Source organism: Lycium ferocissimum, chromosome 2 (assembly GCF_029784015.1).
Source record: "Lycium ferocissimum isolate CSIRO_LF1 chromosome 2, AGI_CSIRO_Lferr_CH_V1, whole genome shotgun sequence".
Lineage (NCBI taxonomy): Eukaryota > Viridiplantae > Streptophyta > Magnoliopsida > Solanales > Solanaceae > Lycium > Lycium ferocissimum.
The window spans coordinates 41,097,910-41,242,088 of NC_081343.1; the positions used below are offsets into that span (position 1 = coordinate 41,097,910).

At 34.7% G+C, this 144,179-nt stretch overlaps 9 protein-coding genes, 2 long non-coding RNA genes, 7 other non-coding genes and 1 pseudogene across 20 annotated transcripts in view; 9 read left to right on the forward strand and 10 right to left on the reverse strand.

Annotated features, from left to right (window-relative positions):
• Positions 1-9,709: 9,709 nt before the first annotated feature.
• Positions 9,710-11,069, forward strand: LOC132048053 (uncharacterized). Its single transcript, XM_059438999.1, has 2 exons — positions 9,710-10,221; positions 10,556-11,069. Exons 1-2 carry the CDS (start codon positions 10,003-10,005, stop codon positions 10,865-10,867), a joined length of 531 nt encoding a protein of 176 aa, XP_059294982.1. The 5' UTR covers positions 9,710-10,002; the 3' UTR covers positions 10,868-11,069.
• A 4,654-nt stretch (positions 11,070-15,723) lies between these two features.
• LOC132048479 (small nucleolar RNA R64/Z200 family) lies at positions 15,724-15,811 on the reverse strand. Its single transcript, XR_009413011.1, has one exon. It is a non-coding gene; the product is annotated as a small nucleolar RNA R64/Z200 family (small nucleolar RNA).
• Positions 15,812-16,195: 384 nt separating this feature from the next.
• Positions 16,196-16,272, reverse strand: LOC132048476 (small nucleolar RNA Z199). The gene has a single exon (XR_009413008.1). It is a non-coding gene; the product is annotated as a small nucleolar RNA Z199 (small nucleolar RNA).
• Positions 16,273-20,536: 4,264 nt separating this feature from the next.
• LOC132048478 (small nucleolar RNA R64/Z200 family) lies at positions 20,537-20,624 on the reverse strand. The gene has a single exon (XR_009413010.1). It is a non-coding gene; the product is annotated as a small nucleolar RNA R64/Z200 family (small nucleolar RNA).
• Positions 20,625-20,698: 74 nt separating this feature from the next.
• LOC132048477 (small nucleolar RNA U54) lies at positions 20,699-20,783 on the reverse strand. The gene has a single exon (XR_009413009.1). It is a non-coding gene; the product is annotated as a small nucleolar RNA U54 (small nucleolar RNA).
• A 60-nt stretch (positions 20,784-20,843) lies between these two features.
• Positions 20,844-20,924, reverse strand: LOC132048456 (small nucleolar RNA SNORD18). The gene has a single exon (XR_009412990.1). It is a non-coding gene; the product is annotated as a small nucleolar RNA SNORD18 (small nucleolar RNA).
• Positions 20,925-20,943: 19 nt separating this feature from the next.
• LOC132048475 (small nucleolar RNA Z199) lies at positions 20,944-21,021 on the reverse strand. The gene has a single exon (XR_009413007.1). It is a non-coding gene; the product is annotated as a small nucleolar RNA Z199 (small nucleolar RNA).
• Positions 21,022-47,898: 26,877 nt separating this feature from the next.
• On the forward strand, positions 47,899-53,561 carry LOC132037734 (probable prolyl 4-hydroxylase 6). The gene is made up of 8 exons (XM_059428339.1): positions 47,899-48,144; positions 48,241-48,327; positions 48,431-48,488; positions 49,298-49,402; positions 51,624-51,681; positions 51,797-51,972; positions 52,065-52,125; positions 53,115-53,561. The coding sequence occupies exons 1-8, from the start codon at positions 48,029-48,031 to the stop codon at positions 53,402-53,404; spliced, it is 951 nt and encodes a 316-aa protein (XP_059284322.1). The 5' UTR covers positions 47,899-48,028; the 3' UTR covers positions 53,405-53,561.
• A 3,483-nt stretch (positions 53,562-57,044) lies between these two features.
• On the forward strand, positions 57,045-61,204 carry LOC132037752 (uncharacterized). The gene is made up of 10 exons (XM_059428355.1): positions 57,045-57,240; positions 57,320-57,414; positions 57,755-57,850; positions 58,319-58,423; positions 58,523-58,627; positions 58,824-58,962; positions 60,044-60,159; positions 60,256-60,312; positions 60,598-60,839; positions 60,928-61,204. Exons 1-9 carry the CDS (start codon positions 57,102-57,104, stop codon positions 60,736-60,738), a joined length of 993 nt encoding a protein of 330 aa, XP_059284338.1. The 5' UTR covers positions 57,045-57,101; the 3' UTR covers positions 60,739-60,839; positions 60,928-61,204.
• Positions 61,205-61,350: 146 nt separating this feature from the next.
• On the forward strand, positions 61,351-63,905 carry LOC132037757 (CLAVATA3/ESR (CLE)-related protein 25-like). The gene is made up of 2 exons (XM_059428365.1): positions 61,351-63,191; positions 63,687-63,905. Exons 1-2 carry the CDS (start codon positions 62,944-62,946, stop codon positions 63,724-63,726), a joined length of 288 nt encoding a protein of 95 aa, XP_059284348.1. The 5' UTR covers positions 61,351-62,943; the 3' UTR covers positions 63,727-63,905.
• A 497-nt stretch (positions 63,906-64,402) lies between these two features.
• On the reverse strand, positions 64,403-66,819 carry LOC132037741 (inactive LRR receptor-like serine/threonine-protein kinase BIR2). The gene has a single exon (XM_059428349.1). It carries the CDS (start codon positions 66,608-66,610, stop codon positions 64,793-64,795), a length of 1,818 nt encoding a protein of 605 aa, XP_059284332.1. The 5' UTR covers positions 66,611-66,819; the 3' UTR covers positions 64,403-64,792.
• A 10,948-nt stretch (positions 66,820-77,767) lies between these two features.
• Positions 77,768-77,963, forward strand: LOC132048426 (U2 spliceosomal RNA). The gene has a single exon (XR_009412972.1). It is a non-coding gene; the product is annotated as a U2 spliceosomal RNA (small nuclear RNA).
• Positions 77,964-82,625: 4,662 nt separating this feature from the next.
• LOC132037766 (paired amphipathic helix protein Sin3-like 2) lies at positions 82,626-93,392 on the forward strand. 3 transcript variants are annotated; one of them, XM_059428374.1, is made up of 24 exons: positions 82,626-82,856; positions 82,959-83,037; positions 84,054-84,278; positions 84,412-84,595; positions 84,690-84,788; positions 84,871-85,044; positions 85,133-85,418; positions 85,865-86,001; positions 86,312-86,387; positions 86,468-86,497; positions 86,689-86,879; positions 86,986-87,140; positions 87,507-87,634; positions 87,745-87,999; positions 89,062-89,640; positions 89,790-89,872; positions 89,960-90,556; positions 90,682-90,779; positions 90,859-90,997; positions 91,090-91,242; positions 91,356-91,519; positions 92,128-92,251; positions 92,561-92,741; positions 92,960-93,392. In XM_059428374.1, the coding sequence occupies exons 2-23, from the start codon at positions 82,964-82,966 to the stop codon at positions 92,696-92,698; spliced, it is 4,089 nt and encodes a 1,362-aa protein (XP_059284357.1). In that variant the 5' UTR covers positions 82,626-82,856; positions 82,959-82,963; the 3' UTR covers positions 92,699-92,741; positions 92,960-93,392. The 3 variants fall into 3 exon arrangements, with proteins under 3 accessions (XP_059284357.1, XP_059284375.1, XP_059284364.1); XM_059428392.1 differs by having other exon boundaries at positions 86,707-86,879; XM_059428381.1 differs by having other exon boundaries at positions 82,627-82,856; positions 92,140-92,251.
• A 5,519-nt stretch (positions 93,393-98,911) lies between these two features.
• LOC132037784 (uncharacterized) lies at positions 98,912-101,410 on the forward strand. Its single transcript, XM_059428403.1, has 3 exons — positions 98,912-99,069; positions 99,480-99,568; positions 101,048-101,410. The coding sequence occupies exons 1-3, from the start codon at positions 99,031-99,033 to the stop codon at positions 101,193-101,195; spliced, it is 276 nt and encodes a 91-aa protein (XP_059284386.1). The 5' UTR covers positions 98,912-99,030; the 3' UTR covers positions 101,196-101,410.
• A 1,706-nt stretch (positions 101,411-103,116) lies between these two features.
• LOC132047595 (protein transport protein SEC13 homolog A-like) lies at positions 103,117-105,665 on the reverse strand (annotated as a pseudogene).
• An 897-nt stretch (positions 105,666-106,562) lies between these two features.
• LOC132037796 ((R,S)-reticuline 7-O-methyltransferase-like) lies at positions 106,563-116,481 on the forward strand. The gene is made up of 3 exons (XM_059428419.1): positions 106,563-106,955; positions 114,757-115,251; positions 116,167-116,481. The coding sequence occupies exons 1-3, from the start codon at positions 106,668-106,670 to the stop codon at positions 116,464-116,466; spliced, it is 1,083 nt and encodes a 360-aa protein (XP_059284402.1). The 5' UTR covers positions 106,563-106,667; the 3' UTR covers positions 116,467-116,481.
• Positions 116,482-139,127: 22,646 nt separating this feature from the next.
• Positions 139,128-140,628, forward strand: LOC132047596 ((R,S)-reticuline 7-O-methyltransferase-like). The gene is made up of 4 exons (XM_059438619.1): positions 139,128-139,560; positions 139,926-139,970; positions 140,166-140,278; positions 140,481-140,628. Exons 1-4 carry the CDS (start codon positions 139,141-139,143, stop codon positions 140,626-140,628), a joined length of 726 nt encoding a protein of 241 aa, XP_059294602.1. The 5' UTR covers positions 139,128-139,140.
• Positions 140,629-142,450: 1,822 nt separating this feature from the next.
• Positions 142,451-142,922, reverse strand: LOC132048054 (uncharacterized). The gene is made up of 2 exons (XR_009412886.1): positions 142,539-142,922; positions 142,451-142,503 (listed from the first exon to the last, which is right to left on the reverse strand). It is a non-coding gene; the product is annotated as an uncharacterized LOC132048054 (long non-coding RNA).
• Positions 142,923-143,480: 558 nt separating this feature from the next.
• LOC132037791 (uncharacterized) overlaps positions 143,481-144,179 on the reverse strand; it is a 3,281-nt gene continuing 2,582 nt past the window's right edge. Inside the window, exon 2 of the long non-coding RNA XR_009409995.1 lies at positions 143,481-144,179. This exon is cut by the window's right edge and continues 729 nt beyond it. This is a non-coding gene — a long non-coding RNA (uncharacterized LOC132037791).

Below are 144,179 nucleotides of genomic sequence, written 5' to 3' on the forward strand. Positions count from 1 at the left end.
AAAACCTGGATATGAACATGAGCATGAGCATGAGCATGGATACATATATATAACATAAGTAAAACATGATAAGTAGGGAGAGCATTTCATAAACCGACAACATGATATCACCATGTGGGTACGTGGAGTCTGGTACCTCGCCGGACCAGCAGAGCCCCCATACCTTGCCGGTATAAGTTGGCGCACGACCCGGCTACGAACGTAATGTTATCCGGGCTAACCACCGAACACCGCTCGTCGTGTTACTTATCTGCTCTCATTCACAATATATACTCATAATCATAGAGAACTTCCATCATTTGAAACATATTTACTTTCATAAACATAAACCACTTCATTACCAAAATAATATGTATATATATATATATATATATATATATATATATATATATATATATATATTTACATGCATATACATGACGGACGCGAGACCATACTACTCACGCTGTAATCGTATCTACGAGCCTCTGCACTAAAGTACTTAGACATATGGACGGGGACGGAATCCCGTCGTGCCCAAAATATATGTACGCAAAATACTTTGTCTCAAAATAGCACCTCCGGAATAAGGAGGGCTCACGTAGATCTGGCGATAGCTCTAGAATCCGCACCGTCTCCCCGGTCTACCTTGTGGGCATGAGCACAACGTCCAAAGAAAGCGGACGTCGCACAAATATTGTACCGAGTATGTAAGGCATAAACAATAATAAGTCATCGATGAAATAAGGGAGACATCAAATGAAGAGCAATCGAATCGATCGAATCATAAAAGAAATAATACATACGGACTTACTCTCGTAATCATCATTATGTTATATATGCATAAATGTATAAACTGCCCGACCATACAGGTACGGTGTGATAATCAATAATATTAGCCCGTGTCCAGGCCTCCCGCGTCCGTGGTATCAATTCATGCCGCCCACTAGTGGTGCTGCCCATGCCATTTGGCCACAACAGTATACGCACGCTCGTCCGCGCTCGCGGTGGATTTGCCCGCCATATAGGCGCGGTGTGATATCATCATATGCTCGTCATAATATGCTTATCATAACTCATCATAATGCGTGCACAGAGACTCATAGATAGTCATACTTTATCGGGGTAACATAAGGTCGTGGACCCCCGATTTCATTATGGAGCATTCGTAAGCGATTCACGCCTCACCTTGAAGGAACAAGCATAAGGTGAGTGTATACAATGATCAACATCAATAGATTATACATAGCATCATTAGCTTTTTAGGAGCATCATATCATAGACTATAGCATCTCTAGACTTTAGCTTGTCATTATCATTATCTTACTCGTAGCATATCTCTTATCTCGTATGGTCTTTCATGAACAAGGACTCATAGCTTTCTAGAAGATGGGACATTCATAGGAAAGGAGGAAATTCATGCCATAAGACTCATGCCTTAGAAAGAAAGGATTAGCCTCACATACCTTTGTCGTTTAACTATTCGATTGCTTGCTCGTTCTCCTTTAATGCACACGTTCTACCTTCAAGAGGATTCGTATTGACATTAGCTAAACATTTATAAAGACGTGCTTACTAAAGCTAGAGAAAATTGGATAGCATTTCCTTTGTTTATACTACTTCCACTCATATTCCATATCAACTCCCAACATTCATGACAGCAATCACAATATCACTAACAACAATCGTCGTTCATTTACATTTTCGCATTTCACAATTTCATTCCAATTCTCCATAATCATGACCAAAGTCCATTATCGCGTTCTTTCATATCCCATGCTTATCCCATGTTCTAAATGTCATTTATAACATATTCATAATCTCAACATACCCATTTTCATGATTCAATCCAACTACTGCTCAATATTGACACTATTCACCCATTTATGACCCATTTTCTATACTCTTTTATAATCCATGTGTTTCAACTTACTAATACTTCAAATAACATAGAAAGGTCATGAAACTCACCTTAGATGATGGAGGAACAATCCTTGGATGATAATACACCTTTCTCACCAAAACCCTATCTCACTTTTTCTTGGAATTTCTTGACTTAGATGACTTTAATGAGGTTTCCTTCACTTGATTCACCTCAATTCTTGTTATTGATCCTTGATTCTCTTGGTTTTCTTATGGATGAATTATAGAGAAGGTTATAGAGGTCTTGAGAGATGAAAGAAGTTGATGGAAATGAAATAAATGAAGTGGGCATCACATATAAAGACTTAGAACATTTCAGTCATCGGGACTTCTGTTGACACCCAATTTTGTCCCTCCTTTATTTCAATTTACTTCCTGGAACTTCAAATTTATTGACGAGCTATGCACTTTATTTTCCCTATTATTGCTACTACTATTAATATCGTTATTTTCATCTTCACTATTTTTACTATCGACATCACTATTATTACTTTATCACAAATTGCAAAATGGTTCGTCATCATTTTTATTAAGTCCTTTATTTTCTACATACTGATCACTAATCACCATAGTATATATTATGCTAGTTATTAAATTAGAAGCCCGGGAATAATTAAAACAAAAGAGGAAAAGATCCATGATTTGCAACCCAATTCGTCAAATTAAGCACAAATCATGGCCCAAATGAAACATTTCATCAGCAGCCCATATTTTTCCAATGACCCGGCCCAATCGTTATTTTCATCTTCTAAACAAAACCTAGCCGCACAAGATCATCTCTCTCTAATCTCTCATTCCTTTCCTCTTTCACACAAAGGTCCATTTTTCCTCAACAATGGCAGATCTTTGCTACCCCATTCTCGTGCAACCCTTCACCCCTCTGCCCTCTCTCTGTCGTCTCCTTCATCTCTCTCATCATTTTCTTTTTTTCAACAAAGACTTGTTTTCCTTTAGCCATGGCAGTTTTGGCCTATTCGATTTCCATACAAAAAACGTCTCTATGTCTGTTTCGTCTGGGTTTTCTGTCGATTGACAGAGAAAGACGTTCATTTTCTTGCTTCAAACAAATTAATCTTCAAAAATCAGAAAAAAGGTCTAGCCATTTTGAGTAAGGTCCGAATCAAATCACGTGATTTGAAGCCCCAACGTTCGGATCTGCGCAAAATCGTTGACTCAACTTTGAATTGAGTTCAACACCCCGCCCGAATCGAAAACCCTAGGGCTTTGCCTACTATATATATACGGCCTAAGCCCACAACAGAAGGGGGACGATATCTGCATATATTTTTCAGAATCTTTTATCTCCTAAGATTACCCCTTTCAATCTCGGTTTATGCTTTAATCGTAATAGAGATTTAGAATACATTTGGGTTTCGAATTTTGAATCTAATCATAACGAGAGAGTAGATTCGACGCCGACGACCTCAGTTCACTGCACCCGCTAGAGGTAAACCCAATCTCTTTATTCGCCCTTTCTTCTGTTTGAGATTGTGGCAAAAAAAAAATGGAATATATGAAATAAACGATAAGGAAACATGACTACTGCCTTTAGTTTGGTTAATTTGGAATTCTGTTTCTTGTCACGTTTGAATCATGTTGTCGAAGTGTTATGAGGAGGTTTTGCTTATGCGATTTGTATTCTAGGATGTTGTAAGAATCATATTCGCTTGTTTAAATTCAAGGTCATATTTTCTGGTTGCGTATCGTCTAAAGTATGAGTATTCGACAAATGTTTGTGAGTGTTCTATATGTTACAGAATTTTTGCCGTGTGCATTATGAGATTAATTCACATTCCCTTCATGTATTTACTGGTCAAAACCTTATTCTGTATTATGTAGTAGAATAGTTTAAATTCGTGTTGAAAGTCTGTTAAATGCGTGAGTGTATCCCATGAGTTGAAGATTCTGTTAAGGTTTTAAGTTTCCTGTCAATCTGCTTCTCTAAGTCTTTTAGTGTGTCTTGTCTGATATGCCTAACTACCCATGTATGTTTGATAGTAGCTAAGCAACGATATCACCTTGGTTAACTCAGCTTAGCTCCTTCCCTTCATTGAGTGATCAGGCAGCTTGTTTTATTGTCCAAAATATATGGTCTGGCTGTAGTCATTGATGTTAATTAGATGATGTTTTTTTTGGAACTGAAATCTGAAGTTTGAGAGGGATGTGGTAAAGAAGTGCTACCTGTTAAAAAGAAAACGAAAAGGTAGAGAAAAATTTTCTAGTGTTATATATCATAAGGTGTTGGTTAATCAGTTAACAACATATAGTATTGTTACGTCTGTAAATGTAGCAACTCCCGGCAAGAAAAAGCTTTAAATTGAATAGCTCACACTTAATGAAGAATATAGGATATTGAGAAGTTAGCAATCCTATATGATCCAATCAGATGTGATTCGACCTTCATGACAATACTCTGTTATGCCATGTTTTCATATTCTCTCTAGGTTCAAGTGGTGATAGTACCAGCCTTTGTTGTGTGTTCTTTGAACTCAGCTCAGTAATGTTGTTGTAGAATGGGTGTATATTGAGGAATGCTTAGGTTCTAATTACCCGACGATATATGACCTCCCAGATCTTAAATTCTTTTCAACCCCAGCGCTGAAACTTTCTTTTGCCCTTTTCTTTGCTTTGCCTATGATCCTCTATTTTTACAAACCAACAGCCCCCTTGAAAAGGGATACGGGCAGAATATATTTCAGTTTCTGGTTTTGTTCTTTTTGCGTTTTTGATCCTGCATATACAACCCGCTGGTCTGTTTGAATTTTATATCATATATGTCTTGCCTTCTTTCATGGTTATGTATATTCGTGTTTTAATTAGTTTAACCGCGTTCTAATAACGTTCATGTGTTCGCGTCTTAGCTTAGTTTTCCAGTTCAGTAGTTAACAGTCCTACATGTTTATGTTTAAGCTGGTGTGTTTTAATTTCAGTTTATAAATATTTGTGCGTTCACACATGTTTGTCGTTTCAGTTAGTTTAGTTGTTTACGGGTGTTCTGTCGTTAGTGAATCTAATCTTACTAGCTTGATAGGATTCGTGTATATTCGTGTTTGCCACTTGTTTAAAGTTCAACATGGTTTGATTGATTTGATTCTATAAGCATCCTAGTATTACGCGGATTTGGTATGTGAATTGAGAAGTATGAATCATTTGCAGTTTTTAGTATTCTTCCCATCTGTTCAGAAAATGATTTAGTTTAAGAAGATACTCAAAGTATGGGCTATTAGATAATATGATCTAATCTTCGGATGCATATGCATTTTAGTTTTGCATTCTTGTTTTCGCTTGAACCTGTCCTCTTCCGTTTGTTCTTATTCTTTCTCTCTGTTTCTTACCACATTTTAGAAATGATCCGAACCTGCAAATGCCCTTGAATGCCTCTGTTTTTACCAAAATCAGTTTGTTGCGTGTTCGTTAGCATGCCTGCGAACCTTGAGTCAACTTAGGAAACTCTTGCATATTGAACAAATATTATCGTCTTCTTGCCTCATCATCATCATTCGTTGCTTCATACTTCATACCTAGAGTTTAGATGCTTCTGTCGTAATATTCGTTAGTGTTAAATGCGGTTAGTAAAAGGAACAATATGGAATTTGTACCATGTGTGATTTCCAGTTGTAATATCCATTGTATTAATACCATTATATGCCTATTGGATTAGATAATTTTAATGTCGGTACTGTAAAAGAAATTCAGTACTCCAAACACAGATTCCATGGATGTTGTTCCCTACATATCTTCTGTTGCTTCTCACTTCTTGCCTCTTTCCGTATGTGCCATAAAATTAGCATATGTCGCTCGCCTAATTTCTTGACAATTAATAACTTCGCGTCTTATGTACTGAGTCATGTATATGTTTATAGGGTCTTCCTTGTACTTACATGTTGATGTGAATTAAATGACAATGTTGCTGCACTTTGTTCACTCATCTTTCTTTTATAAGAATTACATCACTGTACTAATCCTTTTCTTTTCATCTTTTATGCATGACTATCGCATACGAGTCCGAGGGACTCGTTCTCTTCACATTCGATGCTGGGCTAAAAGCCCAACGTAATTTCTCTATCGAGTCAGCCCATCCGCAGCGGAACCTATTAAAATTTCGCTGGGTCGAAGCCCAACAGCAGTGGACAGCAGCAGTCCTAAAATGGGCTGAGCCCATTTAAATCATATTTACTCTTCTAATTTATTTCTTGTGCCTTTAATTTGTATTGTGCAACTAGTACTTCATTCTGTTTGTTTGTCTTAGCTAGAATGAACCTTAGTGGAATTAGCGGGTTAGTTTAGTATGATGAGAGTTAATTTAAAAGAAAAACTAACAATTATTCCTATAGGTTTCATCCCTTTTTTTATTGATAAATTATTTATAGCATCTAAAATATTCTTTATTAGAGTGATTAATTTCCAAAACAGCATGACTACACATTTTGAGTTAAAAGAATCAAGATTCACTTTTACTATCTTAGAAATTGGAAACGTCATAAATTTTACACTAAGTTAACTTATTTTGAGAAATAAGGAAAACGAACTACTTTTCATGGATAACAGTTCCATTTTAACTCCTTTCCAACATTTGAAATACGTATTCGTTAAAACAACTTTTGTACAGTTTATATCGGCCTAATATTCTTTCTATAAAACCTTTAAACGTTTATCAAAATTAATTTTACAAACCACTGTTTTAATTTGTTAATCTGCGTAATTTATTTTCTCCAAATATTTACAAAATATTGCAACATTTTGTGTTTTCTTCAGTTTATTTATAACTAAACTTTTTTTATGAATATTATTATTTCCTACAAGTCCTGTTTTAAGCTATTTTCTTTTCTATAATATTACACTTCACTTAGCCTAATACAATTTGAGTCCGGTCGGTTAACCATTATTAATGGATCTTGGGATCTCTGCCCCCTTCCCTCTAGATTAATTGAACCCTTACCTAGAACCTTAAGTTTCGTAGACTTTAAAACGGGGTTAAATTTAGATAAATACTTTAAATAACCTTAGGTGCCCTAATTCACCATAAATAATTAGGTGGCGACTCCTTAACTTTAATTAACCCCGGAATTACCGAAATGTTGTAAACTATTTTGACCTCGGTTAAAATAGAGTATAACAACTTCACGGAGGGCGCTTCACTGCACGGATCATGGTGTTGTCGCCGTGGCCGGTCGTGGTTCACGACCCGGCCCATCTTCTCTTCGTCTGGTTTCCCGGACATCCACGGTCCGTGGAACATTATATGGTTTGTGGAACCTTGGCTGTGGAACTCACAGTTCCATCGAAGTTGTTCCCGTCGTTTCGTTTGATCTCCAATCCTTATGGAACCTTCTTAACACTTGTTTATCACTTCATTAGTAATCTAGGGAACATTATAACTCTTCTCCAAAACATTATTAAGACATCATTAACTTGATGCTCGTAATTTGCTCAACACACGACTTATATCTCGCTTTCCTTAACAACTTTCTTTCCTTAGCTCGAATGTCTTTGGAAACCTTAATTAGAATCATCAAATACTATTTATTACTTATCCAAACCTCGTATACGTCATGCCCCTCGTTAGTCCATTCATTGTACGCTAAGGGGAAATTTTCGAGGTGTAACAATAAGGTGGTAACGTGCCTGATGGATCCATTCAGTGTGAAATTAAGGAATCGTCCCCGAACGGGCGGAGCGATCCTTGTCCTACGCGGCTACGTAGTTTCGAGCTATTTGAGCCTTCGATAATTCGTGCAACTCCCAAAAACATGAACATGATATAATTGGCTAAGAAGCCCATGATTTTCGTGAATTAACTTGTACTTGACTTGTAATCATGATTTTACGAAATAACTTGTAAACATGGTTTTATGAAATAACTTGTAAACATGATTTCATGAAATAACTTATATTTAGCATGTATGTATCTTGAGTCATGGCATGAAGATAGTTATATAATACAAACCCATCGACAGACACACCTTCGTTCTTTCACTCATGAGCACCTAAAGTGACCCTTGTTCCATTTAGACACTTCAAAGTGGTCATTCCTATTCCACTTAGACACTTTTGCGCAGCTATAGGAGTAAAACCAACACCAAAGGGGCGCCGCCTCGTTTGCATCTAACATTTGAGCAATTTTTAATGGTCAAAACTTCACGAATTTACAAATTAGTGAATTTACAATTAAAATGAGTTGATAATTTAAATGAGGGCATAATTTAAATGCACAATTTAATTGACCACTTAATCCACGTAGGAGACGGCGGTGTTGGTTTTGCTCGATAACGGTGCAAAAAGTGTCTAAGTGGAATAGGAATGGCTCACCTGAAGTCTTTAGGTGCTCAAGTGAAAGAAGTGAACGACCACAAGTGTTTGTCGATGGGTTTTGCCTAATACAATTGCATGAAAACTTGTAGACATGTAGGATATTCATGAAATAAGCATTTGTATCTAAAAAAAACATGCATGCAATAACCCATGGAATACAAGATATGGGTTTTCATGGATTACGGACGGATTCTCAATAATCATAAAGAAATATTAAGAACTAAATGATGGAATTATAACAATTCATACATAATATAATCATGGACATGGACCTAGGGTTATCATGAGCATGGTATAGAAACCCCAGTTTTAGTATAGAATCATAATTTATGAATTATGAGGCGTGAGGAAGAACAATGATATTCCGACACGTAGATAGTAACTCTACATACAGTAATGCCTAAACTTGAATTAAAGACTCTAACTTTGAAGAGGATTTCCAAAATCTTGAATTCTTGAACCTTGGGATGGGTTTTCTTAAAAACCCTAGTTTAGGAATGATGATTTCTTGTTTAGATTACAAGGATATATATTAGAATTGACTTGGAATAATTAGAGTAGGCTTACCTTGGTGTTCTTGATGATGGAAGAGGGTAGAGGTCGTGCAGGGGCTTGAAGGAATGAAAATAATGATTTGAACTCGATATGGACGAATTTATACTGTTCTGGAAAATTGAATTTTACACCCAGTTAAATACTGGCCGTGTTTTGAAAGACGGGCCGTATTTTGAAATACGGTCTGTATTATGTATGGACAGACCGCGTCTCTTCAAGAAATGGCCATAACTTTTGCAAAGATGTCCGTTTGACTCCCATAATATACCGTTGGAAAGGTATTTCAAAGCTCTACAACTTTCATCAAGGAAGTTTTTTCAAATTCCAAATAAGTTTTGAAATACGGGCCATAATTTGAAATACGATCCGTATTTAACAATGTAACATCCAAATGCCAAATTCCAGAATGCTTAGAAATCCTTGGTACCAATTTACGATTTGAATTACGGCCCATATACTGAAATATGGTCACTGTTCATGGGCGTAAACCCCCATCTTACAACCGAACAGGAAATTCCAATTCTCACATCCTTTATCCGATTTTCTAAGTCTAGATCGTGGTCAAAGCAGTTAAAGGTACAGTGTTACAATATGTCATTCTTTTTTACAAACTAATACTAGTAAAGAAGTAATGCCACATAAAATGTAATGAAAGGACTAATTGAGATCTATTTGACCTCTGCTTTTTTTGTGTCAATATATGCTAGAGTGTCGTCCAGAGTTCATATATCAAATATAAATTTATACCACAAGCCAACTTTGTTGGTACATATTACATATATCGATCAGAAATAATTAACTGAAAATTCAATCGAATTTCTCCCCCGCATAAATCTGAGTCCACTTCCGAAATCCTCTCCTAGAATGTCTCTTAGCCAAACAATGAAAGAGTGGTGAAATAAAAGAGGAAGCATCACAAGAACCAAAACGTATTTGTAATATCATTCGAATTAATGTCACTTTAGAGTTTGGCTTCTCCCGTTAGTTTCCTTTATTTCAAAAGACCCTTTTAAGTATATGTGAACATCTTTCAATCCTCGAGTCAAATATTCTTCCTGCATGTATACAAAAGGGTCTTTTTGAATGTCATTAGCCATCATCATAGATTGTATATAAGAGTTTTTTTTTTTTCCTAATTAAGCTCTCTTCAAGAGAGAAATTAACATTTAAATCAACCTTGTAATTAATCCAATCAATTTTGAATCAACCAGAAGGTTTGGAAATAATTAGAATATGGAGCACTTGGAGAAGGCAAAAATCATTCGTCTCAAAACGCACAATGGCAAATACCTAACAGCAAGCAAAGATGAGAAATCTGTACGTCAAAGTCGTGATGGCTCAACCGTAAATGCTCTTTGGTCCGTGGAATTTTTGGATGGCCAACATTATCTACGCCTTAAAAGTTGTTATGGCAAGTACTTGACAGCTTCAAATGTTCCATTAATTCCTAAGGTAATTCAAGATTCAAAATTATTCATTTCTTTAATAATTTTGTAACAGAATTATGATAGACCGTCGTTTTCGTCACAAATTTGTAATTGAATTGTGACAAATCAACATGTGTCACATTGATGAATTCCGTCATAAGATAGTCACCAATCCATCACGAATTGATGGACTTGCCTGTCGTAAATATACCATCACAAATTTGTGTTTTTCATGCCGTGGGAGTTGGCTTTGATACCAACTTGAATTGTGTGAGCATCTAATGATTTGAAAGCTTAAATTATTGCTTCATATAGTACACTTTTAATTACTACGTTCTTAACTATATTATGTTCAACAGATTAGTGGATCAAGAAAAATCATGCAGACTCTACCTAAAAAGCTGAGTTCCGCAATAGAATGGGAGGCTGAACAAGATGGATCGTTATACCAAATTCGTCTAAAGACGCGATACGGCCATTTCTTGAGACCCTTTGGAGGGATACCCCCATGGAGGAACATTGTCACCCATGATGTTCCTCATAGGAAAAAATCTACCTTATGGGAAATCGAAATTATGGAGAGTCAGTTGGTTCACCAAAAGATTCAACCTGCTACAAACTTCGCCCAATTTACCAAAGCATTCTCTTGTTCTTTTGCTGAGCCCATATAAATGAATGAGTTATATATCATTCAAATTTTATGGGAGCTTTTCATTTCATTGACCCAAGAATTATGGTTTTCTGCTATCAGGATGTCTGTCTATAATTCTTTTGCTATATATATTCTGATTTGGTTAATGTGTGATGATTTATTAAAAAAAAAAAAAAATATTACTTCAAGTTATCTTATGAATGCATTCAGGAATTTTAAAAACCGATAAGGTGTGTATATATATTTGCAAAATTTGACAATGAATGTGACATCTCATTTTCAAAGGTATGCTAACAACTTTAATTATGGGAATTGGAGTAACAGAACTATGTATTGAATTACTGTATCAATGTTATTGCTTGACCGTCGAGGATAGTCTTTTGCTTTTCATTCTCAATAGTCAAGAAGAGGCGAATTCAGGATTTCAAGAGGATGAGTTCACCTTCGATTTTTTTTTTTTTTTTTTTTTTAAAAGACGCAAAAGTGCATTTAGTAGGGTTTGATCCCACAACCTTAAGGGATTAAACTCAACACTAAACCAGTGCTCCACTCGATCTAGTTTGACCAGGTGTTCCTTCAGTTAGTATTAGATATATTTTAAGAATTTATATACATAATATATCGAATTTAGTTGAATGATCATGGGTTCATGTGACCTATTTTCAATACATATATAGAATCGCTCCTGGTCAAGAACATCCGTGTGACGCGAGTGGAATTCTACGCACTGATTTTTATATTATCAGATCACCTAAACAATAATTAAAGGTAAAAGTAAGAACCCAAAAATTAAAATAAGGCAGGTTAAACTGTTACAATATGTTGATCAAAAATATATGCTAGCAGAAAGAGAGTCAGATAGAGAGAATTAATAATCTTGGTTAAAATTCTTAAGTTAATAAATCGGATTCGTATAGGAAACAGTTTTTTGCGCGGATTGGCCTTCTTTTGGGGTGGTCTTTAAATTTTGCCCCTCAAATTTGTGGTCTTTAAATTTTGCCCTTCATATTTATGGTCTTTAAGTTGTGCCTTCGCTTGGAAAGGTGGGCGAATACATAAGTCTCGAGTTCGAACCCCACTCAAGCATAAAATAAAAAAATAATTTCGCAAGGCAGATCGGGAGTGTATGCCGGATCCGCATACAATCTTTGGAAAAGCTAAAGTTATGCCGGATCCGCATAACTAAAAAATCCGCCTCATAAGGCGCAATTTTCCTAAGACATAGTTTAGTTATGCCTTATGGGCGGAGGATTTTGGATTAAGGCATAACAAAATTATGCCCCATAAGGCAAGAATTTTTCCTTAAGGCATAGACTTTGCCTTATAAGGCAAAGTTTAAGTTATGCCTTAAGGAAAAGTTCCGCCTTATGGGCATACTTTTAGTTATGTCTTTAGGGCATACTTTTTAGTTAAGGCATAACTAAAAGTTTACCTTGAAAAAAAAAAAAAAAAAAAAAAAAAACGAAGTACGCCCTCTCGCAGCCTTTTTGTTAAACATAACTAAAAGTATGCCCCTCAGCGGACTTTTTAGTTAAATATAACTAAAAGTCTACGGAGGGCATAGCAAAATTTAAACTTTTTTTATAAGGCAAACTTTTAGTTATGCCTTAAGGAAAACTTACGCCTTACGGGGCATACTTTTAGTTATGTTTTATGGGGCACACTTTTAGTTAAGGCATTACTAAAAGTTTACCTTGAAAAGTTAAGAGCCCGTTTGGATTGGCTTATAAGTTGCTTATAAATTTGTTTTTATTTTTTAGTGTTTGGGTGTAACTTAAAGTCATTTTGTCTTAAAATAAGCTCAAAAAAAATAATTGGGCCCATTTGACTTTTATCTTATCTAGCGAACTATAAAAAAACGAATGTTTATAGTAAAAAAATAAGTTAGACTACCCCAACTCATTTTTTTTAAAAATTATAGGCATAAGCCCATCCAAACAATTCTATATATATATATATATATATATATATATATATATATATATATATATATATATATATATATATATATATATATGCTTCAAGGCAAAGTCTGCCCCCTCCGGCAGACTTTTAGTTAAACATAACTAAAAGTCTGCCGGAGGGGGCATAGCGAAATTTAAACTCTGCTTTGCAAATTTTTTTTAAATTTTTGACTGAGCGGGGTTCGAACGAACCTGGGTTTTAGCTGAAGGGCAAAATTTAAAGATCACAAATATGAGGGGCAAAATTTAAATACCACCCCAAAAGAAAGGCAATTTGCCCTCTAGGAAACACATGTAAACATTTTAAGGCCCAACCGGAGGAAATAAAGAGATCATGTTTTTCAGCTATTCGGTTATAAAGTTGTGTTAGAAGACAAATGAAAATGAATTGATTCCAACTATCCCCAAGGGGAACTTTAAAGTAGTCGATTGGATGATATGTGGTTGTTTAAGAAAAAGAATATTTGAAAGTTGAAAAAAATTGAAATAGATAAGTTCCATGCTCAATATCACAAATTTAACATGTCTCAGGTCATTCCATATAGAAGGCTAACTACCAAATCCAAATTCCGCATGAAGGGACTCGTCTCGTAGAATTCTACTCCCCCGTCCCAATTTATGTGGCACTTTTCGCTTTTCGAGAGTTAATTTGACTTAACTTTGAAGCTAAATTGGATTTGATTAATTTAATATTTTGAGATTAAAATTTATATATTTGAAAACTACATGAAAAGTACTATAATTTGCAGCTTTTCTCATACCAATTTGGTGAATAGTTTAAGTTTTGTACACTGTCAGCACATAAAATTTTTACACCATCAGGTAAATTAGAATCATGGTAATTTTATAATTACAGTTAAGGAAAAAATATTAAAGAGTCCTGGTTGTAATTTAATTAAATCAGTTTTTTCCTTTCCTGAGGTAAATCGTATTAATTTTCCTTTTCAAACATAAATCAAATTCTAATATTCTTCATGATTTTTTTCTGAACTAAGTCATCATAATCAATTAAGTAATCAAACAAGCTGAATAGGACCGTTGATTTTTTTATTTCAAAAAGTTAAGTAATTGTTCAACACCTCAAAATATTGTGAACTTTAATTCCTCAACACCTTAACCATTGTTGACCCTCAGGAGGTTCTTCCGCTGTATGCATTTACTATAACATGCTTCGAACGATTTTCAATTAAAAAAAAAATTGAGAAGCATTTGAACCTACAATATCACATAAATATCTATACTAAAAATCTTAGATTGCATTAAGTGTTTCAATCACATGAAGATAAAGGCATACGGGATTAGAAAAACCATCAAAGAAAGAGACTATTGAGGGAGGGTTTGGAGGAGAGATATACTAGTTAGATGAAGAGTTTGAAGAAGAGAGACAAGTGCACTTCAGTGTTTAATTTTAGAAAAAGGAAAATGAAATATGAAAAGAATGGGTAACCTGTAATAGCAGATAAATTTTAACTGATGGTGTAAAAATTTTGTCCACTGACGGGGCACATAACTTAAATTCTTTGGTGAAAAAATACGTCTTAAAATGTTGGATAAAGTTTTGAAACTCGGGAAACGAAAAGTACCACATAAATTGAGAGAGAAAAGTTCCACATAAATTAGGAGAGAGAAAGTAATATTCTTTGGTCAGTATTTCACATACAAGTTTCAACAAAGTTCGAATGGCATACGATTCCCGATTATCTACCGGTTGACTTTAAAAATGATCTCATCTCCAATTTGATTGATTAAGACTATGAGTAAAGTGGACCAGCAATTAGAAAAACTTGTGCACTTCAGACTCTAATTAGCTTAAATATCATAATTGCCCCGGCCTAAATTCAATTGGCAAGTATTGTTCGTTTTAGTTCAATCTCTAAATTAAAGTCTCACAATTTTACCCCTTGAGCTTTAACCCAAAAGCATCTCAATATGATTCTGAATTTTGAACTCGTCTTTTTATGTTTTTTAACCTTTCTCTCTCATTCAGATATGTGATCACTAAGGCAAGCTTCAAAATAAATCTCCTTTCAAATTTAACCGTAACAATCATTGTGGTGTTACGAAAATAGTCCATCACTGGTTATGCTACATGATCGTAATATAAATTGGACCAACTTTATCATATTCAATCTATTGTGCAGACACCTTATCATGTATTGGCTTAATTAGTGCAGACAAGAGCGTAGCTACCTCTATGAAAGGAATGCTAAGTGAATCTCTTTGCTAGAAGATTTTGTACACTATGTAAGAGGGTAAAAGTGAGAATATTGAATGTCAAGGTACATAAATTCATATATTAGGCGTGTGACGTTTATATATTCTTTTAAAATCTTTCCGTCAATTTGTGCTATACATTTGATATGCTTAGATTTTTCCGAACTTGCAAGTTGTCTGGAGGTGCAAATTTGAGTCGACGTCCGATGTTGAATGCGCTTATGATGAGTTGCAAATAGTTGCTAATACATGCAAAGCATATCGACCTTATTCATTAGGACCCGAAACCGGTCATGTTTTTAATTTTTCACCTTTATGCCTTCTTCCATTTAACTAAAGAACCACGAAATTCGTCAAAGTATGTATCCTTGAAAAATTGTGGCTGATTCTTGCTAGATATTGAGCGCCTCTATGGATGTGAAATCAAATTGAAGATCCCTCAATTGGATATCCACTCATCAAATGACTTTTTCCTGATGGGTTTCTCATTTTTCTTTCACTTTTCTTTTCCAAGGCTTAAACAGTATAGTAGTTTAATTTGCTTAAATAGCCAAAATGATAATGTGGACGCTGTAAATTTAGCACATATCACAATCCTAGACACACTAAGTTGCAGACAACCAACATTGGCGGTAGGATTTGAACTGACACTTCACAAACTACTAAATTTAAGCTATCAAAGGTTGGACATCAAGTGCTTCTGCTCAGGATACATGAATATCTTCTCATAGATTTCTCTCTGAAGCCTGACATGTGAATTTTTCATGAATTCATCACAGCAAAACACCCAAATACCCCAAAAAACACATTAAAACACTTTCAATAGATCATATAGCAATAAGAAATACAAATGGCTCTCATAGTTAAAAATATTCACCTACTCATGATTTAAATCGTCATAGCATATATGCCCATAAGGCATGCAATCATAAAGCTACTTCTTCGCACAAATCTGCAAAATCGTCTTAATGAAAAGGAAAAAACACACTCCTAGTATGGAAAGAAAATAGTTGGAGATCAGAAGAGTAAAAAAGAAATGAGTTATCTGTCAGTGTTCAATTCGAAACACAGACCAATTTCGTTCATCACATCTCCCAAATACTATAAGCAAAATATAGGAACTCAAGAAATTAATCTAACGGAAAAAGGTATGTTTCCAAGAGATAAGAAATCATCAGAGACTTAAATACTAAGAATCATGGGATTAACCATCATATTGTTGCAGTTTTTTCTCGTCATCTGATTTCGATTCAACCAAAAATGAGAGAATAAAGAACATCAAGGACAAATCTAATCAAATATAACGCAAAGGTATCATAAATTGGTGCAAAGGCACCATAAATTGGACGAAAAATAAGAAGAAAGCAATCAAATAGAAGCGAAGGCTATACATATAATTAAATACACTTCTTACTTTTTCAAGTGAGGTAACTTAAAAGTAAGCAAATGTAAAAATGGTTAATAACGGAAAAGGGTCAAATTTGCCCCTATACTCTTGGAAAAAGTATATTTGCTCTTCGTTATACTTTTTTGACACATTTACTCTTAAATCTAACTTTGGGTTCATAATTGCTCCTAAACCGTTAGTTCCCTGGTCCCACCTTTATTATTCTACGTGACACCTACAATAAGCTTTCCTCAAATTAAAGAGAAAGGAGCTGAACAATTGAACAGATAATTGTAGTCTGAATGTTTTTTGGGTCGACATATGAACTTTCTAGATCGGATTTCGTCACTTCAGTGGTTCAGGATAATCTAAAATAAAAGAATTTTGAAAACCTTTTTAAAAGAAAACAAAAAAAATTCAAAAACTGGGAAGAACATATGAGTAGGCTCAAAAGGATCCATTGGCTAAATGTATAATTACAGACGGAGAAAATCTCCTTTCAGCAAATAGGTACTCATCGATCCATTTTATTTCACAAACACAAAAAATCTCATTATAAACGACCTAAAGATCCTGGAACCCAAAATCACAATCGTCTCACAGGCAACGATGGAAGATAGTGAGAGCTTATTGAGTTTCTATAATATCCAAGAAGGCGCCAAGTATACTAATACTAGATGCCACACTTTTTTTTTAGTCTGTATACTCTCTCTCTCTTTCAATTTATGTGAACCATTTACTATTTGAAAAGTCAACGAGGTGATTCTTTGACCACGTTTTCCTTTTATTTTTCTTAAATTATTTGAATTATAAATTATCATGAATTATAATACTTTTAATGTAATTTCTAAATATATAAATTTTATGTTTACAAACTTGTGAAAAGTTTATGCCAAAATTTAAGGTCAAAGTTATAAAATTTGACCCTCATACTCCGAAAAAATTCACATAAATTGAAACGGAGGGAGTATAATTTTACTTTTAGAAATCAAATTTGAAACTTCCCCATTTACCTTTAATGAAATGATTTAAATCTATACAAATATCTATGACTTGTTTTAGATCACAAGTTTCAAAGATCTTTTTTTTTCTTAAACTTCGTGCCTAGTCAAACTATGCCACATAAATTAGGATAGAGAGAGTACATTTTAGTAATATAATTATGAAATTTTTATGATAGAAAGTATTATAATTCAATTAATTAAAGATATCAATAAATTATTTTACTTAGCCTGCTTCTCCGATATATGACTTTCCTGATTTGGTTCTCCAATTGAAAATTTTGAAATACATCATCTCCTACCGAGTTTCATGCATCATCTCTTTCTACTCAATAACACTGAAAAGCGCTTTCATGTTAAGCACTCGTTAGTTTTAAATTTTTAAGTATAGACCAACTTTATCATTTTAAGAAAATATGTGTATACGTTTCTTGACCGCTTATATTTCATCTTCTTGATGTTATTCTTCATTATTTGTGTGAGACGTATGTGTCTAATTTTAACGCATTTTTATCCTTACCAAAGGTATAAGTTTTAAATCTTTTGATTTTATGACTTCTTTAGCGATTTTTGTGTTCAATTTAAATCGTTATTTCTTTTTTGCCCAATTTCTCTCCTTTAAATTTTTCTCTAAGCGTACTTTTACCATTTTCTGAACTTATTATCATTATCTAAATGTCTTATTATTATTATTATTATTATTATTATTTTTACAATTATTTTTTTTTTATTTTACTAATTAACTTCATGCGAACCCCACCTTATTTTTTTTTAATTAACTATTATCTATATCTTCCCACGTGACCCACCTTTTTATTTTTAAAAAATTACAAAAAAACAAAGTGGATTTGGTTATCAACCTCTTTTTATAATAAGAATAAAAAAAATCTCCTTCACGTGAACCCCACCTTCATTTTTTTTAATTAACTATTATAGAAAGAACCCACTGGACGACGATCCACGTAAGAATTAAGAGACAATTGCAATCGTCTCAATTCTTCCACTCCATTCTATAATTAGTAAAAAAAACCCAAAATTAAAAAAATAAAGTGGGTTTTTTTTGTCAACCTTCTTTTATAATAGTAATAAAAAAAATTAATTAAAATGAAATTGAAAAAATTAAGATGAATTTATTTTTATTTTTTTACAATTATCTCTTAAACAAAAATCTTAAAAGTATTACTATCCAGAAGAAGAAGTAAGACCAAACCCACTCTTTTATAATAAAAAAAAAACTATATTTGAAATTTACAAATTTTTTCGACAAAAGTCCATTTCCTATTCCTATCTTTTACTTTTTAAAAACTTCCCATCAATGTGTGACACTGGAATGTAAGAAATTCTTACTTGCAATTGCAAGTAGACCAGGAGGTGCAACTTGAGTTGACATCCGAGGTTGAATGAAGCTTCAATGATACTGAATGCCAATCCACGTATCAACCTTATTTCTGGGGACCATGTCAGTGGCTAGTATTTCGATCATTCTTTCTATTTACATTTGACTAGAGAAACACTAATTAGTCGATGTATTCATCCTGAAAGAGAGTGCAGCAAATGCTTGCTAAATACTGAGTGTTTCTGTTGATACGCAATCAAATTTAAGATCGTAACAGTTGGATGTCTATTGGGTTTTTCACTTTTCTTTACTTTTCTACTTCTCCAAAGCATTTAGCCTATAGTCGTTTTGCTTTGACAGCCAAAATGATGGCACAAATTGAAATCCTCTAAACATTCACGTTGCAGATAACCAACCTTAGATGGTAGAAAGCTAGACTATATATATATATGACGATCTTTCCATTAAAAGAGAATAAAAACTCTATGTGAAATTTGACTTTAAACCCCCAATATTGTTAAAACAGCCCTCATACTACCAGATATAACCAATAGTATAGCAAGCAGGGAAAGGAGGAAAATGAAACATTACTGCATATAGGATCTGCCCAAATGATTTTGGATAAACCCTACACCATATAATTACATTGTATATATAAAATCAATTTTGTTTAATATCTACAAAAGAGTATGTTGAATGCGCTTAGATATTCCGTGTAATTGTTTTATGTTGATAATTTTTAATGAAAATTCTAATTGCGCCTTTGATGAGGATAAAGAAATCGTCTTGGTCTCTAGAAGATGAGGACTTTTTCGGAAGGATAGAGTCATTGTATTCCAAACCCATTCTCTTTTATATTGAATGAAGGCTGAAGTTAAAAATCTCAAGTCTCTTCTCTCGGGATGGGACTATGTCATATTATTGAAACAGCCCTAACATCTTTTCAATCGAAATCCCAATCAAAGACAAGTTCTACCAAGGCCAGGATCTGAAAGAGATATGATGCACTTGAATGGAATAATTTAACTGGAATTATAGCACACTGTTGGAATCCATATAACTTCATTATTGTCTTATTAAGTTAATGTCAAATCTCTCCTTTTCTTTATGTAAGAAAAGGTACTGAACTCTCCCCTTTTTATAATCCCACAATCCATCTAAGCCCTATATATAAGTCTCAAGCAGCTCTCTTGTTTAATAATCTACAACAAAAGTCCAAATGTCATAGTTATTAAAAACTAAACAATAATTGTCTATAAAATCGATCAACACGTTAATGATTTCTTTTCATTTTTGACATTAATTAATTTAATAGATAAATGTGATAACAAACAAAAAATAAGTAAGGTTTAATTAACCAAATAACATTCATTATTAATATCTTTTCTAAAAGGGTGTGTAAAACGTTTATTTTAATCCCATTTATATGACATTAATCGTTTACACACCCATTTAGAAAACACAAATAAGAGTTATTTGAGACTAATTTACTCTTATTGATTATTTAATTTTTCACCACATTGGTCTCCCCAACAATAAATGCCCACCTGATTAATACTAAGCATAAAACTTAAAAGAATACTAAATCTTTCTTAATTTTCAAGATGGCAAACATAGCAAACAATTACATGATAAGTAAATACTCCCTCCGTCCATTTTTACGTATGTATTTACTTGTCACAATGACAATTTTATTTTAGTGGTAAGATTTGAACTGACACTTCCTAAACAACTACTACATTACATTGGACAGAACTATTTTAGAAATAAGCAGGATAAAAAGTGACTTCTGCTCAGGAAACATGAATATCTTCTCATAGATTTCTCTCTGAAGTCTGACATGTGAAATTTTCATGAATTCATCACAGCAGAACACCCAAATAACCAAAAATCACACATTAAAACACTTTGAATATAACATATACTAGCAATATAAGAAAATACAAATAGCTCTCATACTTGTAAAAATTCATCTACTCATGATTTAAATCGGCATAGCGTATATTGCCCAAAAGGCATACAATCATTGAGCTACTGTTTCTCACAAATCTACAAAAACGTCTTAAATAAAAATTGAAAAAAAAAATTAATGGGAGATCAGAAGAGTAAAAAAGAAAGGGTTTATCAGTCACTGTTCAATCAGAAACACGGACCAATTTCGTTCATCACATCTCCCAAATACTATTAAAAAGAAATCATCAGAGACTTAAATACTAAGAATCATGGAATTTACCATCATATTGTTGCAGTTATTTTCTCGTCATCTGATTTCGACTCAACAAATACTGAGAGAAAAAAAAAAAAAAAACACAAATCTAATAGGTTAAAGGAAAAACAAGAAGAAGAAGAAGAAGAACCAAATAGAAGTGAAGGCTAAAGAAACAAGCAAGTGCTACACTATGATTGTGCCACCGCATGTTTATATATAAGCTAATAGTACCAGGTTTGAAACCCTAATTTTGTATCATTTTAAAGTGGGCTGGGCTAAGGGGCATCGAATCTTCTGGAACTTCAACATTGGGCCTACTTTGGTGAATGGGCTACGCAGCCCATAAACCCAATTCCTTGGGTATGTTACGCCTTTACCTTTCATTTTTTTTTGCGCAGATTGTTCTTTGTTTTGGGGGTGGTCTTTAAATCTTATCCCTCAAATTGGTGGTTTTTAAGTTTTGTCCTTCGTTTGAAAAAGTGATCAAAAATACTGAGGTTTTGGGTTTGAACTCTCGTTTAGGCATAAAAATAAAAATAATTTCGCAAGATAAGGCTTTCAAAAAAGTTTGTTTTATGTGGCATAAATTTATCTTATGCGCAGAAGTTATACGGATGTGTTTAGCAGATAACTAAAAAAGTTTGCCTTATAAGGCAATTTATCGGATCAAAGATAACTTAGTTATGCCTTAAGACAACTTATGTTATCTCCGGCAAAGGTTGCCTTAAGGCATAAAAGTTTGTCTTATAAATTGTCTTAAGGCATAAAATTTATGGTGTATCCGGCATAACTTTAGTTATGCCTTAAGGCTCTTGGCTGTTATTGTTTCTTGGCTATTATTTAAAGTTAAATCTTGCTTTTGTTTGGGGATCTATACATGTGATGTTACTAAAATATTGATTCTTGTTTGTAATAGAAGCTTTAAGCCAAGTTTGAGAAAAATATCAATGCAGCATTTCGTTTTCACCTACTGAAATGGAACTATTTTGTTAGCTTCAGCTTACATGGGTCTTAAACATAGTTTATTCAAGTTATAGTAGATCAGTTGCTTCTCTTGAGGTTTGTTTGTGTTGCTATTTTAATAACAATGATTTTCAAAGATATGTGGAACCAATTTTCATCTCTTAGCTTAAAATAAGTCATCTTTCGGAACTAAAATTAAAGCAAAAAAAAATAAAATGAATACCGATTCAGATCCTTTCTTGGTTTTTATCAATTTAAATATAGGATCAAATGTTTAGTTTAACCTGCTGTTTTGGGTGTGTGTACAACCTGTTCTCCTGGGAAAAAAAATATTCCTTCGGGTGCTTTGAATCAGGTTTTTGGCTTCTTTTCTTCGTCAAGAGACAGTATATGATTTCCTTTGTCCATTTTCATTTTTGGTCTTTCTTTCCTTTGTTTGGCCTTTTTTGTTTGTTTGAACTTTGAATGTTCGACACGACAATGAAATTAAGAGATGATATTCCAACATGCTTTATGTTTACTGTTTAAATTGCAGAGTATGGAGGGCTGTGTTACTTGGTTCGTCAAATCATGACACTGATAGTTTACTTCATCTACTCATGCTCAAATTTTTCTTGATTTGTTATTCTAATCTAGAGTTCTTAGGTCTTCTAAAGCTAATATAAATATTAAGTAGACCAACTTAAATTTCAAAAGGAAATCTTTCCCATGCTTCAGTTACATTATTCATTGGCTTTAGTAGGGGTAATATCTCTTTTCTTTGATGTTTATTTAAGATGCTGCTACTTATTTAGATCTTTCCATTAATTTGTTTATATATGTTAATTTCATTCGGTATCCACGAATAGCTTGAAGTACGGATTGTCATAGTAATTTGAGTTTGATTACGGTTAAAAATGTTTTGGGCCTAAACAGCCGTGCAAGGCCCAATAAATTAATTAATCGTGAGATGAGCAAGACGAGATGCGAATTATTTCAAATCTCTTTATCAAAGGAAAAGAAAAGAGTGGAAAAATCAATTGTAAGGGAGAGAGATGGATCGTGAATTTATTCAAAACCCGTTGTCAAAAGAGTGAAAATTTAACCAAAAAAAGGGTCTCGGATTTAAGAGACAAACCGATCCTTTTAACGGTATATGCTCTTTGATCTAGAAAGATCTCATTTCGCGGCATATTTCTAATGTCCAATATGGAGAATTAGGAATGTTTTCTTGGATTATTAATAAAATTGAAAACAAGATCAAGCCATAGAAGAAAAGCTGGAGAATCAAAGTCCTCATAAAGTTGTATTGCCATAGGCCATGAAAACCACCCATGGAATAACCATATTCAAAGTTGTGTTAACGTACACTTAGTGTTAGTGTGGACTCGAAACTTATGCATATGGTCAAAATTTATATTAGTTGAACAAAAAAAAATCAAATCCCAGGTTATTGAAGTTTATGAAAATTCAGAAACAGGTCTAGATTTAGACCTAATTATGCCTAGATTAACTAAAAGTGATCCATAGTTTATGTTAGGGATTTCAACCTGACATTTAATCGTAAGCGAATCTTCATATCTCCAACTAAAGACAAAAAAGAACTAGCCAACTTGATTTTTTTTAAAGAGACTTTTGTTTAAGAAGCAGAAGTAGAACCTGATCCTGATGACCTTACATTTAAGAATACGGGGCCAAAACAAAGGTTGTACAATCTCGATAGGATTATTCAGAGTAAAAAAACTTATTAGGTTGTTTAAAAGCAGTGAGACATCTATTCTACCAGCCACTCAATCTTATCATTTGCCCATTTACATAGAATTCGACTATTGAATTTAAGTCTACCGTAACTTTTGTGTGTTTTACCCACTAATGAAAAAATATTATTATATAATTGTTAATCTAGTTCTCATTTATTGCAAATTGATTATTCTACCTCTCGTAGCTTTGTCATGTTATTTCGCCATTTTTCTAACAAAAACAGTTCCTTCCTTTTGTCAAATCCAAATCGTGAAAATTCAAACTTCTCGTAGCTTTGTCATGCACTTGATATTTAAAAGTGGTTACAAAAAAAAAAGTTATTTTTAGTTTATGCAGCTTTGGGGCTGCTATTCAAGCTAAATATTCTAAAAAATAATTAACAAAACACATTTATAGATAAATTTAACTAAATCGATCTAACGTAAAAAATTTAACCCAAATATCAAATACTTTTGTAATCTATAAAATATTTCATAAAAAAAATATTAATATATATTTTTTGACAAAACCAATCTAACATGAGAATTCTATCATAAATGTCAAAACCTTATATGTTAAGCTTTCTATACATACTACATTCTTATTGATATGTAAGTCTATCTCAATTAGTATTATAAATCACTCACCTATTAGGGTCAAATCACCTGCATAAAATGAAAGTGAAGAACTGGAAAATATAACCTAGGAAAAGAATCTTCAATCTTTCTGATGCACTAAGGTTCAAATACCAAATATGTATGACTTAATTTAGACCAAATTACTGATATATATGAAGAAATTCCAATACCAAACTACTGGAAAAAAAAATCAAAAGAAAAACATATATCCACCCAAAGAATAGAAAATGCTATATATCCAAAGAAATAGCGATTACCAACAAAGAAGGTGCAACAAACAAATAAAAATTGCAATGAAAAACTCACCAGAATGAAGTGCACACACTTGGAATGTGTCAACACCGGAGAGGGCAGTGGTGTGGTAGAAGAAATTTGCGAAATTCTAAAAACCAAAATTTCCCAAAAGGAAAAAAAGAAACATTATGCAAGAGTTTTGACTCCATCAATGGCATATATATCATATGCATCAGAATCAAAAGTGTGACCTGAAAGAAGAGTTTTCTGGAGTCCTTCTCTATCTTTGAGTTGTGATCAGTTATAAAAATGGAGAAGTAATGAAAGAAGAAAACCGAGACATGGTAACAGTTTGAACTTAGGGCACGTGTCTAGCAGAAGTGACACGTGTTTTGGTTGTTTGTGGATAATGTACAGATTAATATTAATATTGATATTCTAGAATTGCCCCTGTTCGTCCCTTCCCTTTTGTACAACTTATCTAACTTCTTGTACAATTTAGTGTAGTGTTCGTACACTATCAACTCCCACTTCTAATATATAGAAATAAAATAAAACATGTCTGGTGCAAGTTCATCAAATATTTCTAATGTCCAATATGGAGAATTATGAATGTTAGCTTGGAATGTTATTAATAAAAACGAAAGCGGAGATCATGCCATAGAAGTAAAGTTGGAGGAGCAAAATCATCATATAGTTATATTGCAAGAGGACACAAAAATCTACCCATGATATACTTATATTCAAGGTCGTGTTAACAAACAATTAGTGTTAATGTGGGACTCGAGCTGTGTCAATCTTGTTGATTTGGATAAGACACGATAATCGAAACCTATACATATGATAAAAATTATATTACTTGGACAAAAAATCAAATTCCAAGTTATTGGATATGAAAATTCGAAAACATGAATTGTGTTTGGGAGATTTCAACTTGACATTCAATCGTGAGCGAACCTTCATGTCTCCGAGTAAAGACAAAAAAGACCTAGCCAACTTGAAATTTCTTTTGAAAGAAACCTCTGTTCAAGAAGCAAAACCTGATCACGATGACCTTATATTTAAGGATACGGGACTAATACAAAGGTTGTCCAAGCTAAATAGAATTATTCATAGTAAAAAAATTAATTAAGTTGTTTAAAAGCAGTAAGACATTCATCCTACCATCCACTCAATCTGACCATTTGCCCATAAGGATCCTAAGAAGGACAATGGTACTGAAGGAAAATTGGTCTAGTCAAGTTTAGTTTTCAATAATAAGAACAATGTTGACATATGTTGTTGTGGTTTGACATGATTTTTTTTTTATATCTATGTTGTTTTGATATTTGTTTACCTCCCTATTTATCCAAGTATATCAGAGAATCTTCCCAAGTGCACATCAGAAAAAAAATTCTTGTTTTCATTACATTTGGCACATAGAATTTGAATATTATATTTAAGCCAATATTGTAACTTTTCTGTGTTTTATCTATTAATGAAAAAATATTATTATATACTCACCTAGTTCTCATTGACTGCAAATTGATACTTCTGCCTCTCGTAGCTTTGGGTGTGTTTGGTATGAAGGCAATTTTCTCATGTTTGGATGACTTAAAAAAATTTTAAAATGTTTTTCAAATAGATTTATTTTCGTCAAATTTAAGGAAAATAACTTTCATATGAAAAATAGGCAAAACATTTCCCAAAACTCTTTTTCAACCAAACTCTTTTTCAACCTCATCATCCTCGCCACCACTAAATTTAACCAATGCCTCTGACACGTGGCCTATCCAGACCTCGACCCCGACCCGGGACTCGACCTTAACACAGAACCCAATCCAACCCCTAATCACTGACCCAACTTCGAACTGAGTTGGGGTGGTTTCCTAGATCAAATCTTGAGTTGGGATCGATTCCCGGATTGGGATCGGATTCGATTCTATGTTCGTGGTCATATGCATAAATGCTTTTATATTTTCTCCTTAAGTAGGAGAATGACTTTTTTAGGAAAAATGGAAAACATTTCCCTTCATACCAAACACACCCTTTTGTCATGTAGTTGTCTGCTTTCCCAACCAAAAATTATTCCTTTCTTTCGTCAAACCATATCACGAAACTTCAAGTTTTTCAGGTCCAAGCAAATTCCTCTACCAGGTACTATCTTGGAATGGAGGGAGTAAGGTCTCAAACCCTTAATCACCGACGGCCTTTTCGGTAGTCCCCAGCAAATTACCCAATCCAATGGCCCACATGTCTTAACCCCTTCAATATTTAAGCCCTAAATTCCACTCACGTAAACCTTAAAATCCACTTAGTCCGAAGTTCAAAGTTACGCTAATGGCTCTCACGTCTAAGGATCCCGTCATGTGTTTTCCATGTCATGTATTTTATAAAAAGGAGCTTTGTAAAGGATGCTTACTCAATGAGCGTTTTGATCAATCAAATATTCATGAACTGGGATTTATTTTGGAAATCATGGGAACCTTTGCTTTCAAACGTGAGTTTTTGTCTCTTAAAACTGCTGAGGATTAGAGGCTTTTCATTGAAGCTTGTTGGAAGGCCTCGACTTCAAAGAATAAAAATGGTGTTACAGGTATTTGTCTAATCTTAAAAGGTTTTTCAAATCGACTTACCTTATATTTTCAATATTATTTATAATTTTGTGTTCAACAATTTTTTTGTGTTTTAGGGAAAATGAAGAATTAATAGCTAAAATAAGAGGTGTTGAGATCACTATTGCCGACCTAGTTGCTGACCCATTTTTGGGTCAGTATGAGGTAATTGTTGTTCAATATTTTGTTTTGTATGTGTTAATGCTGTTTAATCTTTTGGTTCATTATGAGGTAACCTAAGACAAGAGTCAACAACAAATAATTGTCTAATCAGCATAAATATGTAACCTAAGTTATTGCAGCTGTTACACTTCTCGTTTTCATCGTAGGAGAATTTATGGTTTTCTAGTTGGGTATGCCTTCGGAATAGAGACCCGTGCCCGAGTTTTGGAGATAGAAAGTGTCTTACCCCGTGTACAAAGGTACCAGCAGGTATTCCTGGTAATTTACAGGATTAGAAGTTGAACGAATCGAATTGACGCAACCTGAACCGATTCAGGAAAATCTGCAGACACCAGTCATCGTCGACGGGCCATCGACATGTTGACGGGCCGTCGTTGTGCGGCGTCGTTATGTTTTCGCGACCCTTGAATCCGGGCGCGGTCGAGGGAGCAAGTCGACAAACCATCGACACGTCGACGGGCCGTCGACCCGCACCGTTGGAACTTTTTAGTTCCAAGTATAAATATATGATCCCACGACTTTATTTCTCATTTTCTCTCTTCCAATCAGAGAAAACCCTAGTATATTTACTCCCAACATTTTCTATCATTATAGTGGAGATTTTAGTAAGATCCGAGCCCGTAAAACCCGAGCTTATGAAGAAGAAGGTTATTCCTAGGGTTTCATTAAAGTTGTGAAGCTTGGGAAGTTGGGGTTGAAGTAGATCCTTAGAATTTTAGACCCCTCAAGGTATGTAAATGATTCTTACCTTTGTATTTAAGTTAATTATCAAGAGTTTTAGTGGCTTTAAGTAAAGAGAATATAGTTATGGAAATTGTAAGTGAATAAGGGTCAAGTTGGACTTGAGGGCTATTTTGAGGGATAATGTGAAGTAGAATTGATTGTATGGTGATATGTAGGAAGTTATATCGTTATTGTGGATATTGTTGTTGATGTTTGGGTTGGATTAGAATTGAGGGGTTATTAAGCTTATAAAGGAGATGTTGCCCGAATTGCTCAAGTTGTAAACTAGATTAAGATTGGTAAATAAGTACGTTCTAGTCTAATAATTGGTACTTGGTCTTGTGTAGATTTGTCAAGCTCGGGATAGTAACATAGCTAGCCTAAGAAGCGGATAAGGTATGTTAAGATTATCCTTTCTTTCTTTCGGCCTGATCCTATGATATGAGCCAACAAGCGAGTAATCGAACTTCCATATTACTCTACTCTTAGAAGCATTAGAAGTACTTTAGTTTTTGATGTACTTGTACCCCCGTTGATGATTGTCCCTTCTGTTCATGGGTCCAACTCTCTGTGTACAGTTTATGCATGTATTACATTCATTTATACATATATATATGCATATTGAGCCGTGACCAGAAGGCGTTATATATGCGAATGTTAGATGCATATGGGGTATGGGAAGAGGGAAGGCGTTATATACGCATTACCACCTGATCAACTGGTGCACAATGATTATGATGATAAATGGATTGGGCCGTACGTTCCTCGGCACTATTATATGAGATATATGGATCGGGATGAACGTTCCTCAGTACTATGACCTGTATATATACATGAGCACGATTATCATTGAGAGCATGCATATTATGCGCCCACAGAGGCATTGTCAGTTATACAGATTTATGCAGATACATACAGACACTAGTTCATACAATTATATCCAGATAGTCATTTTAGCTTATGAGTTCAGACTTTATTCATGATTCTCATATATATATGTTGTTCTTATGCCTTACATACTCAGTACATTATCCGTACTGACTCCCCATTGCTCGGGGGGCTGCGTTCATGCTCGCGAGGTTCGGGTAGATCGACGAGGTGGTCCAGGCCAGTAGGATCTCTATACCCGGCGGGGTCGATCTTTATATCCCGTACTTTTGCATGTTCGGGAAATTTGAGAATAATTGTGATTCGTAAGAATAAGGCAATGTTTTGATTTAGGCCAATATGTATGTTGTTGTTCTTGAAAAATATGAATGTGGAGTATTGAGGAAGGCCAAGGGCAAAATTGGAATTTTGGAAATTTGTTCCGGGAATTTCAAACGAGATTTGTAACCAATTGGGCTTCAAAAAAAAAAAAGAGAAAATCAAGGCCCATTAGAGAGGGGTGGCCGGCCATGCAAAGGCCAAGCCCACAAAATTTAATTAATTTTTCCATGTGATTAAATTATATAAGGGAGTATTGTATGTAGAAGTTTCAAGAAAGTTAAAACAAGGAGAAAAACAAGAACAAGAAAAGGAACAAAGACTTGGCCATTCGGCCAAGTCCATGATTTTTGTCCCCTTAAAATCCTCTTCCAAAAATTGTTTTCTTGTTGAATTCCTACTAATTCAAGGTCCCTTAACAACTTGGTGTGGTTGTTTTGGAAGAAGGAACACTTATTTCGTCAAGTTGACAACTTTGTCAAGTGAAGAAGTTTGAAGAAAAAGGTAAGGATTAATCCCTTGTTATTATGTTATGAAGGTTTGCTTGTGTTGTAGTATGTAAAAATGAGTAGAATTTATGGAAATATATAAGTTTGCATGGCGGGTGTGCATAGGTGTATATGGCCGTGTGCATGTATTATTGTGTAGTTGGGATGAATTGAATTTTGTGTTGTATTTTAGTTGTGGTTATTGTGGATTTTGTACTTAAAATGAAAGTTGAATGAAATTGGATGAAGTTGGGAAATTTCCATGTTGGCCGTGTGGTATGTTGTTATGGTGGATTAATTTTGTTTAATGTGTTAGTTGTGTTGTTGTGACCCTTACAATGTGAATGAAGGTGAAATGGTTTAAGTTGACGTTGGAATGGAATGTAGGAAATTATTTCATTTTAGGACGATTTTATGATATCATGGAAATGAAGTTTCAAGGTGCAAATTATGTTTATGGTTGGAGAAATAGGAAGATGGAAATGAGTTGTGAATATGTATGTTGAATATGTAGAAGTTTTGCATGAATTATGGTTTGGTGGAAAGTTTGTGTATTTTGTATATTTTGCATAATTGTGAATATTTTGTCAGAACGATATGAAATGACTTTGAATTGTATTGGAATGATCTTGAGCAACAAATGAATATGGAAACATCGACATTGATTTGAAAATGCAAGTTAGATTGGGAGTTGTTGTGTTATTTGGAAAATAGGGCTATTTACGCTAGAATGCGTTTCTAGTCGGTGGTTAATGTTAATTATATTATTGTTGGTTTGGTTGTTGTTGTTTTGGCCAAGTTTGAATTTCGGGGATGTTGTTTGTATAGGGGAAGTGCTGCCCAAATTTTTATGGACAAGTATTGGTTGAAATTGAAATCTCAAAGCCTTACAATTAACATTTGGTAATTGTGACCAAATTGTAGATTTTGGTGAATTTGAGACTTGATTTTGGAGACGTGTAGGAAGCGGAAAAGGTATGTAAAGTCCTTCCTTTCCTTCTTATGGCATGTCTTAGCTATATTAGGTTGAAGTAGCCTCGGGAAAAGTTACTGCATTGAAATTCGAGTTTAATTTTGACTACTATTCACTCGAATAATTGAACTACTTTCCTTACATTTTGTTGGACAAGTGTTTAAGCTTCCACAACTTTCCCAAACGAGCCTTATTGCTTTGAAACTTTCACGGATGCTCCCATAGGGTCTAATATTCGTAAAATTCCGTACGCCACCTCGACTTGACCCGGGGTGGGCCCGCTATTTCCGAATCTGCCCCTATTGTGTTACTAATTTGTTTGAGCAATAATGAAAGGAAGCTTTTAACTACTCCCTCAATAGATAAATGATTTGTGTATGTGTGATGTGATGATTTGTGTGTATGCCTGACCGGGCTCGGAGTGCCGTGGTATCTGTCCGCCTCCGGGTACCGTGGTTATGTGATGATATGTGGCCGGGGTGCTGTGGTATATGTCCGCCCCCGTGCTGTGACATGTGACCCGGAGTGCTGTGGTATCCGTCCGCCTCCGAGGTACTATGATTATGCCATGATATGCAACCCGGGGAGCTGTGGTATATGTCCGCCCCCGAGGTATCGAGTCTTGTGGCATATATATGTCCGCCTCCGAATATCGTGGATAAGTGATCCGGGGTGCTGTGGTATCCGTCCGCCCCCGGTACTTTGATGTGATATATGATGTTGGTGTGTATAATTTGGTCTGTGTTATGGTGTTTCTTTGATATGCTGTCATGAAAGAAATATAAAATGTCATCTGCATATAAACATGATCTGTATCAGTACCCTGTACGTTCTGCTCTCTGCATATAGGTATAATCTGTGTCAGTATTCTGTTCGTTCTGCACCCCGACTCCGACTTCGGTTACATGCAACATCACGTCCGGCTCCGATTAGAGATCCGTCGATATATCTCGATACTTCGATTCCGATTTACTTTCGGTATGCCTTCTCCGTATCTCCGATTCTGTTACGATTACGTACTTTATAGTCTTGCCGCACTTCTGGGTCTGGTTATGGTTCTGTCTGACATATTTCTGTTTGCATGTGTTATTGACCGCTGGATCCTTGGCCGCGGTATATATGTGTGTATGTGATGTTACCGCTGGATACTTGACCGCGGTATGCGTGATATTTACCGCTGGATACTTGACCGCGGTATGTGTGATATTGACCGCTGGATACTTGACCGCGGTATGTGTGATATTGACCGCTGGATACTTGGCCGCGGTATGTGTATATGTGTTTACGTGATATCGCCGCTGGATTCTTGTCACCGCGTATGTGTGTGTGATACAACATGATATGGGGTAGGATGTATGATTTGTATTTTGGATTTAGGTATTGCAGTATACGTTATTATGCTCGTTCGTATACCTTACTTCGACTATGATTTCGTTTCTGTACTTTCGCTTTACATACTCGGTACATATTCCGCAGACCCCTATTCTTCGGGTGTTTGGTCCAAAGGTTATTATAGAAGATGTCCCGAGAGACGGCAAGCTCCATTCTCCCGGCGGATGCCAAGTCGATTTTGTTTGTTATGATTTTACCGAGTGTTAGAGACTTTGCGAAATCGTGGGTGTGATTTCGATCGGTATGCGGTGTTCAGCCGATATGTCAGTCTGTATTGTGAGATGAAATTTTGTATGATTGCAAATTTGTTTGATGCGGAGGCTACGAGAAAGAAAAAAAAAAAGTTTCGACAAATTTTTGCCATGTATTTTGTCTTATTTGATTTAAAAAGTTTGACGTTATCTTGTGTGTGGTGAGAGTCCGAGGGTTCGCTCGGCCCTAAATAAAGTCGGGTGCCCATCACGTCCCATCGAGAATTGGGGCGTGACAAGTACGCTCCATTTGATCCGGAAGGCTGCGGTGATTTTGGTATGCCTCCCTTTAGAGATGTATAATATGGGTATGACGAGGCCGTCCCGTCCTTTCTCAAGTCCGGTAGAGAGTCCATAACTTTGTATGTATTAGTCAGATGATGGAGCCTTGTCGGCTTCTATTCTTTTGTGTACAGTATATGTAGCGGCCTAGTCACCTCGCATTGTTCTCTCTAGTTCATGTGTATATATATGCAGATTGTACAAAGATCGTGATGTCCTCCTTTCTTGAGTCAGTATAGTCCAAATTGAATTATTTATGGGTCCTTGTTGGATAGTGTTGTTCAAATACGAGCGTAGGGGTGTTTGGTCACAAAGGATCAGGCACTCATCGCGACTCATCGGTTTGGGTCGTGACAGCAGCAAGCAGTATACTTAATTTTACAAAAAGAAATATCAAGCTTTATAACTTAAATTGCATGATTAATTCACTTTAGACTTTACCTATCTTGGTCTTGTTAATTGCTTCAAGATTAACGGAATAACATGGAAAAACTCTGTTTAAGCCTCTTACCTACTTCATAGAGGCAGACATAATTAGGTACACTGATTCTGCTTTGTTCGTTGCCTGCAACGCTTGTTCTAAAAAAGTTCATCTGCGGGGTGACGATCAATTTAAATGTCTGAACTGTCGCCATGAAGAGTACAATCCTTTTAATGCTAGGTATCTAAAATATTTGTGTGCATTTTTGTTTTAGTTAACCTAGTGTTTACTTTTTTATATTCTCTCTTTTTGCTTATAGATTTTCTCTCACCTTTGAAGTGGCGGATGATAAGAGTGACAAAACTACCTTGTCACTGCATTCAACTATCAAGTTGAGAAAATCCTCATATTTGAACTTAGCGTTGGCCTTTTAATAGACATACGAAACAATTAGATTGGAATAGTTAGATTGTCTTTTTAGATTGTCCATTTGACAGACTAGAGTTATTTTCCTTGTTGTGGAGAGGTCTTCCAAGTTTGGACGCTCGTGCCTACATAGAATGCAAGTTTCTCTTTCATGTGCAATCATCTTCTATTGTAAATTCAATTGGAAATGTTGCTCAATTTATTAGGGTTATTGATGCCACCCTTATAAATTCACCGCCCCCAGGCCATCAAGGTATTTTTAACAATTCTTAATCTTGTGTTTTAGTTTTTTGGATTTGAGTATGATGTTGGGATTGTGTTTTTGTATATCAAATGGTGAATAAAGATTTTTTTCTGATTTTAACAATTTAGGTGCCTGGTTTGTAGATCTCATGTTTCATGATGTTGTTAAGGATATTGCTTTTGTGATCTGAGTCATCTTTCACTACATTATTGGGGTTGCTTTGTTTTACTTTAGTACATCCAATAATATTTTTTTTGTGATCTACTGAGCCGGCTTGATTGCTTGTGTAGACCAGCCCACCAGTGAGCCCAGGTGATGAGCCACCGAGGCATCGGCCCGATTCAAACTAAAGTAGTGGGTGTTATATTGTAAACGTGTAGATTACTTCCGCGTTAAAAAAATTGCTCCTTTGTTATGTTTTGAAGCCTAATATATATATATATAACACTTGGTGATAAAACAGTAAAGATAATAACCAAAGTAATATATCTCAACTCAAATTTAAAAGTTTTAAAGATAATTACAAGATTAAAAAATAGGCTAATCCCAACTTCTCCCTATATTTTGGCTCAGCATCCTTAGCTATGTCAATTACTGTTCTTTAGTGGCAGTAATTTAGATACTACTCCTTAATTAGTGGTTGTGGTTTTGTATATTTTTTTCACTTTAAAAGTTTAGATTTTTTTTTTTTTTTCAAAATATAAGCTTGTCATTAAAGAAAAGTATTCATGTTAAAATCTTCCTTAAGCCCGTAAATAGCTTTGCAGTAAAGAATCTTAACATAAGCATACATGACAAAGAATAAAGTTGGCAACGATTAGATTTTAAAGTTCAAAGTTCAAACTTAATAAATTTTAGTATTAGATTTATTTTTATTTTTATTTTTAAAAAAAGACCCAGCCCCTCCCCTGAACTAAAATCTGGTCTGGCCCTTTGAGCCCGCGATATACCTCTATCCGGGTAGGGGGCCGGGCCGGACACCCTTTTTCCTCCCCAAGCCCGGCCTCTTAACTACAGTTCAAAACTGGTCCCGGTGTGACCTACGTTTAAAATGGCCCTCCAGACCCAATTGACATTCTTAATTATTACTGAAATGCAAACATTATTAGATGTGAAGACTTGTTTATTAGTAGGATCCATTTGTTAGATGAAAAGTTTGATTTTATTTGCTTTCTCCTCAAATGTTAGGATAACAAATGAAGTAGAGGTTCATCTACCACTAAATTATTCACTGCAATTTAATAGATGTATTTAGTCATGCACTGCCAATGTTTCTAATGAAATTCTTTTAATTTAATCATACTGAGAAATTGTGAACAAAGAGAGAGAATTGAAGGATAGAAAGAGAAATAATTGAGGGAGAGTTATTTCAATAATTTTCTAAAATTATGTGACTGCAAATCAAATTCCTATAATTTGCCCAAAACAAATGTGCGTAGTAAATTACTTTGGCAGGCTAAAAACATTAACAGGGCTGAGCTTGATGTTAAAAAGTGGTTATAAAAAAATAATAAGTTTATTTTAAATTTATGTTGCTTTTGAGCTGTTATTCAAACTAAAAATTCTAAGAAAAATTTATCAAAACATCTTTTACTGTATATTAGAAAGAGCTTGGTTTCGACGTGCTTGCTTCTGTTCAATAAAAATTTATCAAAACATATTTCACAATAAGTCAATAGAGCCTGCAATCTTTTAAAGGGGGGGTATTAATGTCACGCCCCAAAACCCACCCTAGACGTGACCGGCATCCGACGTCATGAACAATATCGGAAGAACCTAAACAGTGCAATAATAACACTTGAACCCGCCAGGTTCAATATTCGCCTCCAACAGTTTATAAAATAAATGTAACATCAAGTTTCTTTTTAATAATCTTTCCTTATTAAATTAAACAAAGTTATAAGTAATCAAGATATATCGTGATCATAATTATGAAATTAGATCGAAGTCTAATATAAGTAAATAGTCATAAACGTGGCAAACACCCATTAAGTCGTACGAGACTTTGACAATCTACCCACAATTCTAACAACTATCTATGGAGCTTCTAAGAGACACAACAATCGTCTAACTTCGGGACGCAGCCCGAAAATCTAGAATAATAAATGAAACAAGAAGTGTCCCACGAACAAGGATGTGGGCTCACCAAATCAACAACAGCAGCAAGTTCTCCTAAGCGTCGAGAGTATCACGAACCTGCTCTTCTCCGTTTCCTAACATACCATAAAAAACAATGGTATGCCTGAGTACTTTCGTACTCAGTGAGTGCCTTGGGGACAACAAGTATTATAAAAATAAAATATAATAATACATAAAGAAATCGGTTCAAAAGATAGTATAAAAACAAATATTCCACTTTTGTGATTCTTAATATCATTTGTTAAACAGTTTACAAAGGCATTAATCAATATAAAAACAAGTATTCAGCATGTGTATCTCAATAAGAATTATCAAAACCGATTATTAAGCCTTTTGTCAAGTTACAACTTTCAATTATGCCTTTCAAATTGATCATGATTGTCAATAACGGGCCACGAGAGAATAAGAATATCACACATGCCAATACAGGCCCAAGAATCAATCACATCGAAGGGATGACCGTAGAGGTTCCCTTGTCACAGCGCACCACACCGGAATATGAAATTCTCGGTGGCTATCCTTCCTCCCGAATAGCTAGGCCATTAATACACCCCGGGTAGCGAATGGCTACCCTTCCTCCTGAATGGCTAGGCAATTACCACACTAGGATCCATAGTGACTACCCTTCCTCCCGAGTAGCTAGGCATAAAAGCACCGGAATATGAAATCCTCGGTGACCATTCATCCTCCCGAATGGCTAGGCATAAATACTCCGGAATATGAAATTCTCGGTGACCACTCATCCTCCTGAATGGCTAGGCATAAATACACCGGAATATGAAATCCTCGGTGACCACTCATCCTCCCGAATGGCTAGGCATAAATACACCGGAATATGAAATCCTCAGTGACCACTCATCCTCCCGAATGGCTAGGCAAAATCACATCAACAGAGTTCATAGCATAAAAGCCGAATTACAATTCATCTTAAGGTAGTCACATCACCATTTATCATTAAGGTTCATTATGCCATATCGTAAAGATAAATCATTTCAAAGAATGTCTTGAAAACGTTTCACTTCTTTAAACAAGTTTCAATTTCCACAATTCGTGATAACATACTTTTATGCGAGTCAACAACCTTTCAAGTAACTAGTTAAATCATCCATCAAGAGAATTCCAATATTATTACCAATCGTTATCCTTCATTATTAAGCATCTCTTATAGAGGAAAACATTCATAATATCATATACATATATAGGGTCGTTACAATCTAGGTTTAATGTGGGTTTGTCCCCTCACACACATTAACCACCATTTAGACATGAATTAGAGTTCAAGAAACATGAAAAGATTACTTTTCCTTTCATTCATTAAAGAATCTTGAATAAAATTTATGCTTCCAAAGAATAGTTTCAAAAAGTGATTTTCATTCAAAATAAGTTTTTAAAAGAGAGACATACCTTAATTTGTTAAACAAGGTTTAACAATTCACTTTTCCAACGAAGAACACCCAAACCCTAGCTTGAATCACTTCGGGGAAGAATTATATTGCAAACCCTAGGTTTTGGTCACAAGAATCATGTTAAGAATCATGGGTTTGATGTTAGAATGGATTAGGAATGTTAAGGATGTCCTTATCTTTGATTTGAAGACTTGGAGGAATGATTTTCATCCTTAGGGTTGTTCAGAAAGTGGAGGAATAAACAAAACAAGTGTCTTATTTATACTTTTCTGGTGAAAACGGGCCAAAGAACGCCCCGACGGACTCCGTCCCTTCGTGTTACGGACCGTCCTTTGACGATCATTTAATGGAAATTTCCAGAGAGAGTTTTGGTGATTTTGAGGGCGTTACGGTTCCGTGTTACGTCCGTAACACGTGTTACGGTCCGTAACGTCTCACCGTAACACTGTGCCAAATTTCCAAATAAGAAGACAAAGGCTTGAAAACAGCATAACCTTTTGTACATAACTTTTCTCAGGCTAGGTGACCTACCATTGGAAAGATATTTCAAATATCTACAACTTTTATCAAGGAAGTTTTTCCAAATTCGCAACAAATTTTCATGAAAATCGCCCAGAAGACAGACCTACCAAAACTTAGGCTAATTTAAGAGCCCTTAAGACTTCAATTGTTGGTTTGACTTCAAAACGACCATCTTCCACCCGAATTCATCAAGAATGGATTCATATAGATACAATATCACCTTAACACTAGATTTTTACATATTCACACCTAACCCGAATTTACAGAGTGTTACAATTAAATATGTGAAAGGTTCTGAGGCGAGGATCATATAATTTGTAGAATATATCAAGTATCTTGGGTTGAAATTGACTGGAAAAGTGCGTCAAGACGTGCCTATGTGATGGAATTATACTTTTCTAATGCTTGAGAGTGTTATTCCTTATTGTCGGGCTTTTTTTAACTTCAAATTACTTGATGCAGATTTTAAATGTTGTCCATCAAAAAGTGATTGGGATAAGGCTGAAACTATTGCCAAATTTCTAAAGTCATTTGATGAAATCACTACTTTATTTTTTGGAAGCCAATATCCAACGGCCAACTTGTTCTTTTATAAAGTGTAGCAAATCCAAAAATTGATAAAGAAAGAGAAAAGTAGAAATCATTCTGATATTAGGGCAATGGCAGGAGAAATGGAAATATTGGGAAGAGTTTACTCAAGTTTTATCATTGGCTGTTGTTCTTGACCCTCGATTCAAGTTAAAGTTTGTAAAATTTTGCTTTCGAAAGTCTGATTTGTCCACTTGTGATAAAAAGTTAAAGGTTGTTGAAGATAATTTGCACATATTGTTTAAGGAGTACTTGCAATCTTCAACTTCTAATACTACATCGGTGGGAAGTACAGTTGATGAATGAGATAATGAAATGAGAGATGCAATGGATGAATTTGATTTGTTTGAGAATCAACCAGAATCTAGTTCGGAAAAGACGCAATTAGAGAAATACTTAGAAGCACCTGTACTTGATCGTAAGGCAAATAACAATCTGGATGTACTCAAGTTTTGGTAAGATAACATGATTAATTATCCTGAACTCTCACTCATGGCATGGGATGTTTTAAGTATACCTATTAGTACTGTTGCGTCTGAGTCAACGTTTAGCATTGGAGGGCGAGGGATTGGAAATATCAAAATTCGATCTTACCAGAAAATGCGGAAGGTAAGTTGTGTGCTAAAAATTGGCTCTATGGACATGGAGGCACGATTTTCAGTTTATATACATAGTATCGTCTTGCTTCAGTTTCCAATTAATCATCTATACCAAGTCGTAGAAGCCTGTTAGTGTAAAACTTCGAGGCTAGATAAATAGGCCTCTAAAATTGTTTATCGTTAGTGTCCCATGTGCACTTTCTCTTGATTCTTGCATTTCTACTTCATCAAATAGCATTTGAATTTCAAGAACTGGATAAGTGTGACCAATGTCAATATTAGTGATAGTGAGAAGTCTTAGAACTGGATTGAGTCTGAACCTTCATATTTTTTTCTTATTCTTTTCTTATAGTTTAACATTTAGTTTTGTTTATTTTAGCGGTTGATGATATTGCAATTGATATGGAGAAGATAATGTTGTGAATGATAGGATCAAGCATTACTTAAGTCATATTACCGAGAAAGAAGGTAGGTGTGTTTGTGCTGGAACTGGAAAATGTCGGCTTCGTCAGTGACATACTTATCAGGCTTAGCTAGGCTTTGTTTTGGAGATTATGTAGTTTCATGGTGCAGTTGGAGTGGAACTATTATTTTACTTGTGGACTAATGTTATTTTCTTTTCTGATGGAATTGGATTAATTAAAGGCTTTCATTATTATCTTGATTTGGATTAAAATTTCTGTAGTATTTCATTAGAATAGGGATAAGTTCATTGAAATATTTGTCCACCTTATCTATATGGATTTGGACTATTATTCATTCATTATTAATGCCTTGCACTAAGACACCATATTTGGTCGTTGAATCCCAAATATAACGACACATGAGGTAGTTATTTTATCCCAAAGTGTACTTTTGGTGAAGATATATATCTGGACACAGACAATGGACTAAAGAGAGGGATGTGTGAATAATTTGAGAAACCATAGCTTTATGGATTAATAATAATAACCAAGAGGAGATGAAGGGGTTTTTTCTCGGTGGTGTAGTATTAGATGGCATTGGTTTGCTTTTGTTAGCTTGTTTCAGCTCTTAAATTAGTGTTTGTCCACGAGTACAAGTGAAGAAATGTTTGGTTAAGTTGGGCAGGTTAAGTTATAACCTACTTTTTAACCCAACTTGACCCAACCCATTTTAACCCAAGTATATCTGAGTTGGATTGGATTTTGACCCATTCATTGAATTAACCTGTTTTGACCCAACACTGTTTGACCTAACCCTCCCATTTGCCACCTCTAATTTTGTCGAAGTTATAAATCTCCTTATTATTGTTACTTTTGGTGAGATCTGGGAAAGACGCTCTCACCTGGATCACACATGTAAGAAAGAAATTTCATAGATAGCTTAACTATCTTTATTTCTTTATACAAGTCTTTATTAGCTAAATCACTATAAAATTTTATTTTATCCTTGAAAAATATTTTAATTTTTTTTATACTTGTCTCCCAAACAAAATGATGTATTTATAAACCAAAAATCTCATCTATATTTTAGAAATTTTGAAAAACCAAAGTTGAAATTTGGGATAAGTTGATAATTTTGTAGAACTCTAAAAAACTTAAAGAAGCGTATAGACATTAAATACATCCGTCAAAATAAATTCTTTAAACACTAATTGACAAGCAATTTAAAATTTCAAGACAAATTTTTAATTTACATTTTGATTTTACTTAAGTGGAATCTTACCAGGAAAATAAACACGAGATCTCATTGATAATTGAAAATTAAGAATAAACACAATATAAAAAAATAAAAATAAAAAAGAACAATCTGGGCCAATTCTAAAATTTACGTCATATGGGCCATCTCAACAATCGTGGACGAAGATTTCACCGCGTCAGTTTCGACCTTGGTTTCCCATCTTCACATATCTAAGCTAAATAATCTTTCATTAGAGTTTTATTTTATTTGCCCAAAAAGATATTTTGAGGTCGATCACTAAATTTATCTCCACTTTTAACATTTATGAAAAATCGCCTGTTTTAAGTTAAATGAATACATTTTTTTCTTCTAAAATATATACCCTTAAGTTAGGACGGCGAAGATCGCATAGAAATGTTTGTAAGCGGAACCAAATTAGGTAAATTGTGGCATGCAAATCATGATAAATCAATATAACTTCATAACATATTTAACCTACTTGTCTTCTTGGACTACTCACAAATCAAGACGAATCATTGTGATTTCAAAACTACAAATAAAAAAGGGGGAATAATGCATTTCAGAGTTGTGGCACGCAACTCATGACAGGCTGATATACACCTCATGTTATATTCAACATAGATATCATGTTAAATTATTCACAAATCATAACGGATCATCATGATTTCATAGCTACAAACAAAGAACATGAAAAGAATACATTTTAGAATTGTGACATGCAATTCGTGACAAACAGATATAATTTGGTGATATATACAACCTAATTGTTCCGACTGAATTACACAACTTATGTCGAATCTTCATGGTACCAAAGTTACAAACGAATAAGAGGAAGAAATGGACTAATGTTAAATTGTTTGTAACAATGAAGTGAAATAACACTAACGAACAATTCACAAGTACAACGAGTAAAATATGTATTATTTTAAAATCATTTTCTCAAGTACCATGAATGAAATAGATTTATTTAAATGATTATTTTTTCAAGTATCACGAATGAAATAGATTTATCTAAATAAATATTTTTGAGGTTTCATGAATGAAATAGATTTTTAAAGACTTATTTTTGAGGTACCATGAGTGAATACTATCAAAGAAGAGGAAAAAAAATATGCATTTCAGAACTGTGACAGATGAATGACTTCAAACTATATTACACACGTCGCTTATGGCAAAGGTATACATATACATAATAACTAGTGAATTTGACCGCGCTTCGCGCGGCAATAGGAAACCTAAACAATTGTGTCTTAATACTCAAATATTAAAAAGAAATAATCTTCAAATTCAAATATATAATAATATTTTTTAAGTTCTATTCGATTTTATTATTAACATATCATTATATATTTCGCTCTGCTTTTTATATTTCATGATTTTTTTGCTTTTTAGTGATGCAACCCGTTTTTTTTTAGTGAAACTACATACCTTTTCTCTCTTTACCTTTTCCTCTTGTGCTTCCTATTTTGAACTTTTTCCTTTCTTACTTGCCTACCTATTCTTTATTCTCCAAATGTGAAATCTCCCTTTTGTTTCTTACTATTCTCTAACTTCCAGATAATTTAAGTAAGTAACTAAAGAAATTCAAAGGCATAATCAAGATAGGTAAGAAAAAAGATTCAGGCGTGGTAATGATTTTTTTTTTCTTTAATGAATCAGTTATGAATGATAGACATTAAAAATGTACCACAGAAGTCTTTGATAACTCCCAAAACTCAACAACTACACACAAATATAAGAATTAGCTTTATCTGTTTGTTTAAAAATAATAATTCTGGAGTGTTAGAAAGGTATTCACCTTATTTGAATAGTAGTCCTAACCAATTGTCCAAAAAATCCCTTATTGACTCATTATTGAAGCAAAACTCTTAGAGTTGCAAGATATTTTCTTCTCGTCGTGGTTCATACTATAAACAATAAGCAAAAGGCATAAAAGCTGAAAGGAAAACTAAAAGAATATTTATTGGATGATCAAGATTCGTGTGCTTCACAAGCATTTAAAACTAAAAAATTAAATTCAAATATAATTTTCACAAAGTATCCCAAAAAAAAGTTGCTGATGCTGTTGAATATTAATGTTCAATTTCGCAGGAAAACATGGATTTTTTTTTATTTTTTAAAATTTGCCCGACGTATATAAATGTATATCACTTAGATACTACTTTTTGTGTGAAAATATAATACTCCCTCCGTTTCATTATGAGTATTGTTTTTAGCTTATGCACACCCCTTAAGAAATTGCTCACTTTTAGAAAATTAGAAGTGTTTTTACTAACTTACCCCTAATCAAATTTTACCTCTTGTCTAGAAACTACTTAATGATTCTTGATTATGTAAATAAGGGTAATTTTGAAAGAATAAAATTAATTTCTTCTTAAAATCCTAGAACACCACTTATTTTGAATCACAATGAAAAGCCTAAACCACCATTTATTTAGAAACGGAGGAAGTATATAATATTGAACCGTGAAAGAATACAAATCTAAAGAAGATAAACAATTATTTAAACCACATGATAGCTAAAAAGTTAAAGATTCAAATGAAACATATACTTACACAACTGAAAACCCTGAAGAAATGGGGATATGAAAGGCATTTGCAAGCCAAAAAACTGCATTGGGGTTGAAATATAAAGAAAAAAAAGGGAAAAAAAAAATAAAGAGATCGAAAAGAGGCAAAAGGTTGCGAGCAAGACTATGTGCCAAACATATATATGGTGATATAAATATGCATTTATATGCTGTGATGATTATGTTTAATTAGATAATAGAAACAATTTTTAGTCTCTTCAAATTCCACCGTTTTTATTATCCTAAAAGATTATTGGTCTTAAATGCTTGTGCCTTTCAATTGAGTAATGAATGTGAAAAATTATAGATTTATTGATAGAGTGATATTAATTTTCAGCAAATATTTTGAAAATATAAAAAAAAGCTAAAAATTTGAGAAAAAAGATAAATGTCCCGTAGAATTAAGAAGGCGTCGCGTCGCGCACCTTGTACATCTTTAATTTTATATTCATGAACTTTGTAAACTTAAGCTGGACAAATAGGAGTTAAAATAGCATAGCATGAATTACCAAAATTTAACAAATACTAGGTAACACACAAATCATAAGACTCAAGAGTGTAATGTTTTCATTAAAAAATTGTTGGCCCCGTTAAGAAATGGATCCCTGGCAACATGCATGAGATTCAGGTTTTTTTTACCTTTTATCTCCTCTCTTTGAGACATTAATTACACATTAATAAAAATTTAATTACCCTCCCACGTAACAACAATACTGATTTTAATATATGCAACCTAATTGTTCCGACTGAATTACACAAATTATGTCGGATCTTTATGGTATCAAAGTTACAAACGAATAAGAGCATGGACTAATGTTAAATTGTTTGTAACAATGAAGTGAAATAACACTAACGAACAATTTGCAAGTACAACGAGTAAAATATGTATTATTTTAAAAATCATTTGCTCAAGTACCGTGAATGAAATAGATTTATTTAAATGATTATTTTTCAAGTATCATGAATGAAATAGATTTATCTAAATAAATATTTTTGAGGTTTCATGAATGAAATAGATTTTTAACGACTTATTTTTAAGGTACAATGAGTGAATATTATCAAAGAAGAGGAAAAAAATATGCATTTCAGAACTGTGACAGATGAGTGACTTCATGCTACATTACACACATCGCTTATGGCAAAGGTATGTATATACATAATAACTAGTTAATTTGATCGCGCTTCGCGCGGCAATAGAAAATCTAAATAATTGCGTATTAATATTCAGATATTAAAAAGAAATAATCTTCAAATTCAAATATATAATAATATTTTTAAAGTTCTATTCGATTTTATTATTAACCTATCATTATATATTTCGCTCTGCTTTTCATATTTCATGTTTTTTTTTGCTTTTTAGTGATGCTTGACCCATTTTGTAGTGAAACTACGTACCTTTTCTCTTTTACCTTTTCCTGTTGTGCTTCCTATTTTAATTTTTTTCCTTTCCTACTTGCCTACCTATTCCTTATTTTCCAAAATGTGAAATCTCCCTTTTGTTTCTTACTATTCTCTAACTTCCAAATAATTTAATTAGGTAACTAAAGAAATTCAAAGGCGTAATCAAGATAGGTAAGAAAAATGATTCAGACGTGGTATTGAATTTTTTTCCCTTTAATGAATCAGTTATGAATGATAGACATTAAAAATGTACCAGAGAAGTCTTTGATAACTCCCAAAACTTAACAACTACACACAAATATAAAAAGTAGCTTTATCTTTTTGTTTAAAAATAATAATTAGTGTTAGAAAGGCACCCACCTTATTTGAATAGTACTCCTAACCAATTGTCCAGAAAATCCCTTATTGACTCATTATTGAAGCAAAACTCTTAGTGGTCGTTTGGTTCATGGTATAAGAGAAGTTATCAAAATCCGAACTAAGTAACCCGACATTACGTATTCAATTTTTATATTTATACATTTGGTATAAGGTATAAAATAATCCGAATAAATTTATACCTTGCACCAGTAGAATTCAAATAAGTCGTGAAATTCAATTTAAAAAATTAATGTTGGAATAGCCACTTATACCTTCTTAACCCACTTATCTTTTCTTTTATGGATTATTTTATACCATCACTTTTTCAGATGGTATAAAATAATCTTACTAGGACTAAAGAAATATTTAAAGTAAAGTTATATGATAAATTAGTCCGGGATTATAATCCGGGACTATTTTAACGACCGATTAGTTTGGTTTGGTGTTTAAAAAAATTCGAACCAAATTAGCGACCACTTAGAGTTTCAAGATACTTTCTTCTCGTCATGGTTCATACTATAAGCAATAAGCAAAAGGCATAAAAGCTGAAAGGAAAACTAAAAGAACATTTATTGGATGATCAAAATTCGTTTGCTTCACAAGCATTTAAAACTCAAAAATTAAATTCAAATATGATTTTCACAAAGTAATTCAAAAAAAAAGTTGCTGAGGCAATATTAAAGTTCAATTTCGCAGGAAAACATGATTTTTTGTTTTATTTTTTTAATTTGCCCGACATATATAAATGTATATCACTTAGATACTACTTTTTGTGTGAAAATATAATAATCCCTCCGTTTCATAATAAGTGGTGTTTTAACTTATGCACACCCCTTAAGAAATTGCTCACTCCTAGAAAATTAGAAGTGTTTTTACTAATTTACCCCTAATCAAAATTTGCCTCTTTCCTAGAATCAACTTAATGATTACGATTATGTAACTTTTGAAAGAATAAGATCAATTTCTTCTTAAATCCTAGAACACCACTTATTTTGAAACAAAATGAAAAGGCTAAAACACTATTTATTTAGAAACGGAGAAAGTATATAGTATTAAACCGTGAAAGGATACAAATCTAAAGATGATATTTTAAACCACATGATAGCTAAAAAGTTAAAGATTCAAATGAAACATATACTTACACAACTGAAAAACCAAAAGAAGTGGGGATATGAAAGACATTTGCAAGCCAAAAAACTGCATTGGGGCTAAAATATAAAGAAGAAGAAAAAAATTAAAACAAAGAGAACGAAAAGAGGCACAAAGTTGCGAGCAAGACTATGTGCCAAAAACATATATATGGTTATATCAATATGCATTTATATGCAGTAATGGTTATGTTTAATTAGAGAACAGAAACAATTTTTAGTATTTTCACATTCCACCGTTTTTATTATCCTAAAAGATTATTGGTATTAAATGCTTTTGTCGTTTAATTGAGTAATGAATGTGGACAATTATAGATTTATTGATAGGGTGATATTAATTTTCAGCAAATATTTTGAGATTTTTTTTTTTAAAAAAAAGTTAAAAATATGAGAAAAAAGATAAATGTCAATGGAGGCCATAGAGATGTGTCACATCACCTTATCTATGCCTAACTTTATATTCATGAACTTTGTAAATTTAAGTTGGACATATTGGAGTTAAAAATTAGTTTTTAAATTTAGATAGTGAATATAATTATCTTAGAAGAAATATATCCAATGTTTAAATAGCATAGCATGAATTACAAAAATTTAACAAATACTAGGTAAGATACAATCATAAAACTCAAGAGTGTAATGTTTTCATTAAAAAATTGTTGGCCCCGTTAAAGAAATGGATCCCTGGCAACATGCTTGAGATTTAGGTTTTTGTCCTTTTATCTCCTCCCTTTGAGACATTAATTACACATTAATAAAAATTTAATTACCCTCCCACGTAACAACAATACATTTTAATATATATAAAAAAAATACTCTCCCACGTATCAACAATAAAACACTATCTTTATTCTCCCATCTTTATTGATACAAAATTAATTCTGTTTGGAGTATTTAATAAAGATCATTAGGCTTTTTAATAAACTAAACTAACAAAATGAAGGAGGAAAAAAATCTGAAAAAATCCGAAAAAAGATAAATAGGAATGGAGGCGCGAGAGGTGTCACTTTGTCCAGCGCATCACATCTTTTTTAACTTTATATTAAATATAGGTATATATATAGATATAGATTTTATTAGCTTAAAAGAATCCTCCAAGAGTTTGTTTGGAGAAAGAATCTACACTTAGGTTTCTCTCTAGCAACTTTTTATCTATAACAACACCAAACATCAAAAATACGATATTTGAAAAATTATCCCTCACGGCTACCTTCTTTTTTTGATAATTAACCATCTTTATAGAAATAGAATCTCTAAGATTAACATAATATGTCTAGAGATTTTAATCAAATGTATTGATACTTCAATACACTGACAAAGAATATAATATGAACATATTTCCGTCATTAAAATTTAAATAATTTTATTATTTATAACTTTAGAAAATAAAAAAAATAGATTTTATGTATTTTTTTTTTTATATCTATAACAGCCCAATAAAATTTACATATCAAATGTCATTATAGATTTATAACATCCGCTCACTATAACAACAAAAAAATCTCAAAAATAAAACCAAGTTGCTATGGAGAGATCTGAATGTATTTAGTTTCATACTAAAGTGATTTTTGATTCTTATAGACCAAAATGAAAAAGCAAAATTAAGCAAAGAGGAAAATGTTTTCTTTTTATTTTTTCTCTCAAAAGGTCATATGGCCTATTAAATGCAAGTTGTTGGGAGAACGTTCTGGAAGAAGACCTTGACTTGGAAACCAGGGAAACAAAGAAAATTCAATGTGCGTTACCTTTGAAAGAAACGCTTCTATTAACTTAGACCAGGCCACCAGGGACTGCTACTTTAACACCACTTCAAATTTAATGCCGTATAGAAGCTGGCACTTTTCTCTTCTTCTAAGAAATAAATATAAACCCAAATACAAAAATCATTTGTAAATTCGCAAACACTTTTTTTTTTTTGGTGTGTGAAACCCCAACATACGATGGAACGTCAACTTGTTACTTTTTTCCTTTTTTCTCTTTGTTTCATTTCTATTTTCCCTGATCTGTCTTGTTCTACTTCTCTTCGATTCTCTGGTTTAAAAGCAGATAAACAAACGTATGATTACATCCCTCTTTCTATGTTTATTTATTGTTTTAGAATAATGTACGTTACTTTTATTATGTATTTCTGTTTTTTTTTTTTTATTTTCAGAAAATCGTCGGTGCTGAAATTGGTAACTGGTGGATCATCCCCTACAGTTGATCCGACCCGGGTGACACAAATCTCATGGCGCCCCAGGTTTGTCACCTTTTTTATTTTTTTGGTTTATTTGTGTATGTTAATGATGTTTCTATATTGAATTGATATTCAAGTGACTCTTATAATGATATGAATTGTGCAGGGCTTTTGTATATAGGAATTTTTTGACTGATGAGGAATGTGATCATCTCATCACTCTGGTTAGCTCTTTTTTTTTTAACTTTCTTTCTATAGTACAATAAGAAATGGATGGTTGTTGCTCTTTTTGAGTAAAATGGGTTAAATGGAACTATTCTTACTTTTTTACAAATATATCAGTCAATTAACTATGCCTCAATCCCAGATTAGTTATACTTCCTCAGTCCCATTTTATATGAGGGTGTTTGACTGTGCACGAAGTTTATAAAGGAAGACTTTTCAAATTTGTGTTTCAAAACAAGTCTTGGATATTTGTGTGATTGTAAATTATTTCATATAATTAAATTGTTTCAAAATATAGAAAGGTGTAATTCTTTTTTAGACTGACTAAAAAGGAAAGAATGTCGTATAAAATGGGAAGAAGGGAGTAACAATTTCAGGTAGATTAGGATTATCTATCTCACACTTATTCTTGCACGGATGGATGAATCCATAACCAGAATATAAAGACTCCTAATGAACATTGGACAATGAAGTCTTTAATCCTAGCTAGTTAATATAGAATTTGATGTTGAGTTAAAGAGCATAACAATTGTGGATATTGAGATGATTTGTCTAATTATAGTGTTATTTGATTGTGCATTTACATTTTGGTACATAAAATTTATAGGTGCGTTTGATTGAAAGATATACGTATTGTACCCAGAAAAGCAAAGTTAATTTTTCCCACAAAATCTTACACTCAAGACATTGTGGCAAAAGGACAAATGAAAAGACTCGAACATGTTAATTTTTTTGAGTTAACTTAAACTAACTCAAAGCTAGACTTTGACTTGATGTCGTTTTGTTCTTGTGAAATTTGAATGAGCAGGCTAAAGATAAGCTGGAGAAGTCTATGGTAGCTGACAATGAATCAGGAAAGAGCATAGAGAGTGAAGTTCGGACAAGCTCCGGCATGTTTCTTGGCAAGGGCCAGGTTCACAAAATCCCACTTTGTCTGCAATTTCAGATATTTGATGGTTTTCTTCCCTTTTTTGTGATGTATCAATCTAAATGTGCTCTGCCATCTTCCTTGTGCCAGTTAAGAGCCCGTTTGGATTGGCTTATAGCTTAAAGCTGTTTGCAGCTTATAAGCTGAAAAAAATAAGTTGGGGTAGTCCAACTTATTTTTTTTTGGCTTATAAGCTGTTTTTCAGCTTATAAGCTGCTTTAGATAAACTAAGTTAAATGGGTCCAATTATTTTTTTGAGCTTATTTTAAGCACAAAATGACTTTAAGCTGGCCAGCCAAACATTCAAAAAAACTGAAAACAGCTTATAAGCCAACTTATAAGCCAATCCAAACGGGCTCTAAATATTATCTTATGATGCCTTTGGTATTTAAGTATTTTATTTTCTAGTTATTTGCGTTTCTATTTTTACTATCAGAATTTGTCATTTAGAAACTGGGGCATCACATCTTATTTCATATTTATGAAACATTTGTATGTGAAAGAGGTGGGCACCACCAAAGGTTGTGTGGGATGGATAGGATCCATTCACCCTTAACTAGAAGTCTCGGGTTCGAGCCTTGGGAATGGAAAAATTCTGATAGGGAGTACTTCTCATCTTAATGGGCCTTACGCGGCGCAAATCTGGATTAATTGGGGGCCTGAAGCGGGTACGGAACACAGGTAGGAAATCAAAAACAAAAAAGAAAGCGGTGGACAGATCTCATAAAGAAGCATCTTCAATTGGTTGTGACCCTTATTGGTTACACGGCAAACATGATTACTGGATAACTAGATTTAGATCTTCTGGATCTTTAGCAATTGAACCTTTTCTAATGATCTTTTAATAAGGAATTAGTGTTTAAACTTCCTTGTAACCTTAGCGGACCATCTTTTGTTAATATTTCCCGTGAAGGGTCTAACCTTGTGTGGTAGTGTGGTATTTGACCCAATAAACATTTTGATATAGTGGTAGGATATGATCTACTTTCTCTCATCAAGATCATATTTGCAATTTGCCTATTGCTTGGATACGAAGAGACTAGAAGGTGGCACTTGAATCCTTGTTATTGAATGATAATGGACTAATTACCCAATATATGATTGATTGCCATATTCCAAGGAATTTATGTCAAAGCTCTGCCCCTATACTTTATCTCTATGTCACTGCTTATGGCTAGATGTGGGGCTTGTTGCTTAATTTGTCTAACTAGTCAATTTGGTCCCCTGTCAGATTCAGTTAACTGTCAGGATTCTCATTTTTGAATACCAGGTCTGCAAGTGAAAAGTTCTTTTAATCTTTCTTTTTGCAAATGTCAAGTAGTCCAGTTATGGGTTTCGTGATTACTGAATTCTCTGAGGAACTCCTTACAGCTTACACTGATGTTTGCTTGGAGAGCATGTGGTGTTACCTAGTTGAACTAAAGGAATGAGATTGCCCAACTGTCCCCTGTCTAGTTAAGGTTAATCCTATTACTCTATTAGAAAAGACTTAACCTGGAAAATATAGATGTAGTTTATATCCAGAAAATTCTACCTTTGCTGGTATTTTAGGCTCTTTTAGATACCAAAGGCACATCTGAAGATTAATTAAGAATCCGGCGTCTGGGATAATGTCAATACAAACAGTGCACCAAGTGTGATACTGCAGAATAATCGGAACTGGATAATTGTTACACGGCTTAGAACATACTTTGATATGTGATTTCAGAGTTTCTATTAGTTCATATGCATTCTATGTGAAATTGGGTAGAATTATTAATCATGCACCCTTGATTGAATCAAGCATATTGTGAACCGTCCGTGATCTATAATTGAGTATCAGAAACCTCTCTAGAGCATTATGCTATTGGCATTCATTGGTTTTAGGAACTCTTTAGAGATGGCCTGTCATTTTACATCCCCATCAGGCTGAGTCAGTGACTTCCTTCAGATTATATTTCCTCAGTTCCTCACTGAAGTTTTCCTGCTTATTTCTTCAGGTTCACTGGACATACTTGTAATATCATGTCATATTGACTATATGGGAGTTCAACTATTTCTGTTTCTCACATGGAATTGAATTCCTGAATCTGTACCTATGTCGCATTACTTCTCCACTTCAAAAAATTTCCCTAGTGGATTCATATTAGTCTATGTAAATATTTTTATTGAAAAAAGGCCACTGACATTTTTTTTTTTTTTTTTTTCTTCTTTTTCCCTTTATAAGGATGAAGTAGTGGCTAATCTGGAGGCTAGGATAGCTGCCTGGACATTCCTTCCTAAAGGTACTACAGTGCTCCAATGATGTTGAGTGGCTTTCATCTCACCGTCTCATGCCTGCGTACAGTATATGTGTTATATACGTAAGCGAGATTCTTACTTTATTAAATTGGAATACAGAGAATGGGGAATCTATTCAAATACTGCATTACGAACATGGCCAGAAGTACGAACCACATTTTGATTATTTTCATGACAAGGTTAATCAAGAGCTAGGTGGTCATCGGGTGGCTACTGTTCTTATGTACTTATCAGATGTCGAGAAGGGAGGGGAAACCATTTTTCCTAATTCAGAGGTAATCAACGTTGTATGATTAATCCTTTTCTGTTATGCCGGCATTATGATGCAGTATTTTCTTTTTTTTCCTCATAAACTGGAAACCTACAGGCAAAAAAATCTCAGCCAAAGGGTGATGACTGGTCGGATTGTGCTAAAAATGGATATGCAGGTATGTCTCGCACCATGAATAGTTTTGAGTATGACATCCATACGTTTATGGTGGTCCCAATCAATTTTCACGCATTCCGTTGTTTTGAGAGTACATTTACTTGGATTCACATTGAGGGATAATAGGGAAGAAGATAAAGGAGGTGCTCTTGCAAATTCTCTGTAATGGAGCATTTGCTTGTGCTTACAATGCAAATAACATGTTCCTTTTTACTCAATAAGTAGCAAATAACATGCCTCTTTTCTTCATGTCCATGGAAATGTCTTGCAGTATGGTAAAATCTCTACAATTGTGCAAACGACTTAGAGCCTGTTTGGATGAACTTATAAGCATAGTCATAAGTTAGGAATATTAACTTATAGCTGTTGCCTTATTTTTGTTATTTTGGCTTAAAAATAAGTGGTTAAAAGTACTTTTTTATCTTTATCCAAACACTACAAAAGTGCTTAAAAACACTTTTTTATCTTACCCAAAGCACCTAAAATAAGCCAATCCAACAGGCTCTTAATAATGTGCTTCTTTGCATGGTATCATGGTATCCTATTGGTCGATAAATTTCATATAGCTGCATGAGTCCTTTCCTTCCTTTGTCTGACTGGACTGCATAGTCATTGCTGTATGGTTCAACATTCAGTGTCTTTTTTCATATTCTCTTGATTCTCCTTGTTTTAATGAAAAACAATCTATTTGCTACTGTATGCCATTTTGGTTGTGCTTCTCATTGGCTAGAGATAGAGAGCAAGCAATCTCAGTAGTTATCCACTTCACGATCAGCTTACCACAGCCTTCCTGCCATCTCCCTCCATATAGATAAAAGGATCTCATGGATTTCCGTAGAAGATGGAAGCATCAGTAAAAACACCTCATCCTGTTTCATAGACCATAAGATGTTCATGGGAAAAATATTGTTGTAAAACCAACAGCTTAAAACTGAAACAAAGTTTGTCAATAACTTTTCATGTTCTGATGTGTTCATGTCTTATTTGCAGTGAAACCTAGGAAGGGTGACGCGTTGTTGTTTTTCAGTCTACATCCTAATGCAACAACTGATCCTTTGAGCTTGCATGGAAGCTGCCCTGTTATTGAAGGTGAGAAGTGGTCTGCTACCAAATGGATTCATGTGAGGTCCTTTGAGACACCATCTAATGAGTGCAAAGATCTGAATCCGAGCTGCTCGCAGTGGGCTGTTAATGGTGAATGTGTAAAAAATCCTGTATACATGGTGGGTTCTGAAGATTCTTTAGGTCATTGTAGGAAGAGCTGCAAGGTTTGCTCCTGATAGAAATATGTAGACAAATTTTCTATTGCATATATAAAAAATTTAACTAGTTGAGCAATCTTATCCTCAATCTCTGTATATCTCGGTTTGAACATTCAGTACCCTTTTAGACAGTTCAAAGTAAGAAGGAATCAACTGATAATTTTTTGTGGTAGCACTGGTACTGATCAAGGTTTTGACATTGCCCTCAATCTTGCCTGCCTTGTCTTTTCTGCCCATGACTGCACTTGGCACCCAAGGGTATGGCTTAATGAGTCTTGGTGAGTGGAGTTACTTGGTAGCTTTGCTGGTGAGAGATCGTAGGTACTCAATGGATAGTTGAGTTGCACATGATTCAAATACCACTGTCATAAAAAAGTGAAAGACTTCATTTGGTCCTTATTCTTTTCCTTTTTAGGGAGAATATCTGAACTTACTTTATTATACGAAATATCTTAAGTTTACCCACCCATTATGTATTGGAGTCATTCATGCTCTTGCTTAATTTGGATTAAATGTGAAACAAAAATGTGTTTGTGAGATTTTTTTAGAAACTTTTGGTGGTTCGCTTGTGAATTATTTGTTCCAGGGTTGAGATACAATGTGTATTAAAATCTTGGAGATTCGCTAAGACTTGTAGCAAATTTATCTAGCAAAACCTCCTCGCCAGAATTTGTGAATAATCTGTTTCAAAGCTATGATACAATTTATTCAATAAATTTAGGTGATCTACGAGACTTGTGGCACCTATTTGTCGAAAACCCCTTGTAATATGTCAAATTTATAAACAATTTATTTAAAAGTGTTGAATTTGTATTAAAATTCTAGTGATTTGTCGAAAGTTGTGGCAAAGCTCCATCCATCAACACTCTTGATGGGGTTTTTTGTACTAAATACCGAAAAAATTCTGGTAATCCGGTGGGAATGGAACTCCAATTTTTGATGCAGAGGTTTTTTTCCCACAATTTTTAAAAAGTGGGATAAAAGTATAAATAGCGGCACTAAAAAATAGTCTGTGTACATCTGCCATAAAATTTGCACCTAAACATAGTTGAATTTTTGCTGGGATGTCCTCCGAAAAGACACTCATTTAATTCGTTGCCATGTTAGCAAATTCTTAGCTTGTTCACTTCCGCTAGAATTCTCCTCCTCTTGATTTTTCATGTGTTATACAAAATTGAAGACTATTACTTATTTGCCGTTGAAATTGCGTGGCTAATGTTCCAATGAGGTTATATGTCTATCCTTGATGATTTAGATTAGTTTGGTTAAAGAAAATTAAAGAATACATTGGATTTTATTGAGCGTGAAAAAAACTTGTTTAAGAAGTCAAAGTGGATATTGATTTTTGAAAGTATACATTAATTCTACTCATTAAAAATTGTTGAGATGGATAATTGAATATTGTATATCAGATTTGGTGTCTTTTAGCGTTTATTGAGCCAAATTTGAAGCAAAAATATGCTTGTGAAATTTTTACATACCAAATTATGGCGTTCCCTCAGGAATTTGTAGCAAATTTGGCAATGGTTAAAATTTGCGATCATAATTCTAGTGATCTATCATGATTTGACCACAAATTTGTTGGGTGTGCGAATAAAAATCTTGCATTGGTAGCTGAAAAGAAAAAGGAGCTATTTATAAGGAGTTGGATACATCTTAATGATGTGAGGCCTTTTGGGGAAAACCGTGCGGGGCGGCCACGACCGGACGATATCGCGTCGTGTTAAGAGTATCTTTGGGCGTTTTAGCCCAACAGTGGGTATCGAGCCAATAGTTTAGCGGGACGAGTATGAAGATGGCGGAGTGTGGCGTGGGGCCCGGCTTAGTGCCTTTGCCCGTCTATGGGTCGGTTTACGACCTTTACCCGTAGCTTTGAAGACGCATTCACAGCCTTTGGGCTTGGGTGATCGTAAATACTCTGACAATGTGGGGATGACACACAGATATGTTGAATCTCTGACCCGTGGTATGATAATGAGCCACGTGGAACTTAGTTCGAGGGGGAGATTGTTGAGTGTGCGAACAAAGTACCACATTGGTAGCTGAAAAGAAAAAGAAGCTATTTATAAGGAGTTGAATACTCTTAATGATGTGAGGCCTTTTGGGGAAAACAGTGCGGGCTTGGCCCAAAGCGAACAATATCACATCATGTTAAGAGTATCGTTGGGCCGTTTTAGCCCAACAAAATTCTGGTGATCTGTCATAATTTTGTGATAATGCAAATGGCCATCAATTTGAAATTTATTAAGACTTATCAAATTTTGGCGATTCCTCACAATTCTGGCTTAAGTCTAGTGGTTTCTTAGAATTAACTGAAAATCCTGGTGATTATCGTCACAAGGCAAGTTTTCTCCTTCAATTAAAAATTCTGTCAGTTCGTTAAAAATTTACTATGTAGTATTTTTGCGAATTTATCCTTATAATCTTTTTCTTAACATGATCAAATCTTGAACGGTGATATTAAAAAATTTCATTTGTCCAAATCTCCCCTAAAAGATACTACTACTTATAAAGTTTAGGCCAAGGAAATTCAAGTGCATAAAAGGATTAGTCAAGAAGTGACCAAACTTGTAACTAGTCAAATAGTCTACCAATTTTTGTCCACAAGGGTAGGCCATCAAGATTACACCTCAATTCTAAATAAGTTGACATTAATTTTATATCATGCGTGTTACTCCAATTAAGCTTATCTCGAATTTTATCTTTTAACAAGAGACGAGAGGACTTCAATAGCAATAGTGGTCATGACTCATGATTCGTATCTTATTAGTTAATTTGTAACTTTGAAGGCGCTTTGATACGCTTATAAGTTGGTCAAATTAACTTATAAGCATGTTTTTAATGTATTTTAAACACCAAGTGATTGTAAATTAAAATCAACCAAAAAATCATTAGTCGGCCTTATAAGCACTTTTAAATTAACCAAATTTATACATTTTCTTAATGGGATATTTAGCTGACTATATTTTTGGACAAACTAGATGTACTTGACTATATGTATTGTTTGACTGATCTATATACGTATGTATTTGGCTGATTGTATTTTGGTAAAGCAGAGTATTTGACTGTATGTGTTATTTGGCTGATCTATATAAATATGTATTTGGCTGACTGTGTTTTGAAACTATGTATTTGAATATATCCGAATACACACCAAACAGGTGAGACAGTTACAAATTGTAATTGCAAAAACAATAGCTACGGTCGGTTAGAAGCATAGAAAATATAGATGTTTAAGTAATTTTTGCCATTGCTAAATGCTCTTCTCCAAACAGAACTCCCAAGTCTTTTTCATTTTAGTTTCATCGTTCGTCCTTTTTTATATATAAAAAAAAAAAAAAATTATATTATTTGTAAATAAATTTAAGAACATTTAGATTAATTTTAACATAAATTAAAAAAAGCTTATCAACACTTTCTATCAAGCTTATTACAAGTTTTATCATATTCTGTCCAAACACATATTTTTTTTCTTTTTGAAATCAATTTCATTACCCCAACATCAATTTGCCTAAAGTTGAGTTTATGTAGAAAAAACGGAGAAATATGGAGATACGAGAAATGGTTTAACGATCAGCTACAAATTCAAACAAGTTCTTTGTTTGGGAAAAAAGTTCTTTGTTTGGGAAAAAAGAAAAAGAAAGTGTCCTGAATAGAGTCACTTGAACAAACAGAGGGTTAGTGATAATTGAGAGTGCAATTGGGGGTTGCAGAAATGGCAGTTTCATCATCACATACTGCTTTTTCTTTTCACTCATCTCTTGGTTCTAAGACCAGTTTAAATCCTTGTCTCGTTGGATATCCTTTCACAGCAACCAATCGTCGCCGTCCATTCATTATCACCTTCTCTTCCAGTAAGTTTTCCTATGTCTTCAAAAATTTTGTTTCCACTAAAAGTAGTGCTTAATCTAACAAAAACATATTCCTCGTCAGAATCAAAGAATGAACTCTCAATTGATAAGAAAAGACAATTACTTGAACAATACGGTCTTAATCCTGATGACTTCTTATCTGACCCATCTCCAAAGGTATGTCATTCTCTCTCTGACAAATATTTTATTTATTTCATACCATTAAATCCCTAAAATAGGGAAATTTTTCAAAATTATACTGCCCAACATAAAATATTACACCACGTAGCCCAATATACAATATTATAGCTTGGGGAAAGCATTATACATAATATATACACAAATGTGTATAAAAGGTGTTTATACACAAATGTGTGCTAAACCGTGTAACAAACTCAAAATATGGGCCTGTATAGAGGATAATACGAATATTTCAGAAAGCTGACCTTAACTAGAGTGAAATTGAGAATATGTTGGTTAATTGATATTAATACTAGTGTTTTCATTGGAGTTATAGACAAAGAAGAAGAGAGAACAATCCGAGAGTGGAAGCGGAAAACGGGTCCTTCTAGAAGAACCTAAAGCTCCACGCGAGACACATAAATTGCTTCAGGTTTGTATTTCTATGACATTTTAGCTTAAGCTGTGGCGACTAATGGAGAATTCCCCTCTTTTTACCCTGTCTGTCTGCAATTTTTAAGTTAGAAAAGATTGATTTTTGGTGCAATGTATGAAATGTTGTAGTACTGGGATGCAACGGTGAGATAGCTGAAATGTGTACACTTGAATAATTTCTTCTTTGTTGCTTCATGAAACGATGTACATGGATAGAAAAGCTGCAGTAAGAACTAATGCCTATGTGTACCTAATGAATTTAAAATTGCAACTTCATTAGCGGAAAAACCATTTGAATTCTGCAGACCCTTATGGTGCACTTGTTGATAATTCAAGCATATCTAAGTTTCCACTACGTTTGATTGTAATTCATTCTCCAAGTACATGCGTCATGCGAGGATGCAATTGTTGTCAAACAAGCAAGTAGTTTGTGATGTCTTTGCTATTATAAGGAGTTTTTGTTCAGGTTGTTGGGGGGACGGCTCGAAGGAAGAAATTGCTCTCACCAAAGAGCATGGATGTGCGTCCCATGATGGAAGTTGTAAAAGCTGCTGCATTTGGTATTTTGCAAGTGAGATTCTTATTAGCCATTAAGAGCAGTTCGTCTTTCAGGTAACACTAGATACACCATCGTAATGTTGTTAAATATAAATTGTTTTCCACTGTCTAGGCGGCAGGTGGTTGCCCTGCATCTTTGCGGCCTGGCCGTTGGTTGGACCTGTATAGTGGGACAGGATCAGTTGGTATAGAAGCCATTAGCCGAGGGTGTTCTGAGGTTAGCATTAAATTTGTTACAACCCTCTCTGAAACATATGCTATATTTTATTTACTTATTACTAGTGATACTTTTATTGGCTCCGTATGATTTTAAGTTAGCAGTTGATTTGTGGAGCTTTATATTTTATCTAGTCTTTCTGTGTCATTTTGCTCTCACAGCATATGTTTTTCATATTCTATTTGCGGACTCCTAGGTACATTTTGTTGAGATGGACCCTTGGGTTGTCTCAGATGTTCTCCAGCCAAATTTAGAATGGACTGGTTTCCTTGATGTCTCAGTCATACATACTGTCCGCGTTGAAAGCTTTTTGGAGCGGGCAGAACATTTTCTTGGTAAGAGTTTCTCTTCCTGTCGATCTGTTGCCCCACATGCGAAGTAAGTTAGGGAGTTACTAGTACCATGAATGAGTAATTCTGATATAACGCTCAATTGCATCTCTCTCTCTCTCTCTCTCTCTCTTAAAAGGTTAATTGAATATTTTATCTGATGTTTTCTTGTACATTTTGGTACAAACATAGAAGGTTATTACTTGCTCCGAAAAATGTATTAGAAAAAGGTTCATTTACTCACCCTAGAAATGTATAAAATACAAGCATTGCTTACTAAGGAAATAGAAAAATAGGACGCCTTGAACATTATTATTGAAGTTAATTCTTAGAAAGCGTAGGCTATCCTGATGCCTTTAATTTATATAACTTGTGATATCTCTTTTCTCAAACTGATACCTTTTTCACGATCATTGCATATGCCAATCAAGGGGCAGGTTGGAGGTAAACCTTTCTTTCTTGCTGACCAACATGGTACTAACAGTAGACTGCCTCTTAGCTATTACCATTAACGGGTTTTCTTATCCCACTGATGAATCAGATTTCGAAGGCAGGGAAACTATTTAGAAAATGTGGATTACTTTGTAAATTTAGCTCTTTTAAGTCAAACAATCATTTGTAAGTAACGTAGCACAAGGAGGTCTCTAAATGAAAATTAACCAGACATCTAATATTATTACCTGCAGTTGGTGTTGGTAATTTCCTGGTAGAGGAGAGTGATAAGAGAGGCTTGGGTTTGGGAGTGGGTATTACAGATATGGTTGGTGCTAACTTATCACATGCTTGGCGCCAGACCAGTTCTACCCACTTTCTGGAGGTTCCCAATATGGGTGATTGTGGCAAGTCAATCCTTTATATCTATCTTCACCATTTCTGTACTTCTGGAATATTTGCAAGCCATATAGTTTCTCTTCTCTTTTTCTTCACTCGCGTGATTTCTTTTGCTATTTCGTTTAGCAGTGTTCAGGAATTAAACAGTTAGTTGCAATTTTTAGGGATGATGTGTTGCAAAAACAAAGCTGATACCATGAAAATTTAATGCTAATCTTTTACTGAAATATAACAATCTAGATTTTTTTTTTTTCAGGTGAAGATGGGAGCTTTGATTATATTAGTGTTACGCCACCATATGAGGCAGTTGATTACAGTATATTAATGGATCAAATTTCAAAATCATCAATAGTGGGAGAGAATACATTTATAGTAAGTGTTTCAGTAAATGTGCTTTATAAGTCCATTGTGTTCCTTTTCTGCCCACAAATTCCTTTTGTGGTTGTAAACATATTTTTGTGTATTCAGGTGGTGGAATACCCCTTGAGAACTGACATGCTAGATTCATGCGGATGCCTTGTTAAGGTATTGAGCAGTTCAATTTTTCAGTATTAGGACAGGACTATCCTCCCCCCTCCCATGCTCGAGTGCATGTACCAAGACATTTCATTTTTGGATATTATCATTAGAGATATTGCTGATTGCTTAATGAGTAGGCTGTGATTCTCCATTCTGCCTTTAGCAGATGAGTTTGGATGGTGTTTTCTCTTCAACAGAAACTTAAATGTTTTACAGAGCTAGCAGGATGTATGGTTCAATCATGCATATACACGAGAACTAATTCTCTTTCTCTTGTTACTAAAAATACAGATATCTGATCGGCGGTTTGGTCGAACTCATTTGGCAATATATGGACCAAAGTGGGCACAGAAGAAAAAATATGTAGAGAAGACAAAGAAAAGGCAAGAAAAGCTGGATTTGTTAAGGGAAGTGGAGAGTTCGGTATCTTAAGTTTAGTTACTGCGAATTGCATAACACATCTTATAGTCAAGAGAGGGTGTCAAATGTTGTCAGACAGTTGATTGCCCCAGTTCTGACCATTTATTCCGATGGTAATTTTGCTTTGGCGCTCCTTGTCTTGATACATCGTTTCTCGCCAGGTATATCTTCTGATTTTTCTGATGGATCTTTAACCTGCAGGTCAATTTCTTCTTGGGACATTCCACATCCCTGGCTCCCCGATTGGTATGCCGTACTTGATTCTCTCATAATGAGCAGCCATTTGTAAGAAGGCATCACGAGTTTTCTGCAGGATTTTGCTAGTAAATGTAGATATATATTAGTATCCCATTTTACACATAATGGACTTTTAAGTTGTCGTTTATATGCCATCCCTTGCGTATCCTTGCCTTGACTTGACTGACATGTCTTACATTATTATGCTAATGGAGAACACCAAAGTTTTTTTTTTTTTTTTTTCATATTTCAAAGCCTTGATCTGATCTCCCATGAATTTCGTCCAACATTCTCTTTCCAGCATAAATTGAAGTTGTATATGGAAAACTTAGATTATTTTTCGAAATTTCGAATAAAAAGCTGGAGAAGCATGATTTCTTTTGTAAAGATAGGTCAAGAAAAGATGGGAGTGGACCACGTTATTTGCTACCTTGAGTTATATCAGAGGAAGCTTCTTTGTCCTGTAACTCTGAACTTAGGAGTAAAGTATGTCGGTATATGGGCTTATAAAGATTGGGAACCCCCAGGATTCAGTATGATGTCTTTATCTAATGGAGCAGATAAGTGATTAACTGCTTTGCTTATTGAATGTGGTTGTGTTTAGACTTAAACGTAATTTGAATATACAGTCTGGTACGCTCCTAAACTTTTCTTATGTTGAATGTTAGCACTATGTTTCAAACTTTGGATGACTGATGTCATCTTATATTAAAATCTGGATAGTATCAGTTCTAACGGGTTAAAGTTATTCTTCATCACTTGTGTCTCAAACTTAAGTTATTCTACTTCATCACTTGTGTCTCAAACTTTAGTGTAATTATTCTATCTTTGATATTCACATGTACACTTTTTATATCTCAGAATCTCTTTTTTGCTTGAAAGCTTTAGACGACAGGGACCATACAGTAGTGTCCCTGACAGTGACAGCGATTAGAACATATGCTTGAGATAATGTGCCTCTCCTAAGATTTTCCTATTAGTGCAACTCCTAAACGTTTATGGTGTGAAATGCACATTATATCGTAGAGTTTAACTTATACACCCTACAAAGTGAAGATTTTTTATTTTTTTTTATACTGATGGTGTACATATAAGTTAAACTCTCTGTAATAGATGATCTAATGAGTAAGGACTGGATATTGTGGTCAGAAGGTTTCTATTTGCTTTGGCCGGCACTTCTTTTCAGGAGTTCCTTTTACAGATTCTTCGGATGATGATACGAGACGTCAAGTATATTCTAAGTTTCTGACACGTTCAAACTAATTCTGGAATAAAGAATAAAGTTTTCTTTGATTTGCTTTGATGGAGATGCGATGATTTTGAATCTGGTGGCTCCTTCTGTGTGTCCAAATCACCTTTCTAATGCCAGCAATCATGAACGTCTAATTCTGTCGAATTTAATTTTGATGAGTTCAATCTAAATTTTCCTCAGAATTTAAACTTGATAGTTCAACCTTTAAGTTCTTGCCCTTAAATCCGTTGCAAGTTTGAGATTATGGATTTAAAATTGAATTTATAAATGTGTTGAAATTTTTGTAATTAATTCTACCGTACTCAGCAGTAAGGTCACCTTGGCAGTATTGCACCTGCACTAGCGAAGATATGGAAAGAGTTGCCAGGGAAACAATAAACATAAAGAATAATTGGACATCTAACTTTGTTATAAACTGTTGTCGACCTATCCCTACTAATTCTCTCCCCTTTTACCCCACATCTTCAACTAATATCTCTTCCTTTAGTTGCTTTTGGACATAACGAACTTTAACTTTTCCATGCTATATATTTATCTTACAAGCTATAGTCCTCTATGAAAGAGCATCCCAACAACAGAACACGACTGTACTCTTTGTTTCAGTTTACATAGTACCAGAGGAAAAATCCACCATCTTTGTTTAAATTTTTGGTTGGTGTGTTTCTCTGATCCACAAATGTGCATTGAAGATCAAACACAGGAGAATTTGAAGTAGGAATACTAGAGTTATGGGTAGTGATGGTGCGGGCCGTGGCAGCAATTTTTTGAGGGTTGTTATTTTACTTAGTTTTCTATGTTTTGTGTCTGCTGAGATATTAGAGAATCGAGCAGCCAAAACTGTCACCAAAACAGTTACTGGGACAACAAACATCCAGTTGGACACTAGGAGGATAATAGAAACAGAAAGGCAAGGGACCAAACTCAATTATGTCAGCAAAAGAAGAGTACCTATCGGACCTGATCCAATACACAACAGGTATTTTAATGTTTTAACAGTCCTCCTTCAACATTCATGAGTAAGACAGGGTACTTCTATGCTAACGCAATCATGTTCCCGTACATATATATATCCATTTGGATACGAAATATCTACCATGTTATAATAGGTGAAAAGTACTCCTCTACTATAACAAAATACCTTAATTTTATCCCTCCGTTACACTTTAGGACCATTCATAATTTAATCCCTCCATTACACTTTAGGACCATTAATACTCTTGTCGTCATTAAATTGTTTCGTATGTGAACTTGACCTAACAGAACTCTCCTGAAATATAGCATGAGGTAATTTTAAAACATACTAAAAAAATAGAACAGTAAACATGGACCTTTTCTCTAAATTTTAGTCATCGCTTGAGCATTGTTAAAGGCAAGGGAAAATATGAGATAATTTGCTACCGAACCTTTTCCCTTCATTTATTATTAGATTACAAAGTAATTGTTTTATTAATATTTGTAAATGGATTCTCAGGAAAGCAGGAGAGCACATGGAAACACGCATCCGCGCTTGAGCTTAAGGGAAAAAGTAAGAGGCTTGGCAACTACTATTGGAAAGAGTTTCAACTGTCAACAATATTTTTTCTGCTTGGAAACTTTAAACGTGCATTATGCTTCTGAGCACTAAGCACCATCTCATTGTAAAGAAGCAAATTACAATCAAGTGAATGAAAATTTCAGCTGCCAAATCAAATTCAAGAGGGATATACTTTAGAAGTTAGAAGCCCATTCGACTTCAAGTTTAGTGAAAATTATTTCCAAATAGAAGCATAAAATATGCAAAGAGAACTTCAATTACTAATCAACATCCTCCAAAATTAATCAGAAGGGGTAATTACCAACAACCCTGCATGGTTGCATTCCTATTAGATGAATTAATATCAGTGTGGAGGCAGATATTCTGCCAAACCAATCCATTAGGGAATCTAGAATGGCCTGTATATGCATCCTATAGCTTTTCTTACTTTCAAAAAACCATCAGAATCTTATGCTAGTTCACTTACTAAAGGGAAAAAAGAAAGAATCTTCTTTTTCATTAAACCTCCAATAAGCAAACATATAGAAATGATCACATACTGTATCATCCACAGCTTGTGAAGCTAAGGCAGCATAATTTTCGCTCGTGTTTGGTTTAAGATTCGCTTTTGGATAAGATCTACCAATGCTGTGATTTGATCTTACAACCATAAATGATGGTAAGGGAGCACTGAATATATCTCGACCCTAAAAAGGCCAATGCCCAGGTCAGTTACAAAGAGCTAAATTAGTAGTATTACAGATCTCGAGAAACTATGTAACAGGTTTTGCAGTGTCTTGTTTAATGGATAAGTATGAGCAGAAGGGAAAACACAAACCTGAGATAGTAATAAACACTTGCTAACCGTACAATAAACTTCGAGCAGAATACTTTAGAATGATTTGACATTTCTGAGTATAATACAGCAATATTTGTGGTAGCACTTCCCAGAACCATATGTATTGTGCCTGATTCCACTTGCATAAGGAAGTGAAGAACTTACCATAAGATGCATTTGTGTTCACCAGACGTGAAACATCTCGTAATGCTTTTCCATTCATGCATCAAATTGGACTGCTGGTCTCTTGTTTGTTAAATAGTAAGGGAAACTCATCATACTGTTCAGAGAAACCTTGTTTCTCACCCATGCTCTTCAGTGCTTCATATACCTGATACATAGACCACCTCTCCTTGGGCCGAGAAATTACACAATTACACGCAATTTTGAGGAATTGCACGATCTCTTCATCATGGCGTTTCCCACATACGTGCTTATCAATTGCTTCTTTAATCCGACCAGAAACAGAAAGCTGATTTACCCAGTCTACCAAATTTCCCTTAAAACCTTCATCAGCAACAGTGACTTCTAGAGGTCTTTGCCCAGTGGCCAACTCCAAAAGCACAACTCCAAAGCTGTAAGCATCCCCTTTCAGTGAAGGCACCATTGTGCTTGAGTACTCGGGAGCAACATAGCCAAATTCCCCCAACTCCCCATTCACAAAACTAGTCTCTTTTGCATCTGGAGGTGTCACCAGCCTTGCCAACCCAAAATCCATAATTCTAGCATCAAAGTCCTCATCAAGGAAAATAACGTTCGAACATATGTTTTGGTGCAATATTGGCGGTTGGCAACCATGATGAAGCCAAGCAAGACCCCTTGCAGCACCCAAGCCAATCCTAAACCTAGTAGGCCAATCCAACACACTCGCATTCCCATTCAAGAACGAATACAAAGTACCATTCGACAAGTGCTTATAAACCAAAAGCTTTTCCTCCTCAACAACACAAAACCCCAAAAGCGGCACCAAATTAGGATGCCTAACTTGTCCTAACGCATTCATCTCCACCCGAAACAACTTCTCACTCAGCTTACATGTTCTAAGCCGTTTAATAGCAAGCGCAGAACCATCGCGTAAAACAGCTCTAAACGTAGTCCCTGTCCTAGTCGAGTTTATCACACTCTCCATACCAAAATTATTCGTGGCAGCCAACAAATCCGCCAACTTAACCTTCACAAGCGGTTTCTTAAACAACGTAACCTGAGTAAGCCTATAACCCCTCAACTTATCCGTCCACCTTTCCGAGTCAACTCTCCCTAACCCATACCCCGCCTTACTCCTTCTCCCCGCCTTCGTAAAATACCAATACCAAGCCCCAAAACCCAACAACATAGAAGCAGCAGCACCAAACACACCTGCAGCAATAATAATAGCTAAATTTTTCTTACTAAGTCCTCCACATTTCCCTAATGGTCCACCACAAAGTCCATCATTTCCACTAAAATCAAACGAACCCCCTGATTCGAAAGCTTCTGGAATCCTCCCTTTAAGATCATTATTTGCCACAGAAAATATCTTCAGCCTAGCCAAACTAGAAAACTGAGAGGGTATATTCCCATTAAGCTTATTATCATTAAGCATTAATCTATTCAAATAAGAGCACTTAACAAGATCAGCTGGAATAGGACCACTAAACTCATTATTAGACAAATCAAGAGTTACCAAGAAAGGTAGCCAAGTGCAAATATCAAAAGGTATTGGACCAGAAAGTCTATTACCAGAAAGATCAAGGGTTTGTAAACTTCTACAATATTGTAATGAATCTGGAACATTACCTCCTAGGTTCATGTCTCGAAGTTCGAGGTTTATAAGTCGATTTTCTCGGTCATTCCAACAAGAAACACCAACAAATTTACAAATAAACCCCACTGTTGAGTTACCAAAGTTCCAAGAATTTAAGTTGTTTTTTGGATCTGTAAAGGAATTCTTGACCCCTTGTAAGCATTTTATATCATCTTCAGCTATAGCAAAATAAAGGGGTTGAAATACAAGAAACAATAAGATTAATATTAGTGGAACATGGAACAATTTGAAAAGGATCATCTTTAGGGTTCAGGGATTCAAGTGGTGGTTGATGAATTTTTGTTACATAAGAAATGGGATATGAAAGAGGAAAAGAATGGCAGTGGCATTGACTTTGAATGATGAACTGGAACTTTGGAATTATGTGTTTGGGAATTTGTAAAGTTTGTTTATTGCTTTGCTCGTGTTAATGATAATGAAGTGGAGTTCTTAACTTGTAAGCAAGCACCTAAATATCACATTTTTGTTCTTTTTTCTGTTTTGGTGTTGAGAATGAAATTTTTATAGTAATGGCTAAGTGTTGATTTACACATGGATTTAAAATTTTCAGTTAGTAGGTAAAACCTTATGTACCTAATATTCAACTAGTGAATTTTTTTTTTGGTTATGATCCATTTGGCTATAAATAATATTTTCATATTTGCAAAGTACTAATTTAATCATCAGTATTTGATTATCTTCATCTTTGAGCCTAGGCATCAACGAGAAAATAAAATCTCTTGGCCTCTTATAATTTGATTTAAAAAATGATCTTTTTAGATTTTTTATGGGTAAAAAATAAAAATTTCTTAGGATTATAAAGCTAAAAAAAAGTATGTAAACGGGCTAAATAACCATTTTCCCCCGAAAATTATGTCTAGACACATTTATTTTATGTACTTCTTTTCCAACTTTCATACTCTCTCTGGATCAAAAAAAGAGTTTACTTAGCTATTTACACATTTATTAAAAAATGTTTCTCAGTATTTTTGTGACAACTTATTTCTCACCGTGTATTTTTTTAGTGAGATGATGGAAATGAATAAATTCATCGAAAGCAACATTAACCTTGGTCAAATATTTGCCAACTTTTCTTGTTAGGTCATAGTCACATCACACATGCAATGAAAAATTCACTTGCCAGAGAAAAGTGTTGGCGACAAGTGAAGTATAAGTAATCATTGACCATCATTATCCTCTCAGTTTATTTTTACTTGTTCATTATATTAAATAAATTTTTATTTTTATTTATTTACTTTAACATATTAATTTTTTTAATTTATTTTTAATATTAATTTCTCTTTTTCAAATCTATTAAGATTATATATCAACTAATATGAGTATTATAATAAAATATATATTTCATTTATAAATTTTTAAGGGACATATAAAATCAATAGCAAATAAGTAAAAATGAATGGAGAGAGTGTTGATTAAGTTATCGAATATTTCGAAGGTAATTTTACCTCACAGTGCGTTCTCAACCATTACACGTGTTTTGACCTTGGAATATTCGGGTTTATAATTCCATTAAAAATATTCCTAGTTGGATGTTGCACTAACAAGTATTAATATTCCTTCATTTTGCCTTTTACTATTTGGAAAAGAAAAAAAAACAGTTGCATAAATCTTACGTAACTACATTCAGATTCAGTGCTAGCTCCTGTTACACCACTTATTTGGTCGTCCCCAGCTCCCGGCTCCCGCTACCAATTTGTATTTGGCTAATTAATTTAAAAAATATTTTATAATATTAAAACAATAATTTTTATTTGAGCAAGGTTCAAAAAGTGCTTATAGAGAAAGAAAAAAAAACATATGTAGCTACTGCTTGGTCAAGCACCTCTTTTTAAAATAAGTATTTTTTTAGGTAAAAAAAAATAACTTTAGCTTTTCAGAAGCTTGGCCAATCAAACTATAGATCTAAGCAAATTAGTGGATTAGTGCAGATTTACAAAGATGTAAAACTCATATTAGAGTTTCTCCAATTCGGGAATTAATTGGTCAAGTTTATTTATTGCTATACTATTACTAGTAAATTTATCCGCACGAAATTGGTCAAGTTTATTTATGGCTATACTATTACTAGTAAATTTATCCGCGCGACTTTCAAATATTAAGCTTCTTAGATTTTTAGTTTTCAAAGTAAAATAATTTAAATTATAACCAATTATATTATAAGCCCTTAATATATATATTTTTCTGTGATTTCCGTCACTTAAGAGTTTTTAGTCTTCAATAATTACTCGTATAGTCTACGTACAAGTGAAACAAAAATTTTGTTCTGTTTAAAATAAAGTATTCAACAAAAACGAATCTATTTTTTTTGCATATATATTCGAACTTAAAAATATTTAAGTATCTAATTATATGAATCTCTTATGTAATTCTTATCTTATTCTTTTCTATTCTTTTCCCATTTCTAACCTTTATATCTATTTTTCTTTTTTCGTTTTCCTTTTTGACCTTTTAACTTCCCTACACAATCACTCATTTTCTTTTAAAAAATATCACATTTTATTTTTCTTTCTCTTTTTACTTCCTAACAATAAAAATAAGTAACCAAAATATATTATTCTCAAATCTCAACATGAACTATAAGAAAATATATTAAATAGATATTGCATAAAAATATATCATAAAATATCGATAACCATAGATATTATTACGCATTATTTATTCAATTTAATTAGAGAATATGAAATAACCGATACAGTTAGAAATAGAAAAAGAATAAACAATTTAATTGGTGAATAAATCATCAGGAATACGAAAAGAACCCAACAAAATATGAGAAATTAGTTTAATAATTTTTCTTCTTGATCATTAAATATTAATATAACAAATTTTCTTAAAATTCTAATATTAATCCGGAGGTCTTCTTCGTGTTGGTAGCCGCTTCCTTCTTTTAAAATTTTTTGATTTACCATAAGCTTTGGTCTTTTTAATTGCTTTGCAATTTTGACTTATGTTTGGTTGATGATTATTGAGATTCACACATTAATATTAGGCAAATCATCATTCCTTGTTAAGAAATTAGATTTTTCCCTTTTTTTTTCGTATATTAAATTTCAAAACAGCTTTAAAATTACACTATGTCAATTTTTGAACAGATCTAATTAATCATATCCCCAACATATCTAATCGGAAAATTGTTCTTTGTAAAAGAAATTAAAGCAAACTAAGAAGTAGAAAAAAATTATGAATTTAAAGAGTATATAATTACCTTACAAGAAATGCATCCAATGTTGAGGTAGATACCATCGAGCCCAGATCCTTGATGTAGATGGCATAGCACAAATGATTTAGCAAATGTTGAGTAAGATTAATTATGAGAGTCAAAAGAGTAAAGTTTTCAACCAAAACGTTGCATACCTTTCACTGTAAAGAAATGGGTCCGTTTGAATATGCTAGGAAGATGATACATACAAATAAGTTCAACCAAGATAGAATATCTAATAACACATGAATCTCACAAAACAAATTGTGATTATGCAAAATAAAAAGTAAAATACATTGACCATGCAAAGTAAAGATCAACATTCTTCCTTTGACTTCCCTATCTTCTTGAACATAATATACATAATTTTATCTCAATCTAACACAAAATAATAACAAATCAAATAATTTATTGAAGCGACTACATATACTTTAGTACTTTACCATACATTAATAATAATATAGAGCGAACTTATTACAAAATTAAACTTGGGAAAGGCCTAAACATTCACGTGATCAAACTGCTAAAGAAGAAGAACAAAAAAGTGACTGCTGAACTTCATATTGCACTTCTTGTTTTCTCGTTTGGCAGCCATGCAGCTCCCTTACTCACTCTTGTCCAAAACTCTCTCCATTTTTACCCTCAGACAATCTTTTCCTTCTTCAATACATCACAATCCAACACCTCAATCTTCTCCACAATTTCAAATCAAGAAAACATTAAAATATAAAATGTTGCGTTCGGGATGGTGTCATAGAAGGCAGTGCCACCCCTTTTGGGTGTGAAGCCACATGAATGAAAAATGTGAGGAGAAACTAATGTGAAAGAAGATAAAAATGATTAAACTGTATTAAACTGTATTAATTGCTCAATTTAATTGGAGATTAAAATGGTTGTTGAATGTCGACCCATGAACCAAATAAAAGAACAAAACGGATGAAATGAAAAGGCAGAGACATGAATATATATTAGATGTTCAGTTTAATTAGAAAAATAAAAATGATTGTGGCTGTTTTAAATAAGCTAAATTAAAGGAGGAAAAAATTGCAAAAAAAGGAGAAAAAAGATAAATAGGTTTCTTGGCTTTAGAGAGTGCCACATCACCAGTTTTATGCCTAGCTTTATATTATATATAGATTGTTACTGTTAGTGGCTCCCTTTTGACTCGGAGACCATCTCTAATTTCCCACCAGGTATTGTTTCTATTTTGGTGTTGAAATTGAATTTGATAATGAAGATGTAAAAGTAATGCTCTTCTATTCGTCTCAAATTATTTATCATGATTTTTAAAAATAGTTGTTTCAAATTATTCTTAATTTTAAAAGTTCAAAACAAAATTAATTATGTTTTTTCCATTTCACCCGGTTATTGTTTTTCAAAACCAAGTACAAACACCTCAATTATGGGTGATGTTATGATATTAGTATATGTTCAAACACCAATGAAGGATAAAATAGTTAAAAATTGCTCCCAATTAATATTTCTTAAAAGCCGTATAAAAGAGAATCACGATAGATGATTTGAGACGAAGGAGTAATAGTGGAGATGTATTTACTTTCGGGTATTTAAAGCATAACATGAGATAAAGCAGCATCACATGCAAATGCATTTACCAGAAAAAATGTAGTTGGTAAAGAATGATCAACATTTAACAGTATGATTACTTTATTTTCACGTTTTGGATTTTTGACATTTGCAAGGAAAGTGCTCCATATTAGTGCATATATATGCGTTGAAAGAATATGGTTGCTTGTTTTAGACTTTAGAGGACCATTTTCAAATATTAAGCTTAAGCACAAGTTGACGTTGACCAGAGCCAACCAAAACCGGAGGCTACCATCAAGGAATGTAGTGGCATGAATGAGATATCTTTATCCTGAATCGAAAATTTCATGTTTCGAACCCTAAGAATCGAGAAATTCCAGTTAGGGAGCATTTTCCCCTTAAATACACGAATTTGAACTAACCGAGCTGGTGAATTTTGAATACCGAATGATTGATTGAAAAAAAAAAAAAAAAAAAAAAAAACGTTGCTTTACTTAGTTGTGTAATTAAGTTAATTGTTCCTGAAATACAAACTACTGTTTAATTGTATTCTCCGTCTCCGTTAGAAGATGGCAACAAGAAACCTTCCCTTTAACCAAATGTAGCATATTGCCTAATTTTCTAACAGAGCTCAATTGGCTATTCTATCGACGCTGGAGAATGAAGAGGTGTAATTAAAAAACCATCTCTACCCATTTACTAAAAATGTGACTATATAGATCGGGAAATAATTGGATGTACTACATGTATATCAAGACTTAAGAAAATAACTACTTAGTAAAGTTTTGTGATTTTACAGAGACGCCTTTTTAAATTTTATACGGACATAATTTAATTATGTGAATTAATTAAACAAAAGAAATTAATATTTTAACATTATTGACATGATTAATTCACCGGAGGTTACGTTTTAAAATGGAAAGATTGACCATTGCCTTGGCAATAATACTGAAGTTATTGACCTCTTTAATCTACTTTCCAATCTACTTAGTCACGAAAAAGATATGTGTCGTTCCTATTTGAATGTTGTTCGTAAATAGTATTAATATTGTATTTAATGATTTATTTGCAAGTATTATATATATATTGGCTTCTTTAATGAGGGAAAAGAATATTTTAATATTGTAAATAATACTCCCTTCATTCCATAATAAGTGACTTTTTAGGCTTTTCATTTTATTTCAAAATAAGTGGTACTTAGGATTTCAAGAAGAAATTGTTCTTCTTCTTTCAAAATGACCCTTATTTACATAATCATGAATCATTAAGCTTTTCTTTTTCTAGGCATTTAATTAGGGGTAGGTTAGTAAAAACACTCCTAATTTTTTAGGAGTGAACACTTTCTCAAGGGATGTGCATAAGCCTAAAAAGTCGCTTATTATGGAATGGAGGGCGTAATATTGATTAATAATAGAGGGCTTAAGTCTTATGTGTGTCCTTCCAACCATCCCTTCCTGCTAAAAAATGAAAAGAAAACGTAAATTGACTTTTATAATCTTGAAAACAGTATCAACAATCATATATCCTAAATATATATATATATATATATAGTTGCCGGAGGCCCGTGCTAAGCCCGGGCCCAACCTCAAAAAATTAAAATAACAATTTTAATTGAAATGTATGATAACAAAATATTTATATAATATTAGTTTAGTGTCTTTACCAAAATCAACCTAATAATATTATAAGAATATTATTAAATAATACAAGCGCATAAATAAAGTAATAGATTTTAAATGTGGCTCCAAAGTCTTCTAAATTATACCAACCACAAAAAGTTACTTTAACTACATTGTATCCATCTCAAGTTATCCGTCGTGTTATTTTTACACACACCATTAAGAAAATATTAATTTTGAGAAGTTTTTACGCTTATTTATTTTTAAGATATAATACCTCTTTATTGAATATTTACTCTATTTATGTGTTATATCTCCATAATTGAGGTGTTTTGTAGTCTTCAAGAACAATTACTATTAAGCGTAAAATTAAAAAGAAGTTGTCATAAAGTTGAAAATGACAATTAATTTAAAATAACTATGTTACTAATCACAACAAATAAATTAAGACGAAAGAATTACCAATTACTAAGATCAAAAATATTTTAAAGGGACTAAAATCTACACCAATCTCTTAAATCCGAATTTTTCAATGACTTTTTCTCTCCATTCCCTAAAAAGTTGACTATCTATTAAATTGAAGGAACAATAATTAATGAGCTTTTGGCCAGGTGGGAATGCCCTTGAATTTGGGCCTTACAAAATGTCTCAAAATTTTCCTTTATTTACTAAATTAGATAATGGCAACTGAAGCAATATAGAACTAAACAAGAGGCAAATTAATAAAAAAGGGATTCAAAGTGAAAGTTGGATAACACGTGTAACTCCTTCAGGGCTAGTAAAGGACAAAAATAGCCCTGTAGGACTACAAAAACTCTCATTAAATATTTCAATTAAAGAAATATTTTGAATTCACAGAGGCACCAAGATATAAAAGTAGATATTTTAATTAAAGAAATATAATTTGTATTAGTACAAGTGTACAACAACAACAACAATTATATACCCATTGTAGTCCCACAAGTGGGTAATTACGTTAGTAATAATTAAATTTCATATAAGTATATTTTAATATATGAAAGCAAAACTTTCATTCCACTCCTTTTATATTTTAACTTCCATTCTGATGAAGTTATTTACTTCAAATCAAATGCGGAGCCAGAATTTGACATTTATAAGTAAGTTATGTATCCTAATTTTCTGAGGTTATTTAGTTCTAAATAAATAATCTATACATAGTTAATGAACTTTTAAGACTTGTGCAGCGGATGGAGCTGCTCCTCCCTTAATTAGGGATTAGGGGTTCGAACATGGATATGGAAAAAATCTTTGGAGGGAGCGCTTCCCCCGAATGGGCGCGATACAGTGCGAATTATCTGGATTAATTGGGCTCAAATGCGGATATCGAGCACCAAACAGAAAACCAAAGAACATGAAAAATGAGGTAGGAAGTTCGATAGCTTTTGAAAAGTAGACCTTAAAAACAAAAAAAAAAAATTGACTTAAATAAATAAGATTAGGACCTAAAAGTAATTAATTAAAAAGTTTTAAAAAAATTTGGAAATTCTTGTGAGGACTACAAAAGTCCCTAAGTTTGCCCTTATATATAGTAGTAATATATATATATAAAATCATAACTCGAAAAATGTTTTAGCTTGACAAAAACAATTTGTGGAACACCAAAGACATAGTGCTCTCTTGACCAGGTTACAATTAACGTTATAATTCGTCTATCAAATACCATGATGTTTGCCTGACCACAAATGCACGCCAACAAAGTGAAAAATGAGATTATTAACCATTATAGGATGACATAAGTTATAAGTCCATAAATTAAATTTGCCAGTTCGATTGCAGTTTTTTCTCTAGGATTTCATCCCTCATGGCTGGTTTTGTTCCAAAAAACAATTTGTTATCGCGGATGTCAAGACCTATAAAAAATTAAACAAATTAAATAGAAGATTACCATTATTTCTAATGGAGAAGTTCCTATAGAAAAATCAATCAACGGACTGTGGTAAGGTGTCTAATCACTAAAAAATAATCATTTGTACCGTGTTTTTTCTTGCGGACAACAATTTCCTACACTGCACAATTGCACAGGAAGCCTCAGAAGTTGAAGTGCTGAAATTGTCCGCTACTGAAAAAAAAAGACGCCAACTCCTATGAAGAAAAACACGAAATTTCATATAATTAATACTTCAAAAGAAGCAAAAACACAGATACTACTCTCTAAGAAGAATGAAGTTGAAAACGGAGAATCGTTGAATCAACTTACATATGATGAGCCAAGCTGAAGGATAAATCTGAATATATATAGCGGTGTGCTGTCCTTCCCTATCTAATGGAAAAGAACCCATTCAAATTCCTCAATTAAGCGATAGAGGCGTTTTCCGTTGCCAAATTAATTGATAGGATTTGTTTAGTCATTCTTTCTAATAATGGGGAATTAATAAATATTTAATATAATAATGAGAAAAGCCAAACAAAATGACATAATAATATGGAAAAAAGGCAAAAATTTGAGAAAAATGAATGTTGACCATAGAGAGGTGCCACATCACCTTGTCTATGCCTTGCTTTATATTATATATAGATTTCTAATTAAGCTCATAATTTCTATATAATTTGGTGTGAAATTATGAATTTATAGAGGGATATGTAAAAGTAGACAACTCGGTAGGTGAATAGTCAGATCATCCACCCATTTCCAAACACTTTGGCAGTTTGGCTATCCCAAATTGAATATTTCGTTCTATTTTCTAGTTGTCAATTGTTTTATCTTTGATCATAATGCAAAAATAGAATTCTAGATTTATTATGGGTACTGAATTAGTTCTGCATTTTTTTTTTTTTGTCTCTGTTGGAAAAGCAAATTGACCATCTTATAGTCAAACTAATGGCAATTTCAATCAACGTGAGTAACAAAATGTTCACATGACACTTTTGGATGATATCGATATGAGGTAAAGATGTTTCTTTCAAGTGTGAAAGATTTCAAATTTCATATTACAAGCAATGAATAAGTCTTTTAGAAATCTGCAGCATCACATTGCAGTGAAACAAGCATCCCAAAATGTTTAATTTAGATAAAATATTCTGACCCATTTAGCAGCTAAACAATACTTGAATCATCCAGTGTGGTGTTCATTTTCATGTTTAAGCAAAGGCTAATTTTCACTGGGGAGAAAGCAAAGGGGTTGTTTTTTGAGTCCGGAACTTTTTTAACCAAAAAAAAAAAAATTGGAACTAAACTGACCCATTGAAAAAAAAAAAACCAAAGAAGGCTTCACGCACAGATTCTGTGCGTGGAACAGGGTGCCTTTTTTTTCTTTTCTATTTTTAAGCTATCAAAATCACGTTTTTTTTCATACTTTGGGCAAAGATTAGTCATGTTTCAAAATCCCGAAATATCAATATGTTATATAGAACTTAATATATTTTTTTTGCGTACAATAATGTCGGCTCATTACATCAAGTATACCTAAACGTTTGGATCGTCGTTTTAGGGGTCGTAAAGCACCCCGAAGTAAGTTTTGTTTGCTTGGAAACTTATCATCTTTAGATCTAAGTGTCATATTTTATAGGGTTTTGATTTAAGTGTTTTGAAATAAATAAAAATATTATATTAAAAAATAATTCATCCAATACGAGAGGTTCAACCAAGGTATAATATATCTCATTCAATGCTCCCACCAAGGTTTGATCCCATGTTGTTGGCATAAAAAAGGTTCAACCAAGGTATAATATATCTCATTCAATGCTCCCACCAAGGTTTGATCCCATGTTGTTGGCATAAAAAAGAAGTGAGTAAAAAAGGGAGGTTAAACCACCAAGCCAAATTGGTGAATGCAAGAAAGTAGATACTTTTTATTTTTTATAATGTTCACTAATGCTATCTAACTCGTTTTCAAAAATTGAATTTTGAATCTCGAAATTGACATTCAAAACATCATTACCACGAGATTTCCATCTTGAAATCTACTTTTTATCATCAGATTTTCACCAAGCAAGAATGAAAATTGTGCACCAATTTGGGGGAAAATTCAAATTGAATGGGATAATGGGCGTTTTTTGGAAAATCGGCCTGGCCAAACCGCCTTGCGGCAGTTTGCCCGGCTAGATCTCGAAAAAATACCCTGGGTCAAAAAAAATCGCGTAAATCGGACATCCGAGCGCAAAGTTATGACCATTTAAAGTTTCAACAATTTACAACTAGTTTTCTACCTATGCTCATGTCCTCTATGCTCATGTCCTTATTTTTTATTTACGTGAGTGAAGAGGCTTATGTATATCTGATGTAATGAGCCGATATTATTGTACGCTAAAAAAATATTAAGTTCTATATAAAATATTTATATTCCGATGTTTTAAGATGTGACTAATCTTCGGTCAAAGTACGAAAAAAAACTTAAAGATAATAAGTTTCCAAACTTACTTCGAGGTACTTTACAACCCCTAAAACGACGATCCAAACATATATGTATACTTGATGTAATGAGCCGACATTATTTTACGCTAAAAAAAAAATGAAGTTCTATATAAAATATTTATATTCCGGTATTTTGAAACGTGACTAATCTTCGGTTAAAGTACGGAAAAAAGCTTAATTTTGAGTTTGATTTTCAAAGAACAAAGATGACAAGTTTCCAAGCAAACAAAACTTACTTCGGGACACTTTACAACCCCTAAAACGACGATCCAAACGTTTAGGTATACTTGATGTAATGAGCCGACGTTATTATACGCAAAAAAATATATTAACTTCTATATAACATATTGATATTTCAAGGTTTTGAAACATGACTAATCTTTGCCCAAAGTATGGAAAAAAAGTGATTTTGATAGCTTAAAACAAGAAAAAGAAAAAAAAAAAAAAAAAGGCACCCTATTTCACGCACAGAATCTGTGCGTGAAGCCTACTTTGATTTTTTTTTTTTAATGGGTTAGTTTGGTTCCAAATTTTTTTTTTGGGTTAAAAAAGTTCCGGACTCGTTGTTTTTTGTATAGTCTATATGTCCCATATCGGAAAGAGCTAATGTATAGACAATCGAGAGATGCTATAAAAACAGAGACCCATCTACCAAACAAAGCATACCTTTCTCGGCCTTTTGGCTAAGATCAAGTGTAGTATCTATTCTTATCAGTTTAATATCTGATATGTGGGTCATTGGCTCATACGGTATTAATTCAATTTTTTAAAGGGGAAGGCTCACCAGGATAGCTTGCTATCCGAGCCTTCACGTGTCGCCTAGGCGTTGCACTACAGCCCAGGCCTGGCGCACCCCACCAAATCTAGTCCAATGTTTTTCAGCCTGGTTCAACGTAATGGCCCATTTATTTGTATTGCTTACGCAATTTAAGTGTTTATATTTCTTATTAAATTTAAGGGATAATTTTGGAGACATCCCCTAAATGTTACCTCCCTTGTGGTTTATAATATTATGCTTTAATTTTCGTGTAACAATTCTTTCAACCTATTTATTTTTAATATAAGAAATTATGAACCGACTAATTTGCCCTTTCTAATTTACTTCTTTAATTAATATTGTAAACGCTCTAGGCACCAGGCAGTATTAGAGAATTAACTCCTGTGGTTTTTTCATATTCTTTTTTCTAGTAAAAATACAAGTTGAAAAATGAGGCTTCAATTTTTTCTGAAATTTGAAGGCTCGATGAAGCTGACTACACAGAACGTAGATGAATCCTTCTTAAGCAAAATCAGTGACCTATGTCAGTTGGAAACACTCAACCAATTCTCTTATAACGTTCATTCGAAAATTGAGTCATTTTCCCCACTACATTTTTTCCAATCATTCCCAACATAAGTATATAATTTCATAGCAAAAGTTTTAAATCATTATAAAGTCTATATGTATAATTGGTGAAAATAATTTTTTTATCTTCTTCCGTAATTCTTATGCCAATCTAATGACATCTTAAAGAGTTTACTGATATGTGAAAATAGAGAACATATAAAAGAAGAACTGAATCTGCTTACCTCATCTAAGCATGTGGATCTAAGCTCCTAGTAACTATACATGATTGAGAAATCTGAAAACGCCAATCTAATTTGATTAGAAACCAAATGTGGGTTTGCAGCATCCCTACGCAGCGGCCGGCGAAGCAATCAGAAGTGGTGCAATCTTATTTGACCTTCTTCATGGTTTTCCATCTGTAATTTGTTCTTATTTATTTCGTGTAGTTTATTTCCTATGCTAAGATATTTACAAAATTAAATTAAGCATAAAAAGGGTAAATTAGTCAGTTCATAATTTTTTATATTAAAAATAAATAGGCTATAAGAATTGTTACAAAAAAATTAAAATAAGGGAGATAAGCGTAATATTGTAAATCACAAGGGAGTTAGTGTTACGAAGCCAAACGTGAGGGAGGTCTCTGAAATTATCCCTAAATTTAAAGGTTAAAGATAAAGAATACCCGCAACCTCTGGACTAATCTAATAGCCATTTATAATGTTGTAATGTACGAATTTCAGATTATTGTGTTGCAAATTTACATTTATATATCGTGATGCTAATGAGAAAATGTAATTGTACTTGTATAACCTCTTTTTTTTTTTTCCTCAAATCAAGTATTTTGGAAACAGGAAATAAACAAATTGCTCTAATAATTAGTCTTTCCATACTTTGACGAGATGTTACTCCGCTAATTCTTTTCTTAGTCTTTTCAATTTCTCTGTGTCGTTCTGCTAAAATAATTTAAATCCACTTTGATGGTAAAATGTGATGTATACTATAAGAATATTTTACTTATTGAAGGTTTGGTAAGTTAATTGGTATAATTCAGTTTCAATTTTTGAATCACGATTACAGACCGTTCTACTGGTAGTTGTTATGTTGAGTTGTTAATGACGATCTATAAATTTGGGAAGCTACGGTGTTTTTTCAGCCTCTCGCTTTACTATTTTTCTGTGTTTTTATTTTAATATGTCGGGTCGTTTGGTTTGAACCCAAGTTATGATGGGATTAACTATGTTGGGATAAGTTATGCTGGGATTATTTATGTTGGGATTAGTAATTCTGATATTATTTTTTATTGATTGTTTGGTTTGTTGTATTAAAAGTAACATGCATTGCATAACTTTTAAGAAAAAGTTATTTGTTTACAAAAATACCCTCCACCTTATGTAGTAAGAAAAATGATTTTGAGAACCTTATGGCTATTTTAGTCAATTCTACTGTCTTATCCTGGGATAAGTTATCCCAAGATTACTATTCCACCCTCTGAGGCTATGATGGGTATAAGTTATCCCAACACTATTTTTAATCCTGGGATAACTTATCCCATGATTAGTAACCAAACAAAGGATAAGGTGGTACTAAATTTTTATCCCATCACTATTTTTGCTTATCCATCCTACCAAACCATCTCTAAGAATAGTGATGGTACATATTCATTTCTAAAATTTACTTTTATGCTTTAGTTTAAATAAAGGGTGAACTGGATAACCATATGTGAATTCATGCCTCTCAAGTTATTCGCAGTTTTTTGTTTATGTGTAGTACTTTTTATTTTATTTTTAAAAATAGTGAAGTCAAGTCATTTTGGAAACAATCTGCCAAAGACTGTTTCTAGAACGTCATACAGTAGTAGGGTGTTGAACTTTGGTTTGAGAATTGGACCTCACTGTCTAAGTTTTCTCTAAATCATCATCATTGAATATAAACTTATCCAAAGTGGACGCTTGGTGAAATGTCGATGACCGTTATATGAATTGCTTACCTTTGTCTTTGAGTAGTTTAATTTGCTAATATATGTATTTTAATTCCCCATGTTATTTCATATACTCTTTTTCTCTCAATTTGTGTGAGACTTTTTGATTTTTGAGATTCAAACTAAGTAAAATTTGACCAACATTTTAAGATATAATTTTCATTATGTTGACATAAAACGTATTGCAACTTATAATATTATATCATATAGTATTTGAATATCTAATATTTTAAAATATTAAGTTTATCTAGTTCAATTTAGCTTTAAAGATTAGTTAAATTAACACACGAAAAGCTAAAAGTGTCAGTAAATTGAGACGGACAAAATAAAATAATACATGAAATCTATATTACTCAATGCCGGTATTATTTAATACCGTCAATCAAATGCTACAAGATTATGTATGCAGCTAACACAATACTGTTTTATCTTATAAAGTACGATATCTGATGTCAAAGAAGCAATTTATAAAAATGGCTTTAACATTGGTGGTTTGAATTTTTGATCCTGCTTGTTCAATGAACAAAACTTCAAATTTAACAAAATTTATCCATATATAATACTTTTAACTTTTGACCTTGAAAGTTTGCCAACAAAGGATGAGAAAACAAAAATTCAAGACTACACATTATCAAAGTTATTGAATATGATCTCATGAAAAATTACTTATTCCTATATCATCACCCAAAGGACCCTTCTAAAGTCCAACGTATACTAGGCCGAGTGTCCTATCTGCAATAGCCCTATAAAAGCTGTAAATAAATAACCCTTACTAGTACATTAATGCTTAGTTTTTTCCAATAATTTCTGTTAGGTGCTCACTGAAACAAGTTTTGTGCACTACCACCAATTATTAGGCATTAATCAATATAACGCTACGTTGAATTGACCTAAGTTCAGTTGTATGAATAAGTGTTTTCTAATTGATGATTGTTTTATCTACAACTTAATTTACTTTAAATTTGTAATTTTCATTTCAATACAATTACACAATATTTATCTTTTTTTCTTTTTCTAGCAGGCACTGGCATCGAAATCTTTTTAGCTGTTTAACATGAAAGATAATGTACTAATTACTACTCCCTCCGGATGAAAAAAAGAGTCCACTTAACCTTTTTTTCTTGGATGAAAAAAAGAGTCCACTTAACAAATCAAGAAAGAATTAACCTTGTTTTTCCATATTTGCCCCTATTAAGTGTTATATGATCAAATCCCAATGCCTATTTAATTAGGGGTAGTTTAGTCAAATTATCTATTTTTGTCTAGGAGTTAATATTTTCTTAAGGGGTTTGCAACTGGCTAAGTGAACTCTTTTTTTTATCCGGAGGGAGTACAAGTTTATAAGCAATTGTATTTCAAGTAAGCTAGTACCGATAAATCAAATAAGGAAATTTTAATGTATTTATTAGCCCTAAAAAATTGTCAAGTCACTTGATATTCATATTGATGGTAGTTTTATTTTTACGAAAAAGGTAAACAGTGAATTACATGTAACTTGAACTAACAATTTAAGTTAAAAAATCAATTTGTATTTATGCAAGCACCCTACTGGAAGTAAATTTTGTAATTTTTATCATTACATCGGACACGCGTGATATTTCATAAACTACAAATCTTTTTGAAATTATCAAAATTATTACAACAAGTAGTTTTTTTCTGTTAAAATGTAACATACACGCCTTTTCATTTTTTACGCATATTAAATAGTTATACCATAAACATGATGGTACTTAAACCTATCAATGTATATATATAACTCGTGTTAAACATTTCTCAATCAATTAGAGAGTTGATTCAAGTTAACTTTGATCGAAAAAAACCTTTCCACCTAAAGTTGGGCTATAAAAAAAAACATTTGGGCTCATCCACAGCCTCAAGAAAAGAAGATCTTTAATTTTTTCCCATTAAAATCAAACTTATGCCTAGTAGGATATAAGTTCTTTGATGGTGTGGGCATAACTTATGGGATATTATAAAACGAAAATACAAACTTACGTCAGCAAAAATGTTGTTTGCTATGCGGACCAAAAATCAAAAGTCCAGCGCAAAATAGGGCCAAAAGTGCAAATGACTACATCTGTTGAGTACTTTGAGCCCAAATAAAAGCAAAAATGCAACACAGCCCAAAAATAGGGCAAGAAATTTGAAAACCGAAAAGCCTTTTTCCCTAAAATCAAATTTAGGACACAATATATAATGTAAGTATCGTGTTATATAAAAAACTTAAGTCATGTTACAAGATAATACTATACACATACATTTTCTCTCTCACGTTAATACATTTTCACTACCCTCTTTGTTTCTCAAACCTTGTGTTGTGTGTTAGAAAAGGCGAAAATTATATAGAATAACAATTATTTAATTTTTGATCCAAACTGTTGTTATTTTCTTCAAACCAGTGGTTAGATCTGCAAAGAATTTCCTCAGAAAATCTGAGGAAAAACAGGTGAGTTTTCTAGAAACTGAGATTAGTAATTTTTTTTTTTTTTTTTTGGTTTTGAATTTTGAAGTGTTATTTATAAGCTTTAGTTACTGTTTGTTTTTACAGATGCTATGAAGCGATTAAGGGATGATGTTTATGCTAATCCTCCATTTAAACGCCCATTTACTTCTTCTCGTGGAGAATCGTAAGCTCTTAATCTTTTTTTTGGTGTTATAGGTTTAAATCAGGTTGTTTTGATGTAAAAAAAAAATAAAAAAAAATCTATTATGGTAGTTTTTTGAGGTTCTTAATTTGCTAGTTTTGAGTAAATTAGGCACTTTTAGTTCCTATGTGTGTAATATTTCTTTGATCAGAAGTTGTTAGATGCCTTAAAGACTTATTTTAGGTAATATATTTGTTTTCTTGTAACCCTCAGAGAATTTTCAGTGGATATTTGAATAAAGTTTTGATCTTTATGCATGCTGATTTTGTTTTGGTGGATTTAATTTGCTATCTTTTTCATGAGGTTATCTAAGTATTAACAGACTTTTTCAACAACAATCTAGTTAAGGGACTATGGGTTGCTAAGGGAGTGATTGGTTAGTAAAAAGGGTCCTTTACGGGTTCGAATCTTGGCTCCTGGAATGGGGGTTTGGGTTGGGTTTACCATATCAAATTTGTTTTCTTTAAAAATATTTCTCCTTTAACAGACTGTTTCAACATCAATCAGTTAAGGAGACCCGGTTTGATTCCCAGAAATGGAACTACAGGTTGCTGAGGGAGTGAGGGGTTAGTAAAAAGGGTCCTTTACGGGTTCGAATCATCAAGGGGCTTAAGTGGAAAAGGGTCACTTTTGGCTCTGGGGGTTTTTGGGTGGATGCCCGTGGATTTACCATAAGAAATTTGTTTTCCATTTTTTTTTAAAAAAAAAAGTTTTTTTAGTCAATCTCTCGGGCAAAGGAAAACTTGAAACAAAACCAGTATTTGTTTGCTTTTGTTTTGTTGAGTTGTTGACAATCTTGAGTGGAGAATTTAAAACTATGACTTTTGGGTCTACAGTAACCAAGGCATTAAGAGTGGGTGAGATATATGTTTAGTCCTATTAATATTAAAAGTATATGGTGGGAGGAAATTTGTCAATTTTATGGTTTATAGCAATAAATTTGGTGGCTATTTTTGGTTTGATTTTATGTATAATTTCTTCTTTTTCTCCCAATGAAGATACGGCCAATCACAGCTTCCTGGAAGTGGCGCTGGTGGAGGAGGCAGTGGCAGCGGAGGCGGCGGCGGCACTGGTGAAGGGGGTGCTGGTGCCAGTGTTAGTACCCAAAAGTTGACAACTAATGATGCATTATCTTATTTAAAGGAAGTTAAGGACATGTTTCAAGACCAAAGGGAGAAATATGACTTGTTCCTTGATGTTATGAAAGACTTTAAGGCTCAAAGGTTTGCCGTCTGTCCTTCAGTCTTTCCTTTTCTTTTTTTTTTTTTTTTTTTTTTCCAAAAAAGAAAAAAGGTAATCTCCAAACTGATGATTCATGGAGGACTTTTGCATAATTATGTTGATTTTTCATCGCAGAATTGACACTGCGGGTGTCATAGCAAGAGTCAAAGACTTGTTTAAAGGCCATCCAAATTTGATCCTTGGCTTCAATACTTTCTTGCCCAAGGGCTTTGAGATAACCCTCACTGATGAAGAGCAGGCTCCTCAAAAGAAAACAGTTGAGTTTGAAGAAGCAATCAGCTTTGTGAACAAAATAAAGGTAATGGTTTTGGTGCTTTTAAATTGTAGTGATGATAAAGTCCTTTTATTCATTAGGAGATCCGCTAATAATATATGGGTTCTGATTCCTGCAGAAACGTTTCCAAAATGATGATCATGTGTACAAGTCTTTCCTCGACATTTTGAACATGTATAGGAAGGAACACAAGGGCATCACTGAGGTGTACCAGGAGGTACAACACTTCATATTTGATGCATAAATATGATAGGTAAATCTTATAATATTAGCGTATTCAGTACTCTGTATATGTGTAGGTTGCAGCTCTTTTCGAAGACCACCCAGATTTGCTGGATGAGTTCACGAGATTCTTGCCAGATACTTCAGGTACTGCATCAGCAACACAAACGTCGTTTGGCCGCCCTTCCTTCAATCGTTATGATGAGAGGAGCTCTGCTATTCCCTTGCTTCGGCAACCACACATGGACAAAGTATTCTATAATTTTTTATCTTATTCTAGTTTCTCAGTGCTAGTTGTTCCACTACCATATTGATGAGTCTGCGAATTCTTTGTTCTAGCAACGTTTCCGCCGGGATAGGATTATCAGTTCTCATGCAGAACGTGATCCTAGTGTTGAGCGCCCTGAGATGGATGATGATAAAACAATGGTGAAGTTGCATAAAGAGCAAAAGAGGCGTGCTGAAAAAGAGAACAGGGACCGCAGAAGTCGCGATCAGGATTACAGAGAACCTGATAATGAGAATAATGGAGATTTAGGCATGCACCGCATTGCTGATAAAAGGAAATCTGGTCGGAAGGTTGAAGAATTTGGAGGCACTTACGATGATAAAGATGGTGTGAAAAGTGAGTGCATGGTTAGCATTCTATTGTTACATAAGGAGGCTAATGGTTTTGTTATGATTTGTTCTGTTAGCATTTTCTCCGATTCTTCTTTAGGTTTATGACTCCTCAGTATAGTTTGTTCTGCTGTATGATTTTCATTTACCTTAGGTTTCTATTTGAGTTTGAAGTTTTGATTTTTGTTAGTTCATCTTTAATCACAAAATTTCCATCTTATGCTAAAAATTTGAAAGAGCGATCCTTTAAAAAGATTCTGTCATTTTTGCTATTACTTGGTCGTTGGTAGCAAGAAATTGAGTGCTCCTTTATTCTGGTAGAAAGTGTTCCTATCGTGCCACTTCCACTTTGTTGTTTCATTTTGGAGTTTTTAATCTATGATTTTTGTATGCCACTTACTGTCACTAGATTTGATGATTGACCTTTAATTATGATTTGCTTAATTGTGCCAGATATTTATAGCCAAGAGTTCACTTTCTGTGAAAGAGTAAAGGAGAGACTACGCAGTCCAACTGATTACCAGGCATTCTTAAAGTGCCTCCATATTTATAGTACAGAAATAATTACAAGAAAGGAGTTACAGAGTTTGGTATGTCTAGCTTGTACCTTTTATTCCTTTATTATGGTGTTCCTTCTGTGTTTTTTAAACAGATAGAAGACATTCAAAATTGTGATATATCATATTATGGACATTGATTAGGCACTAGCAATGTTAATAATACAAATTGGTTCGGAGTTATCCAGTCAGGGGTTGGACCACTTTATCCCTCTCCTTGAGGTGGAAATCATGGTTTCCACAGGATTGAATGACACTACAATGTTTCTTATCAATATACCAGACGATTTGCTTGTTTATTGTCATTTAAGCATCACAAATTGGTACGAAATGGTATTTTCAGGTTGCTGATTTACTAGGAAAATTCCCTGATCTTATGGAGGGGTTCAATGAATTTTTGGAGCGCTGTGAACGAATCGGTAATTTTGGTACTTTTAAGTTTGTATAATTGTAATGTTACATCTGTGGTATTCCTCTCTGAATGATACCTACTTTGCAGATGGATTTCTCGCAGGTGTTATGAGCAAAAGTAAGTAGCGACAATGCTTTACACTTAACAACCAAAAAAAGAAAAAGAAAAAGGAGAGAGAGAGAGAGGAGAAAATCACCTCTTTTTATCTTCTTTGGGTGCCTGTTGCTTACCACTATAGTCTGATGAAGTGTTCTGTTATTGCCTGTTGCTTACCACTATAGTCTGATGAAGTGTTCTGTTAATAACAGAATCTTTGTGGAATGAAGGGCATACATCAAAGTCAGTGAAGGAGGAGGAGAAAGACAAAGAACAGAAGCGTGAAATTGATGGTAAAGAAAAGGACCGGTACAAGGAGAAATACTGGGGAAAGTCCATTCAAGAGCTTGACCTTTCAAACTGTCAGAGCTGCACACCCAGTTATCGACTTCTTCCTGAAGATGTAAGAAATCCTTCTATCTTTTTTTCTGATAAGCTCTTATGTAGAGGAATCTCTGTCCATTCTGAACCATATACTGACTTGAACTTGTTAAATCTGTGTTCGGCAGTATCCGATACCTACAGCGAGCCAAAGGTCAGAACTTGGGGCTCAAGTATTGAATGATCACTGGGTATCTGTGACCTCAGGAAGTGAGGACTACTCATTCAAGCACATGCGTAGAAACCAGTATGAAGAAAGCCTGTTTCGATGCGAAGATGATAGGTAGGTTTTCTAACAAGTGTTAACCGGTTAGCCCTAACCCATTGCAAACCAAAGAAAATGAGAAAAGAAAGAGAAAGAGAATAACTTGGGAATGATGAGTATTAGAAAACAAAATAAATCCAAAGGAATCAATCAGTTAAGATGATTGCAGGTAATCTGGCCTTTCCTTCACTTCTACAAGCTCATCACTCCTATGGTCTCAATTATCATGACAAATAAGAATTATCAAATGTATATGGTTCTTGAAATAGCTTATTGACTCGTAAAAGCTTCTTTATTATATCCGCTTAAGGCTTTCCTTTAGTGGTTTTCTTCTGTATTTCATGATTTCATCAATGATAGTTGGTTGCATTCTGTTAACATCAGGTTTGAGCTAGACATGCTTTTGGAGTCAGTGAGTTCAACCACTAAGCGTGCAGAAGAGTTGTTGAATGCCCTTAATGATAATTCAGTTGGTGTGGATGGTCCCACCCGTATTGAAGAACACTTCACAGGTTTGGCTTTTCTGATATCATCAAGATGCTGTCTCTTTCTTTACAGTTCATTAACATAAAAGAAATGTAGATTTGTAGCTTGCTGATGCATGAAGTTCTCCTTTATGTAGCATTGAACTTAAGGTGCGTTGAACGTATCTATGGTGACCACGGACTGGATGTGATGGACATTTTGCGGAGAAACCCATCTCTTGCGCTGCCTGTTGTGTTAACCCGCTTGAAGCAGAAACAGGAGGAGTGGACGAAATGTCGCTCAGACTTCAACAAAGTTTGGGCTGAAATTTATGCTAAGAACCATTACAAGTCGCTTGACCACCGAAGTTTCTATTTCAAGCAACAAGATTCAAAGGACCTTAGCACAAAATGTAAGTTCCGGTGTTTAGTTTGTATGTGATGGTCATGGATTTTGCTGTGGATTTTCTCACAGTTGTTTTGATTCTCGACCTTCATTTTTCATGGTCATATGGACCTAACGGATGCTATTTCTACCAGGCTTATATTACTGCACCATAATGTTTGTGTGCCTTCCATTATTCATTTGTTCTGTCTGTTCCATATCTTTCCATTCTTTTCAATTCTTACACCTTCAGGACAAGCCATCGATTCCTTCTCTCCTTCACACTGTTAAATTAAATTGTTTTTTTTCTATTTGGTAATAGATGCAGCCTGAACATACTACTTTCGTCCATGCAGAGAATCTGCTGCTTTAGGTTTTTAGTGTGACTTGTAAAACCTGTTTTATTTCTCAAGTCGTTTTATTAGATGTCTTCGAACAACATGTTGGTAACTGGCTGACGTTGCAATCATCCTCTTCTAAATTCACCAGCGACGTTACTTTATATCGTCATTAGCAACATTGTTGATTTGATGGAAATGTTGATACTTTCTCTTTTGATGAAGAAAATGTTGATACTTTCTCTCGGAGACTGTCATTATAGTTAGTGAATCATTGCATGTTATAGTACTTTCTCTTGTTCCTTTTCGAGTTACAGTCTAGCTTTCTTCACATCTTAATTTGAGATTCACTCCCTTAATACATACTAGCCTCTCCAGTTGCACCTTCGTGTATGTTCTTTTCTGCCCTTCTTTTCCTATACAAATACTACTAGCATTCTGGTTACTCAATACACGCTACATATATTTTCTTGCCGGTATTTCGGAAATATAGACTGCTTGTTATCTAGTGAGCTTGCCTCACTTTTTAAGTAGTTTCTCCTGTTCTCTGGTCCTAGTTATTCTAGCTTCCTTTCTATCTGTTTTTTTCTATTTATTTTGTGCTACTGCTACACAGTTCTGAGTATTTGACTGTGAGATCAGTAATGTAAAGCCTAGGTATCACATGACTGTTTAGTGTATCAACATTGATAATTTCAGTTAGATGTTTCCTATAGTTGTTCCTTATAGTTTTCATGATTCTGATTTGACAGCCTTACTGGCGGAGATCAAAGAAATTAAGGATAAAAAGCAGAAAGAAGATGACATGATTCTTGCTATTGCTGCTGGTAGTAGACATCCAATAAGTCCTCATCTTGATTTTGAATTTGCTGATCCTGAAGTTCATGAAGACTTGTACAAACTTATCAAGTATTCTTGCGAAGAGGTTTGTTCCACAGAGGAGCAATTAAATAAAGTACTGAGGTTATGGACCACCTTTCTTGAGCCAATCTTTGGTGTTACTTATCGTCTTCATGGCTCTGAGACTCCTGATGATGATGTCTTGTCGAAGCATCATGGTTTGAAGAACAATGGAACTAGCATTGGCGAAAGTGATGGAAGTCCTAGTGCAGATGCTACCACTACTAAGTCTAAGCAATCGAAAGTTGTCTGCAATGGAGATGCTAATTCCTCTCCTCAACGAGTAAATTCTTCCAGGACAAGCTTCACAAATACAGATGCTCACCCCAAGGAAGATGGATTAGCGGCAGCTGGTGAACACTTAATTAGTTCTGATGCAGCTACTGCCCTCGGAGCAGATAATGTTTGTGCAAGATTGGAAAGTACTTCAGGTATATGTATTCGGACTATGTCTGATTTGTGGTGATTGATGGATGTTTCTTCACTGTCTTAGGTCATGCTGAATTTGTTCGACTTACTGTTGGTGCTGTGTAGTTTTGACCAAGCTCCTTTATTTACCAAACCGATTTTGTTTATCCAGGGCGCAGTACACGACCTGGTAATGGCACTGCTGAGGATGGCCAAGGAGCCAAGTCTAATACTGATAACATACCAACTTCTGAGGTGTGAAGCTCATAACTATGTTAAGTTTGGTTTCTGCTGATGATCATGATTACTCAAAGGTAAATGTGGATTCTTTTTTTGACACAGTGTGACACTTCAAGATCACTTCCCTTGGTAAATGGCGGGTTTGCTGAAGGTTCTAGAATCAATGGGTATAATGCTGATTCAGTTGATCCCTCCAAACATGAGAAGGAAGAAGGTGAGCTGTCGCCTAATGGGGACTTTGAAGAGGACATTTTTGGTTTTCGAGATGGTGCCTCCCGCAATGGAAGTATGCAATATCAATCCTCGGGTGCTGAAGTTGTTGGTCGTCAGGATGCTGCTGGTGATAACGATGCAGATGCTGATGATGAAGATAGTGAAAATGTTTCTGAGACAGGAGAAGATGTTTCAGGTAGTGAGTCCGCTGCTGATGAGTGCTCTCGGGAGGAGCATGAGGAAGAAGATGATGGAGAGCATGATGAGCTTAATGGTAAAGTTGAGAGTGAAGGTGAGGCTGAGGGCACGAGTGAAGCAAACTTTGTTGGAGGTGATGGCACTGTGTGTCAAATGTCTGAACGTTTTTTGCTTACTTCGAAGCCTCTTGCTAAACATGTGGCTTCACCTCAATTTGGGGGTGTCAAGAGCGACCTGCAGGTCTTTTATGGAAATGACGATTTCTACGTGCTTTATAGGCTTCATCAGGTAAGGAGGTTTACTTTTAAATTGTGGTACCGCTAGATGTCAACTTCCTTTAAGCCCGCCCTGTTTCTTGTCTGAACCTACAGAGGTGTAAGCTGTTTTCCTTATTTTCCCCTTTATTTTTCCAGATTTTGTATGCAAGGTTATTATCTGCAAAGCGGAATGCAGCATCATCTGAATCAAAGTGGAGAACTGGAAAGGATACTGGCTCTGATCCCTATGCCAGGTGGATTGCAAGTTTTTTGGATAGATCAGAAGGTCGGTCTGCTTGTTTTTTTTTAACAACAGTGGATGTTTGTGTGCAGATTCATGAGTGCACTGTATAGTTTGCTAGATGGATCTGCAGATAATGCAAAGTTTGAGGATGAATGCAGATCAATCATCGGGAATCAGTCATATGTGCTATTTACTATGGACAAACTGATATATAAACTGGTTAAGCAGGTATTTTTGTTTAAACGTAATCTGGTATGCTATGGCTTGGTGGTTCTTGATCTTGACCACAATTTTGGTTTATTTATTTGTTTCTACTTAAGCTTCAAACTGTTTCAAGTGATGAGCTGGACGGCAAGCTGCTTCAGTTATACGAATATGAAAAATCACGGAAACCTGAGAAGTATGTTGATTCAGTTTATTACGAAAATGCTCATGTCCTCCTCCATGAGGAGAACATTTACCGGTTTAATTGTGTAGGTCCCTCACTACTTTGTCTGTTTTTGTCTTTGCACCCCTCTCCTTTTCCTTTTGGGTACCGTGTTCAAGTTCATAAAAGTGCTGTGTTGTTATGTGATGCTTCTTGCAGACATCTTCCCCGACTCGTCTGTCCATCCAGTTGATGGATGATGGAAGTGAGAAGTCTGAAGTTGTTGCAGTTTATATAGACCCCAGTTTTGCCGGTTATCTGCATAATGATTATCTTTCTGTTGAACATGGGAAGAAAGAGTCGTCCGCAGTTATGCTAAAGAGGTAATTTGATTCCTATCCAAAAGTTTGGAATGCAGCTTGTATCAAGAGCTCAGCCAAAAATACAGACATTCTTCTTGGTTTGAGGAGTGGGAGTAGGGAGGGCATGGGTTGTATGAGTTGATGTCCGTCCAACCTTGTGTTTTTGTTCCATTTTTATATTCTGCTCTTGTGACTGCCCTAGGAAAGTTTTTCATTTGTGTTAGACCCACCTTAAAAAGTATAAAATTTTGACGAGGGTCACTTTAGGTTAATTAAAGCAGGGGAGTATATGTCAAACCTGCCTTTGCCTTGAGATTCTATGGAGAGAGAAATTTTAGGTGTTTTAAGGAATGATAATTCATCCTTGCCCTTTGTAAAGTTCAAATGCTTGCAGAACATGTTTTTATGGTGTAACAGATATGTAGCAATGTTTTAGACATCCTGGTGGAATTTTTAAGTTCTGTTCACTGTTAAAGAGAGGAGAAGCCACCTCATCTCCCCACCTTCCTTTTGTACTTTCAGCACTTTCTTGGTGCAATTTTGTCAAGGAAATATTTCGATTTATGTATCAAAAAAATAGAATAAGCATTCAATGGTTTCCTTGTCTAATTTAAATTCCTTTTTGTGAGATCTGTGAGCAGAAACAAGAGAAAGCGCACCGACCATGACGTACCTTCTGCCCTGTGCATGGTGATGGAAAATATTATACTCGTAAATGGTTTGGAATGTAAGATGGCTTCGAATTCATCCAAGGTACATGAATTTCTAGTGACGTCAACTGCTGAAATTGCAAATGTTACAACTTGGTGATATGTTAAAGTGGGTTTTTGCAAATCCCGAAAATATGTACTTTGTACCTTATGTGGCATTGGTTGTAAATGAGAAAGTTAGTGCCTGAGTTTTGTCCAAATCCTATGAATCATAGGATGTTACTGCAAGTGTCAGATGCACTTCTCAAGCTCTTTTTGCTCTCTATCTTTGGTTTGGTGATGTATCAGTTCTCAGCTAAAGATAAAAACAATATTAGGATAAGTATTCCACTGATAAGATAAAGCTTTGCAGATTTCTTATGTACTGGACACAGAGGATTTCTTTTACCGTCTTGGAAGGAAAAGAAGAAACATTTCTGCTGGCAGATTATCATGTCATGGCCAGGCGAGAGTAGAACGCTTTCAACGTGTTTTGACGTCCTCATTATGATGATGAGTGACCTTCGTGTTTTGGTAAATATGTGGCAATCAAGGTATGCATCAGCTATCTAGCCAATCAGTATATATATCAAGGTCTATTCGGCGTACTTGCTTTAAATTCACATCAGTATTTGTTGCTATATTAAAGAACTTGTCTCACTCATTGATCTCCAAAAAAAGAAAAAAAAAAAAAAAAAAAAAAAAAAAACACGAAGTGGGAGAAAAGAATGTTTGCTCACTCTTATTCCCTACTTATTTCTGTGTACTTCAGATAGTCATGGTTTCTTTGGTACAACAACTTACTTGACCCAACTGGTTGCACTCGGTCGCGGAATTCTCTCGAATTGACTTCACCCTCGGAGCAAGGATCGAGTCGTGGATGTTCTCGTTAATTGTATTATACTGGTCAATGGCAATCAAGCCATTTTCTTGTAAATATGGGTTTCCCTCGTGATGTTAAATTGTTAATTGTAGAGTTGTGTTTATTGAATTGTATCGCTTCCATGGGAGCGCAAAGAAGCGTAGAGTGCTTCTCCTCAGCAGCAGTCTCTGTTCAAGCGTCCCCTGTGAAGTGAACTAGGTGAAGGTGGTATAGTGGAAAGGCTTATATTAGATATTTCAGTGGGTTTTAGTCCCTAATCTTGTACATAATACATATTCCAATTCCTGAACTATGCTAAACATAAGTGAGATTTGTTCCCTTGTTGGCAAGGTGTTTAGTTCAATCATTCATTTATGTATTTGTCTAGTTATACATTGAAGTGTGTGTTTTTTCATCCTAACCAGAGGTCTTCAATTCGGGCTCAGGGACTGGCGGACCTCTTGGTAGGGAGCTTTTTACTCTCTTCTTAGTAGGTTTCCCTGTGCAAATGTGGATTAGTCGGGTTAGTGAGTTCTGAATTCCTAATGTCTCAAATGAAAAAGAGAAGTACATGTGTTCCATTTCGTGGTGGGAATACAAACTAGTTTTCCTTCAGTCCCCATTCTGGAGTTGATGAGTCCAACAATATGAAGATGCATGTGCTCCAATAGCTGTGGGTTATATTGATTGATATATTACGAGGGTCTTCTAATGGTAGGCTGATAGTCTTGGTATTGCAGTGAAGAAACTCAATTTTTGAAGTCGCTATTCAATGTTATAAGTGATGCCATAGAAAAAACAATTAAAAATTGGTCTACTTGCTGTACCATCACATGAATTCAGATAACAACCGGGAAGCAAACCACAAAGAATGCTTCTCATTTGTAATAAGTAAATCATCAATCATATTGATTAAATCTTTTCTTGGTTGAATAGGTTCCTAAAAAAGCTTGTCAATGTGGTTTTTGACATGGTTCTACACAGCCTCTGGATATTGTTTCTCCAGTTTTAAGTATATTTATGACACTACCACCTTAACCTTAGAGCTGGCATTAGTGTAACATACTAACATCCATGGAGAAGCAAGAGGAAAATTAATTAAATTTAGCAATCAAATTGCTGTCCTTTCTGGTTTATGAGAACTCGAACTCCTTACCCTCTGTTTGGATGGTTGTTTCCCGTGGTTCATTAATGTACAGTATGGTATGGTACAATATGGTGTTGTATTGTATTGTACTGTATTAATGAATACAATGTTTGGATAGACTGTATCGTTTGTTGTGGTTTAATAACATTTGTATTGTTTGGTTTGACTGTATGGTACTATATAATAACTTGTAAGTTTACTAAAATACATTTAACTCTTAATTAGAAATAATTTATATATATTAATAAAACTCAGGTAAAGAATAAAATAGGAACTTTAAAAAATAAGTAGGTAGTGGGTGGGGAGGGGTGGGTGGTGTGAGGCGGGTGATTGTGAGACGAGAGTGGGGGTAGTGGGTAGTAGGGTGGGGGTGAGTGGTTGTGGGGGTGGGGTTGGGTGGTGGTGAGGGGTAGTGGGTAGGGGTGGTGGAGGGGTGGGTAGTGTGGGATGAGGGTGGGGGTGAGTTGTTGTGGAGTGGGGTTGGGCGGTGGTGAGGGGTAGTGGGTGGTGGTTGGGGTGGTGGGGGTGGGTGGTAGGGCGGGGGTGGGGTTGGGGTGAGTGGGATACTCATCAGTCAGCTTAAAATTATACTCGCAACATCTATAGGTCACCTTAAGATTAATTGAGAGGTTTTAATCCTTCTATTAAAGGAAATGACTTGGCTTTTACTCACTTTTATTGTTAGATAAGTTGGAGCCAAAGACATGACATATGGTGTAGGGACATCTTAAGAAGTAATCCTATAGCAAATCACACACAATCTGGTTTCGAAGATAAGGTTTTCGATCAGGAAAAATACTTCTGATTGATTTACAATTTCATATGAGGTGTACATGGATAAAACTGTTAAAGGTAACAGCAAACTTTGAAAGACCTGTTAGTTGTCGTTTTAGGACCAAGTGTGTCTACATTGTACATGCATTAGGGACTATCAGTTAAGGGTGATTGTACAGGACCAAAATGAAACAACCTAATATATTAAGGACCATTTTGATCATTTTCTCTGCTACAAGCAGCCGCCTAGTGTCATCTATATAATTCCGGGACAAAGGTCTGGTGACATGGCGCTCTCATAGATGAGTATTGCTATTTATCTTTGTGATTTTCCCCCATTTATCTTCCTAATTATTATGAAAAAAAGAATCAAGAGTCGCATTTATTGCCTTCCTAAAAGAGTGGAATGATTGCAACTTCCTAAAATAATGTACCAATTTTAAACGTTGCTAGGTAATGGTGGCAATTAAAGTTATTAACAAAAAAAACATTCAAACTGTTACTTTTCCTTCTTTTCTTCCTTCCCTTCTCACACCACACCAGAAAGGTAGATGTGTTGACTGTTGCCTTTCTGTTCCAAATTATCCCAGGAAGAGTAATTTGCAATAAGAATACAAGAAGAGCATAAAAAAATCTTAGAATGATCGAGTTGTGTCAAAGGTGGTCATCACTTTGGTGCAGATCAAGAGACCTACTCTACCGAATTCCTTCTCGTGTCATAATAGGCAAACATACATTCATCAACACGAAAAAGGAAGTTCAATGACGGCGGAAGATTCATCATCAGATATGGTCACATGAGTTTGGTAAGCATAAATATACTATTCAGTTAGTTTTAAGTTTGAATGATTTACAAATATATATACTCCTATAATTTATTCTTTGTAGCTTATTTTAGCATTTTATTTTGTTATTTTTTCATCTCTTCTTCGGCTTTGTTACTATATGATTCTTCACAATAAATAGTTGCTTTGATATGTTCGACTTTAACTGAAAATCATTTTTATTCATCAACTTTTGTTGGCATCTCTACTTTTGAACATGTGTTAGTGTTGATCACATCAATAACACAGTTGGGATTGACAGTGGCGGAGCCACAGCCCGGCAAGGGTGTCCAACTGAACACCCTTCACCGAAAAATTATACCGTGTAGACATGTCAATTATTACGTATTACAGACATATATTACATATTGAACACCCTTAATATATAGAATATATGAATTCGAACACCCTTGACAAAATTTCTAGCTCCACCACTGGGGATTGATGGTCGTCAATGCCTTCGCTTTAACTTTAGAATATAAGGTAGTTCTCCTAAAAAATAAATGGAACTTCCTTTGTGAGGTGGTTGTTGTTGTTGTCTCCTTTTCGTTTGAAGTGATAATACTCTTTTATTATTTGGATATTAGAAAAATACTAATTCATAAATACAATGAGGTTTTCCTAGTGGTAAAAACTTGGATATAATGTGATTATTTCAGTTTTTTCTTTGACAACTATTTTGTAGCGAGTGTTTTTATACTCTGTATGATTTCACGAGTCATGCTTGGCATTATTTGTGTTCTGTAATTGCTACTTCATACATCTAATATGTGAAAAAGTGCACCAAACGTAACTAAATCTAATAATGCATCTAATTTGTGAAGAAGTTCAGGTCAACAACTTCCAATATTTGCTACTCTTGGCAAATTCGCAATGAGGCAAGAATTATAATCGTACTATCACACATGACACAACTTATAATGATTTTAATGGTATCATATTTGGATGTATGATCTATAAGTGAAAGTAACATTGAGTAGTGATTTTCTTCTAATAGTCTCAAGCTATCTGATATTCGTTTTCCCCATATTATAGAATTATGCATATAATTTTGTATTTCTAAATTCTTTTCACAAACTTCTCAGTTCTTTTTTTCATTTTCATTCTTAATACTCAAAGATTTGTTGTTTTTGTGTATTTATAATATTGATTTTAAGAGAATAAAGAAGGAAAGAAGAAGAAACCAAAAGCAATTAAGGAGGAGAAAAGACAAACGATCCCGTGATCATAAAAATAGCAGTTATGCCTCTTGGAAAAAGAGAACAAGAGTTGCACCATTATCGGCTTAAATATTAACTTGCGATCTGAAGTTAGTTCCTGAAAATTCACACATTGAATGAGTCATTTGGATGGTAACTACCAAGACATTAATCTAGGCATTTAAGAAAATAACGTGTTAGAAACTTTTTCCTTTTATAGACATAGTAAATGATTACACCAGAACTTTTATTGTGAAATTTAGAGTGCTGGATTTGCAGAAAATATGCCGAAATGTGGAGATTTTTTAGCTGAAGTTTTAGAGTCCCGAAATGGGTAGAATATGTGCTAAAATGTGACATTTACAGTCCTAAAATGCGCAGAAAATGTGTTGAAATTTATAGTTTTTATTGATGAAGTATAGTGTGCTGAAATGGGCTGGTGATTTGTGCTGAAAGTGTGTTGAAAGACTGCTAAAATTGCACTGTAAAGAGAGCAGTAAAAGTCCAGGCTCGACAAATCATTGATCTCCATAAGTCTTTAATCATTATAAAGTATATTGTCCACTGTGAAATCGTATATTCAATACTTTTTGTGTATACAAAATTAGAGAAAATTTTATATCAAGGAAAAAATGTTACAGTCAGAAAACACGTATTAGAAGATAAAATTGATCAAAAAATACTGACATTTGCTATCATTTATTATAGCTTCTTGAGATATGTGACAATATCAAATCTCCACATTTATGTTAGAAAATATTGTTATAAATGTCTTTACTTTTTACAAGAAATGACCTTTACGTTATTTTTTGTATTTGGATATTAGCGAAGGATCATTTATAAGCTAAATGAGGTCATTTACGACCGCGCGAACTGCGGGTAAATTACCTAGTTTCAATATATTTTTGTGAGCAAAGTGTTTATCTTTAGAACTGGATAGTTCTCTTGCAAGTTGCACCAGTCAGCCAAATGGAATTCTTGATAGTCGGTCCACTATCTGTGTATTTATACTAATTTTATATTACTGATGGCATTTTGATATTTGAATATTAAAGTTTTACGAGTGAGCAAGAAGATTATTTAAAGATAACGTAATAGTGAAGGATTATACGAGTTTTAGAAAATTGTTTTAGAGTTTGAGAGGTAAAATGATTCTCGCCTTGGCACAATACACAACTTTTTAGCCCTGGATAGAATCATACGGTCACTTAAAGTGCTTCACAATTCAGTATTTTAATATTTTAAGGTTCTGAAAATACTAATATGAAATTATTCGTATTTGAGATTAAAAAAACTCTTTCTATCTCAATTTATGTGTGGTGTTTTAATTAAATGGAGTTTAACAAATAAAGGATTTTTTTTTTTAAATTCGTGCTCTAAAATAAGTCATAGAATTTGTGTGAATATAAATCATCTTATTAAAAATAAAATTAGTATTTTAGAGATAAACTAGTACTAAATATAAAAATATATCACTTTTTTTGCACGGCTAAAAAAAAAATGTCACATGGATAGTGGAATAATATTTGGTGCTCAATTAAAATCAAGAGTGTCTTTCTTTTTTCCCCCAAATTATGTAAAAAAAAAAAAAGGTTCTTTCAAGAAAGAAAAGAAGTAAAAATCTCGTCTTACGAGGCAAACAGAGCCACTTGGATTTCTATTCAAATCCATGGGCCTTTGCGTACATTGATTGAAAACAAATTACAGCCAATGAGAACATTCCAGAGAAAATACTTTCTATGTCAATTTATGTAACACTTTTTGTTTTTTAAAATTCAAACTGCACGAACTTTGATCAATATTTTAATATATATTTTTTCATCAAATTAATATGAAAAAAGTTACAAACTTTAATACTTTTTATGTAATTTTTAAATATATAAATTTTAATTTTAAAATATTAAGTTAATCTAATCCGATATAAATTAGGACGGAGGGACTATAAATATGGGCAATCACAATTTAGGCAATCTGCCAGCTGAAGGCTCTATTGTTTGAAGTGACTTCACTTTCCAATTTCTGCTGCTCCATCTTCCCATGGCTTCCTCCACCATTAACCGATGGTTGAGGCCCGAGGTCTGTCTCTCCATCTCTTCAAGTTTTGTTTTGCTACTATCTCCGTTTCAATTTCTTTGTCTTATTTTTCTTTTTAGTCATTTTCAAAAATATTGTCTCTTTCCATATAACATGATTAGCACAATAAGATTAAAAAGTATTTTGGTATATTCTACGTATCTTTATTTTTAGAAAACTTTTCTTTTTTCTTAAAGTGTATGCCTAAGTCAAAACCAGACAAATAAATTGGAAAGGAGGGAGTATTTTATTGTTTGGGTCATAGATCTAGTATAGAAGCAACGGGTGCATGTGTAATATGATAGTGCATTTACTAGTTCTACATATGAGGTTTTTTGGGTTCTCTATAGTTTCGCTTATTAGTTCCGAGTAACTGAATACTGACGATGATGCAATAATTTGTGGTGTTACAGGTGTATCCACTATTTGCAGCAGTAGGAGTAGCTGTTGGAATTTGTGGGTTTCAATTAGTTCGCAATATCTGCGGCAACCCTGAAGTCAGGTAACCTTTCCTCTGTTCATGCTGTTGGGTTTTTATATATTACTATGAATTGCCTGATTCTTGAAATTACTATTAGAAATCTTATTTTGCACTACATTTGACAAGCTCCGTATTTGGACCTCCTAAGCAGCGAACTTCTTAATGAAAAGACATGCATGAAGGTTGATCCAGCATATAAAGGTGGAAGATAATAATTTAAACTTGTATAATATATTCATAGGTGTAGGTCAGGTGTGCATCCACAACATTTATATTTTGGATGTGTCTCTGTCAGCATAATGCATCTCCTTAGTTTCATACTTATATTGTTGCTCTTGAATTTGGTTAAATTCATTGACAGCAAAAATTTTGGTACACATATTTAAACAATAGAGACTGAATATGTAATTTTTTGTTTTTTTTTTTGTTTTTACATCTTATCATATGCATAGATTATACATGTGTGAAAATTTAGGGCAATTTTTCAATTTATGTAAATATGAAAGGAAGAATGATACTGCGAGGAAAAAAGAAGGCAAAAGTAAGGCAAACAATTTTCAAAAAAGGGAGAACTTTTGCGGGGCAGGGTTGCGAGGAATTTTTTGGGAGGTTATTCGTACGTGTTTAAAAATTTGTCAAAAGCCTAAATCAGTTATTTACATGAGTTAAAAGGACAAGGATTTCAGATCAGTTAGTTACTTCTACAGCTTTGTTTGGTCATGAGAGGTATAATCAATTTCAACTGCAACTTTTGTTCAGTGTCTAAAATGAGCTTATGGGCCATGTAATGGGGAGATCTCCATTGGTTGAGACCTTTCTATGTTAGAAATTTCCTTTAAAAATCTGATATGGAAAGGGAAGAAAGAAAACTGTGTGAAGGACTTTGAACTTCTCTATACTACAGTTCCCTGCTACTTTTAGTGGACTTTTTCCTTCTGTTCTGATTGTGTGTTAAGAGTTTTGCATATTTGGTTGTTCATCATTGTATCAGATGTTTCTGTTTTTTTTTTAAACCAACATGTAACTCTAGAAGGTAATTGTAAATAGGACCTTCAACTTCTCTGAGCTGGAGCTTATTGCTATTTGTAATGGATGTTGCTCTTTGTTCTTAGGACCCATTGCAATTGATGTTTGTTTTTCCCTAACAAAGAAATAATAAGTGGAGTTGCAGAAAGTAGAATATTGCAATATAGAGCCCGTTTGGATTGGCTTATAAGTTGGCTTATAAGCTGTTTTCAGCTTTTTTGAGTGTTTGGCTGGCCAACTTAAAGTCATTTTGTGCTTAAAATAAGCTCAAAAAAATAATTGGACCCATTTAACTTAGTTTATCTAAAGCAGTTTATAAGCTGAAAACAACTTATAAGCCAAAAAAAAAAAGTTGGACTACCCCAACTTATTTTTTTCAGCTTATAAGCTGCAAACAGCTTTAAGCTATAAGCCAATCCAAACGGGCTCATATTCTATTATTTCGCTGATGTCTTTGTGTTTTGCAAAACATAGGGTGACCAAGGAAAACAGGGGAGCAGGAGTGCTGGAGAACTTTTCAGAAGGGGAGAAATATGCAGAGCATGCTCTTAGGAAGTTCGTTCGTAACAGGTCTCCAGAGATTATGCCGTCTATCAATGGCTTCTTCAGCGACCCAAAGTGACGCTCAAATTTAAGCCTAAAATTTATTGTTTGCTATTGACATTTGAATGAGATAGACAGACTGAAAATGGTTGTTTTCTTCACTAGATTGCATTCAAAATGGATTCAGATATATAAAGAAAATCTCAAACTAAATGTCATTAACAATCACAATTGCTTGTCTCCAAAAGTGTACCTTTGCATTTTCATTTATATCTACTCCCTTTTTGCTTCAAATTTTCATTCACTAAAATGAATAGCACTATTTTCGTTCATAGGAGTGCAACTACTGTGTTAGCCTAGGTTTTACATGGCTCAGTTACTGAGCTTAGACATTTCACTGTTCGATCAACCAATTCAAATCGCCACGTGTTCAGGAGCAAGTGCTTGGCCTTTCTGATACGAAAGAAGAGTGAACTTTATCTTTTAATGCATGTTTCCAGTTATTCTTAACTCTATAATAAACCCTAAAAGAGGGTTGTCTCATTATATCTTGGAGAAATTGTGGTCCGTGCTACTTAATATGACATCCACTACCTTGATGCTTTCTGAATGATCACAGGTAAAATTTCCGTTATGATATGACTATGTACAGAATACATTTGTGAATCTAGCTCAGTTTGTATTGATTTTCTTCCGCCTTTTCATCTCTGATCTAAAGATTCCTCAATGGCGATTACTGAACCCCAAATTGGGACAAATGGTCCAACTAATGCTGAAAATTCTGGGCAAAACTTGACTACAAGTCAAGGTCCAGGAATTGATTATAATCAACCGCTTTTCTTGCATTCTTCCGATTTAAGTGGGATACAAATCATTACATTTCAACTAACTGGTGTTGAAAACTTTGCAATTTGGCACAATTCGATGAAACTTGCTCTATTAGGCCGGAACAAAGTTGGTTTGGTAGATGGATCGATTTCCGGAATCAATGGGAAACCATTGGGAAAGGGTCAATGCAATAGTTCTTTCTTGGGTGATGAGTACACTATCCAAGAGTTTACTAGGTGGGATCATGTATGCCACGAGTGCACAAGTGGTGTGAATGAGTTGTGTGAAAGATTCAACAAAAATGATTGTTCAAGAATTTTCAATATTCATAAAGAAATTGCAACATTATCTCAAGGTACTGCATCTGTTTCGACTTATTTCACAAAATTTAAGAAGCTCTAATCCCAACTCCTTGTTGTAATTGTGCCAAGTCTAAAGAATTTCGCACACTCACAAAAACTGAAAATGTTTCAATTGTTGTTGTGATTCATATCAATAAGCTAGAAGTCAGATTTTATTAATGAATCCCATGCCATCTATAAATCAAGCATATTTCATGATAATAAGTGATGAAGGACAGAAATTTGTGGCTGCTACACCTGGTATTTTGTGTAGTAATCCTGCATCTGTAGGAAATATTGATATGGCAATGTATTCGAGGGGAAATAATGGTTTTCATGGTAATAGTGGTAACAACAATGTTTCATGGTAATGGTAGTGGTGCTGGACCTTCAAGGGTCAAAAAGAACTATAACTTGCAATGTGATGTGCGAAAACTGAAAGGACATACAAGAAATCAGTGTCATAAAATAGTGGGGTATCCACCGGATTATAGGTTCAAGAAGAGGCCCTATGGTGCACTAAATGAACAACAACGTGGTCATTCTCAGTACAGGCAAGATCAGTTCAGGCAAGCCCCTTATTCTGGAGATTCATCAGCTCACCATGTGGTTGTGTCATCTGAGAACAATGTGGTTGCAAACAATCAAAGTTAAACGAGTTGTTCTTTGACCGTATATTTGAACATAGAATCTTTAATTTTTTCGAAATAAAATTTCATATTTGAAAATTACGTAAAAAGTACTATAAGTCATCATAATTAATAATTTAAAATATTTTAAAGACATGAAAAAATTACGGTCAAAGAACAACTTGTTTGACTCTCGAAAAGCGAAAAGTGTCAATCTTTTTGGGACGGAGGGAGTCTTGTTTTCCGTCAAACCCAATTATAAGAAAAAAATGTGTTGTCACGCACCAATCATTATGTGACACGTGTCAATTTCTTTAAAAACATTTTTCCTTTTCTTTCTTTTGGCTCTCTCTCTTTCTTCCCCATTATACCCACCCTTTCGTCTTCTTCAGCATCCTTTCCCCAAAAATCAAATTTCAGCCATTTGAATCCTCTGCCTTTTTGGTCCAAAATCAAAAAATCTAATTCACGTGATATATGTTTCAGCATATTTAACATTGAATTAATTAAGTTGATAGGAAGTTGAATATGTAATTGGATGAAAAAAAAACAAAAATGTTTATCAACTCATAGTGAACTAATAGTTTGAAATGGCGGCTTCGAATGGGCGTGAGTATTTTGAATTAGATGTGGAGGCACAGAATGAGAATTCCAGTGATATGGCTTTGGTGAAGCGGACACCGGAGGAATCTGAAGAGAAAACAGAGCTCACGGCGCCCCTCACGAGCTCCGACCCTACCGCCGTTAATCACTCAGTCAATTAGAAACCACCATGGGAGAACCCAGCAACACCTCCGTCCACTGTGCTAACTCCATCGGATCTCCACCCATGTTTCAATCGTACGCACCTCCTCAACCGCTATGTGAAACCCAGCCACACATAAACAAATTTTCACTTTAGTGCTTGAATTATTTGGTGATTCCGGTGAGTCGAATTTTTCGGTCAGTGCGAGCTCTCTTCAAAAGAGAAGAAAGAAGAAATAAACAGAAAAAGAGAAGAGAAAGAAAAAAAAAAGTTAAAAATATATTTAACAAAAAGATATTGCAAAAATTAATTTTTTAATTGTATTTTTTTTGTTTTTCACTCTCCCACAGAGAGTGATATACACGCTCAATGCCAGGTGACCTCAAAAGGGTCCAATGATTCAACTTTAAACTGGTCTAGGGAGTCCTAGCAAAGTTTAGGTGCCTTTTTTTAAAACAATGTCAACTTTTTTGCAACTTCCTAGCTCTGGTACGCTGATTCATCACATTTATCAATTACAACGAAAAGGATTTATCAAGATAGTGAATAATGAGTCCTGAAACATAAAAAACCAACCCCCGAGCCAGGGAAAAAGGTTCGGATGGTGGAAAGAAAACAGAGAACTCCAATTCTGGTGGTCAACAGTGTTGACTTCTTGCCACTCACCATCAACTACTTTTTCCTACAATGTGATATTATTATCACCAGCAGCTAGTGCCAACAAAATTTTTCGTTAGCGAACATGAGAGCCTCCAAACAGGACTTTTCAAGTCTTTAAGAACCTTCCGCTCCTACTGATGTCCCTCCTTTGTGATGTCCATAAGACAACCGTACCATCCTCTGAAGCACTAGCAATTGTTGACTTTGGAAGCCCTAAGTTTGGCGCCCAGGCTACATCTCTCTCCCAATTACTAGGCATCTGAAGTGCAGGAAGCAATTCATCTTCCATATGCCATTATATAACTTTTAGACTAGAGGTGGTAAAATTAACCCATAAGAATATGTACCGACCAACCCGTCTGAGTTTGGGCGAGTTATTGACCTGTCCATTTATTAGCTCAACCCATTTCAGCTCATCAAAAGTTGAGCTAATATGTAGCCCAAATTGACCAATGAGAAATCTTGTCAAAATAGTTTCAAACAATTTTTTATTTTATTTGATATGTTATGTATAGCATAATAAAGAAAAATAATATAATTTATAAGGTATTAAAATATTATAAAAGAACAACAATACAATTATAACATAGTAAGAATTGAGCGGGTTGGGTTATAACTCCCATTTTAGCCCATTTCAGCCCAAGAACTTTTGGGCGGGTCAATAACCCGCTCATTTATTAACGGGCAATTTGCAGCATTATCCTTCGCTGGGGGTGGTCTTTAATTTTTGTCCCTCAAATTGGCGATCTTTAACTTTTGCCTTTAAAGCTCAAATTCTGCCTCATGGATAGTTTTGCAAATTTTGCCTTGCGATTTTTTTTTATTTTTTTTTTACTGAGCAATCGAACCCATAACCTCGGAGTATTAGGCGAAGGGCAAAACTAAAGACCATCAATTTGAAGGGTAAAAATTAAAGATCACCCCAAATGAAGGGCAATCCGGGCTAAATTTTTTTTATTAACTCAACACATTTTGACCCGCCCAAATTCAACCCAACCCGCCCATTCGAGACCTCTAAATATCACAATCACCGGATGCTAGCTTCTCAACAGGCTCAAGCATACCCGAACCTACTAAAGCTTAACGAGACATTGATAGTACCCATGAAAGAGATGTTACACCGACTGGATGAGCTAGTCTATTTTCGTGGTGTCCCAACTACCATCCGACCTAGAAATGTGAATTGAGATATCACCATCCAAAGAACCACAGGCTAAGCAAAGCCCAAGTTCATGGTGGGACCACCAAATAGATTTAAAGCATGACTTGCGGTCATTAAAAGCATTAGCTTGTGTCCGTTAGTCGTGATTGCCTTCCTTCCAGATTATGACTTTACCGTCGTACATGCACTAGACTCTAGAGTGTTCATTTATCAATGTAATCAAATATGTTGTAACAAAATAATATGACTTGTTTTTGATATTTCAATTATTTTGCACAGTTGAATTCTATCAGTGATGATCAGCAGAAAGACGAGGTAACATTTTTGGGTGGGAGGACTATTCGATTGATTAAGTTCACCTTCCAACATTATTACTACTAACGTCCTAATTTATGTGATGATGTTTGATTAAGTAAAAAGAAAAAGTATTGAAATTTGTGGTCTAAAATAAATTATAAATAGTAAAATGGAAAGTTCAAAGATAACTAAAGAAAAAGTGTCAAATAAATTGAGACAGAAACTATATCTATTTACATATTGTGAGCCCCATTGCTTAATCATTTTCCCAATAAGTTGTTGGGAAAAATAGCATTAAGAAATAATATTCACCGTATATATTAGCAATAAAAGCGAAGCGCCAAAATACTGTTAATCAACAAGAATAAAAAGAGCGACAATGACACCAAAATTTTTACGTGAAAACTCATCTGAATAAGAAAAAAAAACCACGGGTTGAGAGGAAAGAACTGGTATTACCACTATACACTCAAAAAGAAATAATCTTCTTTTATTTTTTCCACCTCTATTTTCTTAGGCTGTCCATGATATCTCTCTCATTCTTTCTCTGTCTGTTGGTGTTTACTTGAATGAAGAATTGATTTTCTACTTATTGATTGACAAGCTAATCTTAGCCTCGAAGGCTAAAAGAGAGAAGGGAAAATAATTGATTCAAAATTTATCCTCCACAAATTTTTCCTTCCTCCCTAAGATCATTTGTCGGCCAAGTCTTTTGGCAAAATAGGCTGAAGACTTTTATGTAGGATGAACCCTACCTAAGGATCATCATGACAAGACATACCACAATAATAGTCTAACTCTGTTACTCGCTAGTATAGTATATAAGACACCACACCATTGCTGTGCTAAATCATGTTATAACAGCGTCAATCCTCTCAACAAGCTTTTAATGAGTAAAGAATTAAGCAAAATGGGTGAAATTGATTCCATGAATGAAGCAGCCATGCTACAAGGCCAAGCACAAGTATCTAAATACATGTTCGCTTTCGTGGACTCCATGGCCATCAAATGTGCTGTGGAGCTTCGTATTGCTGATATTATTCATTCTCATGGCCACCCTATTACTTTGTTACAAATAGCCACTAATATTAACTCTTCATCTCCAGATATAAGTTATCTTTCACGTATCATGAGACTTCTAGTCCGTCGAAAAATCTTAACTGCTGCTACCTCTCAGGTAAACTTCGTAGAGCGCGTATTTATCTTACTCCCTTTGTCCCCATTTACTTGTGTTGGTTTTTAACATAGAAATGTAGGAAATAACAGAGAAAGAAATACTGACAAAAAAATATACTGCACTGCAGTCAAATATACTGTAATGCAGTCAAAGAGAATTATTTTATTTAGCTATGTTTAGCTCTGTATTTATAGGAACAAACAAGTAAAAAGATAATCAAAACTAGCCTAAAATATCTTTGCAAAGTATAACTTTAACTAACTAACCTACAGTGGGTTGATAACGGAGCCGGGCGGCGAAGGTAAGACTAACTTTAACCCGATAAATTTTAACTCGCCTTGTCATGCCCCGTTTAACATTTCTTCCTACTTTTGCCTGCTCCATTAAGCATTTCTTAAAATTTCTTGTGGATTTTTGCCTTTCACTTTGCAGTGTGTTCTGCTATATTTAAAACCTTTTTTTTCTTCTGAAGAGTACCCCTTCAATCATATACTCATTACTTTGAAAATCGCTAAAGGTTCTTTAAAAAGGTGTAAGGATTTAAGTACTTATATAATAGTAATATATATATTAAGTACTCAACAACAACAACAATAAAAAAAAAAATTAAAAATATCAATACATTGAGGAGATTTTTACACAATGTATCTATTAGTTAGAAATTATATACAGAAAAAACAAATATTACAAATATAGCATGTTAAAAAAGCACCAATAAATATAAGTGCAATCGTAGTTGTAACTTCCCTAATCCCTATATATTCCACTATTTAAGGGATAGGTGCCAAAATGATTTTTTTTTTTGCTATAAACAACCTGGCAAAAGCTCTCCTTTTCTTAAATTGCAATTTTTATAGAGGACTGCAATTATAATCTTTTTCTTTTGAAAATTAACCATTATCATATCAAATTCGATGAATGTAGTTGCTTGCTACAACGTGATTGATAAGATGATTCAAAGTTAATTTTAATATTCATTTTCACAAGACAAAAAATTATATTATCATGCTTTCATTTCTCATAATCAGATAATGCCACACGTTAGTAGTCTAACCACACGGCTAAAGAACAAGTCTAGTCTCTATCACTCACTTTTAGCTGTGTAAATTGGTATAATTATTATATAATTAAGTATTGCTAAGTAAATATGCAATACCATAGATTTTTGGGCAAAAAACATATACGTACATGGTAAGAGGGTATATTTACAGAACATGACGATACTTTTCAGTTTACAAAATATATCAATAGATTTATTATAAAATCTATACGAATCAGGTGAATTAAAAAGAAGTAAATAAAACACATTAAATAAACTATTTTCTTTATTTTATCCACTTTTCTCTCTCCATTCAAAATTAAGAGATATTGTTCCCTACTTTTCTCCAACTTTGCTCTTTTATTTCATCCACTTTTCTCTCCCCATTCTAAATTAAGAGATATTGTTCCCTAATTTTCTCCAACTTTTTCAAAAAGTCCATTTTAATTGGTAATTTTTATGTACAAAGTTCATACACCAAAAAACATATATGTATAATCTTTGTATGCAATATGTCTAATTGTATTTGTATAAATTCGTTATAATTTTTATATATGAAACATGTATAAAAATCATGTGTATTTTGATTATGATAAAGTACATTTAAATTGTATAAAATATAATCAAAGTATGTATAAATTTTGAGAAAATATGTATAATAAATTTGTAATTGATACAAACCAGATTTCATAGAAAGTTTATACACCACAAAATAAATATGTATAAATTTCTGTATGCAATAGGTATAACTGTATAAATTCGTTATAATGTTTATGTATGAAATATGTGTAAAAGTTGTATGTATATTTTGATTATGATAAAGTACATATAAATTGTATCAAAGTATGTATAAATTATGAGAAAATATATATGTATAATAAGTTTTCTGATTGATACAAACCAGATTCCGTACACATTTCATAGATTAAATCATATTGAATTTATTCGCATTTCATACACATTGTACCGCATATATCTAAATGATATATAGCTGATTTCATACACATTTCATACATGTACTAGTTTTCTGCGTTTTTGAAAACTACAGTTTATATAATATATAAAGGTTTCAAACACACAATGATCACACATATCTCAAAATGATACAAACCAACTTTTATATACAATTAATACACAGGTTTGTAATAAAAAATACTTTGTAATATTGATTTGAAAATTTATTCTAGGAGAGAAGATGAACTTTAGGTCTGGAAATGGTGATTATCATAGAAGGAGAGGGGGAGAGGGAGAGAGAGAGAGAGAGAGAGAGAGAGAGAGAGAGAGAGAGAGAGAGAGAAATCTTTTAAAAAAGAAGAAGAAGTTGATTGGTAACTATCCTAAAACTAAGCCCACATTTAAAATCAGATTCTTTTCCTTAAAAAAAGCCTAAAATCGTGGGATCCCATTAAACTCAAATCTGGTATACTTTGTAATTTTGTTGGTATGTTTTGTAAATAAGGAAAAATATCCTTATGTTTTGTAATATAGAGTCTTAAGTAATATTATTAGGTCATTATCCCTAGATTTTTTCCCGTAAATATGACTCATGGGCTTTGAGACAAATCACAATTTGATTCTGATCCGAGAAATGGGCCCAACTTTACTGATGCCAAACAAAAAATTGAGCAGATTGCCCTTCTTTTGGGGTGGTCTTTAAATACTGTCCCTCATATTTATGGTCTTTAAGTTTTGCCCTTCGCTTGAAAAATGGCCTTATACCTGAGGTTCTGGGTTCGAACCCCCGTTCAAGTATAAATTAAAAAAAGATAGCAAAGGCAAGGCTTGGATCGCGTGTATGCCGGACCCGGCATACACTTGTTAAGGAATAACCAAAGTTATGCCGGACCCGACATACTTATGCCTTATGGGCAAACTTTTAGTTAAGCCTTAACTAAAAGTCTGCCCATAAGGCAGAACTTTTCCTTAAGACATAGTTTAGTTATGCCTTATGGGACAGACTTTTAGTTAAGGCATACTAAAAGTATGCCCCATAAGGCATAACTTTTCCTTAAGACATAGACTTTGCCTTATAAGGCAAACTTTTAGTTATGTCTTAAGGAAAAGTTCCGCCTTATGAGGCATACTTTTAGTTATGCCTGATGGGGCAGACTTTTAATTAAGGTATAAATAAAAGTATGCCCCTAAGGCGGAACTTTTCCTTCAGGCATAAACTTTGCCTTATAAGGCGGAGCTTATAGTTATGCCGGGTCCGGCATAACTTTAGTTATTCCTTAAGAAGTGTATGCCGGTTCCGGCATACACGTGACCCAAGCCTTGCTTTGCAATTTTTTTTTAATTTATGCCTGAGCGGAAGTTCGAACCCAAAACCTCATGATTTCTATGCGAAGCTAAGGATTGCAACGCGAGGGGCAAAAATTAACAACCAACATTTTGAGGGGCAAAAACTAAAGACCATCCTAAAGTAAGGGCAATTCGTGAGGGGAAAAAACTAAAGACCATCCCAAAGTAAGGGCAATTCTGCGAATTGCCTGATGCCAAAAGCTAAAAAAGGAAAAAAGACCTGCAACTACTGAGGCTTGAACCAGAGGCCTTGTATCCTTTTTGAACCCCCCTAACCGCTGAACCAAACTTTTCACATGACTCAAGGAGGTTCATTAGAGAATATATACTCTTAAAGTTTTAAATCTGACCATGTATATATAATGTAATTTTTCGACGAAGGAGATTCAATGAACACTCTCACTCCCACCTAGATCCTCCCCTGCTAACCTAGTCTAAAATATCTCTGCACAATATATCTCTAACTAACTAATTACTAACAGTAAAACAAAGTTATTGAAATGCAATAAAAAAATTACTGCAATCCAAAAGTAAATAGTCTAACACTCCTTCTTGGTTTTGGAACTGCAAATTCTAGACTTGGATGGAATTGACTTCGTGAATAATTGTACCGACTCATCTTTGGTCTTGCAGTTAGCTTGATCCATGTCTCTAAGTTACAACTCTTGATTATCAACATATTCTGGCTTGTGTTCATCTTTAGCCTGATTAAACAAGAAGTTTTTACCTCTCATTTTAACAAGTAAAAATTCCTGCTTAGGGACATCAAAAATTCGATATTACTTTTCTTCAAAATAAAAATTTAAATCCTTTTTTTATTAGCTAGCCAACACTTAATAGATTTTGATTATTATTAGGCACGTAAAGAACATCTGAAATTATTTTTGTACCTGAACCTGTGGGTGTACATGGACCGGGTTCGGATTTTTCAAATACCAAACCAAACTAATTGTGTCGGGTTTTAAAATCTATAAACCAAATCAAACCAACATAAGTCGGGTTTTTCAACCTCGGGTTTATCGATTTTTTCGGGTTATTCGGATTTGTTCCTGAAAAAGTCTTCATATAAAACATATAACTTTTACTTCAAATATTTCTTTGGTTCTAGTAAGATACAACTATATAATTAAGGTATTTCTTAAGAAAATAACACAAAATGTGTGATGAGTGATAACATTGTAATAAAATATTCAACAAAAAGGATAATGAAATAGCATAAATAAATATTGCTAATTAATAAGCCATAGTGAAAATTATCATAATCTAAAAATACCAAGTCAAGCTAAAATAAGTATGACTAATAAATATTAATAACATGACAAAATAAAATAAAATTAAGTTATGTATTTCACTATCAAAACCAATGTAAAACTAAAGACTAGATCCCAACATGCATTATTGTCATTCTTAGTGATAATTGAATTTCTTTTGTTAGCATTAGTATTGATTTGTTTTTTATTTGAATTTATTTGAGTTGCTAACATCTATGGGCTATAGAACTTATTGGACCACTCAAAATTCTAAGTCCAAGCTTGAAATAATACGTTAAAAGACAAAATAAATGTTTATAAATCGCATTACAAATAATTCTATGGGCTATAGAACTTAAGAAATGTTTATAAATCGCATTACAAATAAATATTTTTATGTATAAAATATTTTAAAATTTTTATAGGTGTATTGTTGGGTTGGTTTGGTTCGGTTTGACTTTTTTTAGTTAAACCAAACCAAACCAATTATGGTCAGGTTTTCTTTTTCAACAGCAAACCAAGTCAAACCAAACCATTAATCGGGCTTTTTTCTTGGTTTGATTCGGATTATCGGTTTGGTGCGGATTGTCAGTTTTCTTTGTACTACCTACCTGAACCTATTTGATTGCAACAGTCGCTTTTCTTTTTGCAGGAATATAGCCATTCCCAATTTTGACATTTTTGTTTCCCATAGACATGAACTCCTCAATTTTTTTTTGTCAGATGTCATGTGGTTTGTGATACAATAATAAAAAGGAAAGACAAGGAATAAACAAGAAATTAGAGATAGAATAGATTGACACAATTGAATAGGACTAAAAGACAACCCTAACCATAAAAGATTAAGACCTTCAATTAGATTATCCAAAAACACTAAACTCTTAAGGAGACCAAAAGGGATTGATTTTCCAATTAACCACCTTCTCAACAATTCAAACAATCAAAAGCTTCACAAGCTCTCAAACACTCAATTCTAGAGTTTACAACTTTTCAATATCTCTCATAAAAATAATCTGAAATTCGAGAATTCAAATTCGTGTTTGATCTGTCTTTGTTTTTGACACTATATTTGAGTTCCCTAGTGTTTTTTGAGTCTAGATCTTGAGTTTCAAGTTATTTGAAGTCATAATGAGTCATTAGCTTGAAGGTTGTAGAACTTGAAAGTGGGTTTTGAAGAAGTAGTAGAAATTGGAGCTTGAAAGTCATTGGGTTGTGTTCTCCTAGTGAAGAAAGTTAAGAATCCAAAATTTGAAGTAATTTGGAGATTTTTGATGAATTGATAAATTTATGAGTGATTTTGAGAGTTGTCTCTAGAGAGAGAAACTTGTGAGAGAGGCCATGGATGGATCTTGTTGAATCTTTGATTGTTAAGAGGTTGGTTGCTTGGGAATTCAATTCCCTTGAGGTCAACTTAAGAGTTAGGTGCTAATTAGTTGTGTAATTAGGAGGTCAAGACTTTAATATAGTTTTGGTTGCTTAATTCTCTCTAATCATGTGTCTATCTTTCTATCCCTTTTGCTTTCCTTGTTAAATTATTACTTCCGCGTATCCGTTCTTGTATCAGTTTGTACAACCACTGTCAATCATCCAAAAATCAGGTTTCTTGGTTGAAAAATATGTTGCTACAAACAAGTGGCCTCCTTCTTCTTCTTCAGCAACACTACAAAAAATGAGTAATTTGCGGAGGTTGAAAGTTGCAATTCGTGGAGGTTTTAGCCTCTTCTAGCAACTAGTGGAGGCTAAAACCTCCGCAAATTACAACTTTCAACCTCCGCATATTACCCATTTTTTTTATAGTGCAACTTGGGCATCTGCTTCATATTTTGGAGATTTGCTTTTGCAAATTACTGGCTCATGACCAAGTTGGTTGCAGATCTTGCACTGTGCATTTGGCCTCTTCCAACATTTAAATGGAGGATGGCCTTTTTTGCCACAATGTTGACAAGGTGAGGTAATTTTTCTTTGAATTATCACCCTTGCTTTGAGTCTTGTGGTTGCCTATCAAGGCTCCTTCAATCATACCATCTTGCCTTATAAGCCTTCTTTAATCTTGTGCCTGCAATGTATTTAGCAATTCTACCAAGGTAATCTTGGACAAATCTTTTGTGTTTTCCAACATAGTTATGGATACTTCCTATCTATTAGACACCGTAATAAAATTATTTTCAACTATTCTTGGATCTTTAAATTTAGTGTCAAGCGATCTTACCTTGTTCACAATGCCAAGAAATCGGCCTGAGTACTCTTTGACGGTCTCAGATTCCTTCATCTTTTGCAACTCGAATTCCCTTATTAAATTTAATACATTCATGCCTCGTATTCTTTCATCACCTGTGTATTCTTCCTTCAGATAATCCCAATTTTCTTTTGTTGTTTTGAGTAATAACTCTTGTGAAAATTGTTATAGATACACCAGCAAACAAAGTTGCTTTCGCCTTTGATTTTCTGATTTTTTTTTTCTTTTTGGTTTTAATCTCGGCCACGATGGAATTATTTGACAGCGGAAGAACATCATAATCCTCTTCCAAGGCCTCTCAAAGATCTAAAACCTCAAGATAAGTCTCCATTCTAACTGCCCAGCTCCACCATCAAAGACAGGAGGAGCTATTTGAGAAAAATTATTTTTAGAATCCATCTCTCACAGGCCCCTCAAGAAACTGGCTCTAGATACCAATTGTTGTTTCTTAACAAAGAAAATTAGGAAATAACAGGAGAAAAAATACCGACGGAAAAATATACTACAATGCAGTCAAAAGAAATTATTTTATTTAACTATGTTCAGCTCTGCATTTATAGGAACAAACAAGTGAAAAGATAATCAAAACTAGCCTAGAATATTTTTGTAGACTATATCTTTAACTAACTAACCTAGCCTATAATATATCTCTAGCTAACTAATTACTAATGGTAAAACAAAGTTACTGTAGTCCAAAAGTAAATATTCTAACAACTTGTATTGCTAATCGTTTACAGGAAATATTAATTATCAGAGTTACGTCCTTTGAAGTGATATTTACTTTTCTCCCATTAAGTTTCAAAAGTTATGTAACAACACACATGATATAGGATGAAGGATCATTGTCGAAACCTGGAAAAAAAAAGAAAAAAGAAAAAAGAAAAAAAAAGAAAAAAACGATATGTTTCAAAAGTTATAGGTTTATATAAATTAAACGAAGCAGAGTAGTAATAAGTGCTTTTGAATTGATCTCAGGGCGAAGATACCCTCTATGGACTAACCCCTATCTCAAGATGGCTATTACATGACACAGAGCTAAGTTTGGCACCAATGTTCCTGCTCGAAACCAACCCAATTCTCATGGCCTCATGGCATTGTTTCAGCAGCTGCGTGAAAGAGGGTGGAATTGCATTCAAGAAAGCTCATGGGTGTGAATTTTTTGAGATGACTTCAAAAGATACAGAGTTGAATGAGAGTTTCAACAATGGGATGAATTCAGTGACAAAAAGCATAATGAAGTCAATTATTACAGGGTATAAAGATGGGTTTAATTCCATTACATCACTTATTGATGTAGGTGGTGGGACGGGGGCTGCCATGTCTGAAATTGTCAAGGCATATCCTCATATCAAGGGGACAAATTTTGATTTGCCTCATGTTGTGTCAACAGCTCCAAAATATGAGGGTGTTTCTCATGTTGAGGGTGACATGTTTCGAGCTATCCCACCTGCTGATGCTGTCTTTGTCAAGGTAAAATGTTACTCCCTCAGGTTCAAAATAATTGACGATTTAGCTTCTAAAAGTTGATCTAAAATAATTAATGTTTTAGTCTATTAAAAAGGTATTTTGTTCTTTTTCCAAATTTTCCTTGACACATTTTTAATTCAATGAACAAATTTAATGCTTGTTATAATTTCAAAGCACCTATTAATTAAGGGTATGTTAGTCAATACACCTCTTAATTTTTAGGCGTAAGTGAAATCCTTAATCCATGTGCCCAACTCTAAAACCTCAATTATTTTGGACCGGAGGGAGTATTATAGCAAATTTTATTACTTCTTTCATTTTGTTTCATTTTATGTGACGACAATATAGAATACAAGATTTAAGAAAAAATGATTTTTGAAACTTGTCATCTAAAATTGGTTATGGACGTTAATTTGGTTATAATTCATCTCTCTAAAGGAGTTGGTTTCTCAAACGGTCATTCAGTTAATAGTAATTATCTTAAAAAGTTACTGTTTGTTTTGTTTAGAAAAGTCACTCTCAACCAATTCATGTGATATTTTCATTGATTTTGCCAATGTGGAACTTTTTTAAGCCAAACTTCTAAAAATAAAAAGCTACCCATCTTAACCGTCTGCTCCACTAGCCCGACCCGCTGAAATTATATGGATCGAATATACGATGCAGAGAATGTGTCATTTCTTCCCACTACTACCTTGATCAACTCAGTATTTGTCTTTAACAAAATATGTGTATATCTAACTAAAAGTCTTCTTAAGATATACCTTTGCTAATTCCGTACCATGATAACAAAAGCATAGATGGAACAGTATCTATTACTTGTGAATTTAAAATTTTGAATCCGTCTATATTTTCAACTTTAACTCTTTTCCCCACTTTTCTTGATTATTATTAATTGTTTTAATTTAATATACGCAGTGGATAATGCATGATTGGGGAGACGAAGATTGTGTGAAGATCTTGAAAAACTGTCGACAGGCGATACCAGTGCAAACTGGAAAAGTGATCATAGTTGATGCAGTGTTGAAGTCAGAGGGTGATGGCTTATTTGACGATTTGGGATTCTTATTTGATCTAGTTATGATTGCACACAGCAGTGGTGGTAAAGAAAGGAGTGAAGATGAGTGGAACAAATTGTTGAAAGAAGCTGGATTTCCGCATTACAATATCATTGAAATTCCTTCTTGGCTTTCTATTATTGAGGCCTACCCACAGTGATGATTTTTGGCATTTCTGAACGAAAGATGTCACGCAAGAACTTTATTCTATTTTGAAAATTTCAACATATATTGTAATAATCAGTCGACTGAATAAGTAAAAATAATCTTTAAACCTTAGAGTAGTTCCAAATATTATTTTTAATCTATATTATATTAAAAGGAGGGTAGTCTAGTTTAATATTAAGTCAAGTGGCGTAATATGAACAAGCCACTTGACACTTTTAAGACAAAATCTAAAAATGTTTAAGACAAATCTAATAAGGATTAGGGATTTATTAGATAAGAGATTGAGGAATTAATTAGACATGAGGAAGATTAGGGAATTAATTAGATGGGAGATTGAGTTTGAAATTTTTTTTTTGGTAACTAAATAAAAATCATGTATATATCTTCCCCATACCAAAATTTATACACATAAGAAAAAAAAATATAGTTACGAATTTTTTACAATTGTAGTACGAATGGATTGTGATACTTATTACCCGTTTGGCCATTGAGAATTTTTCACTTATTATTTCACTTTATTTGAAAATCAACGTTTGACCACGAAAATTTCAATTACAAGTTGTATTTAGAATTTGAAAAACACCTAAAATTTCAATTTTCAGTTTCAATACATTTAAACAACCAAATATTCCTGGCAAAAACTATAATCAAACACAACTCTATTTTCAACTCCAACTTCAAAATTCCAAATAAAGTGAAAAATATTTGATTTTCATGGCCAAACGCCTACTTAACTATTGCTTGGCATTGTCAAAATTCACTGCCTTTTCTTTTTTCTCCATCAAATCTTATTGGTCTATATAAAGTTTGTTAGAAACCAATCACAAAATAAGGAACACAAAAGATGAAAAAAATCAAAATTTTCAGCATTAAAAATAGAATGGTTAAAAAAGAGTCAGCGCTAAAAATAGAATAATACGACTTATATTAATTATAGATGAGAAAGATTTCTTTTAATTATAAAGATTTCTTTTAATTATAATGAGAAAAACTCAAACTATGGATAAGACCGTATAACAGAGTTTTAATATATGAAACCCAAAATACAAAATAATTAATAACTCTTTTTTTTTTTTTTTTTGGTTAAACAGATAGTACTATATATTATAAGTATTAAAAATATTACATAGAGGGTTTTAGTCCCTAATCTTGTACGTAATACATATTCTAATTCCTGAACTATGCTAAACATAAGTGAGATTTGTTCCCTTCTTGGCAAGGTGTTTACTTCAATCATTCATTTATGTATTTGTCTAGTCATTTATTGAAGTGCGTGTGTTTTCATCCTAACCAGAGGTCTTCAATTCAGGCTCTGGGACTGGCGAACCTCTTGGTAGGGAGCTTTTTACTCGCTTCTTAGTAGGTTTCCCTGTGCAAATGTGGATTAGTCGGGCTAGTGAGTTTTGAATTCCTAATGTCTCAAATGAAGTAGAAAAGTACATGTGTTTCATTTCGTGGTGGGAATACAAACTAGTTTTCCTTCAGTCCCCATTCCGGAGTTGATGAGTCCAACAATATGAAGATGCATGTGCTCCAATAGCTGATGGGTTATATTGATTGATATATTACGAGGGTCTTCTAATGGTAGGCTGATAGTCTCGGTTTTGCAGTGAAGAAACTCAATTTTTGAAGTCGCTATTCAATTTTATAATTGATGCCATAGAAAAAACAACTGAATTTGGATAATAACCGGGAAGCAAATCACAAAGAAAGTGCATCTCATTTGTAATAAGTAAATCATCGATCATATGTGATTAAATCTTTTCTTGGTTAAATAGGTTCCTAAAAAAGCTCGTCAATGTGGTTTTTGACATGGTTCTCCATTTTAAGTATATTTATGAAACTACCACCTTAACCCTAGAACTGGCATTAGTGTAACATCCATGGAGAAGCGAAAATTAATTAAATTTAGCGGTCAAATTGCTGTCCTTTCTGGTTTATGAGAACTCGAAATCCTTAGAATCAATTACCATAGGATACTCATCAGTCAGCTTAAAATTATACTCCTCGTAACAAATCTATAGGTCACCGTAAGCTCAGAGAGACGTTTTAGTCCTTCTATTAAAGGAAATGACTTGGCTTATACCATTGTAATGCCTTATGTGGAGCCAAAGACATAAAGTGGTGTAGAGACATCTTAAGAAGTAATCCTATAGCAAATCACACACAATCTGGTTTCGAAGATAAGGTTTTCGATCGGGAAAAATACTTCTGATTGTTTTACAATTTCATATGAGGTGTACATGGATAAAACTGTTAAAGGTAACAAGAAATTTGAAAGATCTGTTAGTTTTTGGTTTTAGGACCGACATTGTACATCATTAAGGACTATCTGTTAAGGGTGATTGTAAAGGACCAAAATGAAACAACCTAATACATTAAGGACCATTTTGATCATTTTCTCTGCTACAAGCAGCCACCTAGTGTCATCTATATATCTATATAATTCCGGGACAAAGGCCCAGTGACGTGGCGCTCTCATAAATGAGTATTGCTATTTATCTTTTTCTCAGTTTTTTTTGCCTTTTCCCCCATTTATCTTCCTAATCTATATCTATATATTATTAAAAATAGGATAGTTTTAGGACAAAAAGTGGTTACCTTAGTTATTAATTAGTTAATTTAGTTAGTTTTTTGAATTTTAATATAAAAATAATTGAAAAGTTACCAAGGGGTAAAGTTAATACAAAAGAAAAAGGAAAACACAAAAAAAGGAGAGAAAAATAAATAAATAGTAAAACTAACCCAAAGGCACGTCACTTACCCCATTTCCCCCCACTAACTCATAAACAGCACGGTTAAAACTTTTAAAACTTCATAAAAAAATAAAACACGTTTTGTTGGCTTTTGTTTATAGCACATTTTATTTTTAGAAACACGTTTTGCTCCTAGCTTATAGCAACTACTCCTTTTTTGTAGCAACTACAACGTCTTTTTTTGTATCCTATTCTGGTTAAATTAATTTATTTATTTTTGAATTGACATATTTACTTAATGTTATTGCATATTTTTTTTAATTAGTGGGGTCAGTTTTAAATTTGTGTAATTGCAGTTATCTTTTAAATTTTGAGTTACACGATGGGCAGTGGTGGATTCCTAAATTTAGGCAACTGATCAGAACTTCCTTTTCCTTCTTATGAATATGATAGTAATATATATCCTATCTTTCAACTGGAGCTCATTGCATCATTCTTTATATCTTAATCTTAATCTCTGGCAAAATTGACCAATGTTTTCCCACTCAACAGATTTGGGAATTGAGAAGTCCATCTTAATTAAACCAAAAACATTTCACTTGGTTGTGGTGCTCATGCTGAAGCTTTGGAATAATGATCAAATTGAAGCTTCTTTTTCTTATAGACACTGGACTAAGAATTTTATATATATATATATATATATATATATATATATATATATATATATATATATATATATATATATAAGTATAAATTGATTTTGAGATGATGTGAAAAAAAAAACATGTTTATTAGCCTGACATATTGCCCAGATGATTTATTTAGAACATTTGTTGTAGATGGATGGCTTCTTCCTATGTTTCTCCAGTAGTCACAGCCCTTTTTACATTGCCAATGCGCAATTATCATGAGGATGGACTTTCAATCCCACAGAGAATTGCAAGATCGCCGACACTTAAGGTGACTAATCAATCAAATTGCTAAAGGTTATGTCTATTAGAGAAGGAAAAACGAAGAAATTGTAAAAGGGCTAGAGGTAAAAGTTTCTTATATTTAGTGAAGTAATTATTTGTGTATATGTGAACGACGACCTTTTGTCTTTACAGTTTCATGTCATCATAGATCTCTTCGAAAAATTACAATGTTATTAAGTATTATCTTATTTAAAAGTTCAAAGCTTAAAAGAGTATCTTTGTCAATATTTAATCCAGAATATTAGTAGTAAGTGAAATAGTTTGATGTCACTATAGGTTCTTATGTTTTTATAGAGTTGGTGAGGATTTATCTATCCTATCCGAACTTGCTTGGAACTGAGGCATCGTTATTTGTTTTCAACTACCTTTGTTTGTCGATATTCCCTTCTTTTCCATAAAGTTTCTAAGAGTCTTGTGAATTATTAGGAGTAAATTGTAAGTTGTGGGGAAAGTTTGTCTTCTGGGATCTATCAACAATATAAGTATTATTATTGACATTGTTTTAGTATAAAGTTTTTTTTCTCATTCGTATGTTGTCCTTACACTTTTTGTTAATTATTATTTTCAATATCAGTAGAATACACTATGTTACTGGTGCCATGATGAGGAAATCCAAACCACACTATGTTGGAGGCAACAAAATTTAACATAAAATCTTATATTAGAACCTGCATTGCAATTTCTGGAGTTGCACTCTACTCCTTCATAAGGCCAAGATGGAGGAAGAGAAAGGGTGAGTCCAACTCTATAAAAATAAAATTTTATTTATTTTAAAAAGGAATAATGGTTCCAATTTTTTTAAAAATAAATATACAATATATTATTAGTTAGTTGTTCAAGTCAAATATAATATGAAGACTTTTCTTTTATTTGTGCAGAATTCTCCAAAGCTTGGATGAAAAGAGGCCAATTGATGTTGTCAAAGAAAACAGCATAAGGTCCTAAAATTGATTGAGAAGGATGCATTCATGTGAACTTTAAAAAATGTTGGCTCATGTACAATTAATTTTGTTTTGATTATGGGTGAAACCTCAAGCCCCACATTATTTTGAGGAGCCAAGAAATTTTATTCATACTTAATTTGTTTCCCAAATCCCAATATATCGATGTATTTTGAGAAAATTCAAAATGCCTAGCAGCAACAAAACATGAACTTAATACTGGAATTAGACATATATAGATATATATTTTTTTTTGCAACATTAAATTGAATGGATGAGATGTATTTTAACTAACAGATTAGAGGGAATTAGTATGCTTAATATGAGATAGGTTTAAAATTGTGTATGTTACTATATTTGCAAGGGAATATCAAATTTGTGACAACATCAAACATGAATCCAAGTGCTAAATAGAAAGATTAACTAAAACTATTATAGTAAACAAATGCATACAAGTGGATAATAGAGATTCTGCGAGGATATTTATGATTTTGATTAATTTGTAACTTAAATAATGCTAAAAGTTATTGTTAACAATATAGACAATGAACTAAGCTTATATATTGGTTTATTTTTCACAAGTATTAACTATTATAATCTGTCGAGGTGCTAAATATACTAACATTCTCTTATGTAAGCTTTACATATTATTTTACAACAAGCTGAATCTTGAAATTGTTCAATAAACCTGTTTACTCATGATTACGTTTATCAACTAACCGCACATCGGGCGGGTACGTATACTAGTTATTATGAAAAAAAAATCTAAGAGTCGCATTTGTTGCCTTCCTAAAAGAGTAGAATGGTTGCAACTTCCTAAAATAACGTACCAATTTTAAACGTTTTTAGGTAATGGTGGCAATTAAAGTTAATTAACAAACAAACATTCAAACAGTTACTTTTCTTTCTTTTCTTCCTTCTCTTCTCACACCACACCAGAAAGGTAGATGTGTTGACTGTTGCCTTCCCGTTCCAAATTATCCCAGGAAGAGTAATTTGCAATAAGAATACAAGAAGAGCATAAAAAAAATCTTAGAATGGTCGAGTTGTGTCAGATAATGTCATCACTTTGGTGCAGATCAGAGGTCTACTCTTCTGAATTTCTACTTGTGTCATAATAGGCATGTATGCGGTAAAAACCGGGTCAATGTGTGACCGGTGAGACCGGAGCCGAGGATAAGTCCAAATGAGTACGAGCATGTTCGATGTTTTCTTCACACCGGGGGGTCGTACCGGATGTAATTGACCCGAGACAAGAAAAGCGTGTCCGTTGGTCCGGATACGCCGAGCCAAAAGCAACGTGTCCGTTGGTCCGGATAACCGGTTGCGAGGTTGCCACGCGTCAGGAAACCGTTCTGCCATTTGCACTGACGATCGTAGGGCTGTCAGACCGTACAGTCATATCTTATCTTTTTTAGGATTTCTTTATTTATAAAGGCTTTTGTATTGTATTCATGACCCATAAGGCATACCAATATATAGAGGACATTCCTTCCCTTTTTGAGGTTAGCTTCTTTTCATATCTCAACATTGTAATAGTCAAATATATAAAGCTCTCACCTAAAGATATTGGTCCGGATCTCCTAGTGTTCTTCATTAGTTGGCTTATCCTTTCAATATTACTTAATATATCCGGCATTAATCAATCACCATCATACAATATATATATATATATATATATATATATATATATATATATATATATATATATATCAAGCACCTATTCATATAAGTATAGCTATAAACAAACCCATTGGCACTTTACACTAATCTAATAGATTAAAGTTCATCCACATATCCTATACCTCACTTACAAATTTAATTGTTACCGAAATTTGGGGTAAACAGTTTGGCGCCCACAGTGGGGCTAGGATAATAGTGCTTTTTATTAATCTTTGCTGCTTCCTTCTTTCACCTGTTGATTGAAGAATCTGCAAATTTTCACAAAAAACGAACAAAATGGCAAGCAGCGGACACTCCGGTCATATGAACAACAACAAGATAGTAGCTGAAAACGAGAACAACAGCGGATTATGAAACCTATCTGCAGATCCAGTCGACCCAAATTCTGTCGACTGGAGCGAAGGCCTCAACCGGCAAAATACCGTGAATCAGGAGAATGCCGCCTTGCCGGCCATCGATCCCTTGAATACTCATAACTCAATTACTTTGTCCTGGGCTCAAGGCCGGAAAACACCGAATACACCGGATGAGATTAACTTAAGTTTAATATTTGAAATGTTGCAGGAACAGGGGACCGCCATAGCCGAACAGGGGATTGCTACAGCTCAGCTTCAGAGCAAAAATGACAAGGCAGCTCCGGTAAGGTCAAAAGGGGTCACCGAACCAAGGAGGGACGAATCACGGATAGTCGAGAGCAATGGATCCGAAGCCGGTTCGTCTACCGAAGTTCTGAAGATGATCGAGACCTTGGCAAAACGGGTCGATTCAACGGAAAAGAGGGTGAAAACGTATAACTCTCGGGTGGATCAAATCCTGGGAGCTCCACCAATTCTGAAAGGGCCTGATTCAAAGAGGTACATTCAAAGGCCTTTCCCTCTGAGTGCGGCTCCGAAGTTAATCCCGAAGAGGTTCAAGATGCCGGATATTCCGAAATACGATGGTACAACGGACCCGCAGGAACACGTGACTTCGTACACTTGTGCCATAAAAGGCAATGATGTCGAAGAGGATGAAATTGAATCTGTGTTGTTGAAAAAATTTGGGAAAACACTATCGAAAGGAGCGTTGACCTGTATGACCATCTGTCAGAGTATTCCATCACTTCCTTCGAAATACTCGCAGATGCGTTTATCAAGGCCCATGCTGGAGCCAAAAAGGTGCAGGCCCGGAAGGCGGACATCTTTCGAATAGCCCAAAGGGACGATAAGTTGTTACGAGAATTTGTGAACCGCTTCCAAAGAGAACGGATGGAGCTCCTTCCGATTCCGGAAGAATGGACTGCATAAGCTTTCACCAAAGGGCTTAATCCACGGAGCTCAACTGCTTCATTCAAACTGAAGGAGAACTTGTTGGAGTATGAGGTTGTAACCTGGGCAGATGTCCATAACAGGTACGAATCAAAGATTCGGGCAGAGGATGACCGTCTCAAACTTCCCTCGGGACCTATAAATATGAGCAAAAGCTCTGGGAGGTCGAGAAAAAATTATGAGCCGGAGACACGACCATCGAGGGAAAGGTACCGACCATACTCTCAGTCAGAAAATCGAGCTTCAGGTAAAAAAAACCAAGGATAAGCCCCAATTATTTCTCGAGTAGAGGCGATAGACGAGATGAACGCCCGTCAAACAGTCGAGGCTTGTCATTTAGAAGTTACGCCGGGAGTTCGGTTAGCAATAAAGACATACCGAGGATATTGGAATACAACTTCAACGTCAACACCTCGGACCTCATCTCAGCTATCGGCCGTATCACGGAGGCTAGATAGCCAAGGCCATTAAGATCGGACTCGAGTCAACGGGACCCAAACGTGGTGTGTGAGTATCATGAGACCCATGGGCACAAAACTGAAGATTGTCGTCAATTAAGGGAGGAGATGGCTTGTTTATTGAAGAATGGCCACCTTCGAGAATTTCTGAGTGAACGAGCCAAAAACCACTACAAAGAAAGGGAGAGTCATAAACGAGCTGAGCCGGTGGAACCTCAACATGTAATCAATATGATAATAGGGGGAACGGATGCTCCACGAGGACTGGTGATGAAAAGAACAAAGGTCTCAATTGTACGAGAGAAACGCACCCGGGACTACGTACTAGAGGGTTCCATCTCCTTCAAAGAATGAGGATGCAGAGGCCATCATTCAACCGCACAACGATACATTAGTAATTTCTATCCTTATTTTCAAATCACAAGTTAAACGTATTTTGATTGACCCAGGTAGTTTGGCCAATATCATCCGGTGGAGAGTGGTAGAACAGTTGAGGCTACTCAATCAGATTGTGCCGGTAGTCCGAGTACTCAGTGGGTTCAATATGGCAAGTGAGATCACGAAGGGTGAAATTTCTTTGCCGGTCAACATTGACGGCACCATACAGCAGACGGTGTTCTACGTCATCGAGGGAGATATGAAGTATAATGCTTTGCTCGGCAGACCATGGATTCATAGCATGAAAGCGATACCATCAACACTACACTAGTTGCTGAAGTTCCCAACTCCAGAGGGGATTAAAACTATCTGAGGCGAACAACCTGCAGCAAGGGAAATGTTCGCGGTCGAGGAAGCACCCCTCTTTCCGAAAAAGCTAGATCAAAGAGATGATAAATCAATCGAAGGCAAGGACACCAAATAGCAATTAAAGGATGCGGGTTCGAAAGCGGAGCAGAAGGAATCGGACCCGACTGGTGAAGAGGACGATTTCGGCATGCCTAGATCGTTTGTATTACCAGATGATTCGGATGCAACCAAATCTACCGTGGAGGTGCTGGAGCAAATCATCTTGTTCGTACATCTATCAGATAGAAAGGTATACCTGGGCACGGGTTAACCTTGGAGCTCAGGAACAAGTTAATTAAATTTCTTTAAGCTAATGCCAATTGTTTTGCACGGTCCCATATAGACATGACAGATGTGCCACCAGAAGTCACGACTTATAAGTTCAGCCTTGATAGGAAATTCCCCCGGTGAAGCAGAAAAGGAGACCAATGGCCGAGTCAAAACATGCCTTCGAAAAAGATGAGGTAACAAAGCTTTTAAAAATAGGCTCTATCCGGGAAGTAAAGTACCCGGACTGGTTAGCTAATGTAGTTGTGGTGCTAAAGAAAGGTAATAAATTTAGAATGTGTGTTGATTATAAAGACCTGAACAAAGCATACCCGAAGGATTCATTTTCGATGCCTCACATCGATCGAATGATCGACTTAACGGCCGGGCATGAGATGTTAAGTTTTCTCTATGCTTACTCCGGGTACAATCAGATCCGAATGCACCCGGAGGATTAAGAGAAGACCTCTTTTATTACCCGATACGGGACTTACTGTTATAATGTCATGCCATTCGGATTAAAAAATGCAGGAGCAACTTACCAACGCCTAGTTAATGGAATGTTCGAAGAATAGATAGGGAAAACAATGGAAGTTTATATTGATGACATGCTAGTCAAGTCCTTGGAAACAGAGGACCATTTAAAACATTTGCAGGATACCTTTGATGTACTTCGCAAATACAACATGAAGCTTAACCCGGGGAAATGTGCCTTCAGCATCCGATCGGGAAAATTTTTGGGCTTCATAGTGTCGAACCGAGGAATTGAAATCAAACCGGACAAGATCAAAGCCATTGAGGATATTGAGGTGGTGAACAATGTCAAGGCCGTGCAGAGGCTCACCGGAAGGATAACAGCACTGAGCCGTTTCATTTTGAGGTATTCGAATAAAAGTCACTGATTCTTCTCATTGCTGAGAAAGAAGAATGACTTTGTTTGGACACCAGAATGTCAAAAGGCTTTGCAGGAATTGAAAAGGTACTTATCGAGCCCGCCCCTGCTGCACACACCGAAGGCAGATGAACAGTTATTTCTATACCTGGCCGTGTTCGAGGTAGTGGTAACCAGTGTTTTGGTCCGAGAAGAAGCAGGTACGCAATTCCCAATATATTATGTGTATAGGACTTTAGGAGATGCGGAAACTCGTTATCCACACCTCGAAAAGTTGGCCTTGGCATTGGTAAGTGCGTCAAGAAAGCTAAAACCTTACTTTCAATGCTATCCGATATGTGTAGTAACTACTTACCCACGAGGCAACAAGTACAACGTGTTACTTTATGAAAACAAGGCAAAGTACCTGGAAACGGAGGGTCTGCCCTTCACTGGGGACTTAATAGTGCTTACCCGATCATGCTGCTCGGATAAACACTAGGGGACTATCATACCCACATCAAGGCCTATCCCGGAAAGGTAGAATGAGTGCAACTTACCGAAGCAGATGAAGAAACAAAAAAGCACGGCCTATCTCGGAAAGGTCTTCGAAATTTTATACTTCTTATTTTTGTGTAAACCCGGACCTTCTGTGTTAGGTTTCAATGTAAGGACCAAACGATCAAGAAGAATCATGTCTAGCTAGTATTTATTGCAGCAAAAACAGAAGGAAATGGATGAAATCCTCATATTATGTACATACAAACACTGGCTATATAAAAAAGCATTATGAAAGCATACGTCTCGGACACGTCTTTGTATTAAATACCCTATACCGGGAATTATTATCAAAATTTGGCAAAGGCAGCAAGGTCGAGATGAACCGAGCCCAAAATCTTTTAACACCCCCAAGTGGGGACTGCCATCTCAAAACTTAACAAAGGCAGGGATTCAAGTATCCGAACCTAATCTATTATAAGTAGACGGTCGGGAAAGGTTCAAACAAATTTAAAACCTCGACCCAAAATGCTCAACGTGATTCAGAGACGTCTGAATTCATAAGGCACAAATAAGCCTGGCGGGCAAACCACTTGATAAAACCCTCAGTCAAAAACATACTGAACGGAGGAAAGGCCAATACTCAATTAGTTAAAAAAGGCTCAATTCAGATAAAAAGGTAGCTCCGAACCTTGGCTATATCCCATACGATACGAGCGTTTAAGGCAAAAATCGTAGCATACATCCGAATAAAAGAATGAGGAAAACAACAGCCAAAAAGGAAAATATGCATTTCATAAACCAAGGATTTACACTAAGACTTTTAACACAAGTCAAAACAAAACAAAATGAAGGCTCATATAGGCCTTAGTCTACCCGGTATGGTTGGAGCCGGAATTATCAGAAACCGTTTGCTCGAAGTCTTCAGAATCGGCATCAAAGGCTTTCTTAGCCCTGTCCTCAATTTTTTTGGCTTCGAGTATCCGGGCCTGGATGTCCTCTAACCCTCTTTCAACTTGTTCGAGGGTAGCACATCGAGATTTCCATCATTCGTACTCGATCAAAATCGTAAAACGAGCCTCGGTAGCCTCCATGTCTTTTAGAGACCCTTCTAGATCGGCCTCAGCTTTTTTCAATCTAGCCTCTAGTTCGGATCTCACTTCAAGAAGAGCTATTCGAATTTGATTAGCCGATTCAAACTCAGTCTGAAGCAGATTGTTGGCCTTAGTAGCCTCCTCGAGCTTGCTCTTGAGCTCATTACTGATCCAAGCTCGAGTCTCGGCTTCTCCTCTGCCACCCTGAGTTTCTCCTTGTCATTGGCACTCTCGGATTCAAGCTGGTGATGCCTTTCTGCCATCTTCACGGCATCAGCCTTGACCGAGTCAAGTTCGCTTCGAAGTTGGGAAATAGTGGCCTCGAGTTCACCAAGCCTCGTAGTAAAATTGGCATTGTCTCGGCCAAGACTGACGTTATCCGCCTCAAGTAGCCGGTTCTTTTCAATCATATCAGCCAACTCGGCCTTTAACCGAAGATTTTCGGCCTTTGTCGCTTCGAGCTCGGATTGAGGGCTGGGAAGAACAGCTGCCCGACTCAGCTGATCTTCTTTCTCCTGCAGGAGGAGTTGAAACTTCTCCGTTTCTCGGCCTTGGGCATCCAACTGGCCCTTTAAGTCATTAACCTCATGTTAGGCTTGGATAAAGCCCTCATTAACGAGCACAACACTTTGCAGAAAAAGAAGCAAATCAAGTTAAGAAATTGAGTAAACAAGAGTTGAAAATCGCACATCAATATTATGGAAAGACGAGCATAAAGTTTGCCCGGTTGCCTGCATGCATGCCTTCGTTTATAAGGCACTGCCAAGGAACCCCGACCATTTTTTCCTTATCCGAATCCGAAATAAGAGGCCTTAGATAACTTGCAACCCCCACAGGGCGGGATAAAAAACTATAATCCTCGGGGATGGTGACCACGGCGGACCTCGTTCTTCGCGGTTCTACACTGGGGGCTGGGAACATACCTACAAGGGTGTTCCTCGTACCCGAATTAGTGGACTTGCTAACTGCCCTCGTGGCCCGAGGAATAGGAAGATGGCCAAACCTGGCAACTTCCCCGGTTGCAGGAGGGATATCTGAGAACATGTCATCTAGGTTATCGGACCTCGATGCAAGAGTAGGAGAGACCGGAACGGCTCCGGCACCCCAGTAGATGTGGGTGCCTCGGATGTGGTAGCTTGGTCGCTGCGGAGCAATGGGCTGGTAACCATTATAGCCTCATTGTCGGGGGCTGATTCAGCCCTTTGATCAGCCTCGGTGTCCGAGGATGGGCCAGATTTTCTAGGCCTCTTCACCAAGGGTGCCGCTTCGGGCGAGGCATCACCTGAAATGTCGATAAATTCAATGGACCTTAGAATCGAGAAAAGAACATCGTCTTCCCCACCCGTGTTCGGGGCCGAATGACGCTCCTTCCTCGCCGACAGGGCGGAATGGTATTTTCTTCCTTGGGAACAGAGGCGACAAAGGGGCCCGCACCTACCCTTCGAATAATAATATCGGGCTTGGATTCATCCCTCAGGGTCCGAACTTCGCTCCTCGACCTTTTCTTTTGTTTCTTCTCTTTGGCCGAGGGTTTCCTTTTCGTTTTTTTTTAAGTCGTAATAAAACAGATGATCCTGCCATATCAAATTCGGATGTCGGTGTGGCAGGCTCAACCGTAGGTTCGGGCCATGGCTTCATAGAGACCTTGGGCAATCCTGAATATTAAAAGAGTTATAGAAAGACAAGGCAAAACGGGAGGGAGCAATAAGTACCGAATGAAGGGGAAAATTACCGTGATTTTGGGCAACCCACCGGCCACGAGACAGGTCCCCCCATGTTCGTTCAGCGTGAAGATGTTGGCTGATGATTGCCCCAACCCACTCAGAAACGTTCCGGACAGCGTCGGGTATCCATACCTCGGCTAAAAAAAATGCATGTAAGAGAGAAAATTTGGACAAAGTATAAAAGAAAGACAACTATAGAGGAAAGAAAACTATAGAGGGAAGACAATTGAGGAACTTACGGCTATTATTCCACCTTTTCGGAAAGGGCATATAATCAGCCGGAGTGATGTTTGCGGTCCTTACCCGGACATAACGTTCCAACCATACTCGATCTCTATCCTCGTCGAGTTTGGAAAGAATCAGGTTCCGACATCTTTTGGCGACTTTTATCACGCCTCCTCGGAAGATCCTGGGGCTATACAATCGGATAAAGTGTGCCAACGTAAATTCCTTATTGGCATTATTAAATAATAGACGGAAGCAGGCCACGATCCTCCAGATGATTGGCCTGATTTGGGCTAAGCACACATTATACGTTTGGCACATCTCGAGAATAATCGGATCAATTGGGGATCGAGTTTGAGCATGAACGGGTACGTGTAAACGTACAGGAACCCTTCTTTGTAGTAAGTAATGGACTCGTCGGGGCTGGGAGTGAACACTTGCACCGGATGCTTATCCTATCCACAATCGGCTCGAACCCGAGGGAGGAGATCCTCTGTAATTGACGAAGGGTACCGCCTCACGTCGAAACCTCTATTAGCAATTTATACCGGTTTCTCAACGGTAAACTCGTGATTGTAATTGGGTTTGGGCGGTATTATGTCCAGGGCGGTTGGTTCCACAAAGGTTTTGCCTTTGGGTTTAGAGGTAGGCTCGGCGCTCGGGGAAGAAACCGAGAGAACGTCCTGGGAAGTAGAATCGGTGTTGGCTGACATTTTAAAGATGAAAGAGTTGGTATGAAAATTTGAAGATTTGAAGATGCAGATGAAAGTTTCAAGACAAGAACGAAATAATGAAAGAGGAAGATTAGAAGGATTGGAGACTCGATTTGAACCTTGTTGCAGAAAAAGTTGAAGATTCAAAGCAAGTAAGGAAGTTAACAAAAGAGCTTGTGATCAGAAAGATAAGAAGTAAAAAGTAGAGAGTGAGTAGTGAAAATGTAAAGTGAAAAATGAGCAGCTTTGGCCCTTATATAGACGGTTCACTGTAGCGGTTACATAGGATGACCAATTGAGAGACGACACGTGTCCTAGAATTAATGGGACGTGACTTTAAGTGACATGGGTTAAGGCGGTTCGAGGCCGGCCACTGGGCGAGACACGTGGCCGAAGTCGGCGGACGTGACATAACCGTTCCCGCCAATTCAAGATAAGAACGAGCTTGTGGAACCACCGATTTTGGGACTTATCAACTTCCCGTCGCTTCGGTAACACTACGATCTGAAAAGTATGGGGACTATCTGTATAAGGTAAAAACCGGGTCAATATGTGATCGGTGAAACCGGAGCCGAGGATAAGTCCAAATGAGTACGAGCATGTTCGATGTTTTCTTCACACCGAGGGGTCGTACCGGATGTAATTGACCCGAGACAAGAAAAGCGTGTCCGTTGGTCCGGATACGCCGACCCAAAAGCAACGTGTTCGTTGGTTCGGATAACCGGTTGCGAGGTTGCCACGCGTCAGGAAACCGTTCTGCCGTTTGTACTGACGATTGTATGGGTGTCAGACCGTACGGTCATATCTTATCTTTTTTAGGGTTTCTTTATTCATAAAGGCTTTTGTATTGTATTCATGGCCCACAAGGCATACCTATAAATAGAGGACATTCCTCCCCGTTTTGAGGTTAGCTTCTTTCCATATCTCAACATTGTAATAGTCAAGTATATAAAGCTCCCACCTAAAGATATTGGTCCGGATCTTCTAGTGTTCTTCATTAGTTGGCTTATGCTTTCAATATTACTTAATATATCCGGCATTAATCAATCACCATCATACGTATATATATATATATATATATATATATATATATATATATATATATATATATATATATATCGCAAGCACCTATTCATATAAGTATAGCTATAAACAAATCCATTGGCACTTCACACTAATCTAATAGGTTAAAGTTCATCCACATATCCTATACCTCACTTACAAATTTAATTGTTACTGAAATTCGGGGTAAACAAGGCAAACATACATTAACACGAAAAAGGAAGTTCAATGGGGGCGGAAGATTCGTCGTCAGATATGGTCACATGAGTTTGGTAAGCATGGATATACTATTCAGTTAGTTTTAAGTTTGAATGATTTACAAATATATATACTCCTATAATTTATTCTTTGTTGCTTATTTTAGCATTTTATTTTGTTATTTTTTCATCTCTTCGGCTTTCTTACTATATGATTCTTCACAACTCAATAGTTGCTTTGATATGTTCGACCTTAAATTGAAAATCATTTTTATTCATCAATTTTTGTTGGCATCTATACTTTTGAACATGTGTTAGTGTTGATCACATCAATATCACACTTGGGATTGATGGTCGTCAATGCCTTCGCTTTAACTTTAGAGTATGGGTATTTCTCCTAAAAGATAAATGGAACTTCCTTTGTGAGGTCGTTGTTGTCTCCTTTTCGGTTGAAGTGATAATACTCTTTATTATTTGGATATTAGAAAAATACTAATTCGTAAATACACTGAGGTTTTCCTAGTGGTAAAAACTTGAATATAACGTGATTATTTTAGTTTTTGATTTGACAACTATTCTGGAGCGAGTGTTTTTTGCTTTGTATTGATTTCACAAGTCATGCTCGGCATTATTTGTGTTCTGTAATTGCTACTTCATACATCGAATATGTGAAAGGGTGCACCAAACATAACTACATTTAATAATGCATCTAATCTGTAAAGAAGTGCAGGTCAACAACTTACCAAAATTTGCTACTCTTTGCAAATTCGCAATGAGGCAAGAAACACAATCGTACTATCACACATGACACAACTTATAATGATTTTTTATGGTATCATATTTGGATGTATGCTGTATAAGTGAAAGTAACATTGAGTAGTGATTTTCTTCTAATAGTATCAAGCTACCTGATATTCGTTTTCCCCATATTATAGAATTATGAAAATCATTTTTTATTTCTAAATTCTTTTCACAAATGACAAACTTCTCGGTTATTTTTTCCATTCTCATTCTTAATACTCAAAGATTTGTTGTTTTTGTGTAATTATAATTTTGATTTTAAGAGAATAAAGAAGGAAAGAAGACGAAACCAAAAGCAATTAAGGAGGAGAAAAGACAAACGATCCCGTGATCATAAAAATAGCAGTTATGCCTCTTGGAAAAAGAGAACAAGAGTTGTACCATTATCACCTTAAATATTAACTTGCGATCTGAAGTTAGTTCCTGAAAAGTCATTTGGAAGGTAACTACCAAGACATTAATCTAGGCATCTAAGAAAATAACATGTTAGAAACTTCTTCCTTTTATAGACATAATAAATGAGTACACCAGAACTTTTATTGTGAAATTTAGAGTGCTGGATTTGTAGAAAATATGCTGAAATGTGGAGATTTTTAAGCTGAAATTTTAGAGTCCCGAAATGGATACAATATGAGCTAAAATGTGACATTTACAGTCCTAAAATGCGTAGAAAATGTGTTGAAATTTACAGTTTTTATTGATGAAGTATAGTGTGCTAAAATGGGCTGGTGATTTGTGCTGAAAGTGTGTTGAAAGGCTGCTAAAATTGCACTATAAGAGAGCAGTGAAAGTCCAGACTCGGCAAATCATTGATCTCCATAAGTCTTTAATCATTATAAAGTATATTGTCCACCGTGAAATCATATATTCAATACTTTTTGTGTATACAAAACTAGAGAAAATTTTATATCGAGGAACAAATGTTACAGTCAGAAAACACATACTAGAAGATAAAATTGATCAAAAAGTAATGACATTTGCTATCATTTATTATAGCTTTTTGAGATATGTGACAATATCGAATCTCCACATTTATGTTAGAAAATATTGTTATAAATGTCTTTAATTTTTACAAGAAATGACCTTTACGTTATTTTTATTTGGATATTAGCGAAGGATCATTTATAAGCTAAATGAGGTCATTCATGACCGCACGAAGTGCGGGTAAATTACCTAGTTTCTATATATTTTTGTGAGCAAAATGTTTATCTTTAGAACTGGATAGTGCTCTTGCAAATTGCACAAGTCAGCCAAATGGAATTTTTGATAGTCGGTCCAATATCTGTGTATTTATACTAAATTTTATATTACTGATGTCATTTTGATATTTGAATATTAAAGTTTTATCAGTGAGCATGTCACAATCTATTTTGCCTAAGCTTTGCGGGCATTTACCTTTTCCATCTTGGTAAGCGAACCCTCAACCTAACGATAAATAAAGACATGAGTAATTAAATCAAGCAACGGAAAAGAATAAATACGTAAGTCTCACGATAATATATATATAGTAGAATAGTGCGGAATAAGGAAAATATCCCCAGGGTCTAGTCCAAGTCATACGAGAGCTTCTAATGAAAATATACAAGTCTGGATAATAATACATAAATCCTTCTCTGTCTCAGAATAACAAAAATAAGACATAAAATGGGAAGAGTCTTCAAGGCAGCGAATGTCCATGCTCACCCTGGAAACTTGTAGCAAAGCTGAAGACGACGATCAGCCACGAGAGATGGAAGTAGAACCAACCTGATACTCTGCATTCATAAAGGAATGCGATAAGTGCGCCGACAAAACAACGGTACTGGTAGGCATCATCGGCCGACTAAGCATAGCTAACATAATTCAGACAATAAAGCAAGATAGGCGAGCAACCAACAAGTATAAGTCAAACATAATCGAAGTCAAGTACACGTCTACGCCTAAGTGAAGCATCTAATCCCAATTGCAATAAGTCTCAATGTATCAAACCGAATCCAACATCACAAGTACAACACCAAAACATCTCAATGTAAGCCATACTACAATGCAATGCAATAATGTATGGATGCAATGCAATGCCATGCAAATATTGTGTACACATGTACTCCGGACGGAAATATCGACATCTCGGTAGCACAACCCAAGGTGACTCGCGAAGTCTTAGTGCCACCGGGTCCCGATCTTTGCCCAATGGGTGCATGGACGGGACCCCGAATCTTTGCCCACGGGGGGTTCTCACCGGCACCACCCTGGGGGACCCGCGGAGTCCATGTACTCACTCAATCCACAATTCCGGAACGAACATTGGATAACAGACTCTCACGTCGCTCAAGTAAAAATCGAGCCCAGCTCATCACAGTGTGTCATCAAGTATCATCAGTATCTCAGCAGTATATCATGAAGAATGAGAGCGTGTGCAATACATATATCATCATCAATAGTCGTGCTTAATATCACAAGTACCAACAATGGGTACGCCAACCGTATATCCGAATCACAAGTACCAACAGTGGGTACGCCAACAATATATCAGAGTCACAAGTACCAAGAGTGGGTACACCAACAATATATCAGAGTCACCAGTACCAACAGTGGGTATGCCAATAATATATCAGAGTCACAAGTACCAACAGTGGGTACGCCAACAATATCATAATCAACATGGAACAACAGATTTCAATATCTACTAACAACACATGGCATAAAACCAAAGACAATAGAACAATCAAATCAGAACACAACTGGGTGGCTAGCCCCAACACACAACAGGGCCCAACCTAAGGCAATATCCAACCCAACTTCATACCCGAAGGTTCACATGTTGTCTCCGACAGTACCATCTAAATATATGTTCGCTACACGAACTCTCACCAAGGGTAAGCCATAACCTACCTGGATGGCCGAACTGCAAACACCAACAACTCACTCCTTTGCCTTGCCTTTCCGCTGAGCCTCAGAACCAAAGTAGTCTAAGCATAATTGAAATCTAGATTAGAAATCATGTAGAACGATACCAATATTGCTACCATTCAATTTAGGTCAAATTCAACCTTAGAATTTGGGGAAATGGGGCCCATAAGGGCAAAACGGGAAATTTGGAAGTAAAATATCAAATTAAGCACTAGCTAATCATAACCCAACCACTAATTGCTGATCTAACTCATGAAATCCCCTAATTTCGAAATTGAAGCAAAACCCCCAAATTTGGGTACAAACCCTAACTCCTTGATTCAAGAATTCAATACTAATAATGGAATATAAAGAACTAACAACCTTAGATTCATCAAAATCTAGCATAAACCCCATCAATTTCATCATTAACAAGCCTAGATAGAATAATCATCAAAACCCGCTTTTAATCTTCCATGACTAAGGAATGTATAAGGGAAGGGGAATCCTAAGATGGATAAGATTAATGGAATAGTAAAAGGATTAGGGGAACTTACCACCAAGAATCTCCACTAAAAGTCTCCAAGAACAGATCCCAAGAGTCTATTTTCGTAATGGTATTGAATGAGGGACTAAAGACTTCTAACACTTCATTAATTATACCCACTGCCCGTCACCCGCTTTGGCGACGCTCGGGATGCCTCAAAGCCGCTCCGACGTCAAACCCAATTGGCTTGACCGGCTCCCCGGCGTTCCCGTACCGAATCGGTTTGGTGCCGCCAAACCGGGCACCAAACACCAGAAAATCCACCCAAGTTTCACAATTCAATCCGATTTTCCAACTAATTCCCGAGGCCATCTGCTCACATACCATACGCATAGACACACATAAAAACACGTTACAAACGCGCTCGTGGCCTTGGAATTCCCAATGGAGGTCCCGTTGACCGAGTCAACCCCCGATACCTTAATTCTAATTTCCCAACCCAGTCCCAAAATGCATCCGAGTGCATTGGGAACCGAATCAGATACACACACAAGTTCTAAACAACTATCCGGACCTCTCGGAATCGACGGATTCCCGAAAAAGGCCAGTTTACCCAAAAGTCAACTTTGGGTCAACTCTTTTTCACTTTAAGCTCATATATTCACAAAAAGTTACCCGAATCCGATCTAGACACCTCGGAAAGTGTGTCAACGGTCCCCTCGGGTCAAAAGTGAGCAAATTGATGTTCGGGAAAAGGCAAAAATGCCGGAAGGACTATAACGACCAAACGTATCGTTATAGAGTAAGAAACTTCTTTAAAGATAACGTAATAGTGAAGGATTATACGATTTTTTGAAAATTGTTTAGAGTTCAAGAGGTAAAATGATTCTCACCTTGGCACAATACACAACTTTTTACCTTGGATAGAATCATATGTTCACTTAAAGTGCTTCACAATTCAGTATTTTAATATTTTAAGGTTCTGAAAATTTATGGAAATATGAAAAAAAGAATGATCTGCAAGGACGAAAAGAACGCAAAAGTATGGGAAAAATATTCAAAAAGAGATAATTCTTGCACGGCGGGATGGTAGTAGAGAAATGTGGATTGGGGTTCTTGTGCTGTATTAAGAGCAGTTTTACAGGGCTAGTGGGGTTTTTCAGGCAGGTGGGTTTGTCTGTGCTCCTTTTGCCATCGATAGTTGGGAGGAACATTTAGGAGATTATTCTTTCTGTTTAATAATTTATCGAGAAACTATACAGTTATTTCCAGATCCCTAAGTTACTTCTACCTTTTGGTTTGCTCTCTTGTATCGACTGCTATTCCTTTAGGAGTATTTTTGTTTATTGTCTCATCATTGAAGCTTGTAAGGTCATAAGAAATGTATAAACAATTCCAACTGCAACTTTTGTGCAGTGTCTAAATGAGCTTCTAGGGCTTGTAGTGGAGAGATCTTCATTGGTTGAGGCATTTCTATGTTAGACATTTCCTTTTTAATAGATATGGGAGGAAGGAAGGAAAACTGTGTGAAAAAGGGACTTTAGTTGTTCATTGTTGTATTAGATGCTTTCTTTTAAAACCAACATGTAAAGGGAGAAGGAAATTATAAATAGGACCTTCAACTTCTCTGAGCTGCAGCTTATTGCTACTTGTAATGGATATGGCTCTTTGTTCTTTGGATTGATGTGTGCTTTTTCCTAAATGTTTTACCTGGAGTGCATAAAGAAATGAGAAATATAGGAAGCAGAAAATTGCAATATATTCTATAGTTTCGCTGATGTCTTTGTGTTTTGCAAAACTTAGGGTGACCAAGGAAAACAGGGGAGCAGGAGTGCTGGAGAACTTTTCAGAAGGGGAGAAATATGCAGAGCATGCTCTTAGGAAGTTCGTTCGTAACAGGTCTCCAGAGATTATGCCGTCTATCAATGGCTTCTTCAGCGACCCAAAGTGATGCCCAAATTTAAGCCTAAAATTTATTGTTTGCTTTTGACATTTGAATGAGATAGACAGACTGAAATGGTTGTTTTCTTCACTAGATTGCATTCAAAATGGATTTAGATATATAAAGATAATCTCAAAATAAATGCCATCAATTATATAAATATCTGCTGCATTTTTTCTACAATTTTTCATTCACTAATCATGATTGAATAAAGCATTATTTTCGATCATAGGAGTGCAAGTTTATCCTATTTCCACAGGACGCAAAAATCACCTGACATTCAGTACCTTATGCTTTTTGAATGATCAGAGATACACACTATTAGGTACACATTTGTGGTTGGCAATCTCATACAAGCTCATTGAGCAGACGACAATATGAAAGACTGATTGGGGATCATAAATTGAACGAATAATCAAAGCTTCAAGTAGCAAGAGGTGGCCATCATATGAAATCATTATGATCCATTAGCTAATTTAAATGCTAATTCGATACACTAGGGGTATAAAATTGAAAATTGCTTGAACAATGCGCTCAAAAAGGCAATATAAAGAACGTCCTTACAGCTCAGAACCCAAAAATGGGTAAGAAGAAAGAAAATACATAGAAACCCCTTCAACTATGGCCTTTTTTTTTTCAAAAAGACACTGGTCCTAGTACCTCCTTAGACAACTTCTAAGTAATCTTATTATAGTACCTTTTTTCGGTCAACCCCAGTTATAAGAAAAAAAAATCTGTTGTCACGCACCAATCATTATGTGACACCCACCCCAACAAAAAAAAAAAAAATCAGCCATGTTAATTTAAATCAAAAAATTTAATTCACGTGATATACGTTTCAGCATATTTAACGTTGAATTAATTAAGTTGATTGGAAGTTGAATATGTGATCGGATGGAAAAAAATTGTTTATCAACTCATAGTGAACTAATAGTTTGAAATGGCGGCTTTGAATGGACGTGAATGTTTTGAATTAGATGTGGAGGCATAGAATGAGAGTTCTAATGATATGGCTTTGGTGCAGTGGACAATGGAGGAATCTGAAGAGAAAATAGAGCTAAGTCTGGCACCAATGTTCCTGCTCGAAACCAACCCAATTCTCATGGCCTCATGGCATTGTTTCAGCAGCTGCGTGAAAGTGGGTGGAAGTGCATTCAAGAAAGCTCATGGGTCTGAAATTTTTAAGATGGCTTCAAAAGATGCAGAGTTGAATGAGATTTTCAGCAATGGGATGAATTCAGTGACAAAAAGCACAATGAAGGCAATACTTACAGGGTATAAAGATGGGTTTAATTCCATTACATCACTTGTTGATGTAGGTGGAGGGATAGGGGTTGCCATGTCTGAAATTGTCAAGGCATATCCTCATATAAAGGGGACAAATTTTGATTTGCCTCATGTTGTGTCAACAGCTCAAAAATATGAGGGTGTTTCTCATGTTGGGGGTGACATGTTTCAGGCTATCCCACCTGCTGATGTTGTTGTTGTCAAGGTAAACAACTACGATTATTCTTTACCTTAAGTTGGAGGGTATTTCTATACGTAACTATTTTTAAAAAAAAAAAATTATGCAACACATGTTTTTTTAATACACCAAACCAAACAGTGGATAAGAAATAATCTCAGCATAACTAATGCCAGCACCAGCATTACTAATAACAACATTACTAACATTATTCTTATACACCCTACCAAACGACCTCTAATGAAATGATTTACAACCACACAAATATGTATGGCTTGTCTTAGACTATAAGTTTCAAAAGTCTTACTTTCTTTCTTAAACTCCTTAACTAGTCAAACTATATCACATAAATTGGGATGGAGAGAGTAATTGTTTTAATTTAATATACGCAGTGGATAATGCATGATTGGGGAGACGAAGATTGTTTGAAGATTGAGGTATAATCAATTTCAACTGCAACTTTTGTTCAGTGTCTAAAATGAGCTTATGGGCCATGTAATGGGGAGATCTCCATTGGTTGAGACCTTTCTATGTTAAAAATTTCCTTTAAAAATCTGATATGGAAAGTGAAGAAAGAAAACTGTGTGAAGGACTTTGAACTTCTCTATACTACAGTTCTCTGCTACTTTTAGTGGACTTTTTCCTTGTGTTCTGATTGTGGGTTAAGAGTTTTGCATATTTGGTTGTTCATCATTGTATCAGATGTTTCTGTTTTTTTTTTTAAACCAACATGTAACTCTAGAAGGTAACTGTAAATAGGACCTTCAACTTCTCTGAGCTGGAGCTTATTGCTACTTGTAATGGATGTTGCTCTTTGTTCTTTGGACCCATTGCAATTGATGTTTGTTTTTTTCCTAACAAAGAAATAAGAAGTGGAGTTGCAGAAAGTAGAATATTGCAATATATTCTATTATTTCGCTAATGTCTTTGTGTTTTGCAAAACATAGGGTGACCAAGGAAAACAGGGGAGCAGGAGTGCTGGAGAACGTTTCAGAAGGGGAGAAATATGCAGAGCATGCTCTTAGGAAGTTCGTTCGTAACAGGTCTCCAGAGATTATGCCGTCTATCAATGGCTTCTTCAACGACCCAAAGTGACGCCCAAATTTAAGCCTAAAATTCATTGTTTGCTATTGACATTTGAATGAGATAGACAGACTGAAATGGTTGTTTTCTTCACTAGATTGCATTCAAAATGGATTCAGATATATAAAGAAAATCTCAAACTAAATGTCATTAACAATTACGATTGCCTGTTTTTGATGGTGTACCTTTGCATTTTCAATTATATAAATATCTGCTGCATTTTTTCTACAATTTTCCATTGACTAATCATAATTGAATAAAGCATTATTTTGGATCAAGGATTTTCTACAATTTTTCAGTCACTAATCATAATTGAAAAAATCACCTGACATTCACTACCTTACGCTTCTTGAATGATCAGAGGTACACACTATTGTGTATACATTTGTATACATTTGTGGTTGGCAATCTCATACAAGCTCATTGAGCAGACAACAATATGAAAGACTGATTAGGGATCATAAATTGAACGAATAATCAAAACTTCAAGTAGCAAGAGGTGGTCATCATTGCTTGCAAAAAAATTTCGATACGCGGAAAATAAATTGCAACCACAAACAAAATATGAAGAAATATATATTTTATTGATGAAGCGGATACATATCTGTTTATTCCCTTGATTCTTCTTTCTTAGATTTTCTCCGTAATTCGAGGGCCGTTAGTAACGTATTTCTCGAATGTAGGATGGCCTCCTTGATGTATTTGATCTCCAAGAACGTCGGGCAAAATTTTAGTATTTGGATTTGAAAGACAGTATTTGGTATCTTGACCTCTTTGTGAATACCCATGAGTTTATAGGATATTCAAGATGCCTTTCTTAGGGAATATGGGTCTCTCTATATAGGCTTGAGCTAGGGTTTAGGATAGAGTAGCCTCCAAGAAATCCTAACAAATATTGGGCTCGACTGGTAGAGTCCTACGAAATTTTAATGTCTACAAATGCCCCCTACTTCAAGGCTTGTCGGAATGTAGACTTGCCAAAACTCAAAGATGAGATTTGAAGTACCATAAAAATGGAGTTTCCATCTTTGGGGTTTTGTGGCTCCGTATTTGCCGATCTGATATGCGAGAGAAAAGATGAAGGGCAGATTTGGTCCCACTGGGCGTGCCAATTTGTTTACAACAAATTTCGATATGCGGAAAATAAATTGCAACCACAAACAAAATATGAAGAAACATATATTTTATTGATGAAGCGGGTACATATCTGTTTATTCCCTTAATTCTTCTCTCTTAGATTTTCTCCGTAATTCGAGGGCCGTTAGTAGCGTATTTCTCGAACGTAGGATGACCTCCTTGATGTATTTGATCTCCAAGAACGTCGGGCAATATTTCAGTATTTGGATTTGAAAGACAATACTTGGTGTCTTGATCTCTTTGTGAATACCCATGATTTTATGGGATATTCAAGATGCCTTTCGTAGGGAATATGTGTCTCTTTATATAGGCTTGAGCTAGGGTTTAAGATAGAGTAACCTCCAAGAAATCCTAACATATATTGGACTCAACTAGTAGAGTTCAACAAAATTTTGATGTCTACAATCATATGAAATCATTATGATCCATTAGCTAATTTAAATGCTAATTCGACACACTAGGGGTACAAAATTGAAAATTACTTGAACAATGGACTCAAAAAGGCAATATAAAGAATGTCCATACAGCTCAGAACCCAAAAATGGGTAAAAAGAAAGAAAAATACATAGAAACCCTCCTCAATTATGACCTTTATGAAAAGACACTCAAACTCTGAGGGCCCTTAATTCCACTTTAGACAACTTCAAATTAATATTATTATAGTACCTTTTTTCGGTCAACCCCAATTATAAGAAAAACTAGATGGCCCGAACCCGTGCATAGCATGGGCATACTCCGAACATCATTGTACTAATGATATCCAACTAAAGGAGACATCATTAAACTAAATATTAACATAATATGCTTCATATTATACACATTCAGTTATGGAACAAAGTTATGCAGCAATACTTTGAGCTTGCTAGAAAGGCAAAAATAGTAAAACGTACGTGGTCCAACTTATGTATGAGGCATGCTACGGTTGTGTGAAATCTGATTTTTAGCAGCTGCAGTTGATAAGTCAGTATTTCAGTTGGGTTTCCATAAAGGAAAGGTAGGTTTGAGACCAATCAGTTCTATGATGGGTCGAAGGAAATGGGGATAGCTTCTCCAGATAGTCAGTGTCCCACAAAAGTAAAGTTGTTCCAGGCTCTTTGATATGTTTTATAGGATGAAACTCTTTCATGACCTGAAAAGAAAAGTTGAAGAGGTTCAGTCTAAAAAGAAGAAAATTTCAGTCTAAAAAGAAGAAAACTTAGTTGCAAAAAATCCCACAATATTTGAGGATCCTTTAATTCAATTCATATCCTCAGAAAACTGTAATGTTGTTCTAGATTTGAAACTTATGCTTATAAGCCCTCATCAATACCTGGAAATTTGCAGTAAAAGCCCTCATCAATACATGGAATTTTACGGTAAAAGCCCTCATCAATAAGTGGAAATTTGCCGTAAAACTATAATGATAGTATTTTGAAACTACCAATGTTCACTGAAAGCAGTTCCAAATGATAGAAGGCAAAGAATGATTCTTTGGCTAAAGCTTTTGCAAAATGAGGACAAGTCACTTATCCCTAAAAGGAGTTGCAAAACAAAAATAGAGGACAAAGCCATTTAGTTTCAGTCTAATAATACACAACGAAATGAGTTGCAGATTGTAAAACAATACTAACTTGTGCATTTCAAGTTAAATCATGAGCAACAAACTTAAAGAGAAGCCCATACTGTTAAAAGTGATGTTGCTAGTGTTTTATTTAGACATGGCTGCGGATAGTAAACCTGGAAAGAAAGGATGGAATTTGAAAACAGAATCATTAAAGAAGTTACGGACAGTTAGCATGTAAAAATTGCTAAAGGACTGAAGCTGAAAAAGCATTAGAGACGTGATCTGAAGATACCAAAATACAATCAATAATTGAGGAGACCAAAATATACTCCATAAATTTCATACCTTTTCAACATCATTAACCTATGCATCCTTTTGTGTCTTATGTATTTCACATACCAGCCTGTAATGGACCAATTATGAACCAAACTTCATAAGGAGAGTCCTGCAACTGCCAGATCTGCTTCAGTTACGAACTCATAAATTTGCTTATATTAAACCTATCCCATCCTATCCATGCATTCCCCGGAATAGATGTAACTATATACATATGCCTTTTAGGCAATTAATGTATATCATTTCATTTCTACACCACCATTTCTTCCATTCTCTCATCATATCATTAAAAATAACATTCAGCAAAAGAAATCACAATATGGAACAACAAAAGAAAGGTAACATATTCTTCAGACAAAAGAATTAGGATGTCTATAATTACACATAAATCAGAGTTTTCATTCGTAAATAGAGGATCTTTAGTTATTATGACCTACCGTGTCTGTCATTCATAGTGATATAAAGCAAGAAAGTTAACCTCGAGTAATGCCTTTTGAGACATTTTACATGACTGCACGTTACACCAAAAAAAACTGGACATTCTGCT

Coding starts and splice junctions, on each gene's coding strand:
- LOC132048053 (XM_059438999.1), top strand. CDS start 10,003: ATGGAGCACTTGGAGAAGGCAAAAATCATTCGTCTCAAAACGCACAAT. Junction 10,222..10,555: donor ATGTTCCATTAATTCCTAAG/GTAATTCAAGAT, acceptor TATGTTCAACAG/ATTAGTGGATCAAGAAAAAT.
- LOC132037734 (XM_059428339.1), top strand. CDS start 48,029: ATGGAACGTCAACTTGTTACTTTTTTCCTTTTTTCTCTTTGTTTCATT. Junction 48,328..48,430: donor CAAATCTCATGGCGCCCCAG/GTTTGTCACCTT, acceptor TGAATTGTGCAG/GGCTTTTGTATATAGGAATT. Junction 51,682..51,796: donor CTGGACATTCCTTCCTAAAG/GTACTACAGTGC, acceptor ATTGGAATACAG/AGAATGGGGAATCTATTCAA.
- LOC132037752 (XM_059428355.1), top strand. CDS start 57,102: ATGGCAGTTTCATCATCACATACTGCTTTTTCTTTTCACTCATCTCTT. Junction 58,628..58,823: donor TTAGCCGAGGGTGTTCTGAG/GTTAGCATTAAA, acceptor GCGGACTCCTAG/GTACATTTTGTTGAGATGGA. Junction 58,963..60,043: donor GCGGGCAGAACATTTTCTTG/GTAAGAGTTTCT, acceptor TTTTTTTTTCAG/GTGAAGATGGGAGCTTTGAT.
- LOC132037757 (XM_059428365.1), top strand. CDS start 62,944: ATGGGTAGTGATGGTGCGGGCCGTGGCAGCAATTTTTTGAGGGTTGTT. Junction 63,192..63,686: donor CCTGATCCAATACACAACAG/GTATTTTAATGT, acceptor ATGGATTCTCAG/GAAAGCAGGAGAGCACATGG.
- LOC132037741 (XM_059428349.1), bottom strand. CDS start 66,610: ATGATCCTTTTCAAATTGTTCCATGTTCCACTAATATTAATCTTATTG.
- LOC132037766 (XM_059428374.1), top strand. CDS start 82,964: ATGAAGCGATTAAGGGATGATGTTTATGCTAATCCTCCATTTAAACGC. Junction 83,038..84,053: donor ACTTCTTCTCGTGGAGAATC/GTAAGCTCTTAA, acceptor CTCCCAATGAAG/ATACGGCCAATCACAGCTTC. Junction 86,002..86,311: donor GAAAGGAGTTACAGAGTTTG/GTATGTCTAGCT, acceptor TGGTATTTTCAG/GTTGCTGATTTACTAGGAAA.
- LOC132037784 (XM_059428403.1), top strand. CDS start 99,031: ATGGCTTCCTCCACCATTAACCGATGGTTGAGGCCCGAG. Junction 99,070..99,479: donor ACCGATGGTTGAGGCCCGAG/GTCTGTCTCTCC, acceptor GTGGTGTTACAG/GTGTATCCACTATTTGCAGC. Junction 99,569..101,047: donor TGCGGCAACCCTGAAGTCAG/GTAACCTTTCCT, acceptor TGCAAAACATAG/GGTGACCAAGGAAAACAGGG.
- LOC132037796 (XM_059428419.1), top strand. CDS start 106,668: ATGAGTAAAGAATTAAGCAAAATGGGTGAAATTGATTCCATGAATGAA. Junction 106,956..114,756: donor TAACTGCTGCTACCTCTCAG/GTAAACTTCGTA, acceptor AATTGATCTCAG/GGCGAAGATACCCTCTATGG. Junction 115,252..116,166: donor CTGATGCTGTCTTTGTCAAG/GTAAAATGTTAC, acceptor TAATATACGCAG/TGGATAATGCATGATTGGGG.
- LOC132047596 (XM_059438619.1), top strand. CDS start 139,141: ATGTTCCTGCTCGAAACCAACCCAATTCTCATGGCCTCATGGCATTGT. Junction 139,561..139,925: donor CTGATGTTGTTGTTGTCAAG/GTAAACAACTAC, acceptor TAATATACGCAG/TGGATAATGCATGATTGGGG. Junction 139,971..140,165: donor AAGATTGTTTGAAGATTGAG/GTATAATCAATT, acceptor TGCTACTTTTAG/TGGACTTTTTCCTTGTGTTC.